Here is a 144,179-nt window from a genome sequence, read left to right on the forward strand (position 1 = left end):
ATTCCTCCAGCTCCGTTTTTCTTTCTCAAGATTGCTTTGGCTATTCGGGATCTTTTGTGTTTCCGTACAAATTGTAAAATTTTTTGTTCTAATTCTGTGAAAAATGCCATTGGTAATTTGATAGGGATTGCACTGAATCTGTAGATTGCTTTGGGTAGTATAGTCATTTTTACAATATTGGTTCTTTCCTGGGCTCTCTACTGTGTTCCATTGATTACTGTAGCTTTGTGGTACAGTTTGAAATCAGTGACTGTGCTACCTCCAGCTTTGTTCTTCTTTCTCAAGATTGCTTTGGCTATTTGGGGTCTTTTGTGTTTCCATATAAATTTGAAAATTATTTGTTCTAGTCCTGTGAAAAATGCCCTTGCTATTTGATACGGATGGCATTGAATCTGTAGATTACCCTGAGTAGTATGGTCACTTAAACTATATTAATTCTTCCAGTCCATGAACACATTATCCCTTTCCATCTGTTTGTTTTGTCCTCAGTTTATTTCATCAGTGTTTTATAGTTTTCTGAGTTCAGGTCTTTTACAACCTTAGGTAGGTTTTATTCCTAGGTATTGTATTCTTTCTGATGGGATTGTAAATGGGATTATGGGTAGATTTTTAACTCAAAATCAATCTCTTTAATGCTTATGTTTGTTTTCCTTGATTAATTTTGGTAGAGGCTTGTCTGTTTTTAAAAATATTTTCAGATACAGGTTTTGATTCTTTATTCCATTTACTATTGATTTCAGCTCTTATTTCCTTCTTTACCTTTAACTTCTTTAAGTTCATTTTGCTATTGTCTACCTTTTCACTGGTATTCTTAGGTCATTACATCTTTTACATCATTTTAAGTACATGCATTAAAGTATACAGGCATACCTCAGAGATATTACAGGTTCAGTTCCACACCATGGTAATAAAGTGAATATGACAAAGTGAGTTTCACACATTTTTTGATTTTCCAGTGCCTGTAAGTTATCTTTGGAACTTCCCCGGCAGTCCAGTGGTTAAGAATCATGCGTCCACTGCAGGGGGCACGGGTTTGATCCCTGGTCGGGGAACTAAGATCCTGAATGCCGTGCTTGGTGCAGAAATAAAATAAATAAATAAATGAATAAATAAAAATAAAGTTATGTTTACCCTATACTGTAGTCTATTAAGTGTGCGATACCATTAAGTCAAAAAAAATACGTACATACCTTACATAAAAAATACTTGATTGCTAAAAAATACCTACCATCCTGTGACAACACATGGTTGCCATAAAGCTTCAATTTGTAAAAAAGTGTCCATAAAGCACAGTAAAATGAGGTATGCCTGTATAAAATTCTAAATTAGTGCTTCTGCTGCATGTTACCAAGTTGCATTTTATATGCAGGTTCATTTACTTAAAGATTGCTGAGTGCTTATTATGTGCATGCTCATGTACTGCAATGAAAGAAAGAGTAGGTCCAAAAGAGATTGAGGTTTAAGGGGTACAGCTGCCATTTAAAGCAAGTTTATATTGTCGTTCAATTAGAAGTATTTTCTGATTTTCAACAGGATTTTACTTTTCTATAAGTGTATTTTTTTTCAATTCAAGTATACGGAATTTCTTTTGGCTATGGTGTCATGTTTACTAAATATTACATATTTATGTAAAATAGTTTTATCTGATAGCTGAGTGACAGTTCATATAATTATATTAGATCTAGGTTTTAAAGTTCTATTCATTTCTCTTTATACTTATAGCCTACTACCAGTTATCACTGTTATTGTGGGCCTAAACTTCTTTTCGTAATTGTCAATCGCTTTATATATTTAGAGGCTGTTGTTGCAGAGTTATGTTTCTGGTGAATTGCTCTACCATTATTAAAACTCTGTATCCCAATACTCCCCCCCTTTTTTCCCCACTTTGTAAAGGCAACTTGATCTGATTAATAAGTTTCTTTTGATTGGCATTTTCTTATATTTTTTCATTAATTTACTTTCAACTATTACATCATTATGTTTAAGAAGTGTATTTGTAAACACTACATATAATTCTTAAACTGCTAAGTTTATGGTACTTACATTGCCATAACTACTGATACTTGGATTTCTTTTATTTCTCTTTGTTCTTTGCTTCTCTTTGCCTTCAACAGGGTTAATTTTCTTTACTACAAATTCCTAGTTATTTATTCTTAATTTAATGTGAATCTTGTTATGTCTAAAACCAATACACAAATCCTTTTCAGCGAGGTTAAACAGGAGACCAGATGTAATTGTGAAGAAAAGTAAGGAAATGCTGCTCAACAGAACTGCTTCAAATTGCCTTTTGGGATTTGCAGAATGCATGAACCATCCTGAACCGATTTCTTTACCTTTCAGCAGAGGGGAGAGCTTGAGGATAAAGTATTAGGAGGTACTTACAGTCAACGGACATTCCTTCTTCACTTTGGGAAGGTTATCAACTCTTTGCTGTTTAATCACTAGGGATTACGGGTTAAAAAAAAAACAGAGCAAAATCCTCTCCAGTTCTCCCCCACATCAGGATAAGATGAACAGGAATGAACTGCCAACTGGTCAGCCTTCTAGACTTTGAAAGTATTTATTTCCGTTTCATTGGAAAGTTAAATGGGGGTATAAATATTTTTCTGAGTTGAGGATTTATTATCCTTCTTATTCTCACAAATTGTTCAAGCACTAGAAGATTAAGCACCAAATGCTGTAATCTAGACCAGGGGACCTCAGTTGTTTTCTTATCCCAACATGCTATTTGACACATTTTCAACTGGAATAGCAATTCTCAAAAAGAGGTTAGGAGAAACTTGGGCAGGGAGCTCCTCTTTGTGTACTGAAAATTTCTGAAGTCTAGTTCATTTATTGCTAGGTTTTCTCTTCTAATATAAAGTTATTCGCTGACAACACAGTATTAGCAGACTACTGTAGTTTTCAGAATCGATATCATTTGATGGTTTAAAAAGTTTGCCAATTTACTCAGAACCCTCGCTGCCAAGCAAGTTTATGTAAATGACTCTGATGACCTGTCCACAAACCACCAAGTCAGTGAAGTTCACTAGGTGAACATTAAGCCTCAGGTGTGTAAAACTCATGGTTCAAAGAGTAAGTAGATAAATATATTTATAATTACATAACTTCTTGACAATGTGCACTTGCCATCCAAAAATGAAATGCATTTATCAATTGCTATTTTGTTCACTAGTATGAAGATGCCATTTTACATACATAGAAAATGTTTTATATACTTTGATTCTGTCAAATGTTAACATTTTATAAATGTTTGTGAACCAAAATTGTATGCCACATATATATTAGCGTCGTATATAATAACATTACCAACTTAACATCACAAACCATTCTCATGTCTGCTTATTGAAACTAAGGGTCTGTTATATGCAGTTTATAGACACATCACACTTAGATTATGATTTTCTGCATTGTACCGGTCACTCTTTGTGCTGAAAACAAACTGGGAAATTGAGAAATCAAATGCAGTAGTTTTCTTTAAAAAAAAAAAAAAAAAAATTAGCTAGTAGGTACTAAACTGCCAGAAGGTATTTTATACTAATGACTGGAGTCGGAGTCACTATGTGTATAAATTATTTTAATAATGGTTGGGGAAAGGAAAAATGACTTGGATGCCATATTAGTACTAAACAATTCAGTAACTTCATTAAAAATTTGCTTCTATATTAAAGAACAATGGCTTCATCCTGCCAAATATAACATGTTTTACTTTTAATGTGAGTCTCCTTCCAAGACACTAAGCCATAAAAGTATTATTTCAGGGGAAGAAACCACAACACTTTAAAGTTTCCTTTGCTTAGCTCTCCATTTCCAATTACATTTTTACATCTACATTCTGGGTGGGTCCATATGATTTCAAGAGCATGTTAACTCAAGGTCTTGGAAGCAAAAAACTTAAGAAATTCTGGAAAAAAACAAGGAGGATGCACAACACATGTATGTAATCAGAAAGCAGCGAAGAATTGAAGTTGTCTGATCTTTAACAACTATTTTGAATTTCTGACCCTTTTTGTTACATTGATATCTGGATTAAAAATGAGGGATGTTGGTTACTTAATACACAGTACTCACAAAATTGACCTCTTTTGGTCTAGAACTACTTAAAAGTATTCAAAGGCCAGAATATGAAAAATCTATTAAGCCAGTATTAAATTTTAGAGAAATTACGTATGGAAACTTATAACATGGCTTTTCAAGTATAAATTTAAGAGTCAAAAAATTCTTAACAGTGAGATTTGGTTTTAAAGTAAAAAGAAGACAGGTAATAAAATTAGCTATCAAAGTGATCGTAAAAGAAGTATTTTTTTAAATCCATGAAATAAAAGACTTAAAGAATAATCCAAAATAAAACAAAATATAATTGAGAGAAATATAATGATTACTTAAGAGTCCAGAACTGAAAGATAAAACAAGATAACAGGAAAGACTAAGATAATTTCCACTTATAGTGTATATACTATAATGCAATTAAACTGTCTAAAACATGTTGAAGTTCACTAATCTCTTTATAGGATGGGTAATCAATACACTTCCCTAATACTCATCATGTGACCTAGGACATGACAGTAAATTTAGAGATTCCAAAGCAAAGATCATTACCATTTATTTTTGTTGTTGTTGATATGGATTTTGACCTGCCTGACAGACTGAGTCAAATGTTCATGATTCAATTATTAGTTTTCTTTGACTTGAAAGCTCCAAGTCATTTAACAATGTATCTTAACAGACATGCCTTTTCTTTTAATGCTTACTCCAACAATATGCTAGAGGTACCCCTAGAGATCTGGAAGGTGAAAGAGCCATTACCCCCTATAGGTACTGACCACTGCCATAGACATTCAGGGGTTTTTCTTCTAAGCAGTTTGCTAATATTCTAAAAATTCCAGGTACCCTGTTATTGTATGAAACAATTACCCTTGAATTTAACAAGGGAAAAAAAACTTAAGACATCTGACTATATTATAAACCCAGAGCTGTTTGGTTAGGAAACATGAGTATATGGAAGAATATTAATTTTAGTTTATTGTGTGTTAGAGATGTGAAAGTAAAATAACTAAAGCTTTTGTTTGTTTTGGTTAAAGACCTGGTCTTGATCTGCATTAAATCTTATTACTTTTTATCAAGAGAAAAGATTATGTGCTTCCTGGAAGTTGTTTTAAAATTATACTTTGGCTTAACCTTGACCAAAAAAAAAAAAAGGTAATTTTAAAACTGTTTTCTCTTTTTTGATCAAAAAGTCTGTCTCTTCTGAAATTGACTAAGAAGATTAGTTTGGTAAATGACTGATAGTTATAAAACATATTTTAGTTAAGAGGATAATAAAACATTAGAATCAAACTTTATAAGCATCCCTACACCTTTGTCATTTGAAAAGTCATCAGTGGCTGACTTTAATCAATGCCATCAGATTTTAAATACTGATGTATCAATACAATTAGATATGCCTCTCATTAAGTTTTACAGAATCCACTATCACAAAACCAAATTCCACTTAAAAGTTCTGAAGTCTAACCACAAAATAACATCTACTTTAGAACTGAAGTTTTTTTGTTGTCAGATTCTAAAAGTTGAGAAAGGTGAAGTTATATTTTTCTATCAATCACTTCTAAATCTATGATATGTAAAATTAATGCCAAGACTTTAATTGTTGTGGACTACCAAATACCAACTATTAAAAACAAAACAGAAAATCCTATTGGGAATGTTTGTAGGCTTAGTATTACAATTCAAATTTATGAAAACGGAGGGATGGTTAAATCTGTTCTGGGTCAACTGATAACTGTATTCAAATGTCTATTTTTAAATATAATCTTTCAAAACAGTTGAAGCTGTGCTAATTTGGATAAACTGTTTTAACATATCACTTTATTATATTGATAACTGATCCCCCAAATTCACTTTAAAGACTTCTAGCTAGGAAATATAATCATAAGTATACTAAAAATTGACCCCCCAAAGTCTAAGAAATCTTTATTTCTTCTTAATTAAAGTCTAATTTTTACCTTTTTAAAATTGAGATTATCTGTTATTCCAATAGCCTACTTCTTTGGTGTGCTGTTTGTATCAATAGTTGTTTTAAAACTTGTATTCTGTATATTGCTAAGGAACTAAAACATCACAGACTTTCTTTTGTTACATTATTTAGCGAACTTTGTTTTTAAAATCACCATGTGATTGGCTATCAGGAGTTGATTTCTAAAACCAAATAATTTATACTTTTCCATAGAGTCGTAGTGTATTAGATTAATACATTAATCATTTCCTATTAATCCTATTAATCATTTCCTACATACTTAGTTCTTATTTGCTTACTACAGGAAAACATCCTATTTTGCAATGTATTTTTTAAAATAACTTCTAAAATAGTGGCTTATTTTGAAAAAAGATCTTTAATTTTTCATCTAAGCACTGCATATTTCATACAGATTAAAATTAAACTGAACCCATGCCTTCTACCCAAAACTATATTAAGGAGAACATTTTCTCTTTTATTACTGTATTCAATAAATAATTATAAGGTTAAGGGCTTTTGAAAATCATTTAAGTTGAATAAATGGGTAGGAAAAGTATACATACTATCTTTGGATATATTTAACTTATTAAATGAAGTGTTACATAACTGCAGGAATTGGAATGTTATAATTCTGACTAAAACACAGAACTATATAAACTGACTTACGGAACTGAAAAATGTCAGGATGTACTACACAATTCAGATGCAGAAAGGTTTGTTCCCACATATTCCCAATTAGTTTTGGAGGTACAGCTCCTAACAAAGTGGGTGGAGATTTTCTCCATAACAAAAAGCTGTGAACTCCCTATGTGTACTGTTATATATTCCCTTTCATAACTTTTATGCCCTTACTGAAGTGAACCTATATATTCAACATACAAACGAAAAGTAACAATACATGCTTTTAAAAAAATGTATTTCATCATTACTAATGGATATAATTACTTCATTAGTTTGAAAACATTAAAAAATATATTGGGTCTATATGATTTTTTAATGCAAAAAAGGGACATCTCCCTCAAAAAGGATGAATAAAAATCCCTGCAAAATGCACTGCTCCATACTTTCCTTTCAGTGCGGACGACATTGTAGAAACAGAATCTCTCTCTCTTAGAGAACTAGTTGTGAGAAGTAACAACTATCCCTAAAGATATTAAACTTTCAATTTTTATTACTTCTTATGAAAAGTCCATATTAATTTTTTTTTAATTCTTAATATAAAGATGATGTAGCTTTGGGGAAAACTGAGCCTTTCAAAATTTTAGCCTATGTCAATCTAGTTGATTGATTGGCATTAAGAACACAAGTGTCTATGCTTCTTTTTCTTGTAGGTTGAAAAGTCATTTCTTTCTGCTCCCATATCAAGCTTCTGCACAGAACTGAACAGTGTGAACAAGTCTGGTGATGAAGCACAGATTAAGTCTTTAAAATATCTTAATTTCACAGCCCCTCAACCCATATAATTTATATATGAAGCACCAAAACTGGAGCCAAGGTCTGAACAGGTAACGTAACAGCAGGAACTATAATTTAATCACATCATATCATATTACACTATGTAACATTCTATATTTTGCCTGTTGATATGTAACACAGTTAAGTTTATTACAAGCAGTATTTCCTAAGACCTATGGTATAAGTGCTTCTTTTCAAGTATTACTGCTTATTTAGTGTTTATATGTTAACATTAAGTAAATCAGTGATAAATGTATATAATGCAATTATATATATATATATATATACACATTGTGCTGTTTCTCCCTGCCCTCTGTTAACATATTAACAAAATCAATTAAGAAGACCAAAACAACTGTTAAAACTAAAACAAGGTTATCAACATCACAGATGCATGTCTGAGTAGGTCAACAGCATTTCCCCCTTAACATGAAGGTATTTTCATCAAAAATGCTTCATCATTTTTGGGCCAGCATTACTTTAGCAGCAGCTGGTATTCAGGACAAGTAGATCAGAAGTTTCAAGTGCTAAAGACACTGAATTACTCTGAGAAACATCAATCCACATGACTAATGAAAAGAAGCTAACTGCTGGTGTAACCTTAACATAAAACTGTGCGTTTTCCCTTTCAATGTGTGATTTAGTTCATTTATATGATGAAAACAAAGTTTTGAAGTTCTTATGACACACCAACGAGATGGACTAATTTGTCAAGGAACCTCTTATTTGTTTTAATATTTAAATTATAACAATACCATAACTAGAAAAAGGTCAGTGACTTGGTGGCTTTAAACCACATCAATTTCAATATTTGTTTTTCAAAATAATGATGCAATTAAATCTATGCTTCTGCAACAGTAGCGCAATACAGTATCCTTTTCTGAATAAAGGAGCTGAGGTTTATCCAAGGAGAAGCTTTAAATAAGGTTGCCAACTACTTATCAATCTTGCATGTTTGACATAAAATATATTAGGAAAGGTTAAACTGACTTGTTAATGTATATTCAGCTAAAGCTTCACATTAAGCAGCAATGGAAATGAACAGAGGTGCACTCAATATAAAACACTTTTCAAAACTACTCCAAAAAACAAATGACAAAAAGTGGTTAAGAACAACTAAACATCTGTTGTGTGTACCAGATGTAAAAGAAGAAGAATGGACCCTGTGGTTACTTGTACTGTTTGAATTACGTGAAGGTAAAATTAAGACTAGTCCACTTCCATCTCTCCAGAAGATTTAGTATGCTGTGTGCTGCCTTTTGTTGTATCTGGTTTAGTTTCAGTCCCACTCTGTCCATCCACTGGTCCGTTGTGTTCACTATTAGCTTTTGCCTTGTCTTCAGCAACCTCTACTTTCGGTTTGGGCTTATAAATGATGGGGTTACAGAAATGATCCAGTTCCTAAAGACATGAAGAAAATTGATTATATTAAAAATATTATGTAACAAGTTACCATTAACATTCTAAAGTCCACATTAACTTTCTAAATTTCCACATAATTCCACATTCCTGAATAGCTGTTGGCTCAGCTAACCAACTAATTCTTAAACTACCTTAATGAAGGATTTAACTTCTCGGCTAGTGTTTGTCAGGGGTGATAAGAAACTATTCAGTCTTTAATAATACATTCTGTATTTACTGTTCCTAAAATTTTTTCCTCATAATTTGAATACAGTTTATTTTGGCAGGAATAGTTTTTATTTTATTTATTTTTTTGGCTGCACTGTGCAGCATGCGACATCTTAGCTCCCCGACCAGGGATTGAACTTGGGCTCTTGGCAGATAGAGCGCGGAGTCCTCACCACTGGACCGCCAGGGAATTCCCAGGAATAAATTCTAATTCATTCCTTTAAACTATGCCGAGAGCTCTGTTATGAAAATTACATAACGTAATACCTATTGCATAAATTAAAGTTTCTCAACATTTACATAAAAACAGTTTTAATAAATGGAATTATATAAATATACACACTAACTTTATTTACTTTCTGAAAACAGCTCAGTAGCCTTTTCTGTTGAAGGAAAAATAAGCCATGAAAGTAAATTCAACTTAATAATTTAAAAGAGATAAAATTTCCATATCCTTGCTTTTTCTACACAGAAATAAAAGACCATTTCAGATAAAGCTACTGAAACACTTAAAGTTCTTTCAAGACCAGTGTCACAGATACTGGGATAGGGATGGAAACATAGGAAGTAACATCCTTGGGGAGTGTTTTAGTGCACACTGTTCTTTATCATACTCTGCATCTCATCTGATTAGGAGTAAATTACTATAGATTCTTTGCCAAACTTTCTCAAAAGGAGAATACTCTTATTGTTTTATGATTTAAAAAAATACCCGTTTTGGTACAGGAAAAGTTGCTCAACATCACTAATCATCAGAAAAATGCAAATCAAAATCACAATGACATATCTCACACCTGTCAGAATGGCTATCATCAAAAAGAACACAAATAAGAAATTTTGGCAAGGATATGGAGAAAAGGGAACCCTAGGTACACTTTTGGTGGAAATGTAAATTGGTACAGCCATTATAGAAAACAGTATGGAGGTTCCTCAAAAAGCTAAATATAGAATTACCATATGATCCAGCAATTCTACTTCTTGGTAAATATCCAGAAAAAATGAAAATACTAATTTGAAAAGATACATGCACCCCAATGTTCCTAGCAGCATTATTTACAATAGCCAAGATACGGAAGCAACCTAAGTGTCCATCAACAGATGACTGGACAAAGAAGATGTGGCACGTGTATACAATGGAATATTACTACTCAGCCATAAAAAAAGAATGACAATTTGCCACTTGCAACAACATGGAGGGTATTATGCTTACAGAGAAGGACAAATACTGTATGTTATTACTTACATGTGGAATTTTTAAAATAAAGCAAATGAGTGAATATAACAAAAAAGAAATAGATTCACAGATATAAACAAACTAGAGGTTACCAGTGGGGAGAGGGAACTGGGGAGGGGAAAGATAGGGGTAGAGGATTAAGAGGTACAAACTAATATGTATAAAATAAATAAGCTACAAGGATATATTGTACAACATAGGGAATACAGCCAATATTTTATAATAACTTTGAAGTATAATCTATAAAAACAATCACTGTGTGTACACTTGAAACTAATCTTGTAAATCAAATATACTCCAATAAAAAACACCCTAAAACCTGTTTTTGTTTTAAAAATGAATCAAATTCCTACAGACATACGAACTAGATTAAAAAGAATCACCTGAAATTCCATCTCCTATAGATTAACATAACTAACCTTTTGGTGAACATCCTAGATGTATGTTCATGCACACACACATCTCCAAACATACAAATCTATGAACATGCTAATTGATACAGTGAGATTACAGAATCTAAATAAAGTTATCTTTCCTTTTTCACTGAACAATATGTTGTATAAATCTATATATCTAAATAGATTTATCTCTGATATCTTAAATACTATATTTAATTGTCAAAATGTGTTGTAATGTTGAAATATGCATCAATTTATGTATCTAATTTCTTACTGATAGGTATTTAGGTTGTTGCCAGGTTTTTGCTGTCATAAGCAAGGGTATTTATCTGCATATACTTACGTAACAGTCAAATTAAGATGAATTCCTAGAATTGTGATTTCTGCATTAAAGGGTAAACTCATTTTAAATTTCTATACATATTCTGAAATGATGTCCCAGAAAAATGGTAACAAATTTAACCAAGTTGCTCAGGAAGAGCATCCATTTCTTCACACCCTTGGCAATTATGGCAAAGATTGTGAATGTAAACACACACCCAAATCAGAGAGAAGAGATTTGCATTTCTTAGATTAGTAATGAAGATGAACACCTTTTCAAATGTTTATTGGATATGTATTTCTTTGTCAGTTGTTTTATCAATGTCTTTACTCATTTTTCTACTTAGATGCTGATCTTCATTATCAAGTTTGTCCCCGTGTTTTTCATACTGTTTTCTATAACCTTTAACATTTTCAGCAGTAATGTTTTTTAAACTGGAAAGTTTATCTCATAAGTAAGATTTTACCATGGAATTTTACACATTTCAAACTACGTCAAAGACAAATATATATTGCCGTTTTACAATGGAGGCTCAGAAGTATTATACAGCCTAGAAAAATCGGACATATTTGGAGTTCTCGCATTGCTTTACTTCATTCTGTATTACACTTAAAATCTACAAAACAGCTTTGTGTATATGACTAATTAAATCAAGGAACAGAGATGTCCCACCTAGAATGTTTTTTTCCCAAAATTAAAGATTAGCCTCAAATTGCTGTTTTTCTATATTCTTCTGCCAAGTTGATTATTTCTCAAAGTATGGCTCCCATTAAAAAAGTTTAGTGACTGAACCCATGAAAAAGAAAAGTTTATAGTTTCTAACCTTTGACTTTGCGACTATTTCTGAAACTTTCACCACAGGATCTTGAGTGAGACTTAGTTTGTTCTGTGCATTCATCTTACTGTTCAGCCAACTCATGGCTTCACTGATATATTTTTCAACTTTTTCCATTTCAGCAGGATCCAAATGATCGTATCTTTCATCCTATTAGGAAAAAAAACACTTTACTTAATGTAACAGGTTTTTCAATAAGCACCAATTTATTGATAATTTCTGCTTAAAAGAGTTAGACTCTTATTGAGTGTATACCTCACACATACCCATGTGAAGAAGCCATTTACAAACTACACAGAACTGAAGAAACTGGGAGAAAGAAAAATCAGTATGGGGTTTTAAAAGGAAAGGCCTTCTGAAGAAGTCAGGTTTGGAAAAGAATGGTGAAGAGTATTAGAGGAAAAAGTAGTACTTAGCCAAGAAAGAAGCTGCATGGACTTAAATTTGTCAGGGAGTAAAGAAAATAAGTTAAGCAGGCACAGAGCAAGCTAGACAGAAAATTCTGACTTGTACAACAGAATATGTTTAAGTTGTTGACAAGAATTACTGGGTTGGCCAAAAAGTGCCTTTGGTTTTTAAGTAAAAATAAAAGACACATTTTCCATTTTCACCAAGAACTTCACTGAACAACGCATTCACCCTTTTGTTCCACTACCTTCTGCCATTTTTCAGGCAACATCATAATTCCATTTTCCCAAAACTTTTTGTCTTTTTGAGCAAAGAACTGTTCCAGGTGCCTTTTACAGTCTTCCAGGGAATTGAAATTTTTTCCATTAAGAGAATTTTGTAAAGACCAAAATAAGTAGAAATCCAAAGGTGCAATGTCTGGTGAATATGGCAGATGAATCAGAACCTCCCAGCCAAGCTGTAACAGTTTTTGCCTGGTCATCAAAGAAACACGTGGTTATCCTGATGGAAGATTATGTGTTTTCTGTAGACTAATTCAGGACGCTTTCCATCGAGTGCTGCTTTCAGTTGGTCTAATTGGGAGCAGTACTTGTTGGAATTAATCGTTTGGTTTTCCAGAAGGAGCTCATAATAGAGGACTCCCTTCCAATCCCACCATATATGCAACATCACTTTCTTTGGATGAAGCCCGGCCTTTGGTGGTGTTGGTGGTGGTTCATTTCGCTTGCCCCACGATCTCTTCTGTTCCACATTATTGTACAGTATCCACTTTTCTTTGCCCGTCACAATTTGTTTTAAAAACGAAACGTTTTCATTACATTTAAGTAGAGAATCACATGCGGAAATATGGTCAAGAAGGTTTTTCTCGCTTAACCTATGTGGAACCCAAACATCAAAGTGATTAACATAACCAAGCTGGTGCCAATGATTTTCAACACTTGATTTGTATATTTTGAGTATGTCGGCTATCTCCTGCGTGGTATAACGTTGATTGTTCTCAATTAATGTCTCGATTTGATCACTATCAACTTCAACTGGTCTGCCCGACTGTGGAGCATCATCCAGCGAGAAATGTCCATCATGAAACTTCACAAACCACTTTTGACGTGTCTGTTCAGTCACAGCACCTTCTCCATACACTGCACAAATCTTTTTCTTTTGCGTTTCAGTTGCATTTTTACTTTGCTTGAAATAATAAAGCATAATATGCCGAAAATGTTGCTTTTTTTCTTCCATCTTCAATATTAAAATGGCTACACAAAAATTCACCAATTTTGATGTTGTTTTTAAAATGCACGCTGATATGACAGCTGTCAAAATACAATCTAATAAAATTGTTTCGAATGAAGTTTAAGACAACTAAGCGCTACTAGAGCCATCTTACAGAAAAAACTGAATGAACCTTTCGGCCAACCCAATACATAATAAAATTTTGTCTGAAAGAGACAACTGCAGCTGTCACATGTAGGCAACGATCTAAGATGTCGTGATTTAGACTGGCAGTCTCAAAACCAGAAAGAAATGACAATGCAACATATAGAAAGAGGATCTCCTCCCCATTCATCCCTCTGTCTGCATGCTTTTAAAATAATCTCTAGCCTGAACCTCTTCCCTGAACTCCCTACTCTATATCCAACTTCCAACTTGAATTCTTATTTGTAATGTTTGAAACGACTTACCTATGTTTCAAACTCATGATTACCTCCCCACCTACTCTTCCAAATTCTCCCCATCTCAGTAAATGGCAACTTCACCCTTGCAGGCCAAAAATCCTTGGAGTCATTTGACTCCTCTTTCTGTTATATTTACATAAAATCTATCAGTGAATCTTATTAGCTCTGCCTTTAAAATATATGCAGCAGAAATCCAACCACTTCTTCCCCCTACACTCTCCGGGTTCAGGGCTCCGTCACTTCTTGCTTGTGTTATTCTAATGTTTTAACTAGTCTCTCTGCTTCCATAGCCTTTAAAAGATAAGTCAAAATTTAAAATTCTATGCTCAAAAGCCTCCAGTGGATTCCTATCTTAGTGTAAAAGCCAAACTTTTATAATGGCCCATTAGGCCCTTCATGATCTGGCAACTGATAATCCCACCCCGCACTGTTCTGAGCCACAGTGGCTTCCTTACTGTTACTCCAACACATTCTCCCCTTTGCAACTGCTATTCCCCCTTTGTTAAGGACATTCTCTTTATAGTTATCATACATCTTGAACCCTCAGCTCCTTTAATTCTCCCCTCACATGCTGTCATCTTATTAGTCTGCCTTTCTGACAAATCTCCTCCACCTATGGCAGTCCCTTACTTCTCCCATAGCCCTTATCACCACCATCTGACTACTTCATAGTAACTCATTTATTGTCTATCTCTTCCCACTGAAGCATATTAGAAACAAGTTCAGTGTTTTGTTTGATGCTGTAGTTCCAGCACCTTGAAGAGAGCCTGGAACGTAGTAACTCAAAATTCTTGAGCATAAGGGAAATCTTGCCTTGCTTTGAATAATATTTTAAACCTGCATCCTCAAGAACACTGCTACAGCCTGGCGAACACTAGGTTATAGTAGTTGTATACAGATCTTCCAATACCAGATGTGAAATATTCTTGGTGTTTTTATTTGTCTGCTTGTTCCTTCTTACTTTTCCATTATCCTTACATTCTATTTGTACTTATATGGACATTGACATTGGCAGGCACATTCACAATCAGTACCTGGATGATTCTTTTAGGTTGGCTGGATTGCACTCTTTATTTTACAGAATTTACAAATCTTTTATTTCTAAAATAAGTACTCACCCTGCACATTGTGTAGTGAAAAGCAGTATAGTTGTTAAGGGTTTGTATGTTTCAGATTGCTTAGGTTTTATCCTGACTGCATCTCTTAAACTACCTGTGTAATCCTTGACAAGTTTGCTTAAGCACTGCAATTCTCTTACATAATACATTCTTGTGAGAATACAGTGAAATAATTCATGCAAAGTGCCTAAAATTTAGTAAGTGCTTGATAAATGTAAGCTATGATAATACCCTGCCTAAATCTTTCTGGTGCTGGCCTCTCCAGCCCACTGATGCAATTTTAACATCAGGGGTAAAACCTGGGGGAATTATAGTGAATATTTGTTTAAAACAGGAGTCAGCAAACTTGTCCTGCAGGCCAAATCCAACCTGCTGAATTTTTAAATAAAGTTATTTTGGAACACAGCCATGCCCATTTGTTTATACATGGTGTGTTTGCTCTTGCACTACAATGGCAAAGTTGCGTAGTTGTATAGAGATGGCAGGCCTACAGAGCCTAAAATATTTATTATTTGTTCATTTAAAGAAAAAGTCTGCTAACCTCTGATTTAGAGGGAAAAAATCATCAGCTTAATTTTGTCAAATCTTACTGTTACATCCAAATGGAGATATTATCTATATAACTAAACATTTGAGGCTGAAAAACAGTGGAAAGGTTAAGGGTAGTAAGATAGATTTGGGCACATATATAAAACAATAAATGATAAGGGAGTTACAGATGACTGCAAGACTGGAAGACAAAGTGCAACCAAAAGAAAAAGAGGCCAAGGGACAAAATGAATGCTAGCAGAGTCCAGTTTCAAAGAGGCCTGTAAATTAAAAAAGGTCCAAAAAAACCTTTTGCACTATAATGCAACCCCTAAGAAGAAAACAATGAATTTGGTCACTGGATTAATTTATAATATAGTTTTAGGGAATTTTAAAAGATTAAAGCCACATATCTGCACTGTATTTTAAATTATCAGTATCCTTTACTGATAATTTTACAATAAAGAAAAAAAGTTTTAAGTTTGGTGCACAATGTCTCTGGAACTTGGTAGCAACAACTGCTATAGCTTTGTAGTTGAGAATTTTTAGATTTACCCCACCCTCTCTGCGTAATACACACATTACCATCATCACCAGTTTACTTTATGAATTCAATACCTTGTTTCTGTATGCTTCTATAACTTTCATGACAAGTTGGATCTTTTTTCCCAAGTCGTTTAAAGCTTTTGGTCTCTCTTCATGTTCCACGTACCTCATTTGAATAGGCTGGCCATATTTCTGTTAACGTAAGTTTTTTGAAAAGAAAAAGTTATTAACAGAAAACAACATTTATTGGGCCCTTACAGAATGATGAATAGGAAAGAAAGGTGGTCAGATTAAAATATGTCCCCTCTTATTTTCCTACGTGGAGATGATTATTTGCTTATTGAATCCTACACAGGAATGCCTATCTTCTCTCATTCATTAAGATTACCTCTTGATTCCTCTCAAATCCAAAGAAAAACTTTAATTACTTTAAAGTTACGTGTTAAACGTCTATAAAACCATTAAGAAAACCATAAGGGCTATATGCTGCGTGCAGAATTCATGTATTTGAAACTTGGTTTCAAATATTTATAATGCATATAACTCCCTAAAAGCAACAAGATTACTGGGATTTCCTGATATTTAATACCTACTGAATATTATTTATGTTATATTTATTCATTAGATTAAGATGTGTATTTTAAGTATAGTGCTTAAAAACAAAAAGACCAAAAACAAAACAAACAAACAAACAAACAAAAAACAAAAAGACCCATTCAGCCCCTTGCCCCAGCTGCCTGGTAGGAGGGAGTTTCTAAATTTTAAAACAGCCTCCTATAACTTTGAGGAGGGGAATGCATTAGAAAAACAAATATTTTCTTTCAAATCCTTTACATATTTAAATAAAAATCAGCTTATTTTACAGCAATTTTACGTTTTCAGAAAAGTTACAAAGGAAACAATAAAGAGCCAAGCACCTTTTCTCTAATGTTAACATCTTATACCATCGTGGTACATTTGTCAAAACTAAGAAACCAACACTGGTGTATTACTATTAACTGAACTCCAGATTATGTGGATTTCATCTTTTCTGTTCCAGGATACCATATTGCATTTAGTCTATTTACACATTATACTTTTTATTGTCAATGTTTTTGAAAGCATTTTTAATTCCTAAAAGCCATCTCAAAAAAACAGTAAAGCCTGTGAAAACATCTATAACATTCATTTCTATGGTTACTTATATACTTGAAGCGAAATAATCCATTCTGGGAGCTGCTGGGCTTTTCAGTTATTTCTGTTAGCCTCAGCTGCCTGGTTTGCTCCTCTAGCCCCAAGTATATATATTTTAGGGAGATGGGGAGTAAAAACCACCAAGATAAAATACAGTAAAGCTAGTTTTGCGTTCATAAGCTTAGGTTTTCAAGTTGCTTTTTAATTATTCCCTTTGAAAGTAATTTATTGGCATGAAGGTAATTTTTGCAAGGTATTAACTTCTTTTGCTTTTAAGTTAAGTAACTTCTTTTGCACACACCGCCCCCGCCAATCCCTGAAGGGCTTCCTTTTCCCATAGGCTAGAAGTCCTTACTAATGTCATCACTTAGCATCTGTGTAGTCACTTGCTACTCAAAGAATGGTTCAGGGACCAGCAGCATCAGAATCTCCCAGAAGCTTATTAAAAAATGCAGAATCATGGGCCCAAGTCAGATATACTGAACCATAATTTGCTTTTCAATAAGGGCCCATGGTAATTCATGTGCACATTCAAGCACTGCTACGATTCACACTAAGAAGGAAAGACTAAAATTTCCTGTCATCCTTCCAATCTTAACTTCTAATCTTTTAAAGCATTTTTTTTTCTGTGTGGGGGAGCGCTGGGTAGCAAGCAGAAGGAAAAGAGTAATAGTGGTCTTTTGTTAAAGTCAGACCACTGACCTAGTAGAAAAAGGGCAGCTGGTGGACACATCTCCTTATTTCTTTGTAAAAGGACACTGAAGAGCAGGGGTACTATTTCTCAAGTTCTTTGCTGGCCTGGTGTCCCACTAATTTCACATTAGTTACAATGTGAAAATACAAAATCGGAGCAGTCAAGGGGGAAAGCAGCAGAGCAATAATGGATAAGGGGTCAGGTTGACAAATCACTTCTTAATGACATCTCAGAAACATATGGCTTGTATGAAAGTAATATTAACACTCTGGTCATCTGCTAAATTTTTATATCTGAGTATCATGATAGACAAATATGATTATACATTATTTAATTTCAGTTATCATGTAGCATTACTCACCTCTCAAATTCAGAGAACACTTCCTCTTACACATACCTGCCTTAGTAATTTCTTATATATTTATTTATTAAACACATACACTGTGCCCTTACACCATAATTTTTAGGACAACTGAATGTTCTGTTCAACACTAACATGGACTTTAAAAAGTTTACCTTTAGTTCTTGAAGCTTATCCACATAAATCTGTTTAGCTTGGTCCTCTCCTTCTTCATAAAGCCAATTTTCTGTGTCTTCCAATATTGCAGACAGTTTTCTCAAGTCCTAGTTATACATTTAAGAGATACTGATTGAAAATGCTCTCCTTAGAAATAAAAGTCATCAAGGAAGGACAAAATGTTTTTCAAGTGTAAAAAATTATTTTTTTCTGACTTTTTATTTATAAACATCTTTCTCACCAGCCTTCTGCAATTTGGAAAAATAACTAAGAACCATTCCTAAATGTACTCAAAAAGATTGACAACAATAACACATTTGGTACATTTATTTACATAATTCGTATTAGCATTCTCAAGCAAATATTTAAATAGTTCTCATAAAAAACTACAAAATTTAGACTTACTTCTTGGGTGATGAATTTTTCATAGACAGTGCCAAGCTTGTCCCTAAAATCATATACATATTCTTCAACAGCATTCTTCGCATCATTTCTTTCTTTCTCTAATTTATCCTGCATTATCATCTTCCCCTATTCAAAAAGTTTCAGATTAGCTGCCATGAAAACACTAGGGAAATACAAACCAAAACTGCAATGAAATACCACTTCACACCTACTAGGATGACTATAATCAAAGAAATGGAACATAAGTGTTGGTGATGATTTGGAGAATTTGAAACCCTTGTATGTTGCTGTTGGGAATGTAAAATACTGCAGCTTAGGGAAAAAACAGTTTGGTGGCTCCTAAAGAAGCTAAACAAAGAATTACAATATGGGGCTTCCCTGGTGGCATAGTGGTTGCACATCTGCCTGCCAATGCAGGGGACGCGGGTTCAAGCCCTGGTCTGGGAAGATCCCACATGCTGCGGAGCAGCTGGGCCCATGCTCCACGACTACTGGGCCTGCGCTCTAGAGCCCCCGAGCCACAACTACTGAGTCTGTGTGCCACAACTGCTGAAGCCTGCGCACCTGGAGCCCATGCTCCGCAGCAGGAGAAGCCACTGCAGTGAGGGGCCCCCGCACCGCAGCAAGGAGCGGCCCCCACTCACCGCAACTGGAGAAGGCCCGCGCGCAGCAACAAAGACTCAACACAGCCAAAAATAAATAATAAATAAATAAATAAATAAATTCTAAAAAAAAAAAAAAAAAAGAATTACACTATGACCCAGCAATTTCACTCCTAGGTATATAACCAAAAAATTGAAAGCAGGAACTCAAAACAGTATTTGTATGCCAATGTTCACTGCAGCATTATTCACAATAGCCAAAAGGTGGAAACAACTCACTTGATCTGTAACAGATGAATGGATAAAATGTATACATACAAAATGGAATATTACTCTACTATAAAAAGAAATAAAGTTCTGATATATGTTACAAAGTGGATAAACCTTGAAAACATTATGCTAAGTGAAATAAGCCAGACACAAAAGGACAAATATTCTATGATTACATTTATATGAGTTACCTACCAAATTCATAGAGACAGAAAGTATCGATAGATTGGTTTACTGGGGGTTGGGGGAAGGGAGGAATGAGAGTTATTACTTAATGGTTACAGTTTCTGTTTGGGGTGATGAAAAGGTTTTGGAAAAGATAGTGGCAATGGTGGGACTCCCCTGGTGGTCCAGTGGTAAAGAATCTGCCTTAGAATGCAGGGGACGCGGGTTTGATCCCTGGTCAGGGAACTAAGATCCCATGTGCCACAACTATTGAGCTCGTGTGCCTCAACTACAGCCCGCGTGCCGCAAACTACAGAGCCCACGCGCTGTGGAACCCACGCACCACAACTACAGAGCCCACGCACCACAACTAGAGAAGAGAAAACCTGCACACCACAACGAGAGAGAAGCCCGCGCACTGCAACGAAAGATCCTGCATGCCTCAACGAAGATCCTGTGTGCCGCAACTAAGAACCAATGCAGCCAAAAATAAATAAAATAAATAATAAATAAATCTTTAAAAAAGATAGTGGCAATGGTTATATAACTGTGAATATAATTAATGTCACTGAATTGTTGTACACTTAAAAATGGTCAAAATGGCAAATTTCACGTTATATGTATTTTACCACAATTTAAAAAATTAATAATGTAATACCAAAAGCCACTGAACTGTACACTTTAAATTGGTGAACTGTATGGTATGTGAATTATACCTCAACAAAAGCTTTTTAAAAAAATAACCATAGACTATGTCATTGTACATATTGGTGTTCAAATCCCAGGTTTCCCACGTACTACCTTTGAAATTGCAGCAAAGTCACCTAACCTAAGCCTCAGTTTTCTTATCCTAGAGCGCTTACTTCTATCTGTCTCGTATGGCTGTTAATAAGATTGATGTAATTCACATAAAATATTTAGTACAGTGCCTGACACATAACTGGTACTGAATAAATGTTGGCTTTGGTAAGTGACACAGTATAGCGGTTGTGATCTTGAACTTTGGAGACAGACTACCTGGATCGAAAACAAAAGGTTACTCTCTGAACTTGGGTGATTCAGTCTACCTCTGCCTGTTTCCTCGTCTATTAAAAGAGTACTTACACTTCATAGGTTTGAGGATTAAATAAGATATCAAAGTATTTAAAGATGTTAACAAAAATCATTATTGTCAAATCAAAAGCAAAGAAAGAATCTGAAGACTAATAAAAAACAAAATTTGTACTTTAACAAAAACAGTATTTTAAACATAATACTACAATGCACTGATATTTGTGAATTTAAAATAGTGAGACAGGAAATCTAAAAAAGAGTGGATATATGTATAGGTATAACTGATTCACTTTGCTGTACAGCAGAAACTAACACAACCTTGTAAAGTAACTATATTCCAATTTGAAAAAATAATAGTGAGACATGGACTTCCCTGGTGGCACAGTGGTTAAGAATCCGCCTGCCAATGCTGGGGACACGGGTTCAATCCCTGGTCTGGGAAGATCTCACATGCCCCAGAGCAACTAAGCCCGTGCGCCACAACTACTGAGCCTGTGCTCCAGAGCCTGCGAGCCACAACTACTGAGCCCGCATGCTGCAACTAGTGAAGCCCGCGCACCTAGAGCCCATGCTCCGCAACGAGAAGCCACCGCTATGAGAAGCCTGTGCACCGCAATGAAGAGTAGCCCCCGCTCACCGCAGCAACAAAGACCCAATGCAGCCAAAAATAAATAAATAAAATAATTTTATTTAAAAAATAATAAAAAAAAAATAGTGAGCCATTTAAAAATTTAAGAAAAAATCTTATACACAAAATTTATCATTAGCTGCACTTCCCCACAATTCATTCCTTTGAGAAAATTAGTCTCAAATCATACAAATTCAGAATTATTCAGGATCTCTAGAAATGCTTGCTTCACATAAAGTGTAGCCTTTAATAATTAATGAATAGGTGATATACTTAGGTACTAGAAAGAGCAGCATTGTAAAGTCAAAAATCTCTTGAGGAAATTCCCAGAATAACATGCAGCAATTGGAGAGTATGTGGCACTTCAAAGAAAACTGACCTTCTTTAATGCCAGTCAAGCCCATAGAAATTAGTAACTACCACTTAAGTGTAAATTTTAATATAAAAAAATTACTTTTTACACACAACTATTGGTAAAGAAACCAAACTTTTCCTCAAGAGACTGTAAAATGAAACATGTAAATATGTAAAGAAAATTTCAAGAATGACAACAGATTCTAAAAAGTATTAAATGGAAGTCAGAAAACATTCTGAATTGAACCTTAATCTTTAAGGACAACACATTAGAAGAGGGGAGCTGGTAATACTTTCCTATACAATGTCTGCTGGGTGTGCTACTGTTAAGACACAATAAAAGGGGGTAAGAATTACTAGTATTGGAAAGGCCTCTCTCTATAGTGCAGACAATCCATGTTTTTCATGTAACTAAGGTGAAAGTTACACTGTACATGACACAAATACAGCTCAGCATTTTGTCCAAAATAAAGTAGTTCAATAATCTATTTAATAATTCCTTATGAGTTATAGCCTAGTTCCACAAATGTGAGGGATAATCATTTACTTCTACAAAAATTTCAGAACACACTACCACCTATTTCAACATCAATTCTGATTTATATACCTCATTTTCAATGTAGATGTTGAGAAGATCTTGGCCCAATTGCCTACACAGGCTACTCTGGATAGGTAGATCAATACTCTTGACTCTTCCTTTTTTAATGGTCTGGTTTAATCGCTCTTGATTATCTGAGGGTACAGACTGCAAAAGAAATGCAAGAAAAGTGTAAATATATTTTTAAGCTAGTTTTAGAAATTTAAGAGACTGATTTCTGATGAAACAAAGTAAAATCAAAACTATTATCATCTACTATACTTTAATTAAAAACATTATTTTAATATTGATAGTATTTTACACCCTGTATACACTAAATCTTTCTACATAAAAAATATTGTGCTGGAAACACAAATTAAAACCACAATGAGGGCTTCCCTGGTGGCGCAGTGGTTAAGAATCCGCCTGCCAATGCAGGGGACACGGGTTCGAGCCCCGGTCCGGGAAGATCCCACATGCCGCAGAGCAACTAAGCCCGTGCGCCACAACTACTGAGCCTGCACTCTAGAGGCCGCATGCCACAACTACTGAAGCCCGCGTGCCTAGAGCCCGTGCTCCGCAACAAGAGAAGCCACCACAATGAGAAGCCCGCGCACCACAACAAAGACCCAACCCAGCCAAAAATAAATAAATAAAATAAAAACCACAATGAGATGCCATTTCATACCACTAGGATGACTATAATAAAAAAAAAAAAAAGAGGAAAAGAAGAGTTGGTGAGGATATAGAGAAATGGGAACCCTCATACATTTTTGACAACATAGTAAAATATTGCAGCCATTTTGGAAAACAGTTGGGCAGTTCCTCAAATTGTTAAACACAGAGATACCATATGACCCAGCAATTCCATTCCTAGGTACACGCCCAAGAAAAATGAAAATATACATCCACACAAAACCTGTATATGACTGTTCATAATAGCATTATTCGTAATAGTCAAAAAAGTAGAAACAATCTAAGTGTCCATCAGCTGATGAATACATGTGGTATGCATCTGTATGATACAATATTACTCAGCCATAAAAGGGAATGAAGTACTGATATATCCTACAACCTGGATGAACCTTGAAAACATGGTTAGTGAAAGAAGCCAGTCATTAAAGGACTACATATTGTACCACTGTATCTATATGAAATGTCCAGAACAGGCAAGTCAATGAGACAAAAAGATTAGTGCGTGCCTAGAGCTGGCAGGGAGGGTTGGGAGGAAAATAAAGAGTTACTGTTAATGGGTACAGGGCTTCTTTTTGGAGTGATGAAAATGTTGTAAAATTGTGATAATGACTGCATAACTCTGTGAGTATATTAAAAACCTTTGAATTGTACTTTTAAATGGGAGAATTGGATGGTATGTAAATTATATCTCAATAGAGCTGTTGAATAATTAAAGGCAAACATACTGAATAAAATAAAAAATTTAGAAAAATGGGTTTCAGGTTTTATATTACTTGAGCAACTAGGATTTACAACTGAATCTTTATATCCTTTGGAAAAAATCTATACAGCTAACCATCACAGATTAAATTCTGTTCAGGTTAGAAAAATCTGTCAAAGATGATAGTTTAGAGCTGTAGCCACATTCATCTGGGTGAGTGGGGCAGGGTGTTTCTCCCTTCTCTTCTATCAGCAATCATTTTTTAATAAAATAATGACTCTTAATAATAGAGTCATTTACCCTTTAAAATTTTACTTCCAAAAATATTATTTTGCACAAAAAAAATGCTTTATGATATGCAGCAAAATGCTTCGAGTGGTTAATATTCAGATGCAGCATTATTGCTAATTTAAGTTTTCTTCATTTGTCCTATTCCGGTTTCTATTTTCTGAGATTACATGATTTTTAATGAGAAAAAAAAATTAATGAAAAACATCTTCTTTTCCTGCCAAAAAAATAATTTTATTCATTCTTTTAAAAATCTTCTATAGTGAATCACTGAAATGTATTTATTCTGGTTATATGCTTTCATAATACGAAATTTAAAACACCAGGTGTATTAAAAGCATGCATTACACAGCAAATGTATTAACTCAAAATATCAATCTCAAAAAGACACAACCACAGTATAACAAACCTTTGTTTTGGTTCCTGTATGATCAATTTCTTCTTCTGGAGTGTGTTCAGCATGACATTTTTGATGACCCTCTTCTTCCTGGTCAACCTGCATTTTATCCTGCAAAGAAAATATGTAATTGACAATATCTGTAGTCTTTTTCTTTCTTTCTTTTTTCTATTTGTTTGGTAATGAACAGCAGCTTAGAGTTCAAGCCTGTTTTCAAATGTGTGAACACAGTGAAGTAGAAGCTGTTTTTGAGAGTAACTATAAATAATTAGATTAACAGGTAGTAAGTAAAATGAAAAGATCTATTTGATGCTATGTGAATAAATCTTGTTTCATTCACCTGTGGCCAAATAACTGCAAAATAAATGGAAAATTGTTCTCAAGTCAAATTCACAAACCAAGATTCACAAAAAAAGAGAACATTAAACTTGACATGAAAAATGTTTATAAAGAACTTAATGTGGGAAAATAAAGAGAAAAAGATACAAAATTTAAGTATTACACATAAATTCAATTATATTTTTTAAATGTAGGAAAATACTCAAACGAAATGTATCAAAACTGTCAAATTAGATGTCTCTGAATTATTACAATGTAAACTTTTAATATTTTTTTTTAATGTCTAAAAGACAAATTTTCAACCCATAAGATTGCCAAGATGGACTCTCCACTTGGCAAACAATCACAAGTATTAAGTTTTTCTGGTCTTTCTTAATCTTACCCACCACCATCCTCCTAAAAAGGAGAAAGCTTGGAATTCAGGAATCAGGATAATTTAGGTCTTCATATATATATATGGAGTTAAGTATACATATAATGTCCAGAAGGCTATCCTGAATAAATGCTTATTTGTGCCAAAGAGAAAAACAAGTTAGAAGATAATTTACACCACTGTTCTTCGTAGTTAGAAGGTCAGCTACTGAATTCCACCCCCCATCCTCCCTGCCCTACCACCTTCCAACTCTACAATTTCCCCAACCCTAAGATGGAAAAGAGGTGGAAAATGTGTTATAGTGGTGAGTTGGGGTAATGCAGAAAGACAAAAATACATTAATAACTCTATTTCATGTAATACTAAGAAAACAATGCTGCCAATTAAGGCCAAAATACTTTATCACTTAGCATTTTTATTTTATACTTATTGAAAGAGCTCTTCTATTGTGTATATATTCATATCTCTGAAAGAAATAAACCAAATAATATGGTTAAGGTATTTCTAAAACTACTTCACATCAAGAATCCAACTCTTCTGAATCACTTAATTCAGTTGTTGATGTTTGAATTTTTCTACACACTATTGTTCTTTGTGCCATCAAGAGCATTAGTGACCCAGCCATTTGTTTAAAAATTGCTCCAGTATGGTCTCTAATGTTTTCTTATAAGCCACTGATACCTCTTCTACAAGTTTTTTTTTTTTTTTTTTTTTGGCTGCGCCATGTGGCAGGCGGTATCTTAGTTCCCCAACCAGGGATTGAACCCGTGCCCCCTGCAGTGGAGTCTTAACCACTGGACTGCCAAAGGGAAGTCCTCTATTCTACAAGTTTTATGATGCTTTTTTCTTTATCTTACCAGAAGGAGTCAATAGATTATTTTCGGACAACAACCAGGACTGATATTCCTTCCTTGAATGGTCCTTAAACGATCTGTTTAATGTCAAGGGGTTGCAATTGCTTACTCATGCCATTAGGGATAACAACCAAGTTCACACATGTACAGACATGATGAGAACTTCTCATGATTACTGCCATAGGCAACAGTGAATATAAGATATTATCATTTGCATGACCCATCCCAATTTCAGATATATTAAGTGGAAAACTGTACATCTTACAATTGATATAAGAGTAATCTGTTAGTCTTTTAAAATAATTTTAAGAAGGTTCATAGGAATATTATCACTAGCGGGTAAGTTAATGGACGTGCCTCTAGACTTTGGCTTCTCTAATTGATTTTAAACTCCACGAGGGCTGAGACTGTCTTTCTATTGACTGCTATATCCAAACACACAATTTAGGTACTTCTAGTTATTTGCTGAATAAATGAAAAAGCACTTAAGAATAAAATCCAGAATAATTATCTAATCTGTCCCTTGACCTACCTTCTCAATTTCTTTTTTTTTGTCACTCTCCCCTTTTCTATATTTTATATTATCAGCTACCTTAGTATCTGTAACAATAAAAAAGGGTATCCTGCCATCAGGGCCTTTGTTATTCTCTCTGTCTGGATAACTACCTACCTGCTCCTTACTCTCAAACTGCCTTTTCATCTTTCAGGCTAGCTTTCCTTTTCCTTCCTCACAGGTGGCTTTCCTCATCACTTAATTTCCACTATGCATCCCCTGCTATTAATTTCCTTTATATTTATATGGTATCTTGTTGCTTCTTGCCTATCCTTTTCCATTAGAATGTAAGTTACAGATGGGTGGGGACCTTCTTTATCTTGCTTATTACCACTGTATCCTCAGTGCCTAGAACAGTACCTGGTACATATAAGTAATCAGATATTTTGAATTAAAAAATAGATAAAAAGAAAAACAACCCAAATTGTCAACAACTGGGGAATAAATTGTGGTACATTAGTACGATAAATAGTCTCTTTGATCCTTCACTGTGCCATGAAGCCTAAGTTGTAATACCTTCCTAATATGTCCAGATATTATTAAATACCTAGAAGAAAATTGTCCATTTTCTGAGACATCCTTATACTGTATTGAAGAAAAGTTGGCAATCTATGTTATGGTTTTTCAGGAAAATCGAAGCCATCTTAATTTTTAATGAAAAAATGAGGCCCACAAAATAATCTCTCATAAATTGACTCTCATGCAAAGAAAGAAAAAAACAAAGAACTCCTACTGTTGCTCACTGATATGTCTGGGTTTCATCGACCTCAGAGCCAGCAATGTCAGCAACTAGGGAACAGTAAAAAGAACCTTCAGCTGTAAAGCTTCTGCTGTAAAGCTTAAAACAATTAGCTTCCAGAGTCTACTTTGAATTTGTTCACATTTTGGGAGGGGGGAAGGGAGAGACTGCTTTATAATGGTATTTAAGCCTTAAGCTTTTAAACTTCTGGATACAGAATTAAAGAGAACAGTCCTAGAGAGAACCATTATGCAATACAGTACACAGGATGTTTTCTACACAGTAGGGTACTCAACATCACCCCTTATGTTAAAAGCAACGATAAGGAGATAACTTACGTTATTAGCAAGAATAAGGAAATAAACTACAATTTATTCAACACCTATCGTTATCAGCTAAGGTAGGGATTTAAAAGGAGATTAATATATGTGAATGTGCTCACCCACAATGCTAAGTATATGATCCATAACGTTAGTTACCTTTTTTTTGGCTCTTGATTATATAAATTATAAAAGAAATAATCAGGAACATCTCACTTAAGAAGAAGAAATACCTTATTTGGAACACCAACTACCTGGGTTCTGGTAAGCCGAAAACACTCTTGTAAGCAAATCAATCTCTGAATGGCCAAAGCAGATGTTATAAATTCATACATTTTATTCACGAGTGAGTTTTTTAAGTCCACATTCAAGAGATCATCCGAAAGGACTGGCTAACTGGATTTCAAGCCCACAGACAAATAGAAGCAGCAAATAAGAAATGCTAGGAGAGGTAGAAAACGGGTGCCATACTCTCCTTGTTTTTAGTGCCCAGGATTCACTAACATGACACAGAGAAAACTAAAGGTCTAAAACATTACACAGAGACTTTGAAGGAAAACAGGTGAAGAAAGTGAAATAGCTTTAAAAGAACGCACTGTAAAAGGCACTGTTGGTGGGAATGTAAACTGATACAGCCACTATGGAGAACAATATGGAGGTTCCTTAAAAAGCTAAAAACAGAACTACCATACGACCCAGCAATCCCACTACTGGGCATATACCCTGAGAAAACCATAATTCAAAAAGAGTCATGTACCACAATGTTCATTGCAGCTCTATTTACAATAGCCAGGACATGGAAGCAACCTAAGTGTCCATCGACAGATGAATGGATAAAGAAGATGTGGCACATATATACAATGGAATATTACTCAGCCATAAAAAGAAATGAAATTGAGTTATCTGTAGTGAGGTGGATGGACCTAGAGTCTGCCATACAGAGTGAAGTAAGTCAGAAAGAGGAAAACAAATACCATATGCTAACACATATATATGGAATCTAAAAAAAAAAAATGGTTCTGAAGAACCTAGGGGCAGGACAGGAATAAAGATGCAGATGTAGAGAATGGACTTGAGCACATGGGGAGGGGGAAGGGTAAGCTGGGATGAAGTGAAAGAGTGGCATGGACTCATATACACTACCAAATGTAAAATAGATAGCTAGTGCGAAGCAGCCGCATAGCACAGGGAGATCAGCTCGGTGCTTTGTGACCACCTAGAGGGGTGGGATAGGGAGGGTGGCAAGGAGACGCAAAAGGGAGGGGATATGGGGATATATGTATATGTATAGCTGATTCACTTTGTTATAAAGCAGAAACTAACACACCATTGTAAAGCAATTATACTCCAATAAAGATGTTAAAAACAAAAGAAAATAAAAGGCATACAGAATGCTTTCTATTTTGGCAAAAAATAAATCTTAAATGGATTAAATGTCTGCCATACATTGTTGTGAACTACAATTAAGAAAATTAACTTTTCACCTATTACTCTTATGTTTATTTATGAAAAATTGACTGTATCTTCACTAACATATTAGGACAGTATTTCCTTCTCCTCAATTCAAGGAAGGGAGGATGTAATAGGAAAATAACACATGGGAAGAAGGATGAAAGAAAATGCCATGGTCCTTAAACGAAGTACTTTAAGGAGTAGTGGTAGAATTCTGATCAATCTGGAAAAAAAGATTTTATAGTAACTGTTAGTAAAAACAGACAAAAAGACAACTTTCACAAAAGGGAGAAACTGTCTTGAAATTTAAAATCTTAAAATCCATTCTTAACATGCAGAAATATATGAAAAGCCTAGGGCAGACCTCCAATTATGATTTGAAAAAAATCCAACAAAAGCCATTAAAATAACTTACAAATAGTATACATAAAAAGATGAAAACTTTATGTAATGGAATATAATAACTTTCTCCTAAGATTCCTTCATTCATAGTATGCCAAGAGTAAATACAATGTTAGAGTCATATAACTCTTTCATAAAGAAACTGTCAAAAATCTGTTTTAATGTTACTGAATGTACAGTACATTCTTCTGCTCAACTGCCACAGGTATCTCCTAACTAAGCTCTGAAAATTTCTTTATTAAGCATGTATTCTCAATCTAAAAACACATATGTATACAGTTCAGAATTTATCATTCTGAATTGGATTTATCTGTAAGCTAAAAAGCTAGCTATAATAAATGTTTTTAATAGAAATAAAGAATTTAGGAAAGATGGCTCCAGACACACATATGCATATTTTCCATATAATGCTATGAAAAATACACAAGCCTCCGAAAAGCATGTTACAATGTGAAAAGATGTAGAGCATTTAAAATAGAATTATTCTTTAATGATTTTATTTTTAAAAGTTTATATACTGATTCCTATAGCAGAACTTCAGAGCAAAACCTCAGATATTAATATTTTCAACTATTAAAAGTACCAGGTAGAATTAAGATACTACATATATTAGAGGAACCTTTTTGAAACAGAATTTCTACATACCACATCATCCTTGCTTTCATTCTTAACGGAAGTTTCTGTCTCCATAGGAACATCACTGTGATCCCCTTCTATATTCTGCTTCTCAATTACTGATGCACTAGCCACACTGAAGATTCCATGGATGTTAATACGAACTTTAACCTTAACTTTGGAACTATCACCATCAGACTGTGGGAAAACATTCTGAATAGCGAAGCTCCCTTAAGGAAAAACGAGCTTTGATCAGTACATGGGCCTCAGATTAACTCATTCAATTCATTCATTCAGTAGTTTTACTATCATCTTTCAGATGCTGGCAAAAGAAAATCATAAATTATCATATGCTGATTAATTTCTGTGGGACATGCATTTCCCCCAGATCACCTTTTTAATATACTAATAAACCTGGTATAAACACTCAGACAGGTTAAGCAACCTGCCCAAAATCATCAACAATAGGAAAAAGGAGAGTTGGGATCTTAACCAAGGACAATCTGACTGAAGGCAATATCACTTTTAAGTTTTACAATGTTGCTACACTAAAACCAAAATAACAAAATTCAATTTCTGAGTTTGAAAACCAAATAGATATTACCTTTTTGCTATAAACTTTGCAAATCATAATCATCTTGGCAATTCATAAATAAAGCAATTTAAAATTTTTTCTGGATTTTTCCTATAGCAAAATTGCTAAGTTATCCAGTCACTACTACCTACTGAGGTCACATCAATTTTTCACTTTAAGAAAGCTGATGTTTTATTTTTCAGAAAAAAAAGTCTCAAATATATAATGTTATCCATAGTAACAGAGACACTACCAGGCAGAAAAACTGTATATAAAAAATCTGGCTGACCTATGTTAGAGGTTGAATTGTGACCTCCCTCTGGCCCCAATTCATATGTTGAAGCCCTACTCTCCAGTAACCTCAGAAGATGACCTTATTTGGAGATAGGGTCTTTACAAGGTAATCAAGTTAAAGTGAAGTCATCAGGTGGGTTCTAATCCAATGACTTGGTGTCCTTATTTGGAGACAGATACATACACAAGGAGAACGTCATGTGAACATGAAGACAGCCATCTATGAACCAAGAACAAACGCCTGGAATGGATCCTTCCCTCACAGCCCTCAGAAGGAACCAGTCCTGCCAACAACTTAATTTTGAACTTCTAGACTCCAGAACTGTGAGACGATAAATTTCTATTGTTGAAACCACCTAGTTTGTGGTACTTTGTTCCAGAAGCCCTCGAAAACTAATACCATTTTCAATAATTTACTTCTACTGCTTTAAATAATGTACATGAAAAATTAATATTGTCCCCTTTTTTAGTCTATCAATAGAAGTAGCACATATAGAAAATTTTTAAATTTAATATTCCTTCTCTTTTAAATGATGTAAATCATACTTTGTTTTATATCTTCTAAAAGATTACTCTGCTAAAATGGATATTATAGTCTCCTATTTCCACTTTCGTATTAATCCAGTGATTAACTGGATTCTAGTTGTTGCCAGTGAACGTAAGTTTAAAATCAGAATATGTAGTCAGTCTGGCAGCACAATTTCAGTTTACTGATTAAAGAGTTCTTCCATTAAAAAATAACCCTCACCCAAACTTTTCAGGTCAATTACGGAGCATTTTAAATACGCATTTCAAAATGAATTAAAAAGATTCAAACTTGCTGTTATTCCAGAAATAAACTATGAGCACTAAAAAGTGCACATTTAGAAAAAAGTATGATTATCTTTCTTTAAAAATCCAGTGCTGGCTTAGCTGAAATGTTACTTTGTTTCCTTGATTCAAATATTAACATATTTGTAAGAGGCTAAAATTTATGAAAAAACGTTTTGGAGTTCTCTTACCAATTCTTGGATCTGGATAAGGCACTTCATGTAAATTAGTATAAAATGCTTCTAGTTCAAATGGTTCTTTCTTGTGGAAAGTAATGACTTTTGAGAATGGGGCAGGATGGTTCTTACAGAATACTTCACATTCCCTAAAATGGAGCGGGAAAACAGTTAAAAACAAATAGAAAGTTGCCTATGAACCTAATTACAGAATCCATCTCATTTTTAATTCATGGTAAGCAGCAATTTTAAAGACCTCTGTGCACAAATGTTAAGAAAAAGAATTACTGGTTTTGCTATAAATAAACATGCCTTTTGACAGGTTTAGGGCTCAAAGTTTTAGAACGTCTGACATAGTAACAGATAATTCTATCCTACTAAAATGAGAAAAATTATCTGAGAATAGGTATATTTTAAGGCAATATATAAGGATGTTTTTGCTCACATCTGAGGACCAAATTCTATCGATATTTTTGAAATTTGTGCAAAAATTTCAATTTCTTGGGGGTGCAGATGTACAGAACACAGAACAAAATCTTAAAAGCAACTTCAAAACCTAAATACAGGTTTATTTTATTATACAAACTATACTTCTGAAAAGCAGTCAAATATAATATTTGAAATACAGATTTTTATTTTGGTAGGAAAGTAAACAATTTATATCCTGGGCAGTTCATGGAAAAGGAAATGTTAATGTCAAAGCATGAAAAGACTTGCAGCTCACAACAGTCAGAAATGCAAATTTAATAATAAAGTACGATTTAAAAGTGCATGCTTTTATTTGGATATTCAAAGAAAATGACTGGATAGATATATACCCAGCTGTTAACAATAGTTAGTTACCTCAACAAAATGGGCTAAGGGAGTTGGGGTATGGCAAATGCAAGTTTTTAAGTTTTTATATTTCTATACTGTGATTTTTATTTGAAAATGAGAATGTTTTACTTTTATAATAAAATACTAATTAAAAAATATGCCCTAATGGTTTACAGATTATATATCATTTTTATATTCTCCTTGTTTCTAAGATAGTATTCTAAAGTGTTTGACAAGTTTAAGAAGTATAAATTCCTCTAATTTAGAATAGTAGGTTCAATTGCTTATTTATGACAAGCTCTAACCAAGGCTTTAGAAGTAACTTACCCAGTCCCATCTTCAAAAGAGGTCTTCCATCTTAACGTGATTGAATAGGGAACAAGGTCTGTTATGGAAAATTCACGCACTTTAAATGCTGGTGAGAGAATCGCACACTGAAAATAAGATGTATACCATATTTAAATCAACAAACACCAAACATACCCTAGGTTGCCATGATTGAACTGCTTAATAAAGTTCTTATAATAAAATTGTTACATTTTAAAAATTTCTGGGTTTTTGGTAATAACTAGTTAAAATTTTAAAGTGTCAGAGCACTCTTTCTGTGACTTTACAAAAACTGATGTAAAATATGTTTAAATCTCAAAAAAAGAATTTTAAATAGGAATAATTATAAGAATTCATAAAATAAATGCTTTTTCAGTATAATTACAGACATACTATCCTATGATAGTTTACAAACAAATGGGACAGACACAACCCTTATATTTCAGGAATAATTTCAATTTAATTTTAGCTTATTGATAACTGGTTGGACAAGATAATATTAAAAAGTTCTTTGAGGCCTATCACCATATTTCTGGCAAAATATACATTCTAAAATTAAAAAAAAGACTAATAATCATACCTGTAATGCACATCCTCTTGCAACAGCTTCATCAGCATTTAATGTGGTACTTATGTCTTTAAGAAAGAATTTAGTGATTTGTTCCTTCACAGCAGGAATTCGTGTTGCTCCCCCTACAATTTCTATACTACTTATGTCTTCATGTTGTAAGTCTGGAAAACGAAAGGTTTAATTGAGAAAAATAAGACAGCCTTTATAAAAATGTGAACAGTAGACCCCGGAAAGTACTTTTTTAAAAAAATGTATTTTTTTATTTGCTCAAAACAAGGTAAAATGGAAAGAAGATAAAAATAAATTTTGGAAAAAAGCAAAATTTAATAGATATTAATTATCTACTTATCAGGTACTGTACTTGGTCTAGATGATGAAGTGACCACAAGGACGAGAAACACCTCATGGACTTCAGAGTCCTTCAGTTTTAACTTCCACCTCACATATCGCCACAGAAGGTAATTTTAATTGATTACAAAAAACTTTTAACAAAAAGCAGTCATGTCCTCATTTCCACTTTTAATCAATCTTTAAAATCTTACATATAGACACCTTCAAATATAACTAGCATTAGTTTTATGATGTAAACAATATGAGTCAGAAGGAGTTCTCATAAACTCAGATTTCTAGTAGCCCTGCTCTTATGAATAAACAATAAGTTATAATCTCCTTCTCGAAAACAAGAACTACAAGTCTTCAAAAAGCACATGAATTTTTTATTGCTTTTACCATTTTCTACCCCATTCAAGTAACACCATGGTACAGTTTTGATGGTTAGTTCAGTAACTTCCACTTACTAGCTTGTTCCATTACTGCTTTTAATGGTGGGTCAACTCTGGCTAAGAGGGAAGCACATAATTGTTCAAACTGAGCCCTGTGGGAAAATGAAATAAAATTCATTATTTGGGAATATAAAAATTGAGCATATCTTCTAAAATAACAGAACGAAGAAAAATCAGACATGAACTAAACATAAAATAAGGAAACACTTTTCAAACTGAAAGCATGCATGGTACCTGTTCATTTTACTAGAAACATCAAGGTCATTCATGAAACACTCAATGTTCAGTGGAAGGTCTGATGCATTTGCACTCATTAGCTTCTTTAGTTTTTCACATTCCTGATGTAAGCGCAACAAGGCCCGAGAGTTTTCTTTTACATTTATCTTATATTTTGTCTTGAACTCATCACAGAAGTAGTCTACTAAAACCTCATCAAAGTTCCTGCCACCCAAATATGGATCAAAGGTAGTAGCCAAGACCTGTTTAATTGAAAAACCAGAACGGAATTTTCAGAAATATTAGATGTTTTCAGCACCCCCTCCAAAATACCTTTTAAAATTAAAATCGAAACCAAAGAACTTGACAAAAATCACAGGGGTGCCAAATTTGGAACCACTTATATTAATTATCACTTATATTTAGCCAACATATCTATCCACTCTGAATTATCTGCTTTAAGTTATAGATCTATATACCTACGTGAAAGAATAATTCTAATTCTGAAATAACTGAGTTACAATGACTAAAACTTCATTATCTTACAACCTATGGTTCTATAACAACACTGAAGAGGTGGGCCAAAAACCAAGTTTAAGAGAGCAAAGAAAGGGTCCTAAGTATGTAACCAAAAACAAAACAGCCAAGAAGAGCCAATCCAAAGATTAAATCTAAAATATTGTAATTGGTCAACTTACAAATCAGGAATTAGTGCCCCCATCCCGCATAAATATATAGAAGGAACAAAAAAGCACGCGAGGGAACAAAAAAGAAAACAAAAAAAATGAAGAGGAGAGACAAAAATTTAATATAATAAGCTTGTTGAGCAATAGGCCCCAGTTAGCAGTCGAGTGGAAAAGGAATAGACAAGTCACAGCACTTCAACGATATAGTTCTTGAAAACATAGGACCCAAGACATCTAGTCTCTCTCCCCGAGGTAGAGGGCAAAAATAACTACTTATAATAGTCACGACTAAAAAAGTAGAATCCCACTGTTGGTGTGGTTCATCAGCTTTTTTTCACAAGGATGGGTGGTGGAATAGTGGTAAACATCACAGTGGGATGTGAGCACAGCCTGATTGGGATGTCATCCCAGATTAGCATGAAGAATCCATGGACAGACTTCTCATGAGGTCCAGTATTACCCAAAATTAGATGTAAAATTGTGTAGGTATGTGACTAGTGCAAATGTGCATCATTCTGAGTGAAGGGCCATAGCTTTTATCAAACTTCCAAAAGGGCCTGTGATCTAAAAAATTATAGCTCTATACTCTAAGGTATTCACTAAAAAGGAAGAAAGGAAAATGTTCTTTTTTAATTAAGTTAAAATTCAACACTAAATACCAAGGATTAAATCACTTTGCAAAAAACTATTCTGTATTCACTATGAGTCATTTCCCTTTAATTTTCTGATTACAAGGATGTTAACATAGTACTATAAATGGCAAGATGAGAGGCTCTAAAAGGTACTGGATAACCCAAAGCATTTACTCTTCTGAGCTAATCTATACATGTGTGTAATGGGGGGAGAGAGAGAGTGTGTGTTAAGTCTGGGTAAGATAATCAATGTAGAAATGAATACAAAACCAAACAAAGGCTGTAAGAAGATAAGCGTATAGAGGTAAATAATACCACACTGTAGAAAATTTTGATTAGGACTCCAGGATAGAAAGGTTTCTAAAGACAATGGGAATCATTTTAGAAATGTTTCCTATGTACATTTATAAATATGTAATTTATGCTCCCTGATAGGTGACTGAACACCTCAACAATAATAAAAATAGCTAACACATAATATCTGCTATATGGCATTCCAAGCATCTTATAATCATTAACTCATTTTATCCTCAAAAATTCTATGAGGTACTTACTGATAATATCCTCAGGTGAGGAACCTGAGATTTGGGGAGGTTAAGTAACTTGCTCAAGGTCACAGTTTTTAAGTGGCAGAGCCAGGATTTAAACCCAAGCATTAGGGTTCTCTATATAGTCTCATATGCTCTTAGACATTAAAATTAAATATAACAAATCATTTATTTACTTACTTTAAGTTTTCCTTTGTTAAAAGCACAAACTGAGATCTGGTAGGCAGAATGTCCCATATCAATAAATATTACATTTCTTGGTTTCTCATCTAACGGAGGAAGATCCTGTTTATAAATTCCATATGCCAGCGCAACTATGTAAGAACAAAGAATTAGGTTAATTCCAGCCTAGCAATCACTTGGAAAACAATAGGTAAGTCATGTTGATACTACATTTTAACACACAGCAGAGTAATACAAATTATTAGTTTCAAAGTAAATTCACTTTTCATAAATTGGTTAATGTTTTTTTCTCTACCCATCTATAACCCTATAATATTGACTCTTATAGCCAATGAAAGACATGTTTAAACTCTGCCATAATGTTGTGCTCCAAAACGACAAGCTTATTATCAGTACATAATAGAGTTAAAAAATAAATGCTTTGTATTAATTAGAAAAAAAAACTATAATAATATTTTTCTGACAGTGATTTTCAAATTGCAAACTGCTTACCTGCAGTAGTTTCATTCATTAGCCTTAAACAATTTAAGCCTGCAACCTGGGCTGCAGCCATCACAGATCTTCTCTCAGCATCAGTGAAAAAGCTCGGAATCTGGTATTGCAAAACAATAATTAAGTGTTATTAGTTCAATGTAATAGATTTTACTTAAACATTTCATCAATTGAAAAATTTACTTATGTACAGCTTAAGGCAAAGAGTGGTGTTCTAATTAAATAAATGAGGAAAAAAATACTAGTTTTATTTTTTTAAGGTTGGCAATTTCCACATCATAAAGTTTTGACCTAAAGTATGAACACAAATTTAAAGCAATTAGTAAAATAGAATTAATACTGTAGGATTTCAAAAATATGTTAATTCTTCTCATGTTGGTCTGGTCTATAAAAATACTTATTTGTTAATCTTTAATAATGAAACATTAAAAACCCAAGAGTCTATTAAAATGAGATTGGTTAAATATGTTATATCCACATAATGGAATCCTACATAGATGTTAGAATCAGATTGATCTGAATTGTCATGGAATAGTATCTTTATTACATTAAAAAAAGGGGGCATATACAGCATGATTTCATTTTTGTGTATGTATGTACTACTAGAAGAATATATTCCCAAATGTTTACAATGGTTGTATTTCAAAGGGAGGGGGAACTATATTGCAGGGGACTTATGATGAGCATGTGTTTCTTTATAAATCACAAAAAAATATTAAATATATTTCTATTAAAAAATAAACTCTTAATTTAAAACTAATAATTAAGATTACATATACTTATTACTGTCAAACTAAGAAGCACTTCCATTTGGTCTACAGACAAATTTCTAAAAAGCTAATTAAGTATATCCATGTACAAAACTTGGGGCTCTTCCAATTTTAAGTAAGTAGTCTCCTCCAATCTTAGTGCTTTTTGAATTTAGAAATTTCATTTAATAGATAATAACACAAAAAGAACTTGAATTTTGTTAAGTTTGTATATCCTGATTTTGGTATTATCCTTCAGACAAAAATCTAAATTATAAGGTATGGTTCACTTAATTTTCACTAAGCACTTATGTACCAGTACTTTCCTAGCCATTAGGGATATGACAGTGCATAGAGCAGAAAATACCTCCCTTTGTACAGCTCACATGGGTCTACTGCACTGATTACAAAGTTAATAATGCCCAAGAAGTTCACAATGCCATGTTCTGATACTAATTTCTGACATGAAAGTAAAATCAAGTATGGCTAAATAAATAGGGATGGATTTGAATTTAAGATACATTTTTAAAATGTGCACCATTCTGACATACACTTTCAAGTGGCAGTATAATGGAAGAGTTATGACCACAAGTTATTTAACTTCTCTGTGTCTCAGTTTTTTCATCTGTGAAATTGAGGTTAATAATATCCTACCTACAGAGTGGTTCTGAGGATTAAATGGGTTAATACACGTTAAATGCCTTGAATAGGGCCTGGACAATGGTAAACTCCATCATTTACTATTACAAAATGACTGGAAAACAAAATACTCAGCTAATATTTTTCTCTCATTTAAAAATTCTATATACACCTGACAGGGACTTCCCTGGTGGTGCAGTGGTTAAGACTCCATGTTCCCAATGCAGGGGGCCCAGGTTCGATCCCTGGTCAAGGCTAGATCCCACATGCATGCCGGAACTAAGGAGCCCGCCTGCCTCAACTAAGACCCAGCACAACCAAATAAATAAATATTTTAAAAATAAATAAATAAAAATAAATAAATACACCTGACCAATTTTAATTACTAAATTCACTGAAGAGTTCATAATACGATTCTATTCTTCTGATGACATGAGACTCCTGAACTTACGTAGTCAAGTTTAACAGTACTAAGAATATATTCACATTTAGGTGACAACATATAACTTAAAAACTAGTTATCAATATATAATGGGATCTCAAGAGATAAGACAGGGGGTAAAAGATTAAATGTTTTGTTAAGAATCTTTAAAAGACAGATCTTTTCTTTCTGAAAAGTACTGCATGATCTCACTTATATGTGGAATCTAAAAAAGTCTAATTCATAGGATAGAGTAGAATGGTGGTTAACAGGGGCAGGGAGTGGGGGAAATGGGGAGACAGTGGCCAAAGGGTACAAAATTTCAGTTATGTAGAATGAATAAGTTCTAGAAATCTAATGTACAGCATGGTGACTACACTTAACAATACTGTATTATATACTGGAAATGTGCTAAGAAAGTAGATCTCAGGTATTCTCACCACACAAACACAAAAAAAGTAACCACAGGAGATGGATATGTTAATTTGCTTGACTGTAGTGATCATTTCACTATGTATATCAAAGCGTCATGTTGTTCATCTTATATACAAACAATTTTTATCTTAAAGGCTCAAGTGGATTTTGAGGGGTGATAAATGTGTTTATTATACTGACTGTGATGATGATGGTTTCACGGGTGTATGAGTATGTCAAAACTTCTGCAAGTATACACGTTAAATACATCTAATTTATCATTTTAAAAAAAGGATCTTTTATTTCTGATACAGAATATACAGAATCTCAAATTCCCAAATGGGCATTTTCAACCTTTGACATAAATGTTAATAAGGTCGGTCCCTAGAGGTGGGACGTTAAGTGCTACCTGGAAAGATTCTTAGGGATAAGTGGCAGGTACAGCAGTAACCAACTAATCACATACATTAGTTTTTAAGATTCACTGATTATCACAGTTAACTTTATCAGGAAACTCAATCCTGAACTTTATCAAATAAAATAATTTTTTAACATAAAAGTAAAAATGGATTTAGGTTATTTACTGGATAAGGGCAGAAGGAATAAAGGGAAGAAAAATATTTCAATACAACATTAATACACTGGAAAATATGATTCAAGAGTGTTCATTACTGAGGTAAAACTTACTGAAATCACACAGTCAGCCACTGGTTTCTTCAAAGCATTTTCTGAAGTCTCTTTAAGCTTAGCCAACAGCATTCCAGTAACTTGCTCGATTGCAAAAGGTCTCTCTTCTTCTAGGTATCGCACCTAAAGCCAAAAGTGGAGATAGTTATCAAGAGTCATTTATTCATCTAGTATTTTATGAGCACCTACCTTATACATGATCGATACACAACCGTGAAAAAGGCAAAGTCCTTGCTCAATGAAGTTATATACCAAAAGGATTGCTCTAGTATCATTATGTCTCATCTCTGAAGTTCCAGTGCCTTACACATAGTATTACAACCAAACAAATTATCTTCAAGAGTGTCTTTACATGCTCCAGATCCCCATCTCCCACAAAAGCAAGTTTTATCATTCACTACCCTTATAAACAAATAAGGGGAAAAAGATCAAATAATCTTTCTTTTGGAAGTTAGAACTCTTCTTGGGTTTAAAATGAAAACTTTACTAATACAGTTTTGTGAAAAGGAAATGAGAACACAGCCAAAAGAAAAAATTCCTTATTTAAAAAAAAAGAAATTTAATATATATTACTGTATATAGATGTATACATGGAATTTTAAAATTATTTTTTAAAATAACCATTTCATCTCATACACAGGTTTAAGACTAGGTTGAATTTAAGCACATGAAATGAAACTTTACAGTGCTTCTTGACCAAGGAATACTGTGCTTTATTCAAGTAATCAAAGCCTTTCATAATGAGAACCACAATATTTATAAGCAATACAAAGTCACCTTAGAACCCATACAATAACTACATCTAATTTACAGAAGAAAAGGCTATGTCTTTTACCTTTGTACCCCAATGGAGTGAATACACTAAACTTTGGAAGAGCTTTAAAGGACTTCTCAAGCACCACAATGCATGTTTGTATGTAAGTGTATAAGTATGTATAAATAATTATATAAAATTTACTTTGAAACAGACTTAAAATTGATAGCCATTTGTTTATAAGTCAATTTACAAGTAAGTTCAAAACCAAGCATTACATGAAATTACTGTCTTTAAACATGGGAAGAAATCAAGCGCACTGAAACAAGGGAAAACGAATCAAGTACCCAGGTGTCTTAGTCTGATTATAGGAGGCACAACAATACAGTATTTTTAAAAATAATATAAAAGTTAGATGAAATAAACATCAAAGTTTATTCAAACAAATGTCAGAAAAAATAAGTGGATAAAATGCTTGAGAAGTTGAATGCTAAAGATCTTCAGTCTTCAAAAGATGAAGAAACTTAGTTTGACACAGGACTGATTAACGTTTTCAAAGCCTCTTCAACTAGCTTACATGCACTCACTATGACTGTATAAAAATTGTATCACTTAAAAATTAGGTTTTGTCTTTCTGTAAAAATAATTTATTGTGTTTTTATCAAACTACTCACAAAGCATAATTTTTAATTTTCTTTTGAAAGAATAAAAGCAAAAGAATTTAAGTAGTTTAGAATAAAACTGCTCCAGAGTCATTAACCAGAAGTTATCATATCTAAAGGACATGTGAATATTATTCTTTATCTCATTTATTGCTATCATGACCCATCCAGCTTCCTAGTCAGCAACTCCCGATCCACAAATTTCACCTCCTGATCCACAAATTGCACAATTTTTCAACTTGTCTTTAATCTCTCATGGTGTCTTCTTTGAACTACTGTAAGTCTCATGTCTCCTTACTACAACTCATCATCCATCCTGTAGTCAGAACCCTCTTCTAAACATGGAAATATATATCAAGTTTAAAATCAGCTATTAAAATTTTTAACTTTGAGATATAATTCATATCACATAAAGTTTATCCTTCTGAAGTATATAATTCAGTGGTTTTTAGTCTATTCAAAGCTGTACACTGATTACCACTAACTGTAGTACATTTTCATCACCCTAAAAAGAGTGACCCATTAGCAGTAGTAGTAGTAGATTCACCCATTCCCCCTTACCCTTAACTCCTAGCAACCACACATCTGTTTTCCATGTCTATTGATTTGCCTGATTCTGGATAGCCAAAAAAATGGAATCATACAATATGTGGCCTTTTATATCTGCCTTTTTTCCAGTTAGCATGTTTTCAAGGTTCATCCATGTTGTAGCATGTATCAGTACTTCACTCCTTTTTATGGCCAAATAATATATTCCATTGAATAGCTATACCACATTTTGTTTATCCACTCATCAGCTGATGGACGCTTGGGTTGTTTCCACTTTTTGGCTATTATAAATAATGCTATTATGAACATTAGTGTACAAATTTTTGTGTGCACATGTGGTTCAATTCTCTTGTGTATATACCTAAGAGTAGAATTGCTGAGCCATATAATAACTCTGTGGTTTGGGGTATTCTGTTAGTTTTTGTTAACCAATCTATAACTTTCTGTCTCAGGATGTAGAAGTAAAAATCCAGAATCCATCTCTTACTTGGAAGAAGAGTTTGCTTTAATACTTCTATAATATGTTATAAGATTCTTCTAAATTAGAGAAAACTCATTATAGAAATTAACATACTTCTGGGGTCTATTTTTCTAAATCACATATGCTTCTGCCTTTATTCCTTAAAAGTGGTTCACCTCTAAAAGTTCTCCAAATAATAATCCTTTTTTCTTGACAATAAAAGTATTTGGATTAAAAAGATTATTATTCTAAATGAGATATTTTTTTTGCATTCACTAAAGCATATTACGAAAACTGCCTGTATTTTTGGTATATAGGTACTGCATCCAGAGGAAAGGAGTTAAATTAAAAATTTTTTAAATATTTAAAAACAGGCAATATTATCATATTTGGTTTCTTTAATTTGAACATATGTTTGCATTCTGGGAATATAAGCTTACCTTAACTCCTGCACTTCCATTAGGCATCTTCTGCAGCTCATAGGGAAGCCTGATCCTTTCAGTCTGCACAACAGGATCATCAAATGATCGCCCATGAAGCTTTTTGAAACCATGAATTGTATTTCTTACATTCGTGACTATCTGTTGGCAGTAAACACTTCTATTTATCAATTACTTAATTAATGCAAAATAAACACTATGCTAATACTTGAGAATCACCACGTCTCCTTATCCTATATATCCAAGTTCAGAATCACACACAATCATTCATTCTTCTGGTTTCTAATTGATAGAAAAATTACACTATTGCCCCTCCAACTCTGCTCCTACTTTAGGAATGTTAGATTCAAAAAAGAAAAAAAACCTTAAAACTTTTTAAAAGGAACAAAACTGTAAAACTTTTCAAATAATACAATGAAAATCTATCTACAACTCATTTCTGGTTTTCTTCAACACTTTTGGGCTAATAAATTAGTATCTTTGATTTCTTTCTTTCCACTTTCATTTGTGTTTTTATTTAAACTATGTTTTTTATTGCCATGTTTTTCTTTTACTCTCAATATCTTATTCTTTGTGTTACTATGTTGCTTCCACTGCTGAAAACTGCTCCTAGGCTAGTAAATTAAAACTCCTTCCATGTAACATGATGCTAAGTTAAAGTGTCTTAATTTGTAAATAGCTTGTATTTTGGCAAAGTAATTTTTTTCTTTAACTAGAACATGTAGTTCAAACTACAGAATATTATTGAGATCCAGTTGTTGCCCTCTTAGTGATCTTTAAAGCCAAGTAGATCTTGATCTTCAATTATGAGATGAAAACTACTGGGATGCTGAATTACCATGTTGATCTCTTTAGCTTTTTTGGAGAAGTAACTTATAGTTTGCTTTCTTCAGAGAGTCTGAGGTCATTATACACTTAGAACATCAGCCAGGGGACTTCCCTGGTGGTCCAGCGGTTAAAGAATCCGCCTTCCAATGCAGGGGACACAAGTTCGATCCCTGGTCAGGAAACTAAGATCCCACACGCCGCGGGGCAACTAAGCCTACACGCCACAACTGTTGAGCTTGCGCGCCTCAACGAGAGAGCCCATGTGCCACAAACTACAGAGCCCAGACGCTCTGCAGCCAGAGAGCCCACGCGCCACAACTAGAGAGAGAAAGCCGGCATGCCACAACTAGAGAGAAGCCCGCAAGCTGCAACTAGAGAGAAGCCCGAGCACCGCAACGAAAAGATCCCGCATGCCTCATCGAAGGTCCTGTGTGCCGCAACTAAGACCCAACGCAGCCCAAAAAAATAAGGAAAATTAAAAAGAAAAAAAAAAAAAGAAGAAGAGGAGGAAGATCAGCCAGAATACGAGATGTAAACTTTAGTGAAGGGGTCCTTTTAGCAAAAACAACATTTGTTTATATGTAATATGAAAATGGAAAAGAAAGAAAAAACACATTCATACACAGGCCAACTGTAAGACAATCTTGATAAAAAAAATCTTAAGCAAAAATTCGTGGATAAATGAGTTAATTGAATAATTGAGTACAAAAAGTCATGAGGAAAAACGCCCCATTAAACAGACTTATTCTGTAATAAAGAAGACCCAGGTATATATTAAAATGTAAGAAATAATTGTTAAGGGTTTTGGTTCATGGTAATAAAGTCCAAGGAAAATGAACCTATAGCATGGAATGTTAAAAGTGAATGTTTTATGGGCTTCCCTGGTGGCGCAGTGGTTGAGAATCTGCCTGCCAATGCAGGGGACATGGGTTCAAGCCCTGGTCTGGGAAGATCCCACATGCCACGGAGCAACTAGGCCCGTGAGCCACATTCACTGAGCCTGCGCGTCTGGAGCCTGTGCTCCGCAACAAGAGAGGCCGCGATAGTGAGAGGCCCGCACACCGCGATGAAGAGTGGCCCCCGCTTGCCGCAGCTAGAGAAAGCCCTGGCACAGAAACGAAGACCCAACACAGCCATAAGTAAAAAAAAAATTAAAAAAAAAAAAGTGACTGTTTTATGCAAACGGATTTCAGAAGGCTAGAAATACAAATACTTAAACAGATTCCATGTAAAGTAGTAGTAAAATAGTAGCCACAGAGGATTACTCTGGATATTAGTTTCTCCATTTTTTCCCACCTTCTTTTACAAAGACATCATTCACTTGTTGTAGAAGTATATATTCTAGATAGGAGGATATCCCTCATAGAAAGTGACCATACAAGGAAAAACTGACGCCATTTGGTAGCATACTCTGACTTCACAACTAAGATTTTTTTAAAAATAAAATTCAAGAAATATTTTACAACCCAAAGCAAAACATATCTAATAAGATACAAAGATATTAGGACCAGTCATATTCTTTATTCTCTTTTTTTCACTCTTAAGTACATAAAATGGGAGCTTAGTTACCAATATGAAGTTAACTCTGCCTATAAGTCAAAACATCTACAGGAACAATTTACCTGGCTCTTAGCTGCATTTCCAATGGCTCGCGTTCTTGATCCCAAAGATATACAGGCTCTAAACAGGAAAAAAACAAAAAGTTTGTTCTCAAGGTATTTTTATACTAATGTGCTATTACTCTGCTTCTCTTTATACAAAAATGAATTAAAGGAATAAATATAATTATGTATTACTCAAAAAACAGGTTACTGAAATCATAATTTTACATATTTTTAAACTTTCCTAAGTAATAGAATAGTGGTCAGAATAAACGTTAGAATTTTTTTAAATGTGCTAATACTTGGCAACACTGTATTGGTCCCAAAATTGTTTTTCAAATTCTACTGGTCTATGACTTACTAAAAAAATTAACTGTATTTATTAAGGCCAGGCTCCTTGGATCTAAATCCTGGCTCTGCCGATTAACAGCTGAGTAACCTTGTAGAAATTACCTAACCATTATTTGCCTCAGCTTCCCATCTAGAAGACAGTGTTGATAATAATACCTACTCACAGAGTTGTGTGAAGATTAAGTGAGTGAATATAGGTAAATGCTTTGAACAATATGACTGTTGCTTTTATTACTGCAAATGTAATTCTGCTTATAAAAACAAGTGTAGAGTAACATTTTTATAAAAAAAACTTTCAAAAAAAATTTCATGTTGTGATTCGAGAAAATGTTTCCATGGTTTCAGTTGTAATTACAGGTAATTATTCATTCAATCAAAAAATATTTACAGGCATTGTGTGTATACTAGCTACAATCACTGTGCTTGGAGAATTTAGTCTATTGAAAAAAAATAAATGTATAAAATAAAATTATGAATGATACTAGCAAAAAAAGAGAATAATCACTTCTAGATAATAAGGCTTAGGAAAAGCAGGTGGAAGATGTGATTTCTGAATTAAGACTTGAAAGAAAAGAAAGCATTTTAATATGTACCTGTTTTGTGGAAAAGGACATTCCCAGTATATGTCTATTCTCAATATGACAGCCTGAGTGATCCTCTTAAAGACAAACTCCTCTGCTAAAAACCCTTCAAGGGTGTCCTATCTCCCCGACAGCCAATAAAGCCCTTCATGGTTTGGTTCTTAGCTGCTCTGCTCTGTAACTTCAACCTAGGCACACAGATCTCCTTGCTATTTCTGGAACGGGGCAAGCACATTTCTGCCTCAGGGGCTTTGTACATGCTGTTCTCTCTTTCTGGAACACATGCCATGAGCTCTCACTTCTTTCATGTCTCTGGCTCAAATGTCAGCTTATCCAAGACACCTTCTCTATCTTATATAAATAGCATTCTTGCTCCTCCCCAGTACATACATCTCCTGTTTCCCCAATTTTATTCTTCTCCATAATGTATCACCATCTAATACAATTTATTTTTTTACTATCGCCACACTAGGATGTGAACGCCATGTAGGTAGATAATGTATGTCCCATTGCCTTGATCTGCACTATCCAATATCGTAGCCACTAGCCACATGTAGCTAGTAAAATTTAAATTGACTAAAATTAAAAATTCAGTTCCTCAGCATTAGTCACATCAAGGGCTCAAGAGCCAACTTTCAAGTGCTTAACAGCTACATATGGCTACTGGATATGCAGAGAACAGAAAATACATAGAACATACACTGTAGAATAGGAAGTTCTGGATAGCACTGGTCTATGTATCTGGTACATAACCAAGGTACTTACTGAAAGAAAGGGAAGATGGCTCCTAAGGTTAATGCTCACTTGGAGACTAGGAAGAATACAACTTCTCTAGTTTCATAGGACATTTTGGTAGACATATCAGAGGGCCAGATTATACAGTGTCTCAAATGATATATTATAAATTTGAAATATATTTCAGTAGGTTATGAGAGTTCATTAAAGCCTTTTGAATAAGAGAATGAACACTCCATGCTTACATATAATACAAAGTGAAAAAAAAAAAAAAAAAAAAGATCCCAGAACAGTGCTTTTCAAGGGCTGAACAAGATATTGTTATATTGGGGACACAGGATTTTTCAGGGAAGGCAAGCAGTTAGGTTCATTCAGTCAATTTAACAGATGAATGCTGAGTAACTACTACATGTCTGGCACTCTGTTGGGTACTAAAGCTATAATAATAAGGGGAAAAAAGTCAGACATCGTTTTGACTCCCTTGGAACTTATACTGCTATAGAGTCACAAATGAAAGTAAACTAGGTGGTACAAAAACGGGTACACATGGTGCAATGAGAGTAGACAACAGCACGAATTGACCTAAAAGAGCATCAGGAATGGCTTATCGGAGAAAGTGATGAGATTTGAAGGAAGAGTAAATGATGATGGATTCAATTAGGGGTGTGTTTGGTGGAGATCATTTTGACTACAGGACTGGGTGGAGGGCTAGAAGTTATCAATAATCTCTATCAGTATAGTAGCAGCTGAGACAGAAGGAAAAGGAAATAAGAGATTTTAGGAGCTAAAACTCAAAGGACTTGGTGGTGAACTAGGCCTTCGCAGTGCAATCCGGCAGCCACCAGACACACGTGGCTATCAGCCACATGAAACGCAGCTAGGCTGTATAAGTACCTCACGCTAACCAACTGTGCCACTGGAGCTCCAGTGCAGCTAGTCTGAATTGGATGTATTTATTTTAAGTGTGAAATACACTCTGGATTTTGAAGATTTAAAATTTAAAAAGAAATGTTACAATATCTCATTAATTTTAAAACACTGATTACATGTTGAAATAAGATTTTGAATATACTGATTTAGTCAAGTATATTAAAATTAACTTTGCCTGTTTCTTACCTTTTTAATGTAACGACTAGAACATTTTAAAATATGTATGTGGCTCACATACATTATATTTATTTTTACTGAACAGTGCTGGAATAGATAATAGGAAGAGGTAAGTGTCAAGAATAACGTCTAGGTTTCCAGTTTGCATAAGAGGGTAGATAGTGGTGCCATGCAATGAGGCAGAAAACACTGTAAGAGGGACACGTTTGGGGATGGACCATCACAAGTTCTATTTTGGACATGTTGAGATTGAGGTACCTTTGAGACATCTAAGCAGATATATATTTAGGACTAAAATGTGATGAACAGATGAACGAAATGGAAGTTACTTTTAATTGTGATCTGGCCAAAACAGGATATAGTAAGAATCAGCGGTTCAGGTGACATCTTTATTTCTCTTGCAAATAACTCCTTGATTCAACACAGTCTTTGCCAGAGTAGATATCTGCATACCTGATACAGCAATCCACGCGGATGGTTGGTATTCCACCCTAAAACTCATCAGAGAAAACATGGACTTGCCATCTCTTAGCCTGCTTTATAGTCCATCTTACTCTCAACTCCATTATTTGGATACACTTCTGAATACTTTTTTCAATACGAGGCTACCAACATTTCAATGCACCGAAAATCTTATTCTTAGGTTGATTCTCAAGAGTTTAACTTCTGTTAGAACACTTAGTTCCAAATAAGATTGATTCAACTATCATTTATTAAGTGCTGTATTCACTGAAATATGTTTTGCACCTGTATCACTTCACAAGGAAAGCTAAACAGTTATCATTATCAGATATTCTCTTAGGTTAAAAGCAGACAACTTTTAAAGTTCAAAAATTTAATGTTCTAACTTGGAAATACCCAGTTTCAATACAGAGAAAATTCTCCTCACATACTAAAGTTCTTCAAATTCCTTCCTTCAATTTTTTTTTTTCAAAAAGATTCTAGAACACAGCCATTAAATAAATATCTGCCAAGGATTCTCAGAAAAATCAAAATAAGTTAAATACCTATTCTCTTTCAAAACTTTTACCTGACCTTTAGTAATACCAAGGAAAATATACACATATTAGGTTGATATAAAAGTTCTTATAGAAAAGGATATTCAACAGTTTATCCAACTATGTATCACATAATCCAATTATATTATACTTCTTATATATTATTTCAACTACTATCTAGAAATTCCATTTTATACCTAAAAGAAAAAAAAAAAAGGAGAGTTCACAATGCAGCTTAAATCTATTATATCCAGTCTGATGTTGCCACCACAGTGGTAGTCCTAGATTCTCAAAGAATGCCACAAAACTCTAAACAAATAAGCAAAACTTCTGAATGTCCTATATCACTTTTAGTAGAGAAGGGGCATAAAAATCAAATGACAGGATGTTACTTTAAGAAAGTTGTACTTGTATTTTCCCTTAAAATCTAAGATTAACTTTCTGTCTCTCCTATAAAGCCTATTTTTATAAAGCCAAGCATGGTTAGGTTGGAGAAAACACATACTGCCAACAGACTATGAAACTTCTCACCTAAGAGGGCAACACTAAATTTGTTTGCTTCTTTATAAAGCAAAGGATTCAAAATCTCTTGATCTTACCATTTACACTTTAAAAATAGCCCATTTTTTAGAAATCTCCGCTTTCCCTTGCCAGTCCCATGAGACCATAATTACTATTTATAGCCTCTTTGGCTATCATTGAGTAGATGCTAAGAAATACAATAGCTGAATTAATGATATAAGAGGACAATCAATTGGTTTAAATCAAAAGGTCCGCTCCTTACATGGCCAATTTGGCTCTGAATCAAATTGTCAACCGCTGAGCAACTACTTTCAACTACGGTTGCCAAGATGTCTATAGAGCAGGGTTTCTCAACCTTGGTACTGCTGACATTTTGGGCTAATTTTTTTTGAGGTAGTGGGGCTATTTTGTGCACTAGAGGATTTCAGGAGCATCTCTGGCCTCTACCTGCTGGAAGCCAGTAGCACTCCTCCTTTCCCCCTCCCCGTGTGACAACCAAAATATCTTCAGATATTGTCAGATACGCCCTAGGGGACAAAATCTCCTCCAGCTGAGAACCACTGCATCATTTCCCAAACAGTGTTCTGTACAAAATGATTCCTTAGTGGTTCAAATAAGTTGGAGAAAACATTCTTAGAGTGTTTCAATGCCTATAAACAAATTAAGGGATCTGAGAGTTTGACAGTAAAGAAAACATCTAGTTATTATTTCTCAAAATTAACTATCTGGAAAAAAGTTGCCCTAGAAGGGGTGGGGGAGGAATGTTCTCAAAAGGACTGATTGTTGCCATTTCCTTTTTAGCTTGCTACTTAAAAGTATAAAACTTCTAGGCATATATGATTTAGTAATAATATAAACTTTCAAATCTTTCAATATGGACAATACATAAAACATTTTAACAGATAAAAATAATAAAAATTCCTTTAATAGTTTCCAAACGCTTCTAGTAAGGGTAATTCACAAATTAGTTTATAACTTGAAACCATTAACAGAAATCACACAGACATTTATATAGGTAGACACAATATTTAAAAAGCTGATTAGGTACATTAAATGAGACATACTGTCTAAGTATTTAGATTAATTCTTAGATTAGATACATTATTTTAAAAGCTAACTATCTTACTTAAAATTCATCAGTTCAAAGACAAATAGCCATGCACAGTAATTTTAAGTCTTTTGATTATGACTGCCTAGAACAGAGGTTTGCAAATTACCCCTTGCCACTTATTTTTGCAAATAAAGTTTTATTAGAACACGGCTATGGTCATTAATTTGTATTTTAGTGACCACATGCTAAAAAGACTACCAATGGCATGAAGCACCTTCAACTCGTAATAGATATTATGTAATTTGTACCTATCATTCCTTGCCTTCTAGAAACTTTTCAGAATTTTTCAGCCACAAATTCAAGGCAATGACTGGAGATTCATTTTGTTTCGTGCATAATATTCATACTAAAAGATTTTATAGTTCTAGCTTTGGCCATGCTAAAGTGTGAGACACCTGCCCACCCACTCCTTTAGGCACAATTTCATTTTTTTAAAAAAGGAGGGGGGGGGAAGCTGTTCACTGAATTTTTGTTTGTCAACAGCAAAATATTTTGAAATGTACACTAATGGTAGTGTATAGATAAACGGAATGCTGTACAACCATTAAAAAGATGAGATAAATTAGAGTCATATGAGCAAGTCTGAGATGTCCACAGTATATTTTGAAAAAAGCAATTACAAAATATGTATAATGTAATTCTACATTAAAAAAAAAATCCCAGTTATATACATATACTCACAAATGTATAGAAACACACTAAAGTTTAGGAGGTGTCTGGGAAGAGAAAAAGGAGATTTACTTTATGTAATTCTTCAGTATTTAAAATATTTTAAATCAAAGTTAATGTAAGCTAATAGTAAAACATACAAACAAAACCATTTCATATAGTACAAAGAATATTTAATTAACAAACTGTAAAAATATTCTCCTACTCCAAACTGCTATTATCATAAAAAGTCCTCCTACCCAGCTAGCCACTGTTAATGTCTGTAGTTTTGTCATTTTCTGTGTACAAAAATTTTTATTTTCAATACTCCAAGGTAAGTGATTTCTACTTTTGTGCATTGAAGAGGACATCTCACATATTTGAGGTGTAGTGTATAAATAATATTTTCGCATATTTTCAGATTATACATACACTGGAAAAGAAATAGGGAAAAAGTAATGAAGACAGAAAAACAGAGAATTGAACAGTAAGTCGGATCCTACAGAATGTTGATGACAAAACAAATACGTACACCTAACAAAAATGTCTTGAAATAATAGTTTGATTAAAAGGTCCAATTTCCTTATTGTAAAATAAGTTCATAAAAATTCAAAACATTACAGACTATGTATTAAAAGCACACTCTATAATTCTACTGTCATGAAATATCCATTGTTAATAGTTTATAGTCTTTCCACACTACTTTCCTCCATAGGTTTACACTAACTTATTTTGTGTACATATTTTTTAATGAATTTCTAAATTGAAACAAGATTTTTACATGTTCTTAAAATAACTTAAAAGCATATTAAAACATTTTAAAACAAGATAATACTTCTTAGAAAATACCCAAAAATAGATGACTTGACTGATATTAAAGTAAAGATCCTTCCCTCTACAGTAACTGCCCAGACAATTTGTCCCATTACACCCCCATGAACCCAATATATAGATACCATCCATATGCCAATGGATAATGTAAGGACATTGGGGTTCAGGGGTCAAAGCAGCCTGAAACTGAATCCATTTCACTGCTTACTAGTTCTTGGCCAAGATACTTAACTTTGCTTAAGGCTTCTTATGGAAAAAGATAGCTAGTATTATCAAACTCAAAGAACTGGTGTGATATGTGTGACAACGCAAACACAACGCTTAGCACATAGAAATCACTATTATCAATACAGGCAGGCAGCATGTTTTAGCTGACCACATGCTTTAATCTGATACTGAATGAGGATTTCTGGCTGCAGTTTTCTTTTCCCATGTGTGAAACTAATCACTTTGATATAACTGAGTCTAGCATGGAAATTCCAATGCCTACATCTATACTTAATTGAGCAATACAAACATATCTAAGGCCTTAAGAATGTGCACACTCAGTAATTCTACCTCTAGGAACTTGTTTGAAGGAATTAAGGGTCAAAAATTTAGTTATAAAGATAGTTATCGCAGCACTGCTTATAAAAAGAAAATATAAACAACCTGAATATCCAATAAGGGATGAATTAAATTAAGGAAATGATTATACAGACACTAAAACTAATAGTATAGAAATATATTTTATATATAAAGAGGACACCAAATAGAATATAAAATATAATCTACCCTTGAAATACACACACAGAGAAAACCATCTGGAAGTTTTATTTCTGGATGGAAAAATTATAATTTTTATTTTCATCTTTTAACATGCCTGTACTTCTACAATGAACATGTACTATTTGCATAATAATTTTAAATAAGAAAATATTCAGAAAAAATAAGTTAATATTTTATTCAATTTATGCATGTTAATTTCTTTCTTCCTCTTCAACTTATGCATGAGATAAGAGAGGCTAGTACAAGCACTCCCAACTTTACAGAAGGTGAATCTGAAGAACAGGTTTAACTACTTGCCCTTGGTCCCTTAATTGTAGACCAAACTTAAGCAATTATCTTTTTCATTAAATTGTCCTTCGTTTATACGTGGGATTCTCCCATGAATCCAAAATCAAGTATGTTAAAGGATGAAACAAATGTGAAAAAGTATGGATGTTGAAACCAACTAAATCAAACATTTCCTACCTCTTTTCCACAGGATCTTTTTATCAATATTTTATTTTATTTTATCCTATTTTAATCTATTCTATTCTATTTGCCTCAGGTCATGTGGGATATTAGTTCCCTGACCAGGGATCGAACTCATGCCCCCAGCAGTGGAAGCTCGGAGTCTTAACCACTGGACCACCCAGGAAGTCCTCACAGGATCTTTTTATAATGTATTTGCATCTCATTATATTACCTTGTGTCATATTACCTTGATGTCAGCAACTGGAATATGGAAAAAAATTTTTTTGAAAAGCTAGTTTATGTGTATTATTAAACACTGTGGTGTATTAGAAAAGTTACAGGTCCTCTAATAGTTATGCTTTTTGCAAGACAGGCATTTAACGAATAAATGTCTAGGGATCAGAAGGGGCTATGTTTTCACTCAAAAATGTAAGCCCTGTAAAGCAAATATACAGTATAAGAACACTGGACTACAGTGAAGTATTAGTTCAGTAACAATAAAAGATATATTCCTGAGATAAATGACAGTACACAGCCACAGAAAGAAGGGAAGAGTTGCTGATACAAAGCTAGGAATACAATCCTTCCACCTTTAGAACTTTCTACTTTGGATTAGGCTCATTAAATCTAGATATTAGAAGTGACTCTCTTACAATCAGAAAGATCATTAAATCTCAGCCACACAGAATTTGCCAATGTGCTTAAGAACATTAACAAAGAGACTTCTAGAAGACTTAAATAAGCAGCCTAATTTCTAAATAACTCTCTGAAAGTTTGGCCAGGCTCTTTAAATTTAAAGAGTCATGGACCCACTACTAAGATTTCTGAGCCTGGAAATGCAGTATCTGTTTTACAATTCTGGTTTCTGATCTTTTAGGATAAGGCTTTAAAGATAAGGGGACCGTCCATCCTACCTCTCACTTTTTCTCCATAGGCTAAGTCCCTGAAGCCAAAGACTGCCCCCATTAACCTTTACTCTGCTGAAAGAGGAGAGTGGAATTTCCTAGTCCTTTTCTGGCAGAAGCCCATATCTGCTGTGGCTTAAAACAAAACGTTGTAGAGATGAAGTCATAAATAGTTCACAATTACTACTTCACCTTCTCATTGTGCATAAAAGCCAGAAAAAGATGTAATAAAGAAGAGTTCTAACAGTACTATGAAAATTAACTGACCTATGCTCACATTTGAGAATACAAAGATCCAAAATTTCAGTAAATGTAATGCATATAATCTAGAAAAAGGTGGTATAAAACCTTATAGAATATTCTTGGAAAGAAACCAAAGCACAAACTGATTCAAGTAAGCTATCGTCAACATCTCCTTGACATAATTTAAATTACTCATAAAAGTGTAGTAATATAATTAAAGGCTTAGCTTAACACTGACAAGATTAGTCTTATATTTAAAGTATTGTATTTTGGACCATTCAGAAGGGTCAAATTAACATGTTTAGTTGCCTCTCCATAGGAAATAAGACATGGACAGTTGGTTTCCTCATAAAATTACTGGTAACAGGCGTCTACAATAAGAAGCTAGTTTTTCATACCCTGTCTTACTTAATTCTATTCTCTGCTAACTTCCCAGATCAGAGAAACAATGGAACATACGGAAACATGTTTCCATGACATAATGCCACTCCTCCTAAGTGTTTCATCGATTGTTCATAATGGAATCACTTCACAGTCATGTTTATACAGGACAGCGGCCTCCGACTCCCCAACAGTTCATTCTGTAGAAATATGCTTTTGGTAGGTTCTAACTCCCCCGCTTTCCTTTAATGGATGAACATTACCAATACTTGAGGCCAACGACTCCCATCCCTGATTCTCTCCCTATTAATGTACCATTAACCTACGCCCCTGGAAACCGATCCGATTACCTAGAATTCTCAAGGACACTGAGGTAAAAACCTGAATATCTCAATCTCTTCTTTAAAAACAAACAAAAAAAGTTTTCTGGGTCAGATGAACTTGCAACTCATCTGATATTTGCAGTCTAAGCTTTCATTTCCTACTTTTTTGAGAGAAAGCTGTCACGCTGACAGATGGGGAAAGGAGGAAGGGCAGAAAGAATAAACAGTTTTTTTACTGAGCGAGCGGGGATGCCCGCCCGCGGCCAGTAATCCCACACAAGCCCCACTAGGGGTAACCAAAGATCTTTCTCCAGTGTTCCGGACATCGTGGTGGTCCCACTCCAATCCCTTTCCCGAAAACTAAAGCAGGGCCGCCGGCGGACAGAGGCGTGGTGGGCGGCGTTGGGGGGGGGGAGGGGGCGTGGGTACATAAGGGAGAGATGGGCCAGCTATCCGAGTTAAGTCCCTTGTCCTTGAAGGAAAAGCAGCTGTGCGGAGCGAGTACGTCCGACTCCCACCTGGGCCCGCCAACCCGCGGTCCCTAGAGACTGCAGTTGATGGACTGCACCTGTCATCTCCGAGTTCCGCGCATCAGAAGAAACCAGCGGGCGGGACAAGCGTAAGGGTCGGAAGGAAACGTTTCCTAGGGTTATGACCAGACAAGGCACTTACGGGGTACACCTGTCGCTGTACTCATTGGCGATGGTTTCGATGCCGCCACTCCTCGCTACTGCGATGTAGCAGTTGAGAAAGCCGAGGTCAATGCCGACCACAGACATCCCGCCGCCTAATGGTCGGGGGGATGGTGCTGAAGCCCTCTGTGCGGGGACCGCGTCCTCTTCTAGGCTGTTGCTCCTGGAACTGCGACTCCTACGAGAAGCAAAGGAGAGATAACCCGAAGTCGCTGCGCATTAAAACGAGGGCAGCACGTCGGGGAACCCTGGAGGAGCTGGAGGCCGCCCGCGCCGCAGCCTCAGCCACCCAGGTCTCTCTCCACTGCGGCTCGGCCGCCTCCAACCGGCAGTTACTTGGGTCTGCGCCTGCGCGTTCGGTCGCTGGGGAGGCGCGCCAGCTCCCCCTCCGCGCCCGAGGCTGCTCCCGGCCTCTTCCGTCAGCACTCGGGCAACGGCTGCCCGAGGAGCTGCGGGTTCGAGAAAGATCTGGAAAATGGAGGCGGCTGAGGCAGCCGGGAGTGGGAGGGAGAGAAGGGGGAGCGGGCAGGATCGGGCAGGAGAGGAGGAGGGGAAGCAGAACTGGCTAGCTCGGTCGCCACCGCGCGGCAGCGGGGCGCACTGCGGCTGGGCTAGGTGAGAGCGGCCGCCGGCGGTTTGCCCACGTGTTTCGGAAGGACCCCTTCTGATTGTTTTGGCAACCGGGGGCGACCGGTCGCAGGGGCAGGACGCTGCCCAGGCCTGCCCGGAGTCGGGCGCGCAGCCTGGCGGTTGCTGACCCGGCAACCACCTCCTCGCTCTTTCCCCCCGAGGGGCCCGCCCGCAGCCTTGGCACCCCCCCTCCCCGCCCCGCCGGCCTCGCCGCCCCGAGGCGCCCACGTGCCGCCGGCCGGCGCGCCCGCAGTCCTGCCGCGCCGCGCCCGCCCCTGTGAGGAGGCTCCCATTGTGCGGCCGGCAGCGGCCTCGCCTCGCCCTAAGGGGCGCCGCCGATCCCCGGGGGAAGGAGTCCTTTTCTCCTCACAAGTGACAGTGTCTCGTGTGAAAGCCAACGGGACTTCTTTTTTTTTTTCCGCCTCACCAGGGCTTGAGATACCAAAAAAAAAACATGTCAAGAAACAATACACTGACAACTTTCCCTTCGTGTAACTTCCCTCATATCCTAAAAGGTGCAGTCTCCTCCACTAACCCTTACCTCTGAAAACCAGTTTTACAGGAAAGTAACCTTACGTATGTGTGTCGCTGTGACACCAAGCAAGCCTGTGCATGGCCTCCAGCCTCTGCCCTTTGGTTCGCAGAAAAGGAGCCTCCGCTGCCCCAGCTGTCTGCTTTCTTCATTTGATCAGCATCTGTCGTCTGCCTGAAGTTTAACCAAGATGTACTTTACACTTACGAAGTTTGGCTGTCCTGTTCCTTCTCATTCCTTTCTTTGTGAGTTTCTTCTTCCTTCTTGTTCACTTCTTCCTGGGTTTCCTGTTCCTTGTCATTCGGTGCTTCGTGGTCCTGTCCCTTGTCGTTCAGTTCTTCCGGGGTTTCCTGTTCATTCTCGTCCAATTCCTTGTGTGATTCCTGTTCCTTCTCGCCCGATTCCTCATGTCTTTCCTGTTTCCCATTGGTTGGTCTCATGAAAGAGACTTTTTTACGAGGTTTTTTCGTACGCTCATTGTCCTTATTTGTCCACTTTCTAAAAGAACTTAGACTTCTTACCACTATCAATGCTGCAACAGCCGCAGCAGCAAGGGTGGCTATAGCTCCTGCTGCTGTTGCTATGAGGAACGTGAAATCCATTTTCAAGGGCGGTACTGTGGAAGCCGCAATGTCATGTTTTGGCTCTGGTCTTCCTACGTTAAAGAATCACACCGCTCTTCCGTCTCACAAGCACACCGGAGAAGTTGGTGACACCCGTCGACGCCGTCCTCCGTCCTCTCCGACGCGGCGGGTGTCGCGGCCTCGCCTCCCAGCAGGCAGTGCGTGAGCAGCGCGGGGACTGGGTGCCGCTGCTCCCAGCAGACCCCGGGCCCCAGGGCTGCTGGGCGGCTCCCGGCTTCTCCCCGCTCTCCTCAGGTGCCCCTGCGGCCACCATGCTTTTAGGCCCGCCACCGTCTGGATTTAGTCCAGAATATCCTGAAATTCTCCTAGGACCATTTATTTCTCCATGCTGTGTGTACAACTTGAGGGTGTGAGAATAATGTCCCTATTAAAAAAACACAAAATATCGGAGTAAAAAGAAAGAGTTGGGGTCAGGAGCAAGGGAGTATTATCATTACATTCTCTACATTTACTGGGAGGAAATGAGAGTGCCTCCTGGCTAGGTTTGGGGTCTCATAGTCCCAGCCTCACCTAAGTTACTAGCGGTAGGACCTTCGTCAAGTTACTTAACTATCCAAGTCCCAGGTTCACAACCTGTTAAAATGAAGACGACAAATACACCTATGAGGCTGTTTTTATTATTAAATAATGTGAGCATAGCCACAATGCCTGGAACCAAAAAGGCCAATACATGGTAGGTATGCCCAGCTGCTGCTACAACATAGGAATTACGTTGATTTATGTATATTGATCAATGTATCCATCAATCCTGCTGTATTCTCATAAATTCTAGTATTTGTAGAGTTCCTTGGATTGTCTGTATATAGAACCATATGGCCTGGGAAATAACCAATTTTTTTCTTCATTTTTAATCCTACTTCTTGTTTTTTCTTAATTATGTTGCCTAAGCTCTTCAGTACAATGGTTAATATAAGCTATAGCGGTGAGCATCTTTGTCTTGTGCTTAATGTTAAAGAAAATCCTTCTGCGTTGATATAAAAAAGCTAAAATTATCCTCTTTTCCTTGCTAAGAGTTTTTTCTCATAAGTGGATACTGAAACTTAACAAATGCTATTCATCATCTATTGAAATGATCTTTTTTTCTCCCTAAATCAGTTAATGCGGTGAGTAATACTAACAGATTTTCTAATATCCCTGTATTCCTAGGATAAACCTGTTAGGCCACCCATGATGGTTCTGTTTTTAGATATACTGGATTTAGTTTGTGATTATTTTATTTAGAATGTTTGTATCTATAAGGTTTAATTTTCCTTTCTTTACTCTTCTTGTTAATATCAAGATTATACTAGCTTCATAGAAGAAGTTGAGGAGGTTTCCCCTTTTTGTTTTCTCTGGCAAAGTTTTGGTAAGACAAGCCTGAAAACCATCTTGGCCTGGAGCTTACAAGTAGATTTATGACCATGGGTTAAGTTTCTTTAGGGGATATAGTCTTTGTTTTCTATTATTTCTTGTATCAATATTGATTTATATTTTTATTGAAAATTGACCATTTCATGTAGGCCTTCACGTTTGTTGGCATAAAGCTAATTATTCATTTATTTAAAAAATCTTTTCTATAGCTATATGTCCAACGTTCTCATTCTTAATATTTGAATCTCTTTTCTTGGCTCCTATCACTAGTGGTTTCTTGAAGTGCTTTTGGGTTTCTTGCCTTTTTATTATGTCTTTGTTTTCTATTTCATCTGCTCTTTATTATCTCCTTCTATATTTCTTTGTTTACTTTGTTCTTTTTCTAACACCCAGCTCATTAATTTTCAGTCTTATTTTCTAATACATATATTTGCAGCCATAAATTTCCTTCTAGATACCATTTTAGCTGAATCTCTACCTGAATTTTCAAACAGTTGAGCTAGAAGAGTGGGCAATGGAGATAAAAAAAAAAATCAGCTTTACTGATATTACAGAAATGTGTCTATGGGTTTATAATTATTGCACTCCAGAATTAAGCAGACTTACCTGACTAGTTATAGTAATATACCTAGTTTTACATTGGGGCCTGCCCCTGAAAAAATGCAAGAAGAGAGCAAAATGTGTGTAGGCTCCCAAGAAAACTGAGAAAGAGACTAAATTATTCCCCAATTCATCAAGTTACATTACTTCTCCCACCAAAAAGTCTTTTACAGCCAGTGTTTATCTTGGTTTACCAATATGTTTACCAATTTGTTTACTTCATTGCTTCTTGCATACCTCTTTCCTTCTAGATTTTCTTTCAGTAAAGGTCTCTGAATGTTGAATTTGTTTCTGTCTAAAAATCTTTCTTTAACTTTTGAATAATAATTTGGTTGACAATACAATTCTTGATTGACAGTAACTGTCCCTTATCTTTTGGCATCCATTATTATTGATGAGTCTAAATAGTGTTCCTTTGCAAGTCATGAGTTTTGATATTTTGTAGTTTCATTAGGATGTGTCTAATGTGGATTTTTAAAAATATACGTATAGCTGATTCACTTTGCTGTACAGCAGAAACTAACACAACACTGTAAAGCAACTATACTCCAATAAAAATGAACAAAAAAAAATGATTTCCCAAAGTTATACAGCCAATAAGAGCTGAGTACGGATTTGATTCCAGAGCAGGTGTACCCTGTTTCCTGAAAAGAGGACTACTGCAAGAACCAGATGCTGACCCGATTCCAATGATGGAATGAACAACAACTACCTGTGCCTCTCTGGGCAAGCCACAGAATCTCTGGGGTGTAGTTCCTTCTTCTGTAAAATGAAGATGGTGGATTCTGCATTCTACAAGGCCAACTGTGAGCTCTCAGGTTATATTATCCTAAAGTATACTAGTTGTACAGTATTAGTAAAAAGAACTTTAAATTAGATATAGGGAGTCCAAGATTTGCCACTAACTTTTGTGATTTGAGGCAAATCATTTGACCTCCCCAGTTATTATCTACCTCACTTCAAGGGTTATTTCTAATATGTATGTCAGTGCTTTAGAAGTCTGTTTGTGTAATATAGCGCAAATATAAAGTACTATCCCATCATCTTCAATAAAATTTATAGCATTAAAATTTTTTTAAATTTACTGGGAATTTTTTATTAACCTGAGGATCGATGGATTTTTTAGGTTCTGGAGAAGTCTCAGACATTGTCCTTTGATTACTGCCTCTCACCCCTTCTTTTCAGTTTCTTCTAGATCTCCTATTAGAATGTGTAGGGTCTCTTTATTCTAACTTCTATGACTCTTAGCCTCTTTTTGTCATGTTTTTAATTTCAAGCACTCTACCATTTCTAGATGTTCTTTCAGACTTTTCTGTTCTTTCATACCGTACTATTTGTATTATTTTGCTTCCTTTAAAAAAATCTATTAATCATTTTAAACATTCTAACTTTATAGCCTTTTAGAGTATTTTATCACATTTTTAGTTCTTAGAATTAGGGTGCTAATTGCTAATTCTGATTGTATCTACCAACTCTCCCACGCAGTGCTTGTTTCCTCATATGATTTATGTTTTCACCATGAATTCATCCTCAGTAAGGCTGCTTTTTCTGTGGGATTTTTGCATGCCCTGGGTCATAGAAGTGTCCCAGAGAGGTTTTGTATGTGTTTCTGTCAGAGCCCTGAGGAAGTCTCACTGGTCCTAGAACAGTTTTACTTATTCAGTTTGGAGTTCCAGTATCACAGATAGTATTTATGTATATATTCTATACTTTGTTGTGACACAAGCCTGGGGGTTATGATTTCTCACAGATGACTTTCCTTTTTCCTACTCACTGCTTTGAGATAGCTGGCAATCCTCCTTGTCTATTTAGGTTTGGTGCCTATCTTCCTAGTTTCTCCTCTTAAATAAAACTCCTTCCAACCTTTCAACTTTATTGGACAGTTTGTGTGGTTGGTAGGCACAGCATGTTCAGTCTCAGTCCCCTAGGTTAACATTTTATTTTCTTTTGTCCTAACTATATACATGTTCCAGGATTCAAAGAACAGGCTTTTGGTCTAGCAATTTAGTAATTAAATTCTGTTTGCTCTCTATGGATGCCATTCAAGATTTTAAAGACTTTTTGCCTCTAAGCATGTCCCTAAACAAATTAAAAACTTTTATCTTTTCTTAGTTTATCTTTATACAGGACACTATTCCTAATATTTTATTATTTTAACTGATTTTCTTTGGGCCATCTTAAATCTTCCTTTTGTTGTGGTAAACAGAACTACTGACAGTATAGAAGCGTCTTCTATCTTGTTATATAACTTTTTGCGTTATGTTGACCACTGCAAGAAATCATGTTGAGAGTTTTCAGAAGAGTTAACTTTTTTCCTCAAGTGGTAACACCAGTATATTAAAAAGTATAGTTTGGATTATTTTCCGTGAAATATACTTTGCCCTGTGCACCAGTAAGTTCACTGACCCTATTTTGGTTTTGCCCACTCACAGCCTCACAAAATCCCTCTATAGTTTATCCCCACTAGCTTAACATTCCTTTACCCACTAAAACTTTAAAGTCTTGGGGATTTCAAATGTACTATCTTCTACAACATTTCTGAAAAACAAGACAGACTCCTGTACAAAACCTTGAAAACCCTGCTTTCTGTCTTTAAGCCAGTTCCCAATTCTAACAAAAATTTGGTTACTCTCTGCTGATTAATAAGTTAGAATCAAGGAAAATAAAGCTCAGGCATAAGTTTTAAACTTCCTTTATTATCATCAATACAAAGTACACAAAGTAATTTTCAAGGGGATATTTTTTGTTCCAAGATACATTCACATTAGCAAGAGTTTATTTATTTTATAGATAAAAGTTAGCAGACATGCCATTTTTATATCTTTTACTTTCCAACTACAGTTTGCAGTGTCATTAAAGTCATTATCAATTTTTTTATGATCAGATCTAGAATCTGTGCTTATTAAAAGCTATATGATACCATAAACACAATACATAGTAATAACCTGAGCTGCTTTAGTAGAGATGTTGTAGAATAAAGCTTACTTATGCCCAAAGATATCATGATGACATCTCCTAATAAGCTTTTAAGAAGTATTTGTCATATCATATGATTTTAAAAGATGGGGAGACAGTTACATTAAAAGAATATCATTTTAAAAGAAGATACTTTCATTTCTTAGATTTTAGCATTATAAATTTTACTTTTTTTAATCACAAAAGAAAAAGATTTTAAACTAATAAAAATAACAGGTACCACTTAAAATAAGTAAAATTTCTCATTCAAGTGAGTTTGAGTCTAAGTAGGAAAGAAACCACATTTATTTGATTTTTAGTATTTAAATCCTTGAAAAAAGCCTATGCTTCACTGCAGAATTAGCACTTTAAGAAAATACTGACAGTAATAACACACTATCAAAATGTACACAAATGGCAGCTATGTAATTTGTATGTTTAATAAGTTAACTATATCCATTTTTCAATTTAATCTCCTGATGAACTACCTCCAATATCAATATTAAGGAGGTCTTTAATTTTATCATATAATACCAACACCAAAGCACCCCCTGTACCACGAAGGATATTGGAGAAGGCACCACGAAAAAATGCGCCAATTCCCTCGTGCTGGTATATCTTCACAAAGCAGTCTAAAGTTCCTTTATATTGCCGTTCAGCCTCACCACTCTATACAAAGAAAGACAAATAGTTTGCCATTATCTTAACATCTTTTATCGTAAGACAGATTTAATTTAGCAACAGGGACAGATTAAAATTAACACTGTGTTGAGTAAGTATGTTGAGTTAATGGTCATATATTGAGTATTGTTCCCACTGACTGCAGAATACTCATGCTTTTCAGGCACACTTGAAAAATGGCCACATATTAGGCTTAACAAATTTTAAAAGATTGGCATCACATACCATGATTTATCCTCTCACCACACTGCAATTAAGAGAGAAATCAAGAACAAAAAAGATAACTAGAAAAATATCATGTTTGGGTATTAAGAAAAACACATCTTAGAAAATATTTAAAACCTAACTAACAACCACAAAACTCCTCAACTAAACTTGTAAGATGCAGCTTGAGTGGTAACTTTAACCACCAGAAATAAAGGAAATAATAAACGCAAGAGAAAGCATAAAAAGTCAAAAGTTAGTTATCTGAAATACTTTGACAAATTTCTAGAAACACTGTTTCAGGAAAAACAAGAAAAGGCGCCCAAATTATTAGAAGTGCCAAAGGTAACATCATTGCAGATGACCCAGAGATTAAGAAAGAGCAAGATGATATTATGAACAACTTTATGACAATTATTTTGAAAACACAGAGGAAATAAATTCCTAAAAAGTATAATTTACCAACAGAATAGGAAAAAACTTTAGAATAATACTAAATTCGTTAAAGAAATTCAATCAGTTGTTGTAAATCTTCTCATAAATTAGAAAACCACATGTCCAGATGGCTTTATATGTGAGTTCTACTAAACATTCAATGGAAATTTAATTCCAATCTCACAGAAATTATTCCAAAGAAGAGAAAAAGTGGGGAGACTCCCTAACATATTTTATGAGGCTTGCATAATAGGCCTGATACCAAAATTAGACTAGGATAACACAAGAAGGAAAAAAATGACAAGCTTATGTCACAGAAACCACAGATAAAAAATCCTGAACAAAAACCAGCAAATCAAACCCAGCAAGGGGTACAAAATACAATACACCATGACCGAGCTGGATTGATCCCAGGCGTATAAGAAAAATGATATGATCATCTCGATATAGAAAAAAACATGACCACCATTCATGATTAAAAATTACTGTAATCCAGGACTTCCCTGGTGGCGCAGTGGTTGAGAATCCGCCTGCCAATGCAGGGGACACAGGTTTGAGCCCTGGGCCTGGAAGATCCCACATGCCACGGAGCAACTAAGCCCGTGCGCCACAACTACTGAGACTGCGCTCTAGAGCCCGTGAGCCACAACTACTGAGCCCACATGCCGCATCTACTGAAGCTCTGGTGCTCTAGAGCCCATGCTCCATAACAAGAGAAGCGACCACAATGAGAAGCCCGTGCACCGCCATGAAGAGTAGCCCCCCACTCACCGCAACTAGATAAAAGCCCGCGCGCAGCAACGAAGACCCAATGCAGTCAAAAAAAAAAAAAAATTAAAAATGAGGAAAATTACTGTAATCCAAAACAGAAAGGACCAGTCATAATATAATAAAGGATAACTACGAAAAATCCACAGCAAACATTAAACTTTGTAATCTGTAACACTGAAGGCATTCCCAGTAAGACTAGGACCAAAACAAGGTTGCCAGTTATTACTTATTTCATGTAACACTGAATCAGAGGTCTCAACCAGTGCAGAAAGGCAAGAAAAGGAATAAAAGGCATAAGAATTGATAAGGAAGGGAAAAAAGCCTGCTATTATTTGCAGATTATATCACTGTGTGTGTAAAAACAAAAAAAAACTTCAAAGGGTGTACATATAGGTTGGTGTTTGTAATATGGCTTAACAAAGTTATGGGATATAAAATCAAAATGTAAAAATTAAATAATACTGTTATGAATTGTGTCCCCACAAAATTCATATATTGAAGACCTAACCCCAGAACCTCAGACTGTGACTAAATTTGGAGACCGGGTCTTTATAAAAATAATTATGGTTAAATGAGCTCGGACCCTAATCCATTATGATCACCCTTATAAGAAGAGAAACAGAAAAAGGACCATGAGAAGACACAGGGAGAAGAAGGCCATCTACAAGCCAAGGAGAGAGGCGCTCAGAAGACACCAACCCTGCTGGACACCTTGACTGACTTTTAACCTCCCAAAGTGTTAGAAAATAAATTTCTGTTGTTTAAGCCACCCAGTCTTCGGTACTATGTTATGGCAGTAGTACGGTTTTATACATATAGCAATGCACACATATATATAAAAATCCACACCCACAATTTTTTTTCTGAATTATTTTGACAGTAAGTTGCAGCTATCATTGCCCCTTATTTTTAAACATTTCAGTGTGCATTTTCTAAGAATATTTTCTTACATACCCAAAGTACAGTTATCAAAATTAGACAATTTAACATTGATACAGTACCATTTACTTAATCCACAGTCTATTCGCAAATTAATTTTCAAAAGTGTTTCAGTTTATTAAACTAGAGCTAGACATAGATCAAGAGGAAGCACAGATATAAAAGGAACAACTTTAAGGATAGTCCATAAATGAAGCAATAGGTTAGATATGCTTTACCTTTTCAGGTGGCCCACTGGGTTCTTCCAGGACCATTTTGTAGAGGATAATGAGGATAACTACACCTCACAGCATTGTTTTGAGAATTAAATGAGTTAAAGTATAAAATGCTTAGGAGAGTTCTGGCACATAATAAACATAGCTTTCTGGCCTCATTATTTTCACTTGCCCTCATGAAACCTATCATACGGGTATACTGAAATTCTTCTCAAGCCATACCTCTAGGTATGTTTTTTCCCCTATGCTGAGAATGTACTCTTCACTGTCTGGAGAAAAAGCCTATTTACTGAGATTTAGCTCTCTAAGAGGCCATATCTGATCACTTTAAGCATTTGGGTACCCCTCCCCTATTGCATTCCTGGAACCTACGCACATTTCTACTTAAACCATTAACAGTATGCCTTCAATACTATGCTATGAATTTGGGTGCAGGTTCTGCCTTATTTTATTTGTGTCACCAGAGCTTGGTGAATAGGCACTCAATTATTTGTTGAATGAATGAATGTAACAAGTAACAGCAATGGAGATTGACTTTATCAAAATTTTGGTTTGGGTATTTACATTTAGAACATACATCATTATAAACAAGTCTTCATCCTTGGAGTTAAAAATTATTTACTTTTATTAAAATATACTACAACAAATGATTACATATGTCAGTGGCCTATGACTGGGCTTATTCTACTTAATCTAATAATATTTAGTTAAGATAAACACATGCTCATCTAATCCTTGCCATGCCCCTCCACTCTCCAAACAATAATACATGCTATAGGAGTAAAAGACATTTCTGTTCTGATAGCAGACATGGAAGAAACTTTGCTGGATGATGGCTGCTTTGGGATAGAAAAGAATACAAGACAGAACACATCATGTATTTATTTTAGTAAGTAAAACAAATGGCTTATGCCTTTCAGCCAAAATGTCTCTAAAATTTTAATAAATTACATCTGAATTATCGGATACTGGAAAACTCAATTAAGCTTACAAATAATATAAAATACCTGCATCATCATACGTCTTCTAACTGTGTCAAAGGGATAAGAGAGTATTCCAGAGCATGTAGTCACAACTTGAGCAATGAAAAAGGAGACAAGAAAAGGAGTTTCCTTTGGTTTTGGTAATAAGCCCTAGAAAAGAAAAATTATCAAGTAACCATCTAAATTTCCAAAATATCTTAAATCATTAAGTCAAAGGATAATTCTTATAAATATATGAAAGAGGGCTCAATTATACTTAAAATGCAATAAAAAACAGTTGGATTTAATGTGGAAAGATTAAAATAATAGCGGGAGATCAATAAGAAATGAGAATCCCACACATGGCTATATTTTAAAAGCATATTTGAAAAAGAATAGCATATCTGCTATTACAGGAGATTTGTCATTAATAGCACTGAAAACTAGAGATGGCAGCCAGTGACCAAAAAAAGTTCCTCCATGGTTCTTCCTCATAGAGTTGGAAAAGATGAAAGAATGCCTGTTATTATTAACAGATGATGTGTGATAAACAGCTTTAAAGCTCTAAGCTAGTGAAGAAACATTCCTAAATTTTACAACTACTACAGGTGATAACAGAGGAAAGCAGAGGGTGATTAAACATAAATTTTTCTGTGATTAAATAAATATATATAAGATCCTGTAATTTCCATTAATCTATTTATCCGTCTAAAAAATACACTACAAACGAAAAATATTATGTCCAGACCACAATAAAAATAACATTCAACTATTGATACATTTATACTAATGAGGGAGGGCAGAGATAATATATAAAATTATTATAAAATTTCCCTCAAGTTTTAATCTTATTTAGTAAATAATACTGGGATTAATTTCATTGCTACCTTTTAGAAGCATTATGATGTAGTGATTAAGAGCACGGGACCTGTGCTTGCCACATAAATAAATTACTTAGCCATTCCTAGGTTATCTTTAAAATGGGATATATTAAAAGCTATCCTAGAACACTGTGAGGATATAAAGTCCTTAACAAGGTTCTCAAAACTAAGTAATAGCTCAAAAAATGGTAGCCATTATTACGATCTTTCTCTTTCCTACCTTATGAAGTGCTATTTACATCTGAACTGAAAAGGCAGATTGCAGAACAACCTGGAGAATACAATACAAAATCTAACAGTACCCAATAGATCACTGAGCTATAGTAGCATTTATCATATTTAACTAATTAATTATGCCTTGCCTGCTTTCCATTGATGATAGTAAACTGATAATATGCATGTAAAAAAGTGATAATAAAATGAATGTAAAATCAGAAAAACTCTATGCCTTCCTATATACCAAAGATCTAATTATGATATAACCTAATCAGCATGTTTTCTATTTGAGTCTTTCAGTGCAAACAGCACAAAAACCTAACGTTTATATTTATGCCTCATATCCAAAGTCAGATCCATAATACAGTTATAATTTAATTAGGTTATGGCAAAGTCATGATTAAACAGAATGCTATAATATCTCTTATGTCATCATTTATTTTGATTTCTATAATTAAAAGTAAACATACCTGCTGAACATTAGAACAATAAAAAGAAACAAACAATTTATTTAATATAGACTAGTTAAAGTACCAAATTACCTTAACTGTGTCATAAGCTCCAAAATAAGAGGCTCGGTACACAATGATGCCCTGAACTGAAACACCAAACCCTTGGTATAAACCAACAATTCCATCTGATTTTGCTATTTTCATAATACAGTCACCTAAACCCTTGAATTGTCGCTCTTCAGGACCTAAAATAAAGCCATTTAAAATTTATTAGCAACATTATATCAGATAAACACTTTAATCAAAGTAAATTAATTAAACATTTTACAGATTTAAATTATCTGGAACTAACATTTAGAAATCTTTATAACAAAAAAAAAAGGCACAAGTCAAAATCTTTCCATTCATTTAAAGATAATTAAGATGTCAAGTAGTATCTTAAGATATTTTAACTGAAAATATTAATCTCTTATAAAAGTAGTCTAATTCAAGCAATCTGACTGGCTTAAAACATTTCAATAAAATTATGAGAAGTTACTAGTCAGCATTCAGAAAATACTTAGGCATGCAAAACTCTACAACTTGCTTCAGCTGAAGAGCAAAAGGACGGATAAAGCAAAAAGACAAAGCTAAAAACTAGTAATTTTAAGGATCACTGACATTTTAGATGAGGTGTCATATTTTTCTAGTGTTTGCTGGTTTTGTTTTTATTTTCCCATGACCTAGAACTCCTTGATATTTTATAAATATTATATATAGAATACAATCTTTCAAAGTAAACTAAGTTCTCCCAATTTTGAGAGAAAACAAAACTACAGAATTGAAATTAAACCAAGGTACATATGTTATTTTCACTTTCTTAACAATAACAAAAAAATTTGGAATGCCAGTTAAACATCATAGATGAAACTCCTATTCTCATCTTTGTTCAAACTGCCACCCCTTCTGAGGTATTTTCTCTAATCACTTATCTAAATTGATGTCACTCTCTTCTCCTAAATTTTTTTCATGGCATTTTTTGCTGACAGTATATTTTAGTCATGTATTCTTTTTCTTTACTACTCGTGATCTCCACTAGACTGTAAGGTACATGAACCAGGAGCTCCATGTTTAATATGGTGTGTGTGTATGTGTGTATACATTACACATACACAACCTGTATCTCAAGCAGGGCCTGGTTCACCTCAGGCACTCAATAATACTTGTTGAAAGAATCTCTGCTCCCTCAAGCAATTCTATTAAAATAGTAATAAAGAAAAAACAGGTTTAAAGCCATAAAAGCAAAAAAGAGTACATGACGAGAATAAAATCCACAAATTTTAGCAAGATGGAAGGGAGGTGGAGGATGGTAACTCAGTAAGTGGAGCAGAGAAAGTTGAAACCTAACTTCTTGCAGAGGGAGATATTGTTGAGAAGCGAGCCATTTGATTCCAATAACCACAGAAAGACTTAAAATTCGAGGAATTAAGTACTATTGTGGTGAGAAAAAATTAGCATCTGGATGCTCAAAATCCACAACCTCACCCTGAGTAGCCAAGTGACTTACTCCTCTGTCATCCTCAGAACTGAACACAAGGCTCCAACTTGTGTTGCAGTCACATGGGGCCAACTGAGTGACCTCCACAATTACTGAAAATGACTCACACAAAGATACATCATTGTGAATGTCATATCATCAGGGATATAAGGTAATTAAAAAGAAAAAAAGACACATAAAAAGGATCAGCAGTAAGAGAATGATTTCTTAAGAGCAGTATTAGAAACTAGAATCCAGATTAATGGTTTCAAAATTGTGAAAGAAAATAATTTTAAATCCAGAATTTTACATATGGTCAAATATTAAGAGGGTGAAACACAGACATTTTCAGATATGCAAGATCTCAATTTATCTCCCATTCACCCTTCTCAGAAAGCTCAGAAAGCTATCAAACAACATATCTACCAAAACAAGGGTGTAACAAAAACACAGAAAGATGTGATAAATAAGTAAGGACAGAGGAAAAGGGAATCTCTAGGATGAGAGTTATACATCTAATGTAGAGAGGAGCCACAGTCAAGACAGGAAACTAAGTGCATGAAGGGATCTAGGAGATGGCTCTCTAAACAAACAAACAAACTGGAAATAAGTTATAAGCAGTCTCTGTGCTTACTCTTTTTGTTATTACAGTATTGGCCTTCCCCTTCCCTCTTTTAAGAGAAAAGAAAAAAGTAGTAATCTTTAGGCTCTATAACTTTACCATTTGGTTGAGAATAAAATTTTTAGATGGAATACAACACTGTTGTTATAAGCATAACTAAAATAGATAATACAGTGTTCAAAAACACAAAGAAGAAAGAGTTAGTATTTCTAAAAATCCCATACCTTTTCCAATATCAACACCTAATCGGGTTCGGGCAAAATCTAACGGATATACTACACATAAGGATGTTGCCCCAGCAGCTCCACCAGAAGCCAGGTTTGCCAAAAACCACCTCCAGAACTGAAACATATTAATTAAAACATGGTTATTAAACTATAGAATCTGATTTTTAAACATCCTTATTTTTATAAGATTAAAAAGCCAGATTTACAAACTGCTTTTATTTACAAACTGCTTTTATGATCACCGATAATAACGCATATATTATCATGCAAAATACTTCCCTTCATGTCCGTGTAGCCTTTATTTCTTACCAGGCGGTCTGGGAGATACAGCTTAGATGCTGACATACTGAAATTCCAAGATATTTTAATGTCCTCCAGCAAAAGTAGCCCAAGTTAGCAAAAGAGGCCACATAAGATATTCTGCTCTTTAGACTGTATAAAGTTTTTCGTTAATAATATATTTTAGTTATGACTAAAATGTTAGGCATCTGTGGAGGCTTTAGTGGTTCCCCTTCTTGGCGGCAGGGGAGAGGGACAGTAATACATCATAATGCCACAATTTCACTTTGTAGTTTTCGTAGAAATAAATTTAAGTAGCTCAAAAATATAGATTATGTTCAAATGCCAACATGTAAATTGGCAGAAATCAATTATAATGTGGTTGAGTGGCATGTGAGACCTTATTGATCTACTAGTTCACGTGGGCTGTTGAAGTTCTTTTTGATACACATTTGAAATGTGCCCTGCTTAAGTCCAATAAACTGCTTTTCAACATCTAGAGCTCACTGGAGAAGAAAGGAATATTTGAATTGGAACTGTCATAGAAAATCTAGGGTACAAGGCCACAGTAACCATTCTAGTCAAGCTCAGTTTCTTGCTTCTCTGGCTCTTATTTCTAACAATTTTAAGTCTCAGATGCTTTGGAACTCTCAATTTTCTCTTGGCCTGGAATGCCCTTATTTTTAAATTTTCTTCCTATCTTTTTAAAACAAAAAGTTATCAATTTATGCTCTAACTCAAATTCTATTTCTTCCACGAATTCTCTGATCTCCAACCCACCCAAAACTGTATGTAATCATACCCTCTCCCCATAAATACTTCATCTCTCAGAGAATTAAAGGTGAATCATGTGATCAATATGTAAAATGTGTCAACATGTTCCAGATTCTCATTTTTTTAAAATAGTATTTACAATAACTTTCTGCTTTCAATTTATAATTATTTGTGTACCTGTCTTATCTTCTACGGACTATAAATTTCTTCAGGCCAGAATTATTATTTTTATTTTTACTTGTTGAGATATATTTACACACCCCACAGTTCACCCACCTAAAGTACTCAATTCAATGGACTGCTGGCATATTCACAGAGCCGTGCGACCATTACCAGTTTCAGAACATTTCCATCACCCCGAAAGGAACCTTGTGCCCACCAGCAGTCACTCCCCATCTTCCCAATCCCCCTGAGCCCTACATAACCATTAAGCTACTTTCTGTCTCTACAGATTTGCCTATTCTGGACATTTCCTATACATGAAATAACACAATATGCAGTCTTCTGTGACTGCCTTCTTTCATATAACATGTTTACAAGGTTCATCCGTGTTGTAGCATGTGTTAGCACTTCATTCCGTTTCACTGGCAAATAATATTTCACGACCACATTTTATTTTTCCATTCATCAGTTCATGGACATTTAGGTTGTCTACATGTTTTTGAGGCCTAGATTCTTAATTCATTTGCTTATTTCAGAAAGCAAGTCATGGGGCCTTGCCCAGAGCAAGAGTAATGCACTCAATAAATATTTTTTTAATGAAGGGTACTCAGACTCCCATCGTGCCTTTTAAGTGAAACTCGTAAGTTCTACTGTATAGGTAGCCACGGTTCATAATCACACAGAGATTAGACCAGAAGGTTGAATCTCACCCCAGGGTAGCTAATCCATAGTCTAGAAGATGATCTGTAACCTGGTAGAAAAAGTAGAACTGGGCCATAGTTTAAGTCTTAGGAATTTGACTCCAGAAGTTCTATGCCAATTATCAGTAAGGACAGAAATGGAAAAGATATTAAATAATTTTTTTTTTAGGTTTCAGTCTACTTTGAGACTGTTGAAACCTATAGATACTCTTCCAATAAAAATCACATATATATAAACAGATACTTTTAGTGTAAGTTATTCCTCAAGCATGCATGGATCTCAGGTAAAGAACCTCTCACCATCTGAAAGGTTAGAAGGAATCACTATGATATTAACACTGAACTTAAAATAAACAAAGAAAATATAGGTAAGTAAAAAAGGGCAATAATGAGAAAACACAGAGCAAACACACACAAAAAGCAGATCATTAGAGACAGAGATAGACTAAGTGACCTGGGAGACAAAGATAAAGAATACAGTTTGATCCCTAGAGCTGTCTTTGGTTCAAATTCCAGTGCCAGTGTATCCTTGCAAGAAATACCCATTTTTCTTGAAGTAGTTTAAGTCTCTGTTTCTTACAAGCAAATAAGCCAAACCAAATATGATATGCAGCACAAAGATTTATAAAGTGCATCTTAAATTCTATTTAACCTTTCTTTTTTCCTTCCTAGATAAGAGAAAGAAAACAGATCCATGACTTTCTGGGTGAATGATCATATAATTTATTATTCAAACGAGGACCCCTATGATAGTGAAAGTGGGGCCTATGAAAAAGCAGGCAGGCACAACATGTATAAATAGTATGGCCAAACTACTAATGGAAGGAAGGAAGGGAGGAAGGGGGAGAGTGGAAGGGAGGAAGGGGGAGAGTGGAAGGGAAGAAGGAGAGGGAGACAAGAAATAAGAATCTATGCTAAATGATAATCCTGCAAGTGTTTGTGTAACAAGTCTGTCCCTCCACAATTAAGCTTGAAAATAAAACAGACCCAGGAGAGGTTGTATATCAGCATAAATGAGTTTTTAATTATAAGTTAGTAATTTCAGATACTACTATACTGTAAAAGGAGAGGGCATGAAAAAGAATCAGGCAAGGAGAGGAGAACAGAAGAGTCTAGGGGGTTTGGAGGAAAATAATCCTGTTTATTTTCAACTGTTGACAAATAGATGATAAACAGACTTGATGCCTCCAAGAACAAATACCCTGTGACCAAAGTTCTAACAGTTTGGGCATGGAAGAGAGCTGGAAGTTCTGGTCTTCTCTGTTGAGGGTTGTGCTGGTAGCTGCTAAGGAGTGGCAGAGGCATATTTTATGCCCAGTTCAGCTAAGACTCATCTAGTCTAGTCACCTCAGCTGAGAGAGGAATAGAGTGCAGAAGAAAGAACTAAATTTGGGAGTTAGAAAGACATGAACACATGACTAGGGTAAGTGCTTTAAGCTCTGTCTTGCTTTCCTTACCTGTATATTTGGGATAAAAATAACTACCTCAAAGGATGAGGTAAAAATTCAGTGAAACAGTATATAGTAGGCACATACCTCCCTACCATGGTTATTTTTAAAAAACTTTTTACTTTGAGATAATTGCAGATTCACATGCATCCTAATACATATGGAGTTTATAAACTTTTCAACCAATTTCCCCCAATGGTAGTATCTAGCATAACTATAGCAAAGGAAATTAACACTGATAAAAATCTACCTTATTCATATTTCACCAGTTACACACACTTATTTGTGTGTATATTTAGTTCTATGCCATTTTATCATATACGCAGATTCATGTAACCACCAATCACCACGGTGAACAGTTCCATGATAAAGACCCCTCATTGCTACCCTTTTATAGCCACCTCCCTCTCTCCTAGCAACCACTATTATAATTTCCATCTCTATAATCTTCTCACCTTAATAATGCTATATACATGAAATTAGAAAGCAAATATAATTTTTGAGATTGGCTTTTCACTTAGCATTCAAAGTTGCTGTAGGTATCAAAAGTCTGTTCTTTTTTAAAACTGTGGTAAAATATACGTAAAATATACTGTTTTAGCCATGTTTAAGTATATAATTCAGCAGCATTAAGTACAATACTGTATAAGCATCATTACTATTTCCAGAACTTTTTTAAAATTTTTATTTATTTATTTATTTATTTTATTTATGGCCGTGTTGGGTCTTCGTTTCTGTGCGAGGGTTTTCTCTAGTTGCGGCAAGTGGGGGCCACTCTTCATCGTGGTGCGCAGGCCTCTCATTATCGCTGCCTCTCTTGTTGCGGAGCACAGGCTCCAGACGCGCAGGCTCAGTAATTGTGGCTCACGGGCCTAGTTGTTCCGCGGCACGTGGGATCTTCCCAGACCAGGGCTCGAACCCGTGTCCCCTGCATTGGCAGGCAGATTCTCAACCACTGCGCCGCCACGGAAGCCCCCAGAACTTTTCATCATGCTAAATATAAACTGTGTACCTAGTAAATAATCTCCCTCCCCCTCAGCTCCTGGTAACCTCTATTCTACTTTCTGTCTCTATGAATTTGCCTTTTCTAGGTCCCTAAGGGGATTATACAGTATTTGTTTTATCAAAGGGTTGCTCCTCTTTATTGCAGAGTAATCTTCCATGGTGTGATATACCATAGTTTAAGCATTCACCTGTTGGAAGGAAATCTGGGTTATTCCCAAATTTTTGTCTATAATGAAATAATCTTCTATGAACATTGTATACATTGCTTTTTTTGTGAACATAAGTTTTTATTCTCTGGGATAAATGCCCTAGAGTTGGACTGTACGATAAGCATATGTTTAGTAAGAAACTGTCATACTCTTTTCTAGAGTGGCAATATCATTTTACATTCCCACCAGCAATGTAAGAATGATTCAGCTCCTCTGCATCCATGCCAACATCTGGTGTTGTCACCATTTTAGCCATTCTGGTAAGTGTGTAGAGATATCTCACTGTGGTAGATCAACCACTTTTAAATCACATACACTGTATTTGTTTTTTCTATCTTCTCTGCTTCTTTTAAGACCAGGTAAGAAACCAAAAATATTGACTTTTCTTTTTCAGTTCTTTTTTTTTTTCCCCACTTTTCTTGGCAGGGGGTTGGGGGCAGAGATAGGATACAATTTTGATGTCCAAGGGGAGAAATAAAAGGGTCATTAGTATCCAGATTTAGTAAATAATATATATTTAAACATTACACTATTACTTGTGACTGAATACCTTTACATTCTAAATAAGATAGCATGCTCTTTATAGGTATACTAAAAATGTTTTTACCTCAGGCTCTACTAATTTGAAATTTATTACAGAATTTTAGCACAGATCAAAGTTAACTTCAAAACTTTTAGAGCCATGTTATTTACACTGTTAGGGATAGATGTTAGTAACATAAATTTTCTGGTTAATTTCTGGTTAATTCTAATTGCTCCATTTGGCTTAGTCTTACAGGAATTATCTTTTGGGGGAGATGGGGTGGAAAATGTTCAATAAAGAGTTAACTCAGCAGGCCTGTGTTGCCCAAACCCTATACACACTGAAAAGATCTTCAGGACCACCCTTGCTCAAACTCAAAGGTTCCTTTGAGATAACCGTCTGAGCCCTTGGAATATCCTACCTAATTAGAGTGTCTTTATATGCCTGAAGCTTTGGGTAACACCAGATAGTTATACTAACCTTGATTTATGGTGAACACCCCTGTGTATGCTTTGAGCTAAACTATATCAGTTTGACCTCTTGATTGGGTGGAGGCAGTGGCTGGAGACTGAGTAGCTAAGGTCAGTCACATTACACATGCCTGTGAAACTGACTCCCCAAAAAGCCTGGCCACCATGGCTCAAGTGAGCAACCCTATTTGGCAGCACATTACATGTGTTGTCATACATTACTGCTGGGAGAATTAAGTGCTGTCCAGGTGACTCTACGAGGAGAGGACAGCTAGAAGCTTGCACCTAGTTTCTCCTGGATTTTGTCCTATGTGCCTTTTCCCTTTGTTGATTTTAATCTATATCCTTTTGTTGTAATAAACCATGAGTATAACAGCTTTTCTGAGTTCTCTGAGGCCTAGTGAATCGCTGAACATGAAGATGGTCTTGAGGACCCTCTAACATAGGTTCTTAGTCAAGAGAAGTTCCAATTATTAGAGTTGTTACCTAAAGATGACAGAAACATTTTTCTGAGTGCCTACCATAAAAGCACAGCACTGGGACTTCCCTGGTGGCGCAGTGGTTAAGAACCCACCTGCCAATGCAGGGGACACAGGTTCGAGCCCTGGTCCGGAAAGATCCCACATGCCATGGAGCAACTAAGCCCGTGCACCACAACTACTGAGCCTGCGCTCTAGAGCCCGCGAGCCACAACTACTGAACCCGTGTGCCACAACTACTGAAGCCCGTGCACCTAGAGCCCATGCTCTGCAACGAGAAACCACCACAATGAGAAGCCTGTGCACCGCAATGAAGAGTAGCCCCCGCTCACCGCAACTAGAGAAAGCCCGCATGCAGCAACAAAGACCCAACACATCCAAAAATAAATAAATAATATTTTAAAAAATACCAATTACTTAAAAAAAAAAATAGCACAGCACTACTGTGAGCACTTTATGTGCCTTTACATGTTTAGTCTCATCTAAACCTTACTCATCTAAACCTCATGAGGTAGGTATTCTTATGTCCAATTTTCAGATGAGGAAACTAAGGATCAGAGAGGTGATATTCAAAAATTCACACAGCTAAATAAGCTGAGTGCCAGGACCTAAATCCAGATCTTCTGAATCTAAGTGTAAAGAATTTTCTTTGTTACCTTTATACGTCTAAGTACATAATAGCGCAAAGCACTCAATAAAGGAAATAAAGGGTCTAAAAGGAAATTAACGGAAATAGCAACAAAGCAATGTTCCATAAATAGCTGCTTTTAAAGAATCTGCTAGGACAGCTTGGTTGGTTGGCTGCAGGAAGAGAAAAAGACAAAGGATGAGGGGGTAGAGAGACTTTATAAGGGCGGGTGAGGGGAAGATCTTGACAGTAATGTAGGTGGTCTAGTGTATACGGAGGTAACAAAACAAATGGAGACCAGGACAAATGACACATAGTTCATACGAGTAGGAAATTTTGAAAATGAGATTTTATAACCAAGGGAGTGATTACCTTGAAAAGAAAAAGCACCTTTGTGATAAAAAAAGAGAGTTCTCTAACTTTCTTGAAATTAATTTTTATTGGAATATAGTTGCTTTACAAGAGAATTCTCTAAGTTAAATTTATCATTTTCCTGTGTTTGACTTGATCTTCCTACACACTTTAATATCAGCCAAATAGAGCCTCAGTCATAAAGAAGAAACAATTTGCTTCTTTAGGAAATAAATTACTTCAGTATTAGGAAATACACGTTTGTTGACTGCTTTTTTTGCTTATCAAAACCAGATTAAATGCTGAATTTTTCTAGTGCAGCAGAATAGGGATTATAAAATGTAAATTATATTAAAATTAATATTTATTCAGAGAAATATTGCATTGAGACAAAACATCTCTTAGTTATTAAAACTGTTAAGAGGTTTAGAGAAACTAGTAAAAGTTAATACAATTCTATGTTTTCCATATGTAATTTCTATAACTCAATACATATTATAGTATGCTAACAGTTACTATGTTTTTTCTCAGGTATTATTAATCTTTTTTTTTAAGGTATTTATTTATTTATTATTTTTATTTATTTATTTTGGCTGCGCTGGGTCTTCGTTGCAGTGCACGGGCTCTTTGTTGCAGCGTGCAGGCTTCTCTAGTTGTGGCGTATGGGCTCTAGAGCACATGAGCTCAGTAGTTGCAGCTCGTGGGCTTCTCTAGTTTTGATGCACGGGCTCCAGAATGCACGGGCTCAGCAGCTGCAGGGCATGGGCTCTCTAGTTTTGGTGCGTGGGCTCCAGAGCAGGCGGGCTCAGTAGTTGTGGCGTGCGGGCTTCGCTCTAGTTGTGGTGCACGGGCTTAGTTGCCCTGTGGCATGTGGGATCTTAGTTCCCCGACCAGGGATCGAACCCATTTCCCCCGCATTGGAAGGCAGATTCTTAACCACTGGACCACCAGGGAAGTCCCTAACAGTTACTATGTTTTAACTATTATTTTTTTCCACCATTTGAGCACCTCCTCTCCAAATAAAACCCCACAGGTAATGAATGGATAAAGAAGATGTGGTACATATATACAGTGGAATACTATTCAGTCATAAAAAAGAACGAAATGATGCCATTTGCAGAAAGATGGACTAGAGATCATCATATTAAGTGAAGTAAATCAGAAAGAGAAAGACAAATACCATATGATATCACTTATATGTGGAATCTAAAATATGACAGAAATGGACCTATCTACGAAACAGAAACAGACTCACAAACATAGAGAACAGACTTGTGGTTGCCAAGGGGGATGGGGGTGGGGGAGGAAGGAGGGAAAGGCTGGGGTTAGCAGATGTAAGCTGTTTTATAGAAAACAGATAAACAACAAGGTCCTACTGTATAGCACAGGGAACTACATTCAATATCCTGGAATAACCATAATGGAAAAGTATATAAAAAAAGAATGTATATATATACATATATGTATAACTGAATTGCTTGGTCGTATAGCAGAAATTAACACAACACTGTATTGATAAATCAACTATGTTTCAACTGAGAAAAAACCCTCAAGTAAGACAAATCCAACTACTTCTTAAAAAGTTTTAGAGATATTAAAATATAATTACCTGTTTTTCCTAAAAATAAAACTACCATATGACCCAGCAATTCTACTCCTGGGTGTATATCCAAAAAAACACAAAAACACTAACTAGAAAAGATACATGCACCCCAATGTTCACAGCAGCATTATTTACAATTGCCAAGGTATGGAAGCAATCTAAGTGTCCATCAACAGATGAATGGATAAAGAAGATGTGGTATACATAAACAATGGAATACTACTGTGCTATAAAAAAGAATGAAATTTTGCCATTTGCAGCAACATGGATGGACTTTGAGGGCATTATGCTAAGTGAAATAAGTCAGAGAAAGACAAATACTGTATGATATCACTTATATGTGGAATCTATAAAATACAACAAACTAATGAATAAAACAAAAAAGAAGCAACTCACAGATATAGAGAACAAACTAGTGGTTACCAGTGGGGAGAGGGAAGGGGGAGGGGCAGACAGGGATGGTGGAAAAAAGGGGTTACTATGAGACAACATGAAATCATGTGTGTAAAACTTTTGAAAACTGCAAACTACTATATAATTTAAAGAATCTTTCATTCAATTAAAAAATAACAAAATAAAATAAACAATAATTACCTGTTTTTCTTTATTAACTCCAGACATAAACAGTTGTTTGTATTTGTCTTTGAAAGCAAAGTTTAGAGCTTGTGTTGGAAAATACCGGATAACATTTGCCAAATTGCCACGCCAATAACTGAAGAAACCTACAAAAGAAAATATACTAAACTTATATTGTATTATTATTAAATAATTTGCATAGTTTTAACAAACTTAGCTGTTTGAACTATCTAAAACATCTTTTCTCATGAGAAGAAAAATAAAGTTTACATGTGTCTCCAACTGAAGAAAAAAGGCAGTGTTAACTCCACGTACCCCATTTCAATTTTGTTAATTTCCAATAGGAAGCCTTGAATGCCTAAAAACCTACGGAAAGCATTACCAGTTGAATATAGGGCTCTTTACTAGTAGAAAAACAGAGCTTACTAGTATTTGTCAGAGAAGCTAGTAACCCTTAGCCTCATTTCCAAATCATAAAATACAATTCCTATGGTAACAAGGCTGTTGGAACAAAACTGTTTCGTATCTACACTCCTGAGAATGAGAAAGGGATAAAAGAGCCTTATCTTTATATTTTAATACCTAGCCAAAAAAGAATCAATTTACAATTCAAGGCAGTCCCCAGAGGTTTGATGGAGAGATAGTAGGAAACTTTCAAGGTCAATAATCTTCCCACTTCAAATCTCCATGGAATGACCAAACTTTATAATTCAGTCACTGTGTTACCCTGATAATTCAGAACTGCCTTTATAATCCATAGCTACCCTGGAATACAACAGGCTAGCCCTTCAGGACCCATAGTTTTTTTACAGATGGTTTGACCCTGCTACTCTGAATAGGATACCTCTAGTCCCAGCTGGGAGAATAGAATACCCATAATCAGTCTTCTAAAGATAAAAATGCAAATGAAGATAATCTCAGTTGACTGGGCCCAGTGCTCAGAAACTGAAAGTTAGATTAGATAAACACACAAAGGGAAAGATATTTATTTGTTAAATAACTATACTTTGCAGGAAAAAACACTGAATATTGGTGATCCCAAGCTAAATATAAAGCAGTTGCACAAAGACAATTAAGAAGTATATTAATAGCCAAGAAATCTTCTCAGTCCTCACAGCTGATTCAGTTACAAGGCATTCAGTTGTAGGCATAAATTACTAGGGCATTTAACACATAATGGTAATAGCTACAACTTCTTGAGTATTTCATACGTGCCAGGCACTGGCAAAGGCTTTATATATTTCATTTAATCATCACACTATGCTTATGACATATGTTCTCCTATAATACCTATTTTATACATGGATAAATTGAAACTTTTATAAGTTTAGAAACTATAACCAGGATTTTGAAGCAAGTCTTCTGTCTCCAAAGCTCTACTTCAGCTTTGGGTTTCTGGAGAAACAAATCTTAGAGAAGTCCTAAAATTATTAAAGTATGGTAAATAAAGCTCTATTTTTTAAAAAATGGAAAATGATTACTGTAAAAATTTTTGAGGCAATATTAACAAAACAATAATACTAATTTCTAGGAACTGTTTTTTATTCATTTAATTCTCATAATCACCCATGATGTAGGTACTATTAGTCTCTCCATTTTAAATATGAAGAAATGAGTTAAAAACAACTTCTAAGGCAGAGAGAAGTTAGTTAAGTAACTTGCCCAGTGTCACTTAGTCAGAAAACTGTAGACCTGGATTCAAACTCAAGCAGTCTGGCTCAATAATTCAGTCACTTAACTACAATACTTTTCCATAAATAATTTAATCATACAAATATTTTCTGTACTAAGAAAGGTCAACAATATTTCTTTAATGGAAGCAAAATAAAAATCTTGAAACATGAGAAATATAAGCAAATTATAAAGGAATATTTCTTGCTAGTTATGGCCACGTTGAATTACTGAGGGAAGTTGGTGAACCTAACTTTTGGAGGTATTTTTAGAGATTTTTAAGTTCTTCATAGTCAATAAAAAATATTTAATAACATACTTAAGCATTTTTATTTTCTGAGGTCAGACCCGTGGAAGAGAAATGTTGAAAGTAAAATGTGACTGTGTAAATGATACTGAAGAATAAGATTGATTGATTGATTGATTTATTGCTGTGTCCGGTCTTCATTTCTGTGCGAGGGCTTTCCCCAGTTGCGGCGAGCGGGGGGCCACTCTTCATCGCGGTGCGCGGGCCTCTCACTGTCGCGGCCTCTCTTGTTGTGAAGCACAAGCTCCTGACGCGCAGGCTCGCTCAGTAGTTGTGGCTCACGGGCCCAGTTGCTCTGCGGCATGTGGGATCTTCCCAGACCAGAGCTCAAACCCATGTCCCGTGCATCGGCAGGCAGATTCTCAACCACTGCGCCACCAGGGAAGCCCAGATTTGATTTTCTAGACCATGTTTTATAGTAACACAACAACAGACTACTTGCAGAGGATCTTAAAAGGATAAAGAAGAACATACTGGCTGAAGAATTGCCAATCTGATCAAATGGGATGTTTAAGTTGAAAATCATCATTTGTTTAAAAAAAAAACTAATAAACTGAGTTTAAAAAAGTGTCATGTATCAAAAATGTATTAGAATTCCCATTTTATACATGGCCCTTATTTACTGTCATTTTGGAAATGGTTGATTCAGCTAGATGGTTTTGAGATATTACAGGCTTCAGATTATGAGTTATTAGTTATAATTATATAATTATGATTACAGTACTGAATTAATATTTATTTCACAAAAAGAGTGTCATATAAATATAAGAGTAGTATAAAGGTTTGTAATTTTGGCTAATGTACTGAATATAAATGGAAGATTCTGATGACAAAGACATCTGCAAATTAAGGAGACCACGACAGAGTGACAGATTTATGACTAAAGGGGTTTGCTAGCATTGACAGAAGAACGTATTCCTTTTAGCAAAATTGTATTTGCATGAAAAAACCTAGAGGATTCATCAAAACAACTGTCAATGTCTCAATGAAAAATCTAGAAATAAATAAATCCCTAGAAGTGTAACAGGAAAACTGGCAGCTCTTAATGAGTTATATATGAAAAAGTATCTCACACACATAAAATACTTTTGCACGTATCTCTCAGGATTCATGGATTCCCTGGAGCTACAGATATCAGGTTAAAACCCCCTGCTTTAGCCTCTTTTTCCACAGATCATACTTAAAAAACTTCTATAGAAATATTATTTCTGGGGGCCAGGTTTCAAGGTTTTATTCAAATGTACTCTAAGTACACTGTGTACTATGTAGGTTCTTTAGATAGATTACAAAAATCTACTCTATATGTAATGCAAATTTATCCCAAATACATTCATTTACAAATGAACATAAGGAATACATGTTTCTAAATTTAGGAATGTATTTAAAATGATTAAAGAGTTAAAATTTATTGAGCACTAACTATGCAATAGACACATGGCTGAGTATTTTACAGGCATTATCTTGTTTAACCGTCGCAACTACCATATGAGGTAGGTAATATTATTATACCTTGTATAGAACTGAGAAAATTGAGGTTGAGAGAGGTTAAATAAAAATTGTTCAAGGTTACAAGGTAAGGGAAAGGTTGGGACTTAACTCCAGAATTTTCTAGATCTATCTGACTCCAGGCCTAGAGCTATTAAATCTCTACTGCCTCTAGGTAAAAATCCACTTTGGATAAAAACAGTAGTACTTTGTGGTCAGAATAAAACAAGGGAAAAGCAAGAGTGATGCAAATGTAGCAGTATTTGACTCTCTAGTCACACAGAACAAAAGGACAGTTTCCTAATATATAATCACAAAATTGATAGAGACAAACATGGGGTTGTGGTATATTTCTCTGCTAATAGCAGAACATCTAAGTTTGTTTTTTTACTTAATTGCTAAGTAAAAATAATCTCTTCAAAATTTAAGGGTGAGAAAAACCTACTCTGAACTTAATTCTGAGAAATTAATTAAGAACTAATACAGAACTGATGGGAAAATGGGAAAAAGTTACTGGGCCATTTACTGGTCCACTTACTAGCCAAGAATGCAAATGCTAGGCATGTTTGGGTATACAGTTGACCCTTGAACAACATAGGGGTTAGGGATGCTGATTATCCATGCAGTCAAAAATCCAAGTAATAACTTGTAGTCAGCCCTCCCTATATGTGGTTCTTCCATATCCACGGTTCTGCAACCATGGATTCAACCAACCAGGGATCAAGTACTGTAGTATTTACTACTGGGGAAAAAAAAAAATCTGTGTGTAAGTGGACCCACACAGTTCAAACCCTTGTCGTTCAAGGGTCAACTGTATATTCTAGACTAGCAGGCTCCAACATGCTTTGACAGTCTGCCTATCAGTTAAAAAAATGTAATCATGACTCTCAAATATGTACATACTTAAAAAAGTAAATTATATACCTTTGCTACTATACTACCCTGATATGTACATTTGTAAAACACATCCAAAAGAGAAATTAAAGAATGAGATAAAGATTCTTCATTTACACAACACTGTAAATCAACTATACTCCAATAAAAATTAAAAAAAAAAAAGATTCTTCATTTAAATACCTTTTATTTGGTACCAAGTGCATAGGAACAAAGTTCTTGGTCTTATGGAGCTTACATTTTGAGAAAGACAGACAATGAACAAATAAACATGTCAAGTGGCCACAAGAAAAAAATAGTATATGCAGTTGGAGAATGAGGAAGGGCTATTTAGATAGGGTGGTTGGGGAAAACTTTTAGATATTAGGGCACAACTGAGCATTTGTTTTAATAGTTAAAACATAGTATTTTCAGATATCTTGCTAATCATGATGTTTTCATACTATCATCTGCTATTATCTCAAGGCACCCTTAGGATGAGGTTCATTCTTAAAAATAGTGTATGTGAATCTATATTTCAAATAGCATTCTTGACAATTTCAAATATTCAAATAGTCTTCTTATCTCTATAAATCCATTTAACTGAGCCAACATAAACTATAATATGTTCATTATACAATAATTGAGTAAGGGTACCTGTTATCCCCTTTACCCTGTGTAACTCCTACTCTTTTTTTCAGGATACCTTAGCATCCTGTGATATATAACTGACATTTGGCCAACCATAGGTGCCAGTGCCAATTCATTTACTAAATATCAGTAAAGTTTATGTTCCCATTTTATTGAGATAACACATATACTTAACATTTTCTTTCCATACCCCAAAATATCATCTTCAAGATATAAAAACCTCACTGCTTTAGCCTTCAGGAAAATATGTTTGGAAAAGTTCAGATTAAAGACAGCTGATGAATTCATGGCCAGGAATACCTAAAAGAGAAAAGAGTTCTGGTAGGCTCTTAAAAATGAGATTTAGAGATAATATCTTTAAAAGCCTATGTTACAACAAATAAAACAATTATATTAATTAAAATATATTTACCGATGCATAGCTTGCTCAGTGAAAAAAATCACAGCACAGACACCAAAATGTTAACTGTGGTGATGTTAGCAGTGCTAACTTTTTGTTTCTCTCTGTTTTTCAATTTTCTACAATAAACATGCATTATTTGTGTAATAAAGGTTTAAAAAGTACTAAATAAAAGTACACATACAAAGTTGGAAGGTCATAATACCAACTAAAGAATAGAATAAATTTTAAAAAAAGCATTAGTCAGGATAAATCCAGAAGCTTTCAGAAGCCAAGGAAAGCTTATAAAAAGTATCAAAGGCACCCAAGGAGATGTTTAAAGCTATGTTCAGAGGAAGAATGAAGAGCTCTCTCCTTGAGGTGTAAAGAAAGAGATAAGGTAAGAAGATAGTGAGAGAGCATCTAGTTGTGCCTTCTGAATTCATTGTCTCTTATGCTCATTCTATATTGCCTAAAGAAAGGAAAAGTTATCAGTAAAACTCGAGCAAACAGGAAAAACAAGAGAAACTTCAGAACACTGAGATTGCAATGTATCTTGACTTTCACAAAAGAGACAGACGGTAAATTCCAGAAAATAACAGCCTCAGACTATGATTGCCTAGTAAAGTTCCATAATGATTTAGCACAGTGATTCTCAGCGCTACCACGTTCAAGTCTTCTATACATAATAAATATTTTACAATGCTTCCTTTACTATCTAGAAATAGAATTCAAAGACAATGACCTCTTCACTAGTTCAAAAAAATCAATATAATGCCCTTTCTGCTATACACAAAGAGAAAATAAAAGAGTTTATTATAAAATATATATATTACTTAGTAAATTGGTGAGGCGTGATCACACCATAGACATAACAGTCCGCTGCCTGCTTCTATTTATAATGAATCAGTTGTGCTTAAGACACACGTTGACATTTGGAAAAAAGGGCTTAATAAATATATCTATACAATCAACATGAATTCAATAGTTAAAAATGCAGATGATATAAGTGGTGACCAAATATCACACACAGAACTGCTAACATGAGTTTTCACAATGATGAACAACTCTCAGTAAAATTCTGAATAAAACAAAGTACAATCTTTCCTCTACTTACAAGATGGCTGCATTACTGGAATCACTGTGTACTAGAATTCTGCCCCAGACAGTTTGTGTTTATAGGTAAATAAGAGTTAGTTTCTAGGCTTAGATCATCATAAACAGGTTTTACTGCTACATGAATGTCCAGTGGGAGATCTGAGTCATGACGTTGCAGGATAAGTCTTTGTTGTGTAGGACTGGCCATGTACAGCAGCAGCAGCAGCATGTTTAGCAGCCCTGGATTTTGCCTTTCATATCATTGCAATGAAGGATTACTCCCCTCTATCTGTGTTAAACAAAAAATTCCTCACAAGTTTCCAAAAATGCCCCTAGATGGCAATATTATCCCTGTTGTGAATTACTAATCTTTTAGCATAGAATATACCATGGTGTACTCATAACAAGGCCTTGTATATACTAGAATACATTTTCTTAAAATTCTGCTTAAAGAAAGCTGGAACCAGAATACTATTCATAATGGTCTCAATTTACAAGAGCCATATGAAATATATTTAGGTTTAAATACTACAAAAAACATTTAAAATATAAAATGACTTAGCACTGGTCAGCACAATCTATCCAGAATATTTAACTTTACCTGACTAAATATTTAAAGCAGATTAGCAAATAATAAAGAGGCTCCTACTGTTCCAAAGAGAAATGGGAAGCTTGCTCTGATAAAATAAATGGGAGTGAGAAGATGTGAACCACTCATGTACCATTAAAGATCTAAACTCAGCTCCCAGATGGGCACTTTAAATCCACAGTTTAGGTGATGCCTTAACAGTCTACCCTCAACCTGAAATACTCTGCTTGCGGGATCTTAGCTCCCCGACCAGGGACTGAACCCGTGCCCCCTGCAGTGGAAGTGAGGAGTCCTAACCGATGGACCACCAGGGAGTTCCCAGGAATCCTTTTTCATGGGAGGAAGAGTAACCTGCCCTAGACTTAGGAGTGAAAGAAAGGACTGCACTGGAGTTGAAGCCACTTCACTTCTTGTTCAGAATACACAATAAATAGACCTCATTCCTTTTTAGAGTTCATATAGAGGTTTCAACTGAATCCAGCTATATCAGAAAATTTCTGATCAATTTATCCTCTTATCCACTTAGCTAACTTAAGGAGCCATTCAGTAAGAGGAGGGCATTGAACGATTAATAAAGCATTTTCATTATCTATTCCTTGAAATCATTTCAATATTAATGGAAAAAAACTCCACAAGGAACCAAAATATCAAAACTTTAAAGACAGAGCCTGACGCAAAAAAATAAAAATTAATACTGATCCCGTCTTTCCTTAAAATTTTTATATCTTGCTCATCATGGGTTTTTCGCATTAATTTCGATTTTTAAAAATCCTGCATTAAAATATTATTTGTTTCTACTACTGAGTTTTTTTTTGGCATCCCCCTAAAATCTGGGCAGACGTGAGTGCCTCCTTGGTCCCAGCCCTGGTCTTCAGTAGTTCTTGAGAATAAACAGAACCTCTTTTCACTGAATACGTACTAGATACTGAGAGGCCCCAATGCTTCCATATTTGGAATACTTCTCTTAAACGTATTATTTCAACAAATATTTAAACAACTTAAAGCACCTATTAACATACAGCCAAGGGCCTGATGGCATCTACCCCAATACGGGGAGGTCAACCATTTTCCTCCTGAGCCAGGCACAGGTGCACGGAGGTGCAGAGCCTACTGCGAAGGAGAAATTTAGAGAAAGAGAAGGTGCTGGTCTCCCCTGCCCCAGGACTGGTCACGTGTAGGCCTTCTTGGCCCTGGGAAAGCAGAGCCTCTTAGACCGGTAAAGAAATTGAATTATCGAAGGCAAAGAAAACAAACTCATCACCGACACACACGGCCGTGGCGCCCGCAAGCGTCCCCGCCCGGCCCACCCACCCCCTTTTCTGGCAAGCTGACCCGGCGCGGGGAGAGGCTGGCGCGGCGGCCTCGCGTACACACCCTGCTCACGGGGAATCCGCATCAGGCAGTCCACGAGGCCTTTGTACTGGGCCTCGGGGCTGATCTGCTTGGACGACGCCTGCACCTGCAGCAGCAGCTTTACCCGCTCGATGGGCGCCACGGTCGTCTTGGACACGGCCGCCGCCACCCCGCCCGCCAGCAGGTCCTTCACGAAGGCCGCAGCGTCAAAGAGCTGCTTCTCCGCCTTCTTCTCTAGCTTCTTCTTCGGAGGTACACGCTGCATGGTGGGACGATGGACGTAAAATCGGGCAGCAGAAGCTCAAAACGAGAGCGGGAGTGACGGATGTAGGGAAGCCAAAAACCGCTTCAGCGTCGTCGCGGCTGGAAAGCGGCGCTCAGCACGCCGGGAAACCAGCGCGCCGGGGGCGCGTAGCTGCGCAGGCGCCTCCAACCGCCACTCGGCGCCGGCCACGTGACTCCCGACACGTGGCTCCTCCGCGTGGTGCAAGTCTTTTAAAGTGTCTTGGCAAGTGTTGGTGCGGGGCTGTCCTTGCGGCAGGCAGGGCTAGGAGGCTAGTGGGTTCTGACCCAGGAAGGTGCGGGAACGGTCGCGGGAGAACCAGGTCTGTATAAGGAAATTTAGTAGCCCAAACTGGGACAGAGCAATAAACCAACTGTGTGGGATTAACCGAGTTTAGTTTTAGTTCCCAGGGTAACCCTTAGGCCAGGTACTGGGACGCTGCCTGTTAAGAACCCTGCGGCAGAGCAGGGGGTGAGCAGCGGGCCATCGAGCGAAGCTTCATCTGCCGCTCCCCATCGCTGGAAGTACCGCCATCGCTGGCCTTACTGCCTGAACCATCCCCAGCTTCCCTGTCCTCGGAAAAATTGTCTTGCACGAAACTGGTCCTTGGTGCCAAAAAGGTTGAGGACTGCTGCCTTACACCTTCTGTTAGAAATTGCTTTAATTTCTGCTCGTGTAATTTAGCAGGGGTCGTTCGTCTAGTCACTGTCTGGTTTTACTGACTGCACCCCATAACACAACATGTTCCTCTTTCTCCTGTATTTTATTTAAATTGGTAATTCTGTATAGAGCAGTGGTGCTCAAGCCAGACTGCACACTCAAAAGGTGGGGAGTGGGGGAGTGTTTAGTCTAACTGATGATTGGCTTAGGTCCTGACTGTTAAATCAGGATATCTAGAAGTGAGCCCTGGTGTCTGTATTTGAATTTGAATTCCCCAGGTAATTCTTTTTTTTTTTTTAGATTTTTTTTTTTAAGCCTTGTATTTTCTTTTCTTCCTTTTTAAAAAATAATTAATTAATTAAATTTTGGCTGCGTTGGGTCTTCGTTGCTGCCCATGGGCTTCCACTAGTCGTGGCAAGTGGGGGCTTCTCTTGTTGCAGAGCACAGGCTCTAGGCACCTGGGCTTCAGTAGTTGTGGCACTCGGGCTCAGTAGTCGTGGCTCATGGGCTCTCGAGCACAGGCTCAGTAGTTGTGGTACACAGGCTTAGTTGCTACACGGCACGTGGGATCTTCCCAGACCAGGGCTTGAACCTGTGTCTCCTGCATTGGCAGGTGGATTCTTAATCGCTGCGCCACCAGGGAAGTCCTCCCCAGGTAATTCTGATGTGCAGGGTTGAGAATCAATGACCTGTTCGAGAACAGTGGTTCACAAACTTTGATTTTAGGATCTCTTTTCACTCTTAACATTGAAGACCACAAAGAAGCTTCTGTTTTGGTGTTATGTGTTGACATTAATCATTTCAGAAATTGAAACAGAAAAATTTAAAAATCAACTCATTTAAAGTAACAATAATAAACCCCTACATAAGAAACATTTTAAAATAAAAAGTAACTATTTTCAAACAAAAAAACGTAGTGAGAACAGCCTTGTTTTATATTTTTGAAAGTCTTTTTAAATGTCTGGCTTAATAAAAGACAGCCGGATTTACATAGCTGCTTTTGCACTCCATTTGCTGCAATATCACACGACATGTAGTTGGTGGAGAACTCCACTGTATGCTAATGAGAGAGTGAAAGAGGCAAATAATGTCTTAGTATTATTAATAAAAGAATATATTCCTGATTACTCTTTACAGCTTGTTTGATGGTTTCTAATAAAGGAAGATTCCATCTTATCATCTCTTACTCTGTAGGACTTGCAGTCTTGAAACACATCTATAAAATGTGAGATGAGTTACGGCTTTTTTGAAATTGAGGTTACATTTGCTTCTTTATTATCTTAAGTGTGTCCAAACACTTTTAATAGTACTTGTCACTAATAAAAAAACAAATATTTAGGCCAGAAGGATTCCAGAGCAGGAATTCTGTTAATATTTTGATTACCTCACATAAAGCTAGTTGGCAAGTCCTACTGGTACCATGTTTGGTGCTACCTTTCTTTCCATAGTGGCTTATTTGTCTCAACCGGTTTTTCAGCCTGAGTCTCTCTACATTTTACATGCTGCTGCCAGATTAATCTTTCTGAAGCAATTGCATTAATCATTATTCCTAGCTTGAAATATTTAAAGTCTTCTCATTGTGTTGACTTCAAAATCCTTTATGAAACCCATTACAAATTCAAGAAATGATGGGCATTTTATCTGCAAAAATCTGAAAAATGAAACATTTCATTCACTTTTAAGGTAATTCGGAGGACTTGGGGAGAAATTTAAAGGGTGAATTGCCTGAATCACACTCCAAGCCAGACTGTCTTTTTAAGGTGCCAAGAGAGGTCAACGGAACCATCTCTGGTCACAGGGAACATAAGTATCTCGGAGGCCGCAAAAGCAAGTCTTCTGCTGCTTCCCAGGGCAATTTTCTGTCCCTTCCTTTCTTGCCTCCCTTGCCCCTCTCCCCTGACATTTGACCCCGTAGTTGACATGTTCATAGCATATTCCTTTATGATATCCTCTAGCTTACTTTTGACATGTATTCTTTGTTAGGAGACAGCAAAAGTGAAAGTACTTAGAAGTGTAGCTTTTTTTTTTTTAACCCTATTAAGAGCTCTGAATCAGCTCTTTTCAATAGATAAAGCTGAAAATGTTTATTTTAATTTGCTGCATTGTATTTTATTTACTGATTTAGGGAATGAAAAAAGTTCTGGTGATTTATATGTTGATATTAAAAGTATAGAGTCTCAGGGCCTTTGCACTGTTCACTCTTCTTTCCTTGGCAATCAGCTTGGTTAGTTTCCTCACTTACTTGAGATGTGGGATCACCTCAGCACCACTTTCCCTGGCCACCCTGTCTCCCACACTTCGTATCCCATTTTCTTGCTTCACTTTTTTTTTCTCTTAGCTTTTGTCAACATAGTTACTTATTTGTCTTATTTGTGGCCTACCTCTCCCACGGGAACATAAGCTCTATGAAGGTAGGGATTTTTAGCTGTTTTGTTCACTGCTGTATCTCTGGCATCCAGAACAGTGCTTTGTACAGAGCAGAAATGTAATAAATGTTTGTAGGATGAATAGACAAAAAGGCAACACAACTGCAAACAAACCTCTAAACCATCTTTATTAAAAACTATCAATATAGTATAAAAATATCTTCAATTATATAGAATATAGAAGTACAACTCTACAAAATTAAATTATTTCTACACAGTTTAGTATACAGATTAAAGTTTTAGTAACATTCAATAATATATTTTAAAATATCCGAAGTATAAGTCATTGTTTTAAAAGTGTTTAGTGCGGAATACTTTTTCTTAGCTTTCCAAAATTTTGTACAGTAGAAGGTATGATTTAGCTGACTCCATGGTTTTCAACCAATGGATATTTAATAATAATAATAATAAATGGTGGTGGTGGTAGTAGTAGTAGTAGTAGTAGTAGCAGCTAACACTTTTATAGCACATAGCATATGCCAGGCACTATTTAGAGGAAATCACACAGACAACACATGATTATTCACAATATTATTTTCAAGAATGTTCAAAGTGGACAAACCTAGTAAATTGATTTCATAGCTTTTCCCATTTGTATTAGAAATATAAAAAAGCAGGCACTGCAAATTTACTATCTTGCCAGCATGCATCACCATCAAGGGTCCCTTGGCACAAATAAGAAACATTCTCTTCTCTAACCTGACCAAAAGAAAAAAACAAAAGAGTGATAAAGAAAGAGAAAGGGGTTAGAAGCTAAAATGTAATTTTGTGGGGCTAAAAAATATATGATGGTGGTAAGACAGCACTTTTTTTTTTTTTTTTAATGCTGGTTATATAGGCTTTTGCATTACAGTCTTTGGTAAAAAATAACTTTTGCAGGATGCTAATAAACTCCAACTTAAGAATGTTTCTATATCTGCTAAAGTATTCTTTGTCCCTCTTTATTTAATAAAATGGCAGATAGGCACTTCTTGTCTAATAATCAGACTGATCTACTTTCAGATGTGAATCTGAACATATATGGAAAAATGGACAGCTAAGTTTACTTATAATGCTTATTTTGATATCCATTTAGAGATAAAAGCCAAGATAATGTTTGGTTTTATTTCTTAAAAATGCAATGTCTCTGCAACATGGTCATTACAGAGCACATCTACAATGTTGCAAATGACTTCGCCCTTATTACCATCAGTAGTCTGCTTTGTGTTTTTACTTCAGTTATTAAATGGTGGTCTCATGATTCTTTGTCACCAGGAAAGCAGTCCAACAAACCAAAATTTCATTAAATGAAACAAAAAGTTCCTGACGGCAAAATCTCAAGTCTTAGTTCAGTCTGTTTGAAAATCTGAGGTGATCAATAGCTGCATTTATGAATAATTCTCAGTATTAAATAGCTCATGGTGTTTTGGAGGACATATCAAGAAATTTAAGACATTTACTAAATACTTTTAAAGAATACCTCAATACCTATATATGTACACAAGCAGTCCTAAGACAGTAGTAAAGAGTCTATCTACCATTTGACCAATATTATAATCTTAAGGGGGAGGATATTGCAAGGCATTTTCTACATTTCAAGAACCAAAGTTTCTTTCCCTGTTTTGAATGCCAAAATTAAGGCCCACAAGTCACTAATGGGATAAGTATAGTGGTTTGCATCTTAAACGCCTGGGTGAAAATCTCTTAAACTCATGACAGAGGGATAATAGTGTTTCTTCTAAGACCAAATGTTTCAAATGGTGCATCCACTACATTTTGCAGTTAATTCAGAGTAAGCTGGAGGTCTCACGTTTGAGGTAGGGGAAAGGCAGGGACTGGCTTTAGATGTGCTGACATAATTTGCCTTCCAAAGTTAAGTCCTGAAGAAGAAAGAACCCAGTATTATAAAGTCTTGGGGGCATCTGAGACTTCAGTAGAATCCATTGGGTAAATGTCAATTAAGAATTGTCATGTTCTTCCTTTCTTTCAATCCACCAAATTCTGACAGCCAATGAAAATTCTCATCTTAGTACTTTTCTTTCTCTACTCAAAGTCAAGTAAACTATTGTTCATTAAAATGTCCCCCTTTGGGAAAACCCAATACATAATGATCCGTATTTGTAAGGCAAAAATTTGTATTGAACAAAAGAAGTCGCCATAGAATTTCTTTAGTCAACTTTTTCAGTGTTTTCAACATAATTAGGTTTTTAAAAAATATTTACATACAACTTTCCCAAAATTCATGAACTTGCATAAAATGTGTGTATACCTGAATATATTTCAACAAAGAAAAACAATGAAAGTTTATGGACAAATAGTTTAAAAAAATATATTCTAGTCAAAATAGAACTGACCTGGAAGAGTACAGAAAATCAAATAAATAAAAAAAGAAGTTTAATTTTCACTCCTCTTCCCCCACTGTGAGGTATCTACTAAAACACCTAAACTAAAGAAAAGTATCTGATCTAGGAAGGAATCAGTACTTGGACATTACAAATTTAGGTACCAAACAATAGGCAAGAGGGAAAAAAATTGCACATTTTATACTTAAGAAGGTCTTTAGACACCTCAAGGCAATCATTTCATTTGTACATGAAAACTCTGAGCTCACAGAGGTACAACAACTTGCTCATGGTCACAGCACTAATCAGTTACAGAACCTGGTCACCTCCTCCCAATTTCATGATTGTTTCGCCAGATATCAATATTAGTCTTGAGAAAAATATACAATGAATTGGGTATTTTTCCCAGATAAACATTCCTATATTAATTTTACATAAAACACATCACATTATTTCAAACTAGTAAATAAATTAATGGTATATACCAAAATGGAAATAAGTTAACAATCCCTTCTTCATATTTTGATCAAGTATCTTCTTCAAAAGTCTCACAATAAGATTTAGTGCATCAAATCCAGCAGCATATTATCTCAGTCTTTAACAATCTTATGTTCAGTATTGAATAGTGGAAAGAAGTTAAACCTTATCTCTTTGTGAATGGATTTCAGTAGTTCTAACACTACTTTATGGTCTGTGCACAGTGTTGCTATACATCAAGAAAACACAGCTACAAGGTTAATCCAAAGAACAATTTAAAAGCCATTTCAATGGCAATTTCTGTGACTGAGTCATGAAAACAGACGTAAAGTTCTTGAAGTCTGGGATGAAGAAAGAGCCTCCTGTAGAGGAAAAGAACACATTCATTTCAGAAATTCCAAAAACAAAAAAACAAAGGAAAAAGACTCCAACTCTTCAATTTATTTTACTTAATTTTTTTGTTTCTGAAAGAATAAGTAGTAAATTCAAAACCACTAATCTAAATCTACAGTAGGGGGAAATGCAGCTAGATTTATTATAAAATAAATAATATATGCCTTAGGTCAATTATGTTTATTTTTCCAGAATGTAAAAAGCCTATTTTATCAACATGTATAATCATGTCCCTCAGTTTTAAAGTATTAAATTTAGTCATTATTATTACAATACAGCCAATGTTGTACCATCAAAGTACAATAGTTATTAGACATTGAATTGGGATTAACATTGAAACTTTGATTGTCTTAAAGAGTTAAAATTTTAGTCTATTTAATCAATACTAATGTATACAAATCAAGCCATTTAAATCAGGTGTAGTTCTGCCTGACTTCCTTAAATTTCTCTATTCTACATAGATCAGCTTCGTCATAATTCAACACCTATTGATTTTTTTCAATTCCAATTGTGAATGTAGTTAAGGATCCACTGTACACCTGCATGTGTGCCTAACTGGTCTTCTTATCTCTATTCTCTCTTGTGTCCACACCGTTTTCATTTGCTGCTCCCAGCTTGATCTTGCAATAGCACAGCTCTAATCACACTACACTGAGATTTTTTTTGTTTTTTTTGTTTTTTTTGTTTAAAGATTTATTGATTTATTTATTGATTGATTGATTGCTATGTTGGGTCTTCGTTTCTGTGCTAGGGCTTTCTCTAGTTGCGGCAAGCGGGGGCCACTCTTCATCACGGTGCGCGGGCCTCTCACTATCGTGGCCTCTCTTGGTGTGGAGCACAGGCTCCAGACGCACAGGCTCAGTAGTTGTGGCTCACGGGCCTAGTTGCTCCGCGGCATGTGGGATCTTCCCAGACCAGGGCCCGAACCCGCGTCCCCTGCATTAGCAGGCAGATTCTCAACCACTGCGCCACCAGGGAAGCCCTACACTGAGTTTTGATCATGCTGATGCTCCCAAGCTTGGTTGGTTACACATCAGAATCACAAGTGAGCTTACTAAACATACAGAGTCCCACTCCCATAGATTATGGTTCAGTAGGTCTGGGGTGGGGTGCAGGCATCTCTGATTTTAATAAGTGACTCAGGTGATTCTAAATCCCGTGGACCAGCACATGGGAATTACTGCTTTGGATAACATTTGTAAAGCATTTGTCATGCAGCTTAGTACTATATGATAGGTGTCCAGTAACATTAGTCCCACCTTACTCTGTGCTCCTTCCTCCACCAATTCTCTACCGCAACTCAAAGAACTGTCAGTGGCTCAATATTTCCCTCAAAATTCCATTCCTTAGTCAGGAATTGAAGGCTCTCTGCAGTGGTCCTAACTTAGCTTTCCAGCTTGATCTTTCACTTCATCTTTGCATATGCTATTCCCCTACCATTCTAGCAAACCAGTCTACTCACTGCCATGCCTTATGATTTCCCTTGTTTGGATCTTTATTCATCCCATCCTTTTCCTAGAATGCTCTATCCAAATCCAATTCATTTTCTAAAGCAGATCAATGGAACCTCTAAGCCTTTCTTTATAATCTCAGCTTAGATTTCCCCCCCTTCCTCGGAATTCCCAGAGTGTTTGGTTGTATTACCTAATTTATTATATATAGCCAGCTATCTTTCTCTCTATCTCCACAGAACATGCATCCATATATCCATAGGCATTTAAGCATGTTTCATATTTCTTCTGCTAGATGTAAGACCATCAGATGCAATGACTGTGTTTAGCTTTGTGTTTTTCAGTCCACCTACCCACCACCACATTTTGCCAAGCACAGCTCCATTTACTAAATCCTTACATATTTATCAAGTGACTGTGTGCCAGGTGCTGTTGCAGGTGCCAGTGGTGGACAAGACAGATCAATTCCTGACCTCATAAAGCTGACATTCTAGTGAGGGGGAGAAAGATCATAAACAAACAAGAAAATTAAGAATAAAGGGGTGGTAGAACAGAGAATAACCGAGTAGCCACTTTAATGTGGGCAAGAGATCATGGCTTGTCTCTTTAACAGGCGATGGCATGCTAGCACTGGTCTGAATATCCAGGAGCCAGATATGCAAAGGTGAAGAAGCAGACCATCCCCCATCCAATGTGACTGTGCACAGTGGACGGAGGAAGAGAGTGACAGGAGGTGGAAACAGACAGGTGGGCAGGGGCCAGGGAGGGCAGGGTCTTGTAGTTGGTTGGGGGTAGGAGAAGGAGAGGGGAAGAGAAGAGGGAAAGAAAGGAGGAGAGAGGGAAGAAAAGAAGTAGGGACAGAGAGAAGGAAATAGCAGTGAAAGTATGGACTCATTACCTTTTAGTGTATGACTCATACAATTTTGTAAGATAACTGAATAAGTTTTCTTTTTTTTTTAACAGAAAAAGAGTTGGGAGCAATTTAAAGGAGACACTAAGGAAATAAAATAAAATTCTAAAATACATTAAAATATTATAGTTAGATTAATAATTCCATGCCTATATCTGAAAATGTTTATCTCCATTACCACTTTTCTGTCACTTTTTAATATTTTTTTCCACTTACCCTACTACCCAGTAAGCCATAACTGGTGGTGGTTTTCTCTGATCAGTCCAGTTTTCAGGTGAGCATTCAAACAATACACCATGTTCTTTCACAGGGTTAAGAGAAGACACTGAATTTGTAGAACCTGAATGATCTCCACCATTTAGTGCTTTCTTCTTCTGTAAATTAATAGGTATTATTAATATTAACTGGTATTAATAGTGTTACTTTAAAACGTTTTATATATAGATTTGAATTGGTTGATCGTAATACTTTAAGTGCCTGCAATGACATTCTTCTCTTTACCTGCAGGAAAATTTCTATTCTTCCTCATACTTACTTTATTATTATTTTTAATACATTTATTTATTTATTTATTTGTTCATTTATTTATCTTTGGCTGCGTTGGGTCTTTGTTGCTGCACGCGGTGAATGGGGGCTACTCTTTGTTGCGGTGTGCGGGTTTCTCATTGCTGTGGCTTCTCTTGTTGCAGAGCACGGGCTCCAGGCGCGTGGGCTTCAGTAGTTGTGGTGCACAGGCTCAGTAGTTATGGCTTGCGGGCTCCAGAGCGCAGGTTCAGTAGTTGTGGCGCACGGGCTTAGTTGCTCCGCGGCATGTGGGATCTTCTTGGACCAGGGCTCGAACCTGTGTTCCCTGCATTGGCAGGCCGATTCTTAACCACTGTGCCACCAGGGAAGTCCCCTCATACTTACTTTAAATACCATCTCCTAAAAGAGACTTCACGGATAAAGTCTCTCTTGACTCTCCAAGGGAACATTTTGTTCACAGCCCTACCTTATTAGTATTTACGCTATATTATATCAGCAGTTTATAGGTTTGTTTTTCCCAGTACATTAAAATCTCTTTTCCAGGGCAAACAAAATATGCTATTCATCTTTGTATTCTTTGAAAGCAGCTGTGCTTGGTACACAGTAGGTGCTTAATGAACAGATTACTAATGAGTTACTAAATGAATAGATGATTTTGTAATATACTTAAAACACATATACTTAAAGCAGTATTGCCTCTTCCTCTGAAGCATACTCTAGATTTCCCACTGATTAAATCATTAGCAAACCAGTGACTCATTCGGAATATAAAGACTTTTTGTAAAGCTCAGGCCAAAACAGTGGTGTGATCCTTGATTCTGCTCTTTCTCTCAAAATACTTATTTAAGACATCAGCAAATCCTTTCGGCTCATCCTCCAAAATATATTCAAGATCCAGAAGCCACTGACTTCTCGCTTTGAGAATTTCCACAGCTCCTAACTGGTCCCTGCCTCCACCCTCTCTACCGTACAAGCTCGTTCACAGTAGCATGAGTGATCCTTTCAAAACTAAGGATCACGTCCCTGCTCTGCTCAGAACTGCCCAAGAACCTCCCGTCTTCCAAACAAAGCCCAGAGTCCCTAATCTATTGGGCCATGCATGACCTGGCCCTGCTACCTTGGCCATCTCAACTCCTACCACTCTCCTCCCTACTCAGCCCATTCCATGTGGCTTGGTCCCTCACTTTACTCAGGTCTCTGTTCAAATATTACTTGACATGATCAGAGGCATCTTTCAAAATAGTAACCCCCACCTCTTAACCTTACTCTGTTTTATTACTCCTCTTGAAACTTACCCTACCTGATATATTACACTGCTTGCTAATTCATTAGCCTCCCCTGTTAGAACACAGGCTTCATGAGGAAAGAGACTTTGTTTTGTTCACTGTTGTATCCCCAGCATCTTGAGTAGTATCTGGTGTGTAGCAGGTACCTCAATAATTAAATAATATGGGGAAGCCTAATTTATATTACCAAATATTACTAAATAAGTTAATGAAATAAACCTTATAGAATCTATCAGTATGTTAAACAGGAAAGGAGGAGCCTAAGAATGCAAAGCACATAGACATATATAGTCAAACATAACATTTTGTTGAATACCAATTTCTGATAGCTCAAAGAAGAAATCCTGTAAGACAAAGAATTTTACTGCTGAATGAGTCCTAAGAGATGATATAATTCAGCTCACTCACTTTATAGCTGAGAAAATAGGAAGAGTTAATAAGGCTCAGTCCAGGATTCCTTACTCCCAGCCCAATGTTCTTCTACCTTTAAGCCTAAATTCTTCACAAATTTAGCATCCTTAGTACATGTATTGCTATGTACATTACAATCATTCTTCAGGGAGGTTTTTTTTTTTTTTTTTTGGCAGTATGATGTTTGACCAGTCACAAATAAACTTCTATATGTTTATCCTTTTCAAGAAATCAACACTTATCTTTCCCTGCTATTAAAACTATCTAATTGATATTTTAATTGTATACAACATTACTACTTATCCAGAGGTACAATATCAAATAAAACTTCATCCTGGATTGAAAAGCAAGCAAGCAAGCAAGCAACCAACCAACCAACCAAGTGGCTGAAACATAACAGTATTGCGCCTACTGCTATACTTTATTCCATTTTGTTCCAAAATACCTTATCCTGCTGGTTGAATACTTAAAGAATTATCAGTTACCAAGTGGTAGAGATAACTGTCCAAGAAATGGTTGGGTCAAATATGGGAGGCAAGTTTACATTACAAACTACTATGTTCTACTTTGCTATAGAAAACACAAGTCCACCGTTTCTTGAAATAGTACTCTGGGACATCAAACTCAGAATTATGAAACAAAGTTTTAAAGTTAAGTACAGTGAATATAATCCTTTGGCATTCAAGGTAGATGGAATGACTGTTAAAAAAAATAAATGACAACAGTCATTGCTGGACATATTGATTAAAGAGTTTTAGAGAGAATATTTAGAGGTCTGGAAATAATACTGGCAGAAAATTATATTTATAGCAGTGCCCTACCTCTTCAACCAATGTCTGTTGGAAAACTGCACGAATGGAGAGACAACACTGATGGAAATTTTTTATCAGCTGAGGGTGGATAGAGCCACTTAGTTGTCCCACCTCTTCGTGGGTAGGAGCAATAAAGATCCCTTGCACTGTTTCTAAGGCGACATAGTGGAAAAGTGTGTTCTCAGGACCAGACGTCAATCTTGAAAAGAAAAAAAAAAGATATTAGAAGTAAACTTAAAAATGTTGCTTCATTTTGAATGTTGTAGACATCTAATAAGCTTTTAACTACAATAGAATATTAGGAGTGTAATTAGGGAAGGGAAACTAGGCCAAACATTGAATCTCCTCTTCCTCCTTATCTGAAATACAGGCTAGGGCTATTATCAATTCCCTTAATGGAGGCAAACACTACATGTTATGCAAGGATAAATAAACACCAATTCGTTTGCAAGTAACTTAATCATCCTTTGGCTAAACAACCCAAACTGGCTAAACTCCTCTTTTTCCATGGTTGGTAATGAATAACTCAGCCCATGTCTGGCCCAGGTATCTACAAGCCATAAACAAGATATGTCTAGCGTGGACCACGAATAAAAACACCTTCCAATAAACTAAGCTTATCAGTTAGTAGCATTAAAGTCTCTTACGACGATAGTCAAACTGATGATCCTGAAGAAAAATAAAATTATTATTACCAACTGCAAAGCTGAGTTAATATTCTAGAATACCATGGCAATTGCTAGAAGTATTCTACTACTTCTTATCATTACAGTCTTCCTTCTCTTCTATGTTCTCTTACTATTTTCACTTCTCCATTCTTCTTCTCCATCCTTTCTTCCCCTACTGAGATCTCAGACAGGCCAGCAGAACCTATAAATACTGCTTATTTCTACCAGCAGTAAGAAGAACTAAAGAGCGACAATAATAGCAACAATGAAATAATGGCAATAGTTATCATATACTGAATGTCTTCTATGTTCCAGGGTAGGTGCTTTAAAATACCTTAGACTTAATTCTCATAATGACCCTGTAAGATATTAAACATTACTATCCTCATTTCAACCGTGAGGAAATCAATGTTCAGAGGACTTGGATTAACTTGTTTGAGGTCACATAGTTAAGTGTCAGAGCTTAACTGACTCTGTTCCACTATACCTTGCTTTCTCCTGATTGGCAATCTTTAAATATATGGACAGCAATTCCCCATCTGCATCTCAAACACTCAGGCTGCTCTATTCTCATTCTAATGTCTATTAAAAAAATTCATTTAGTTGATTTTTCTTCCAGCCATAGCACAGAGGCAAAGCAAAGGCATATTTCAGCTCTTAGCTTAAATACTGCCTCAATCATCCATGATAACCAAATTCCTGTTAAACTGTTAATTAGGCAGCAAGATCAGAATAACTTTTGATCACTAACTAATGCTCCTGGCTCTCTTTAGAGACCAGGGATAGGCAGGGAAGGAGATCATCTACAAATTTTTCTCATACTTTTCCATAGGGTGGTTGGCTCATTAACACTGGTGGCTGATATTTTTTCGATCAAGTAAAAAATAATCAAAATGAAAAAAATTATAATTATTCAAAAATGAAAATAATTTAAAACATACATTTTAATCCTGAGGTCACCAAATTCAAGAAAAGGTACAGAACAGAAATGATTCTTAATAAGAATCATTAATTCTTAATAGGAATCATTAATTAATAAGATTCCTATTTAGGGAAGTTTAGAATTAACATTTGTGTTAACTTCTTTAATTTTCTCTGAAAACAACCCCATGACAAAATGAGCAGGTCTAGTGCTTGAAAACCATAAATCAACTCAGTGTATATTAACTCACTCAGTGTATAAACCGAAAGTTTAAAAATCATCAAACAAGCAATTACTCACTGGGAAGACAAATATTTGTTCAAAAAAATGCAGATTAAATCAGATTAGTTCTTCAGAAAGGTCACTCCTACAGCAGAGAATGGATTCAGGGTAGGCTGGGAGTTGGGAGCCCATTGCAATACAACCAGGTGAGAGAATAGGAGCTTGGTCTAGGGTAGGATCATTAGGGGTTGGATCCATGCAGAATGGATAGGACTTGGTTACTGAATGAAATGTTTTCTGTATATTATTGTTTTTAGTATGTTATATATTTTTATTTTACAAAAACAAACACAAATTAGGATAATATATTACACACTGGTTTATATCACACTTTTAAAATTAACTACATAGTTTGAAGATCTTTCCATGTTAATAAAGAGAATAAATATGCATCTGTAGCATCCTTTTAAATAGGAGAGCCTATGATTTACATCACATATGACTTTATGCTTAATTTAACATAATTATAAATTTATGTTAAGTTATAATATAAACTTAAGTTATAAACTTGGAAAAAGAGTTTCTTTTTACTAGAGATAAAGCCCAAATAACACACATAGATATTTAAAAAATAAGATATGGAGGTAATAAAAATTCAGAGCAGTAGTTTTTGTTAAATGGAAGACTAGGGTTTGGGGAAGGTATTTCAGGCTTCCAACAAAGGTTTGATTTAGATTTCTTTGATTAAAAAACATTTTTAACTATTAAAAAATTAAACATCATATTGGAAGGCATTAAATTCCAAATTTTAACATTATATCAATATTTCCAGTGCATTATTTTATGTAGACAAATTACCTTGCTTTTGCCCTGACTTCAGGAAAAAGGCTTTTCCTGACAACTCTTTGAGATATGTATTTGAACTTATTATAAAATGTTTCAACGATCAAGAAGGCGGTAGCTCTGAACTTCTTTTTTTTAATGGGAATTCTATTTGTATATGTCTACTTGTTCAAATAAAAGTGTGCAATTGAGGGAATGCCCTGGTGGTCCAGTGGTTAGGACTCTGTGCTTCACTGCTGAGGGCGCGGGTTCAATCCCTGGTTAAGGAACTAAGATCCCGCAAGCCGCGTGGTACAGCCAAAAAAAAAAAAAAAAAAAAGTGTGCAATTGAGTTTGTTACACAAGTTGATACCATGCATGACATCGTAATTAAATAGCAGACGAAGCTCAGGAAGACCAGCTTGTCACCACATAATAGTGTTCTTGTTCTTGCCCAACAAGAAGTAAATATGTAACATTTCATACTTTAATAATTAAGCTGTTACACATGCTCCTCTCACTTAGTTCCTTTTACATGAGAATTCCCTACTTACTGTAAATTTGAGGTTTCACCTATTTTCTAAAGAGGGTGTCATAGGCTCAGTTCTCTGGCCCCAGACTCTGATCGGGAGATATGCAGGGAGGAAGTTTATCAGGGAGGATGCTTGAAAACAACACCTGTGGGGGTAAGACTGAAGGACTGAGCACTGGGAGAAGTTGAACCGTGCCGCAGTTGAGACAGAGGTCTCAACAGATACCACCGGGAACGCGGAAGCTTGGATGGCCTTTTAGAGTTGGCCTGAATTTAAGTAGGGACCAAGCCTTTGTACTTACTTATCTATTAGTCATTAGATGTAGGTTACTCCTAGAGAGAGGTTGTAACCTTGGCGGAGTCAGTAAACTTCCAAATAGGACAAGGCCAGGGGAGGGACTCAGCCATGCATGAGCCATTAGCAGCCATCACTCTCAAGCACTGGGAATGAGTACCCGGGGCTAAGGACTATCTGCAAAAACACAGCATCCACCAGAGTCTAAAAATAGTAAACTCTAATGTAAAAACTAGACACACAAAAGGGAGGTTACCTATGGAAGAGACATAAGTGGGAACTTTTATATTTTGAAGTACTACTTTGTATGCTTTTTATTTCTTATGAGTATGTTTCCTATATGTATAATGAAAGATATTAAAGAAATAGCATAGCTATTACCTTTCATATGTAAGAGATATCATAATTACATTTGTTGAATAAAATCTCTATATGTTATGGAATAGCACTTTTTCGTTGTAACATTTCCTCGAAGACACAGAGTTAAGTGAAAAAGAATAAAACAAGGAAGTTTCTTACTTCATTGTGTTATATATATCCAGTTCTTTTTCTGAAAGGTCCTTTTTCAGGTTCCCCAAATGAAATGGATTTGGAAGAGTAGACTTCTTTTTAGTGACCTAAAAAGTATTATTAAGTAGATCCGTTTATATCTAAGAATGGAATCAAACAGGAGAAATGACATAAAACTAAAAATCCTTCTAAGAGAACTACTATTTTGCAATGTTTCTTTTAAATATTTTTGATGCTAACTTGTACCTCTTGGCTTATCCTATGGTAACAGTGACCCGAGGGCCATGTCATGGGAAGACATGACAGTTCTCCCTGTAAACCTTCTACCGGAGCCATAATGGAGCCATCACCAAATTTTGTTACAATTTATATGTATGCATACTCGTCCCCCTCTCTAGACTCTGCACTCCTCAAAGGCAAGAGCTGCGTCTTACTCATCTTTTTATCTCCTTTGTGTAGCATAGCCCTTGGCACATAGTAGATGTTCCATCAATATTTGTTAAATGGCTGAATCTTAGAGATTAATTCAATTTCTTTTAGGAGTTGTTCAGGGCTCTTTAAGTCTATCCAAATCCTCTTAGACTATATTTCCTACCAATTTCACAGACTTGGATAATGAGTACCACCAATGTGAGTACTTCCTAAATATACCCACTTAGGGCTCCAAGAGTGCTCTATTGTTTGGAATTAGGAGATCGAATCTATCTATCTATATAATTTTTTAAAGTTTCTGATTCTCTTGTTTCTACTGAACACTTTCTTGGCTATTTAATTAGATCAGCCACCAAATGCCCCACAAGTAGCATGTTTTCTGTTATCACTGTGAATAGAAAAGAAAGAGTTGAACATGGAAAGCGGGATTAAAGAGTTTCCCTACTTGTAATTACTGTCAAGTAGATGTCCTAGCTGTCAAGGGGCTAGTAATGTTCTATTACTTGATAGTTTCTTCTTTCTTTGGTCCTAACTCATTGGTTTGCCAACAGTGACTAAAACCACTAGTACAAATGAAGAAGTATCTGCCATTAAAAATTCTCTTGCAATTAGAAGTAAGGACTGGAGAGACAGCTTAGCTCCCAGAACGTACACACTTGAATGAACACACACCTTAAGCAAGGCCCCGCTTTCCTCTGAACCATCAGAACCCTGAGATGCTGCAGTGTGGGGACTCAGGCCAACACCTTCTCCACCTTCACAACCACTGTCAGATCCTCCACTTCTGGATGGACTGGGCTTACGTGTCTTTAGGGAATAGTCACCAAAAAGAGTTCTTCTGCATGTTGGAGAGGTTGCTACTTTGGAAGTACCTTGTAGCCTACTGAGGATAGGGGAGGTTGTTAAATTATCTAATTTTTCATGTGATCCAGCAAGAAACCAGTCAGCACAAGACAAACAGGGGGTTGCAGAAGAGGCTAGCCGTTCATTTATGCGGGAATCTACCCCCTCCAGCTGGTGAAGAGTTGTTTTGACCTGATCCACATATATACAGTCTGGTCCAGGATTCCCAACAGCTTTGGATGCACAGCCTCCAGCTTCTAATAGCACACACAACATATAATGTCTCTATAAGAAAAAAAATTAACATAGGTTTAGCTACATGAAAATATTTGTATGTAACATGCATGTATAAATTTATGAATACTAAACAGATATGGGCATGGGGCATAATCGTGTGATGATTATTGAAAAATCCTCCCTCCCCTTCTTAGTTATCCTCAATGCTTCTTGATCACCCTTGAAAACAAATCTCACATTGCCTTATCCTGATATACCATCAACTGCCACTTTTGGCACATGGAATTCCCTAAGGTATCTTTCAAAGAGCCTCAATAATTGGTAGTCCTTTCATTTACAATCACATATTTATTCTGTTTCTGGTTCTATATTCTTTTTTTTTTTTTTAAATACATTTATTTATTTATTTATTTATTTTTGGCTGTGTTGGGTCTTCGTTTCTGTGTGCAGGCTTTCTCTAGTTGCGGTGAGCGGGGGCTACTCTTCATCGCGGTGCGCGGGCTTCTCATTGTCGTGGCTTCTCTTGTTGTGGAGCACAGGCTCTAGACGCGCAGGCTCAGTAGTTGTGGCTCACGGGCTTAGTTGCTCCGTGGCATGTGAGATCTTCCCAGACCAGGGCTCAAACCTGTGTCCTCTGCATTGGCAGGCAGATTCTTAACCACTGCGCCACCAGGGAAGCCCATCTGGTTCTATATTCTTTTCATGTCTATTTCCCAAAACAAACTAGAAGATAAAACCTCTGTTTTTATAGAAATGGGAACAAAAGATCTTAAGAACCTGCTAAAATCTTATCTTGAGTTTCATTAATATTTCTCTATGAGTATTAAATGGATACAAAAGAAAAGAAATAAGGGCACATAACATTTTGTTTGAATACTACTATTTGACATGCTTATAATTTTAAATTATCATTTTTGTTTGTGTATTTATTTAGTCTGTAAATGGCAAAAAAAAAAAAAAAAAAAAAAATCCCAAGAAAAACTAAGGTAAACTTACCAAGCCAACAATTAGCAAAAAATACCTCCCTTCAGGTTCCTGAAAGACTTCAGTGTTTGAGTCTGTAGAAGGTTGGAGGTGATGTCGAGGAAATACTTCTCTCCATATTACCAACTGACCAATTCTTTGTTTTGCTGCTAAAGGCAGTAGGCAATAGTGGCGACAGTATACAGCAATATCAATAAGATCATCCTTAGGCAAATGACTGCATATCAAATAACCCTTGAATTTAACCACAGAGAATAAAAGTCAACTAGTGACATAAAGCAATAATCCTATAATATAGTTCTAAGTGTCTTATAGGTATTTCTTCAGTTGGCTTAAAATATTCCAGTTTCAAATGGAATAAATGAAGACATAGTAAAAACAGATTTTTTTTCAACTAGACATCAAGTATTTGGGATAACTTAAGTCTATAACAGGTACACTTTAGCATAAAGCAAGATCACCTCTAAGTAGCACTAGCCTGAGAATTTGGCAAAATCACAAAAGCACTGAATTCTGAAGATGAAAAGCAGAGAAGCAGGAGTCGAGGTGAGGAGAGACTTACTTTTCACTGCTTACAGCTCTGTATTGTTTGATTCTTCTTTAGATATGTTTTATATTGTGCTTAAAAATCTTTTTTAAAAATTAAAATACTTAAATTCATTTGATGTTTAACTTGCTTTACATGGAAGTCAACTACTTAATGTTAGAAAATTTACCAGAAAGATGCATAGTTACTTTCTGAAGATAAGGGAAAAAAACACATGATTGCAAAAGGAAATCAACAAAGTAGTACTGCTCTTCTCTCATATACACTTGGTTCTTTGAGTACTGTTTCTCTCTTACACGTTTGTAAATGCTTTAAAATGTAATGAAACCAGAAATATTTGTTGTATTTGTAAATATGTAGGTACAAGTCTTGTTTTAAGATCTAAATTTTATGGTACCTACATTCAGAGAAAAAGAGATAAATGTATTTTTCATGTTTGTAAGAATTTGAGAAAATTTACCTTAGGTCTGTTCAAATAGCAGTATGACATATATAAAAATTTCAAGCTTCAGCTTACCTTGTAAAATAGAGAAGAGCCCAAAATTGTATATAGCCGTCTCATGTCATAGTAATCCTCAGACTGGGGGAAAAATCACAGTGGATTTATATATATATAAAATTTTATATATATGTATATATATATTTTTTATGATTTTAAAAAATCCTAGTTAAGCTACAACAGTTAAAATGGAAATTACATTCTTAAGTAACTTATCTCTTCTTCTTTTAGTATTTATTTATTTATTATGGAAGTATAGTTGATTTACAGTGTTTCAGTTGTACAGCAAGGTGATTCAGTTACACACACACACACACACACACACACACACATTCTTTTTCAGATTCTTTTCCTTTATAGGTTATTACAAGATATTGAATATAGTTCCCTGAACAGCAGGTCCTTGTAGTAACTGAACTTTTCATAGTGCCTTCTTTAGAAATCAATATAGTAGGCTATTAGGGTGAGACATAAGGTGCCTATATATTTATTTTTGACTGAGAACAATCTTATTTTTATTCTTGTAAGATAATGTTGATTAGAGACATCTAAGAGTAGAACATAAGATTTGTTACCCCAAGAGGGATTGAAAGAAATCTACCAAGACAAAATGCTTCTACTGGACATCACCTAAAATATCCAATATTACCATATACTATTTTTGAAAGTACAAATTGGTACAACCTATTTGGGGGCAACTGAGCAGTACGTAAAAAAAAAAAAAATTAAATACACATACTCTGAGTAATTCCTCTTTTAGAAATCTACAGAAATACTTGAACAAGAGATTCAAGATGTTTGTATAAAAAGTTAAGAGTAGAATTTGTAATATGCAAAAACTGGAGATAAAGTTCAACAATGGAAAATGGTTAAGGAAATAAGGTTATGTTCACATCACAGAATATCATACATCTGTTTAAAAAAATAAGGTTGATCTATATGAGCAAGCACAAAAGGTTTTAGAATACATTGTTCAGCAAAGAATGCAAGCTGTGGAACAAAATATTCACTATGATCTAAGTCTTGTTAAAAACAGCACCCCCAATTATATACATGTATGTATATACATATGTGTTGGTTTGTATGGGGGTATGTATGTGTATAGAAAAGGGTCTGGAAAAATATATTCCAAACTATAAGAGCAGTTGTAACTGGGGATGGAACTGGGGGAGAGGGATGAGGAGGGAGGACATTTGTTTTTAATAACCATGCTTGCATTTATTTTTAACCAATATGCATGCATTACTTTTATAAGTTGAAAAAAAAAAAACACAACGAAACCTAAGGAAAACTGAAAACTGGAAAAAATCTAAATATCCCTCAGTTGGGGAATGGATAAACACTGTGATACCGTCATACAATGGAATACTATCAGCAATAAAAAGGACTGAACTACTGATATAGACAACATGAATGAATCTCAAATGCATTATGCTAAGTGAAAGAAATCAGGCCCACCCTTTTTCATTTGTTTTGACTGCCTTTATGTCAAAGATATTTCTTGTGATGCTTTACTGTCCTCATATTTAAGAACAAGGTATTAAGTTCACTGGAAGCTTTTTTGAGGGTCTGGAAGCTCTGACTGGCTTCACTATAGGTAAGCTTTTAAAAACTGTTTTATTTTATGCGTGCAGTCCAAGAGGATTTCAGGTGAGATACATTCCCTTAAGCAATCAACTGGATGTTCTTGGCTCATGGTAGTAAATGTGATTGGGGAAATAGCTGTGAATACCATTCTTTCTGTGCCCCAGAAATGTCACCCTTCTCTGGAATGCGATTAACTGGGTGTTCAGTAATCCTAAAAAAGCATGAAATAGAAATTAATTCATTAATTAAAAATTGTTTTATTTTAATTAAAATTTTGATCATGGTAAAATACACATAATATAAAATTTACCGTCTTAATCATTTTTAAGTGTACAGCTCAGTAGTGTTATGTACATTCACACTGTTGGGCAGCCAAATCTCCAGAACTCTTCCTCTTGCAAAACTGAAACGCCGTATCCATTAAACAACTCTCCATTCCCCCCGCCTTCCTGCAGCCCCTGGCATCCACTCTTCTACATTCTGTCTTTATGAGTTTGACTACTTTAGGCATCTCCTGTGGGTGGAACTGTGCACTACTTTGTCTTTTTTTTTTTTTTTTTTTTTTTAAGATTTATTTATTTTTGGCTACGTCGGGTCTTACTTGTGGCACACGGAATCTTTCTTGAGGCACGCGGGATCTTTCGTTGCAGCACGCGGGCTCTTCATTGTGGCGTGCGGGCTTCTCTCTAGTTGTGGCTCTTCTCTAGCTGTGGTGCGCAGGCTCCAGGACGCGTGGGCTCTGTAGTTTGAGGCACACAGGCTCTCTAGTTGAGGCGCGTGAGCTCAGTAGTTGTGGCATGTGGGCTTAGTTGCCCCGTGGCATGTGGGATCTTAGTTCCCTGCCCAGGGATCGAACTTGTGTCCCCTGAATTGCAAGGCGGATTCTTTACCACTGGACCACCAGGGAAGTCCCTACTTTGTCTTTTCATGATGGGCTTGGTTCACCTAGTGTGGTATCTGTCCTCTGGGTTCATCCACGTTGAGGCCTATGTCAGAATTTTCTTCCTTTTTGGGGCTGAGTCATGTTCCATTGTATGTATTTTCCATGGTTTTTGTCTATTTGTTTGTTCATTCATCTGTTGGTGGACACTGGGGTTGCTTTCTCCTTTTGGCTGTTGCGAATGATGCTGCTGTGAATGTGGGTGTGCAAATCTCTCTTCAAGATTGTGCTTTTAATTCTTTTGAGTATATGGAATTGCTGGGTCATGTGGTAGTTCTGGTTTTGATTTTTTGGGGGGCCACCATGCTGTTTTCTATAGCATTTGCACTGTTTTGCATTCCCACCAACAGTGCATGGGGGTTCCAATTTTTCTACATCCTCGGCAACACTTGGTGTTTCTGGGGTGTTTGTTTGCTTGTTTTTAATGGTAGCCATCTGAACGGGTGTGGGTAAGCTGTTTTATGTGTATAGTTTTGGACCCTGCTTTTTCCTTAGAAAATGATCTTGAACATTTTTTCATGTCAATAGACAGTTTTCTAAACATGATTTTAATGGATGTATTATTTAACAGATTCCATAATGTGGTATTTTAATTTGTTTCCAGTAATTTTTCACGGTATAAATAGTGTTGTGCAGATAATTCCTATAAAGCAATTTTGTATACATCCCTTATATTTTCCTTAGTTGATAAGGTCCTGGAGGTTGAATTCCGAGATCAGAGGATATATATTTTTAATGTATTTTGTCAGATTGCTTTCTTGAAAGGTTGCATCAGTTTATATGCCTACTAGCAGTGTGAAAGCATCATCTATACTGAACATTATCAGACAAAATTACTTCAGTGTATGATCATAAATACAAGGTTACCAAGAATATATATCAACTGATAACAATGGTTAACTCTAAGAATAGGGCTGGTTTTGATGTATGAGTGGTCAAGCAAAATGCTAGATTTATGTTTGTTGTTTATACTTTTCCCTAAAAATGTACTCATGTAATATTTGTATAAAAATACATATTTTAACTTCCTACTTAAAAAAAAGTCAGACCCAAAATATTATCTACCATATGATTCAACTTATATGACATTCCAGAAAAGGTAAAACCATGTGGACAGAAAACAGATCAGTGGTTGCCAGAGGCTGGGGGTAGGGAGAGGGACTGACTATAAAACGGCACAGAAGAATGTACTGAATATAAATTATACCTTAATAATAATTTAAAACTAAAGAAAAGAACACAGAATTAAAATATAAGATTAAATCTTAAATCTAATTTCACAAAAAGTTTAGAATAGATCCTTCTTTTTCTTTAAATTAAGGTAAAACTCACTGTGAATTATTCTGCAAGTTCTGACAAATGTGTACAGCTGTGTGCCACCAAAATCAAGATATAGAACAGTCCCATCAACACCCCCTGCCAATTTTTTTTGCTGAATATTATTCCATTGCATGAATATACCACAGTTTGTTTTGTCTACTGACCTGTTGATGGACACCTGAGTTATTTGAAGAGTCTCTGGCTATTAAAAATGAAGCTGTTATGAACATTTGTTTACAGGTCTTTGTACTGACATAGCTTTCAATTCTCTTGGGTAATTAGATAGGAATAGAAAGGCAGAATTATATGGTAGGTGTATGTTTAGGTTATTAAGAAACTGCCAAACTGTTTTCCAAAGTAAATGTATCATTCTACATTCTCAATTTATCAACTTTTTTCTTTTATGTACTGTGTCTTGACGTTGTATACAAGGAATCCCAATAGATCTTTTTCTAGCCATAGTTCCACTGTTCATTAAAATGATGTTCTATAAAGGCAGGAATTAGAGTTTTAATTAAACCTATTGGATATAGGTTCCTAAAAACCCAATTATTTGAATATTTTAGATCTAAACTGCTCCTAATGATTAGTATCTACAGCTAATTTTTTTTTCCATTAGTGAAAAAATTTATGACCTATGAAGAGTTCACCGTGCTTAAATTTCTACTATTTTTACAAACAAAATACCCTTCCATTTGCTCAGGATCTTAGCTAAGACTAAGCCACCCCTTAAGCTAATATTCTCTCCCTACATTTACCAGCAATCTGCTGAAGAATGATCCAGCCTCACTGCTTCTACTTCCTAACTTCCCATTTACTTTTTAAAGACTTTAATTACTGAAAATTTTAGCATATACGAAAAAAAACAGTATAATTAGTTCCTATGTGCCCATCATCACCCAGCTTAAAAAATGACCAGTACATAGCTAATCTTGTTTCATCTCTATCCCTCTCTCCTTCTTTCCTCTCCCTGGTGAATTATTTCAAAATCAATCCCAGATGTTATATCATTTCATCTGTAAATACTTTAGAATGCATCTCTAAAACAGAAGGACTTTAAAAAATACATAACCATAATATCATTACCACATCTAGAGAATTATTCCCACCTAATATCCAGTTAACAGTGTTTTCATTTCCTTGATTGTTTCATAGATGTTTTAAAAATTTTTGCTTGCTTGAATCAGGATCCAAGTAAGGTCCATATACTGAAATTGGTTGATATGTTTCTTGAGTCTCTTATGACTGATAGGTCTCTCTCAGCTTCTCCTAACCCCACGCCCACCCCCTCACCTTCTTCAACAAATTTATTTGTTTAAGAAACCGTCCTGTTGTGTCTAGTCTGAATTTTGCAGACTGCAATCCCCCTCCCCCAAATGGGGTCATTTAACATGTCCCTCTTCCCCTGTATTTCCTGTAAACTGGTAGTTAGACCTGGAGGCGTGATCAGGTATATTTCATAGGTGGTTTGTGTGCTTCCATCAGGAACCACATACTATCTGGCTGACTTTCTTTTTGTGATGTTAACAGCTTCTGATGATCATTGCTTAGATCCTTTAACTCACTGAGGGGAACTGAAAAATGATGGTATTCCAATTCTGTCATTCTTTCTTGATATGTTAGGTAGACCACTTCCATAAAGAGAAACTCCCCCTCATCTCTATTTGGTAACCTTGAGGTATGGTTCAGACAGGAAAGGCAGATAAATGTTTGATTCTTTCTCCTTAATTACCAGTTTTTACAATAATGAATTAGTTCCTTAGCATCCTCCAAAGTTGACCAAGAACTTTCTTTTTTTCTTTAGTACCATTATGAACTCATGGACTTAGACATATCTGATGTGCTTCAAATTATTGTCCTTATAGATGCTCAAGAGGGAGCCTCTTCAAGGTCCCTCCTGATTACTTGAACCCTAAATTAACCCTACGACTTTTTGAAAGCTTCCTGGATGTCTGATATAACAAGATGTTGCCAGGCTTATCTTGTACATTGTCAGCCCTAAATCTGGAATCAGTCATTTCTCATAGGAGTCTTGGTTCCCTTTAGCGAGAAATATTATTTACACACCATGGCCTGGGTGATAGTGGTGCTCTAGCGGACAGAGCTAGAAAATATATCAATAGTTTTTTAAAAAGATCAAAAACCATACTACCAGCCAATATTACATGTGTATCCTTTCTCTCAAAGCCCGGTTCCAAACGATACTAATGTAATTAATCATTACGTATACATTATGTAACAAATATTTTTAACTGAACAGAAAATCTTAAGGCAAGCAAAATAGATTTTGTCCATTTCAATACAGAAACCTAATGTTATGTATTCCAAGATTATTACATGCTCCCTTGGAAAATACTTAGAATAATGACTGATTTACAAAATAAGAAATCAACAATGAACCTTTCCTAAAATCCACTGCTTCTCTTACCAATTCTGCAAAATCTGCAGCCTCCAAGTCACTCAATGCTGTGTCTAATTCCACCTATGTGAGAAAAAAAAAGAGTAACACAAACATTTAACTCATATTACTTACTTTTTAGTAATGACCATATAAAATTGCTTAATAATTACTTGAAGAATTGAATAAATATATCTCTCTCCTTTGTGTTATTTAAGAAATGTCCCCAAATGGAACATCTTGCTTTTAAACTTTGTGATTACAAAAAAAAAAATTAATGTATTTTAACCTATAGGCACTTTTCAATTAAATCTCAATTATTGCAAAATGGGCTTCACTCTGTACTCAATGCAAACTAATTTATGAGGTTAAAAAGCTGCTTTACAGTTCTGTTAGAAAAATTTTTAACATTTTAAAAATCTTAAGAGGGAAAAAAATCAATCTGAATGTAGCCAGTCTATTATGAATTGTTTTTATTTTTCTATTTCCTATATATTTTTCAACAGTTGGATTCTTGGAAAATCCAAGCATCCAACATTCTTCCCTGTCTTCCTCCTATGTTTTGTATAAAAAGACTGTTAATCTTTATTCACGGATTAAATCATGAAGGCAAGTGTTCCCCTGGAATCTGGCACAGTTTAACCACCCTACAGAGTTATTAGAAAAATCTCTTACTTAGGATTTAGCTTTTGTTTCTATGGAATTTGCCTGAACTCTTTCATGTATTTGTCCCTCCCTGAAGCATTCAAAATTTAAAAACAGAATAAATTTAATCTGCAGTTTAATCTGCAATGCATATATATAAATTGGAAACTATTGACAGTTGAAGCTTGTAGCATATACGGTATTTGTGAAAAATAATCCTTGTTTTGTTTTTTAAGGCCAAGGCACTTTCTGCAGGACTGTTTCACAAATGTGTCTTACTGAGACGACAAAAGCTGTGGAAACATTAGTCATGCCTTTCAATGCTTTTCATATGGCATGACTTATTACTCATTTGTAACCTACTTTTTTCTGCATCTAGCAAATACTTCATGTTCTCCTTTTTGTGGCTATAGTTTCCCTGGTGAAAAACTATAGGACAAAAAGAAAATTACCTACTTGTGATTTTTGATCTCAGAGACATTAATGTTTAACAGGTTGCTATTCCTGCTACTGAACTCTACAGGCTAATATACAAGGTTACTATAATTGCTTCTTCATATTCCTTAAGAGAAAAAGTAAAATATCTTTTCTCTTTATTATTCCAGTGTATCTTAGGAAAAATAATTTTTTTAAAAATCTGACAAACAAACAAAATAAGGAAGTTCTCTGGGAAAGAAAACAGAAGTGCGACTTCATCATATACTAAACTCAGAACAAGTACATTTTTTTCCAAGTTAAAAACAACGATTTCCACCTAAAATTTACCAGGCACAAATTACCTTACACACACATATGTTTTTAACTAGATTTCTCAAGGCATAAAATTCTTTAATATTTTCCATTAGAATATATATAGTCGATAAACCCTACTATTTTTCACACAGTAAGAAATCTCAAAGGCAAAAGGAAAGTGTGTGAGTTCTTTGAGTTTGCTGGTAAAACAAAAACAAAAACTTTAAGGGTTATTATGTATTTTAAACTTTACATTCATCAGAGACTTTTAGATCACTTTATCAGAAGGTATCTATCTCTTTGCAAAAATATTGTTCTTAATTCTCTTAACCAGAATACAAAATATAGAAAATGTCTAAGCTATATCCTCATTGTTTCCCATGTATTAATTCCACCTACCCAACTAAACTGTGAGCATCCAGAGGACGTTTCTGGATTCCCAAAGCACAGTACAAATCGGAGTACCTGGCACAATGACGGCTGATCTGCATATAGTAGTGTCCAACTCAACAAGGACAAAGACAACCAGAGCTTTGGTGAGATAAGCAACAGGTATGATTTAAGTCAAAAGATTAAAAAATATATACAGTAGAATTCACACAGTGATTTCTCAGATTGATATTCTTTTAGGTTGAAATAAAAGCATACAGTCCTTTTAATCAAATATATGTCAAATGAAGTGAAAAAAACGCCAATAAAAAAGAAATCTGGGGCTTCCCTGGTGGCGCAGTGGTTGAGAATCTGCCTGCTAATGCAGGGGACATGGGTTCGAGCCCTGGTCTGGGAAGATCCCACATGCCGCGGAACAACTAGCCCCGTGAGCCACAACTACTGAGCCTGCGCGTCTGGAGCCTGTGCTCCGCAACAAGAGAGGCCGCGATAGTGAGAGGCCCGCGCACCGCGATGAAGAGTGGCCCCCGCTTGCCGCAACTAGAGAAAGCCCTCGCACAGAAACGAAGACCCAACACAGCCAAAAATAAATAAATAAATTAAAAAAAACAAAAAAAAGAAATCTGAATACAGGAGGTAGCCTTCACATGGAATTTATAAGACCAAAATAGGCTATATTTTAAATGTCTTAAACAAGAACTCTTAGAAGGAAAATAATATTTAATCATAATATATCCGAAGTCTAAAGACTTTGCCCCTAAAAACATTAAGTACCTCTACTCTCACAGAAGAGACTATATATTCTGAGGGGAAAGAACTTGGGCAAGACCAGACCGACAGGCCTCATGAGATGGCAACTCTGACTCACAAAAAGCGGCCTTGTGTCTTTCAGAAGAAAAAGACCCCAGAATGGGCATGAGACAGACTGTGGAAACAGTGTCTTTCTATCTTAAATGTAAGGTTATCTAGTTAAATTCTGTCTATTTTGAACACTTATGATTTCTTATGAAAACACTGATGGGAGTAGAATTATATATCTCATACTTTTAGTTTTATCTCATACTTTTTAGTTTTTATATGATTTAGGAAAATGATAATCATTGGCCTAAGATACAAAATGCAGCAGGGGGCAGTTGACAAAGGCAAGGACAAAACAAGGATACAAGAAGGTAAAGTTTCCTTTAAATATGCTTCAACCTCTCAACTCCCTCCAAATAATCATTATATAATAGTACTCTCACAGCTATAATTACAACTACAAAGTGCCAGGCATGATTCTAAGCATTTTATGTGTGATAACTCATAACTTCTTTATGAAGTAGGTAGTATTATTGTTCCCATTTTACAGATGAGGAAACTGAGCAAAGGGACTGATATATCTGTTTAAATTATTATTAAACTTCAAAAGGCATTTGTTTGATCATATATTGTAGAATTCCATGAAGAGCAGAATCTTGAATTGGGATATTACTACAACATAACCTGGGTTCCTTCATGGGCAGGGAACTGCTATGGCATAGTGCCTCATTAATACTATTACAAATGCTGTGGCTAAATACATTATTGTTGATGAAAATGTCTGAAATGAGCTTTTCAATCATTCAACAGTAAAGTTATTTTGGATGTACAGAAATGACTAAAGTCACATTGATAATGTTTAACCATCATGAATCTTACCTTTAGTGAGCTATCTCTGGCACAGGGCAAAAGCTAATTACAAATGTTCGTGTAAACAAAGATTTTGCTATTATTAATTTGTTAGCCAGTCATTTCATCTACCTGACTCGATGACCCTGCATTATAAAATCTAAATCACAAAATTCAAAAGTAAGACACACCATATAATTACGATTTCTGAAAAGTATTCCAAGTTTGAACAAAGCTTAAATGTTAAAGTAAGATGAGAGAGCTAATTTCTATTTAGAAAGAAAAAGTTCACTGCACTGAACCTCCTACCTTATTAACCAATTGCCCCTTTAACTCTTACCCATAACCCTGAAAATAACAAAAAGCCTAAGAAAAAAAACAAAAAGAGAGAGAAGATAAAGAATATAAGGCAACTGGCTCTGATTCTTATTTATGACGCCTAAGATTACCTTAATTTCCCGTGGAAGTGTGAGCCACCGAACTCCAGGGAGATTGTCTAAAAGTACTGCACTGGAAACATCATATTGTTGTGTACTGGGACAGGCACTGGAATGCAGTTTAGCAGGCTGAAGTGCTCTTTGAAAGAACAAGCTGAAAAAATGATCCAAACGAGGAACATTCTCAACCTGGCAAAAGGCACTGAAAAAACAAGAGCTGTAAAGTTAGAACAACATACAGAAATGGTAGTCATTGCTTGTACGCTCCTAAGGTGACTGGATCTTTCCTAACTACATAGGTTCTCTTCCTTACTTCTCCTCCCTTAATAAGAATTACTGCTATGTTACTGATGGAGTGTGTTAAGAAATTCACCCTGTCAATATTTTTTACCCTAAAGCCTATTCTCAAATACATAGGGCAGGGCTTCCCTGGTGGCGCAGTGGTTGAGAGTCTGCCTGCTAATGTAGGGGACATGGGTTCGAGCCCTGGTCTGGGAAGATCCCACATGCCACGGAGCAACTAGGCCCGTGAGCCACAACTACTGAGCCTGCGCGTCTGGAGCCTGTGCTCCGCAACAAGAGAGGCCGCGATAGTGAGAGGCCTGCGCACCGCGATGAAGAGTGGCCCCTGCTCGCCGCAACTAGAGAAAGCCCTCGCACAGAAACGAAGACCCAACACAGCCAAAAATAAATAAATAAATAAATTAATTAAAAAAAAAATACATAGGGCAGATGGTACTATGGGAAAACCACAGGGCTAACACAAGTGGTATATCTATAACAGAATGGGCTGAAGTTCCCTTTTTGCAAAAAAATGTAACTCGCTTTTACCTCTGACTATCTCTCAACCATTTACAACTCCCAGTATCTTTCCGGCAACACAGGATAACAAAGAGATTTTGAGCTGTGTAATAGAACAGATCTGACTTTGAATCTTATCACTGCTTTTACTAGGTAGATCTCTCGCAGGGAAATCATTTAACCTTTCTCTGAACTTTGGTCCCAACTCTGTAAAAATGGGGATAATACAATCTAACTCTCATGCAAAGTACCAGTACATAGTAAGTACTTATTATGCTTATTACTTACTGGTATACAGTAAACACATAATTAGCCTATTTCCTCCCCTCTTCAGTAATGAAGGCATAACTATTTAAAAACTCTTCAAAAAAAAGACAACTTGGTTTTGGCCATGTAAAAGTAGCATATAGCATTACGTACAACATTCACTGGTATAAACTACTGGATAACACAATAACTGGTATATATACCATTAATATATCAGAATAATATTCACTGATTCATTCAACTAATTACTTGAGTGCCTACTATGTTTCAGGAACTATTCTCATTGATGGAAGTACAGCAGTAAAAATATCAAGACAAAAGACAAGGTCTCTGCTCCCATGGAGCTCACATTCTACTGGAGAATGACAACAAATGAACAAAAAGTAAAAACATGAACTTGTACAAAGGACTAAGCAGAGAACAGGACCATCTGAATGGGTGAGGTGACTGGTTGGCTATTTTAGATCAAATGGTTAGGGAAGGGTCTCTTGAGAACGGGGCATTTAAGCTGAGATCCCGATGTCAAGAAGGTCTAATGAGAGGGAAGAGTGCAAAAGCCCAGGGTGGGAACAAGTTTGGCCAGGGTGCCTGCAGAACAATACAGAGGGGCAGCGTGGATTGAGATCTGAAATCAGAAAGGTATGTGGGAGCCAGATAATAATGTAGAAAGATCACTGTAACTTTGGAAATTAAAGAGGCAGGAATGGAGGCAAGGAAATCAGGAAGTTACTGTAGTAGTGAGAGATGGCGGTGGACAGGGTAATAGTGAAGATGGGGAGAAATGGATGGATTTGAGATGTGTTTTGGAGACAGACTGGTTAGGATTTGCTGATGGATTGGCTGGGAATGATGAAGGACACTTATATCTTTAATTTGATCACAACACTAAACTTTATTAATGTATAATCAGTTTTCTGTGGCTCCCAGGGAACTAACCAGCTCACAACTTGTAAAAGATAATTTAAGTTTTTGGACATTTTAGTCTTTTCATAATTTTTCACAATGGCCTTTAATATCTTTCATAATCAGAAAAAAACCTTGTGATTAAACAAAATATTGCAAAATGACTATTAACAATATCTTGGATCCATACTGCTTCTTGGTTTTAAGAACTCAGTGGATCATTACATTTATTATCTTAGTTTGCCTTTCAAATTCCCACCTAGGCAAGAAGAAGCTACTTAAATTTGCTGTCAACTTGGAGGTACTTCCCAATCAATGGAAGCTAAATTTCAAAATGAAATTCAGAGAAATTAAGAGTCCCTCTGCCCCCAACCTACTCCACTGGAATTTGCAGAACAACTCCAATTGCTTTATCTTCATATACAGAATTCATTACAGGAATTTAATCTTTGATTATCTCTAGTCTTATGAAAATAGAAAGCTTCAATTAGGGCAAAACATAGCAAGGTTTGCTCATCTAGTATAAATTTAAGGAGGTAGTTTATAACCACCTTAAGAGTTTATACTCTTCATTGGTTAAAATCTTTCTTATTAGTAAAAGGTAAAAGCACTGTATATGGCTGCCCAGTCTTTTGTAGTTCACACATTTGGAAAATGCTAATAAGTAATTGGGTTTGAGAGGGAGGTGTCTGTATTTTCCTGGAGGAAAATATTGCAAATTAGACAATTTTCCCAGATGGCATCATCATAAAAAATTCCTTTACGCGGCTTTGACAACAGTGACAATAAAGATCCACTCTAGATAAACAGAGATCTGATACTACTATGGTTTGGAAAAATGTATAAACTCAATGTATATTGATATACTCTTAAAGCTTTGGAAGCAAAGGTATCATTTTAGCCCTCTGAAGTAGTGGGACTTAACAAACATCGGTTTTCCATCCATAATTTTACATGTTCAAATATTAAACGGTTACCCCAAATTTCCTCTTTCATATCAAGAAAGATGCATCACATACTGCAAGGTTAAAAAAGCAAGAAGCAGGGCTTCCCTGGTGGTGCAGTGGTTAAGAATCCGCCTGCCAATGCAGAGGACATGGGTTCGAGCCCTGGTCCGGGAAGATCCCACATGCTGTGGAGCAACTAAGCCCGTGAGCCACAACTACTGAGCCTGCACTCTACAGCCTGCAAGCCACAACTACTGAGCCCACGAGCCACAGCTACTGAAGCCGGCGCGCCTAGAGCCCGTGCTCTGCAACAAACAGAAGCCACCACAGTGAGAAGCCCGCGCACCACAACGAAGAGGAGCCCCCGCTCGCCGCAACTAGAGAAAGCCCATGTGCAGCAACGAAGACCCAAGGCAGCCAAAAATAAAAATAAAATAGGGCTTCCCTGGTGGCGCAGTGGTTGGGAATCTGCCTGCCAATGCAGGGGACACGGGTTTGAGCCCTGGTCCAGGAAGATCCCACATGCCGCGGAGCAGCTGGGCCCGTGAGCCACAATTACTGCGCCTGCGCGTCTGGAGCCTGTGCTCCGCAACAAGAGAGGCCGCCATAGTGAGAGGCCCGCGCACCGCGATGGAGTGGCCCCCGCTTGCCACAACTAGAGAAAGCCCTCGCACAGAAACGAAGACCCAACACAGCCATAAATAAATAAAAATAAAAATAAATTAAAGCAAAGCCTACTCTTTTAAAAAAAATAAAAAATAAAATAAAATAAATAAATTTATATTAAAAAATTTATAAAAACAAAGCAAGAAGCAGAAAAATATGTATAATATGAGCCCACATGTGTACAAAAAGAGTATGTATATTCATATTATATAAAAAATATATGGAAGAATATACACTAAATAGACAATTACCTTCTCCACCATGTCTTTTATTTATTTTAATAGCACATACATTTTTTTTACTAAAAATTTTTTAAGGAAAAAGTATCACATTTTAGGATAGTGAATTTGACAATGGTCTTATAATCAGAGGAAAACACAAAAAACTTCTTACTCTTTTCTGTATCTGTTCTGAAGAAATGCTCTTACATTTGCCCCTACAAAAATACATCAGATCAGAATATAATTGTGGTTACATCACTATTTCACAAAAGTAACATATGAGACCAAAAAAGAAAAAGCAATGGATCCAGTGAAAAACTGCCTAGAGCTGTAAAATAAAAGCCAGTCATGAAGGATGAGAAAATAATAATAATAAGAAAAAACCCAAACAACTAACTTGACAACCAAGGAACACTATTAAGTGCAAAAAAGTGATTTAGAATCATATACTTAAAACTTGAGGTTCAATTCAAAGAAGTACTTACCTATCTAAAGAACCATACATAAATTTTAAGGTTTGGGCAACATCTTCAATCATATTCCTTAGCTGAGGAAGAGGAACTCTAAAAAGAAGCAAAAATACATCTGTTCATTTATAACATAATCAATTGATTCATAATATAAAAGAAGCAGATCATCCTTACATTTTATATGTAAAGAATATGAAAAGCATGCGTGTTAATTGTGAGTATAGCTGTGTATAATGGTTGTTTCCTGCATTAGCAATTAAAGAGTTTGATGTCTAGATCTGGGGTTCTAACATGGGTCGAGTAGGCACTTTTATATCACCATCTATATGGAGATTAGTTAACCCCCTTAGGGTTCAATTTCCTTTATGTGTAAAATGGGACCATAATCACTAAGCCTTCTCAGGTTCATTCTGAGGATTAAATAAAATTAATGCATATAAAGCAGCTGGTTCAGTATCTGGGCCTATAGAAAGAAATGTTAAAATTCTTGACACTTTCCAGTAATACCCAGATCTCAACCTCTAATTCTTGTGACAAAAAGACACCCCTAAATGAAAGAGAAAGGAAAGAACGTAGGAGAAAGGAAAGAAATGAACTTAACATTTTTTCATTGAAGGCTTGTAAGAATTTTACAAAGCAGGTCTTTTATTCCCATTATACCAGTGGGTATAACTGAGGTTTAAGAAGTTAAGCAACTTCTGCAGGCACACCCAGGGAACAGAACCTGCTGGTGGGCATTCATCTCCTTAGCTCCAAGGTTACTCTCTCCACTACCTCACACTGTCTTCCTGGTTAGGTCCCCGCTATTGACTGCAGCTGTCACAGGAAGATGATCTCCCCCCATGAAAACACATGTTCCTGGAGTATCTGCTCCACCGTATCCTGGGTGGGGCAACACTTTTCTCATCGTGCTTGTAAAAGGCACAGTGGTGAAGAAAGAAAGTACAGACTGTGGCATCAAGACAGACAAGGGAAAAACAATCCCAGGGCGGCCAGAGTTCAATTACAAACCATCTGTACGATGCTGGAGATACAGAGACATATAAATTGACACTGAGGAGGTGCTAGTGCATGACCTCTCAATACTCTGTTTCCCAGTCTAAACAAAGGAGAATAATAATAACTACCTTTCACAGTCATGTGAAACAAGATGCAATGAGGAAAAGAGTTTGGTACGGGGTGGTGGCTATGAGCCGTAAAAGAGCTGGGTAAAGAGGTGGCTAGGGCTACTTCTGACTTGAAGCTCAGGATAGAGAAGGAGGAGGAACTTCGAATTCATTCTAACTAAACAAGCCAAGTTCTCTAGGATAGGGATGCCATAAGTATTTAGGGAAGACCCCGCCTCCCCACTCCCACCCCGGTAACAAAGGTTGAGAAATTGGCTAGAGCATCCCCTAACCAGCTCAACCTGGATCCAGAGCTCAGCAGTGACAGTCCTTTTTTGGCTTCAGGGTAAAACCTCTCCTGGAAACTGTCTCTAACTGCCTAACTAATCTGGCTGGTGGCATCAGAAAGTGGGGAAGCAGCCTCTGCTCAGTTGCTTAGCTGGGCCTTCCTCTCCGCTGTCTAACTGCCCACACTACCTTATCTCACCATTGTATTATCTGTGTCTTGTCTTTTGCCTTTTGGGCTACTATGAAAGTCCAAAGGCAGATGTTTCGCCCTGCCACCACACCCTAAAGTATCTTGTTCTGGATGTTCTCCGATTCTTGTTCTTTCAAAACAACTCAGTTTTTCACGATCCAACCCATTGGCATAGGGCAGTCTCCGAGCAGGGTTTTTAGACAGAAAAATGCACATTAGCTGATAAAAGAGAGCCATCATTTAACATATATAATAGCACCACTATCCCCTCATGTTAAAAGTTCAGAATCCCACATTTATGATAGATCATATCTCTTTCTGTCCAGAATTAAAGACCACTTTAAAACATAATAATTTTGATACTTTTCACTGCAGCCTCCTTTGGAATTCCTCTTTGTGGTGTTAAAACAAGTCCACAGTTGTTTGATACTCTTCCCCTTGAGTGTGGGCTGGATTTAGTAACTCACTTCTACCAAATGTATAAATGGTCAGCCCTGCTCTTACCTCCAACTATTAACATGAGACATTTTTCAAAATACTTGCAAAAATGTTAAGAAGGAGACCATGATAATATAAGACATACCATTAGAGAAGTCACTTTAAAGATAAATATTCATTTATTTGGTCAAAGGTGCTCAACGTCGAGGCAAAACACCTTTCTGCTGACCCTTAATTCTCCAAAATCACCAACAGTAAAAAACTGTAAACATGCAAAATCCAAACCACGATACTGTCAAAAGTTTGAGCAGAGGACACCCTCATCTCTCAGCCACCTCTGTACTGGCCATATCTCAGAGGAAAGAGTATTGACGGCCTCCACCCTTACTAATTGGTCTAGCTGGGCCTTCTTGGTACCTTTCTGTACTATTCATACCAAATGAACACAGGTAGCCATTACACTAGTGCAGCAAACCTTTAAACTGTAAAACTTCTTGAATTTACCTTTTGACAAAAATGTCATCATTTTAATGAAACAGACTTTGTTAGCAGTATTTTAGAAATGATTTTAAGGTAAACAAAAATCTCAACTTACTCCTCAGCAGGCAGGCCAATTAACAACAGCTTGTCAGATTCTTTCCAATAAGCTACATGAATTTGTTTCCCATTTAAAAGAAGGGATGAGCTAAGAAGAAACAGAGTCAAAATGAAATTAGAACATCTTTAAATGTCATAAAATTATAAACAGTCATTCATAAAAGATTACATATGGTATGATTTAAGAACTGCACGCTTAATCAGCAAATTTCTTGGCATATACCTAACTGCCACACAGAAAAGGCAAGGAATTGTACAACAAAAACATATTCTGAAATATAAAAACCCACAAAAAACTCTAGGTCAAACAAAAGTAGACCCATTACAGCAAAAATATGTTGAAATTCTTTTGCTAACATTAACTGACTATATACAATTTTTTTTTCAAAAGAAAGCTTCCATCCCAGTGTGTTAATTTAACAAATCTTTTCTGACTGTCTATTTATGAACATGATTTACTAAAAGAGATTACAAAGAAACAAAGATGTGGTCCCAGCTCAAAAGATGATCATTCATTATGGGACACAGATACGTAAACAAGTAACCAAAATATAAGCCAGATTTAAACATATTCTCAAGGAAATGTTTGGAGTGATGGCTATATTCATGATGGTGATAGTTTCAGGGTCTATACCAATGTCAAAAATGATCAAATTATACATTTTACATATGTGCAATTTACTGTACTTCAATTATATTTCAATGAAGTTGGAAAACAAATTAAATGTGTTCTAAAAAAGAGATACAACAATAAACTATGGAACTACACAGAACATGATTCCTTCTTATAGTGTGGGTAGGTGGTGGGAAGAAGATAAAATAAAAATATAATGTAAAATAACATTTATTGATTTGGGAAAATGTTAAATGATATATTGCCACACACAAAAAGTTACAATACAGTAGGTAGAGTATGATTCCATTTGTATAAAATAGATGGAAAATATTAAGGTTATCATTTAATTTAGCAATATTTACTGAGCACTTACTACGTGCCTGGGCCCTGGAGTTACAGAAATGAACAAGATCAGCCAAGTCCTTTGCCTCGTGGAATCTGTGGTGGTTATCTTTGAGTGGTAGACTTTGGGGTAATTTTAATTTTTTCCATTTGTTTTTATATTTTCCATGTTTTCTTAACTGATCAGATACTTCTTTTTAAAACTACTTTAAAATTAAACATAATTTAAAAAAATTAAAAAATATATATATATATTTAATGTTTTCTTTGAAATTAAAATACACCCATCAGTCTTTATCTGTTGAGTCCTAGGATATAGTGTACCTTCTATACTACAGTAGATAAGTGTGTGGGATTTTAAATATGAATTGCTAAATAGATTTTTTTAAAGGGATATTACTTCTGCCTTAATAAAGTTTTTAAAATGCATATACTTTTAGACAAATATTAGACTCCTTTATAGTCATAATTCATTTCACTATAGTTTTAAAACAGTGTATGCAACAAAAGATATGTTGCTAAGGAATCCCTGAAATAATAATTATTTTCATATTCTTTCACAAAAAAGTTTTTCTCTATATATTTACTGTTTTCCACATGTCTAATCCATATTTTAGCTAACAAGGTCTAAATATGAAGTAAAATATCTATACTTAGGAGAAAAATAAAATAAAATCCACATGGGGAAACTTAAACACATTTTCTTACTAATAAGATTAAAAATGAGTCCTGCACCTTAAAAACATTATGTTAAGTGAAAGAAGCTAGTCACAAATAACGACATATTTCAATTTCATTCTTAGGAAATGTCCAGAATAGGGAAATCTATAGAGACAGAAAGTAGATTAGTGGTTGCTTAGGGCTTGGGGTGGGGTAGGTGCATTGATAGCTAAAAGGTACAGGGTTCCTCTTTGAGATAAAAAAATGTTCTAAAACTGACTCTGGTGATGGTTTCACATATCTTCGAATATACAAAAACCATTGAATTGTACACTTTAAGTGGGTGAATTGTATGATATATGAACTATATCTCAATAAAGCAATTTAAAAAAATTTTAAAAGGCCTATCACATGCTTTTATAAATGTGAATTTATAGACTAAATGGAGCCTCGGTTACTAGTATTCTGAAATGAACTAATCTTTTCTATATACACTATACTAAAAGTCCCAGAGTTAAACATCACTTTCATTTAGAAAAACAAGGAAATTCTTCCCGTTATCTTGCAGATTCCATCTATTAAAATCCTAGACAGGACCTACTGTACAGCACAGGGAACTACACTCAATATTTTATAATTACCTATTATAGAGGGAAAAGAATCTGAAAAAGAATATATATATATGTGTGTGTGTATAACTGAATCACAATCAGGTGTGCTGTACACCTGAAACTGACACGACATTGTAAGCCAACTATATACTTCAAAAAAAATAAAATAAAATCCTAGAGGTGTCATTTTAATCAGAAAATGGGAAAAGAAAAATTAAAGCCTAGAAAATCCAATTTGATATTGTATCAATGTTAAGGAGCTCAAAGTTTGAGATAAACTGTTTTTGGTAAAGTCTAAAATTGTTGAAATATTAAGGAAGAAAAATGGTTTAAAATCTATAAATCTATTTTATGAAATAAAGCAAAAACAAAACTCAAAAACGTTGAGCCCCCTTTTCCCATAAGTTAACTATAATATTTCAAAGTCAAGACTTGATAAATCAACATGGAATGGTGGGCTTCCCTGCTGGCGCAGTGGTTAAGAATCTGCCTGCCAATGCAGGAGACATGGGTTTGAGCCCTGGTCCGGGAAGATCCCACATGCTGCGGAGCAACGAAGCCCGTGCGCCACAACTACTGAACCTATGCTCTAGAGCCCGTGAGCCACAACTACTGAGCCCACGTGCCACAACTACTGAGCCCGCACGCCTAGAGCTGGTGCTCTGCAACAAGAGAAGCCACCGCAATGAGAAGCCCGCACACCGCAACGAAGAGTGGCCCCCGCTCGCCGCAACTAGAGAAAGCCCGCGCGAAGCAACGAAGACCCAACTCAGCCAAAAAAAAAACAAAAAAAAAACAAAAAAAAAAAAACAAAAAAAAACATGGAATGGGATGTGTGGCTCTATAATTGACTTTCAAAAAGTTATTTAACACCAGTTTGCTTATCCATCACTGAGTGAACTTGCACAGATGATACTGCCTTCTGAATACTCTTCCTAAAGTGTATGTTTATTGTGTGTTTTCTATCATTGTTCTAAGAAGAGAACAAAATATTTTGAACTATATGAAAAATTCAGTATTCAGTCATCCTTACCAACCACAAAGCTATTGTCAAGCAAGTTAACAGTCAAGATAAAATCATAAAAAAGCCCAAACTCATCATAATGCTGTGTTTAAGAGAGACTGCCTTCATGAAGAAATTCTAAAGTATAGTCATTAATCCAACTTTGTTAAAGTCCAAAACATCCAGATCTACAGCTGTACTTAGAACTTACATTTTAAATAGATGATTAGTAGAAATAACCTAGGTGAGAAACAAAATATCTGCAGACATCATATCTGCCATATAAATATTTACATTATAGATACAAATATATTTGTATAATAGATACCTGTATTAGTATTTTGTTTGTCAGAATTAAGGTAAAGAACTTGAGAGAAAGAGAAAGCTAAATAAAAATCAATTATTACCTAGTAACTTGTGTCCCAGTTACATTTTCCAGCATGTCACAGAGTGTGAGAAATATCCCTCTCACGCTTTTAAGTTTCTGAGATGCATCAGATACTGGATAATGATATAGGATTTCCTGCTGTTAAATAAAAAGAAATAGAAATGTCAATTCCCCCCAAATTTTCCAACCGTTGTATTTTTCATGGCAAGTTCAGACTTCAAATTAAGAAAAAAAAAAAAAAAGATTCCTTTCAGCTTCAGTGGGAGGTTTATTCAAACATAAGGAGAGATGTATGCCTGGAATTTTAACACATTACCTAGTATTTAAAATACCACATTTGAAAATAAGTTAGAGACTGTCAAAATTAGTCATGATATATATGCTGAGTAGGATAGTGATTCGTTGGAATAATTACAACTAATTGCAAACAATGTTTCAAACATTAATGTCCCTTTACAATAAATTCAAATACTAATATTTATATTTCGTTATATAGATATTCTTATCTCCTGTGGTTACATATGCACACAGACACCAAATGTAAATTTTAGGAGTCTTTAAGATAAGCTTCACCTTTGGTGAAACCATTAAATCTTTATTTGAACACAAGACAAGACTGCAATTAAACTTACAGAGTGAGAATACAAAATTAAATTAAAGTCATGCAGATAGGAAGAAAGAAGTATTATGGTATTATAAAATCTTCTGTTTAAATTTGAAAGTGTTTGCCCACCACAAATTAATCTGTATTCAAACTTTAAAAGAGAGACATTTTAAATTACGGAAAATACTAAATCCATAAGATTATTCACAAAATGCTTAATAGTTTTCTATTTTCAAGAAGAGCATATTCCCAGGAAACACACAGTTTTTAAAAAATTTCATTTTTATAAATTTCAAAATCAAGATGTGCATTGCTAATACTTTTACATGATGGATTGAATTATTCTGTGCCTCACTTTTTTGCTATTACTTAAAGCAACATACTATTTTTCTCACAAGACAAATTAAAAGCAGGCAAAATTAAAATTTCTAGATAGAAACCATAGAGAATTCAGAGTAATTTCCAGTTATGCTACTTAATGACAATATTCATAAATATTAACATAGTCATTATTGAAAGCCCAAACTCTTAAAATACTGTATCTTTTCTTTGGTTCTCTCTCTAAAGAGCCTTCTACACTTTGCTTTGGTCTCTCTTTACAAGAAATAATTATGTGACTTGGAGTCCATGCCTTCTCAACTTTTATATTAGGATAAAATATAAATAATGACAAACTGGACACATCTGTTTTTTATACTTATTAAGCACATTCAGTATATGAAAATTGCTATGGAATTATGTGGGACAAATACAGTCTGCCTAACAATTCAAAATTTCTGTAATAGTGTAAAAATATTATAAAACATTTTATCTCTAGAAATTAACTCAAACACCAGTGAAGATCTTCTGTTATGTCTACTTAATAAATTTAAACCTTAACTGGTAAACAAACTTACTGTATTTAGCCAAATACCAAATACCACTTTAAACAAATGACCATATAGTCTTTGATTCATTTTTTTAAAAATATCCAAATCTTGTAACTTGAAGAAAACAAGCTGTTATTAAATATGTAACTCACATGAAAACAAAATGACCCTATGACATTTAATTGTAAAATAAGTAATACCAGAGTACAAAGGTCATTTGAGAAAGTCTCTATTCCAACCTCTGCTGTGACCACCCCAAAAAGCCTCACAATTCAAGACCTGGCAAGCTCTACAGTTCCTAACCAATTTAATTAGCTGTATTTTAAAGCACTCATTAGTAGCATGTATTTGCAGCAGTTTCCACTCTGTTCAGTAAGAATAAAAAGCCTCTCCTAATTACAGTGTTGATACAGGGCTGTCGACAGACAGAAACCTGTTCATTAGAGAAACATCTACACACTTTCCCATGGAAAGAAGGGCAAGGATGACAAAAGGCCTCAGCACTATCCTACTCCAAGATGACCTCGAAAGATTCAGGATGCTACCATCCCAGAAATATGTTGTGTGTTCTATTTAATACATGGTTAAATTTCTTATTGTTCTAAAGATACAAGGGACTAGTAAAACGTGCAAGAAATTAGAATTATCAACTCTAGGTCTCCATGTATTTTTCAGAACACAGAAAATTATAAAAATATGTAGAAGTAAATCCCTTCCTTTCCAGTTCAATTATTGGCTAAATTTTGACATATGAAGAAGCAACACAAAGAAATACACCCTTTGCATAAAATGGGTTTGGCATTGAGAGTATAGGCTGCAAGGATTTCAAAAGAAAAGAAATGTAAACCAGGTAAAAACTTTTTAGATCTCACTTCTGCTCAAAGCATCATGGTAAACTAGATGCTCTGAGACCCTTGTGCTGTAAAACAACCGGATTCATGGCCAAAACATACTTGCTAAACTGCTGGATATATAACAAGTAGAGAGGTTTCCAATGACATCCTCTCCATACCTTTCCAACCCCCTTCCCCAGCACTGCAAAGCAAGCTGGGGCCTCAGCTGGGAGTGGTGAGTAGTGGGTAGAAGGACAGAGGCAGGTTGTCTTGAGGGCTGATACCTACAGTGTCTTCAGTCAGGACACTGAGCATTGGCCAGTGGCTAGGTAGGTCAGCTGGGCCTAGGACCATTGCATTAAACCTAGACCCTTTAGTGAGGCTGAAGTGCTCTATGTCAGTGATAGAAGCAGAAGAAGCAAATTCTCTTTGAAGGAAGGCATTCCCCATTTAGAACCACAGGACTCCCAAAGATAAAATCAAGCAGTAAGTTTAGTCAATGATACCCAAGGAAATAACAAGGTAAGCCACAAGTCAGAGTCCCCATTAGGACTTAGAGATATTGGAATGGGAAGATATAGAATGAAGAAGAGCTACGTATGAGATGCTTAGAGAAATAAAGTATAGAATCACTAAGACAAGCAAACAACAAAAGACTACTAGGAATAGCACGGCAGATTTGCACGTAGATTAGTTAAAAACTTTTCAGGAACTTCTAAAAATAAAAATAGGACTGTTTAAGCAAATAAACAAACAAAAAAACACTATGGAGAGGTTAAAAAATAGTTTGGACATACCAGAAGCAAGAAACTGAACAAAGAAAATAAAAGAGAGATTCCTTAAAAGAAATGACCAACAGTAGACTTATTAACAGCAATTATAAGTCAGAAGACAAAGAAATACTATCTTCGAACAGATTAGAGAAAATAACTTTCTACCTACTTGGTATAAGTAATGCTATGTGTTAACTTCATCTTCTTCCTGGCCACACAGGAAGACTATATTTCTCAACTTCTTGCATTGGGAGAGACCATATAACTAGTTCTAGGCATTGGAACATGAGTAGAAGTGATGTTCCTACTTTTACGCTAGGCCTCTGAAATGTCCCATGTGATATTGCATGCTTTCTCTCTTCTCTCATTGGCCAACTAGATGGAAAAGATCCAAGAGAGGACTCTGAAGTCCTTGGGAATAATGGAACCACTGGATGAAGGGCTCAAATCATTGAGCCATTTGACCAGGAACATGTACATTGAAATGAGAAATAAATTTTTACTATGTTAAGCCACTGAGACATTAGGATTGTTTGTTATAGCAACTGGCCTATTCTCACAATGTAGAATTATAAAGCTACCTTTCAAGAAGGGGTGAAAAAGACATCATCAAATAAATAACAACAAAAAGAATTTATCACCAACAGATTTTCATTAAAAAGAGATGCCTAAAGTATATGTTTTAGGAAGAAGAAAAATGATCAAATAAGGTCAGCCTGAGATTTAAGAATAGTGAATAAAGAAAATGGTAAGCATATATATAAATTTAAAGATGACTCATCTGTACGAAATATGATGTACAAAATATGCATTTTATGATATATAATTTATACATTTTGTAATGTATAAAATATGATAATAGTAAGTAGTAGTACTAGTAGTATAATTATGCCCAACTTGTGGAATTTAAAAAAATGATAGCACTGAAATATTGATGACAATAGCATGCAGGTGAAGAGGGGAAAATTGGAGTTAAGGTGTACTAAGGGCCTTGAATTATTCTGAAAAGGGGTTAAGATAGTATTTAACTTTAGAATCTGTTAAGAGAAATATTATGATAAAATTTTTAGAGTAATCACAAGAAAATAGAAATAAGAATATACAGCAAGAATAATAATGATACAAGCAACCAAGTATAGTTTAAAAAATATCATGGAAAAAGCAATTCAAATAGAAACTTTTAAAGAAGGTAGAAGAAACAAATTCAAATATTTCAGTAATCTCCATAAACGGACTCATTGAGCTTGTCAATTTGAAGACTGCTGTGTATAAGAGACATACCAAAAACATAAGACACAGAATGACTGAGAATCATTTGGAAGACTATAAAAAGGTCCTTACTTTTTTCCTTTGCACTTTTGAGAAGACACTCACCTCTTCCTTTGATGTTTCCGAGTCGAGCTGTAGTGTGAGATACATAACGATGTGAGGAGTGTTTAGAATATTCTGCTGGGTACCTTTGACCTCTTCTCCCCATGGAAGTTTGATTAAATCACTTGTGTTTGACTGTGCCTTTTTCTGTCTTGGTTGAGTTGTTTGCTTTTTCACAGCATGTGCATTTTCGAACGTCAGTTTCACCTTTAAAAAATTAAAACGTGTTGATTTTTCAACAGGGGAAAATCATCTGTGGTTTTCACAAAGAAGGATCTGTACATGCACATTCATTCAGGTATGCACAGTATGCATAAAAATCATTCTTGAGTATGGGCTCCTTGATGGCAGGGACTGTGTATTCTATTTATATTTGTATCTCCAGGTCCTAGGACAATATCTGGCACATATTATTACAAATATTTATTAAGAATATATAATTCTCTGTATATAAGTTCATTAGTTTAAACTTAATCATTTTATTCCAAGTACTGACAACAAATACGAGAAATGCCATGGAAAAACAAAAATTAGTATGATCTGATAGCGTAATAGAGAGTAACATTACATTAAGAATGGTAATAGCACTGACTCATCTGGGGAAGGTAAAAGGAAGAGATTCAGGATTAAAAGCGACCTCATATAACCAGAATTAGCTCTCCTTTCAAGTGAGGTGATATTCAAATATTCTTCTCTTAGACACTCTTTGTGGTCCTTTAAAATAAAGGCTAAGGACAGTAAAAACTATCAACATGCCAGATCTTGAACCATGACCCTAAGAAGATTATCTATCAGTTTTGTCAAGATAGTTTTAATTTCATGGCCTGATGTCAAACAAGATTGGTAAGAGTCCAGAATGTGGCCATTTTCCAGTGGTTGAAAGGTAGCTTCCACTTCTCAATTAACTTTCCTTGAAAAAGGAGATATGTGTCTAGATACCAGCTGGCCAAAGATAACTTGCTTACTTCAAAGAAGCACCAGTGTGTATCTTGACTAAAAGAAGTTTTCACTAAATATAGTTAATTTTGTGTAGTAAGGATGTCATCACAAGCTATATAGGCACAAAATATTCCTAATGTTTAAAGTCTTATCAGAATACAGATAAGTAAGACAGGACATTCTAACTGTAACAACCTATAAAATTTTAAATTTAGACATTAAAGTGCAATGACTCCTTTAATTAGATTAAATTTTAAAAGTCAAAAAATAAATTCATGCTTGATCAAGAATAAAGAAGTCTGGTCAATATAGGATATTAAATCATCACACTGTACAACCTAAACATATATGATTTTTATTTGTCAATCATACCTCAAAAAACTGGTGGAAAAAGGAAATGTTGTCAATATTTAAAAGAAGATAAAATTGTTTGTATGCAGTAAGTTGCATTTTGAGAGGAAACATTTAAAAATTATTATCAAGACAATAATAAACAATACGTATTTTTAATTTATTAAAAGAGGTACTATTTTCAAGGCCAACTTTAACTATATGATAAATATGAATATATTACTATCACTCCTTTAAAAAATGAGCCTTACATATTTATACATTTTTACCAAAAATGTTAAGCATATTATTTTAAAAAATTCATTTATAATCCCATCAGCCCATCTAACTATTGTTAGTATTATACTGTAAAATAAATCTATTCTGATGAATAAAAGCTTTCAAATGAAAAAATATCTAGATATACTTTTTTTGGTTGGCAAAGAGTGACTATTTATGGTTGTATTCAATTTTGCTTATCTGTAGCTGTCTGGCACTTCAGAGGCACTAAGTTATCTTTGTCTACCTAAAGTGAATTTAGTTAAATAAACATATTTTCTAAAATAAGTTTCTGGGACTTCCCTGGTGGTCCAGCTGTTAAGACTTCATGCTCCCAATGCAGGGGGCCCAGGTTCAATCCCTGGTCAGGGAACTAGATCCCACATGCAGCAACTAAGAGCCTGCATGCTGAAACTGAAAGATCCCGCATATCAACCAAAGGTTCCGCATATCAACTAAAGATTCCGCATGCCACAACTAAAGATCCTGCGTGCTGCAACTAAGACCTGGCGCGGCCAGATAAATAAATAAATTTTAAAAATAAGTTTCAGATTTTATTTTATTAACAAGTAGAAAAGAGACATAAGGTCTAAATTCATCTATATATATATTCAGAGTTAAGATGAACCAGGTCATGACTAGAGAGTAGGAAGGGAGAAGTTCCTCATGAAATTTTTCTTAGGCCAAACGATCCTGTTTCTTTACAAAACATTTAATATTCCAAACAGAAAAGATCAACCTTTACTAATTTTTAATGTTTTCTGTAAACTTGATGTTGAAAAATGGGCCCTTGGTATTATTAGAACACTGTATCTAAAAAGGCTAATAGAACACTAGTATATTTTGGGGGAGAATATTAAGTAAGTTAAACAAAAACATAAAAAGTTAGAGATCCTATATGAGAACAATCAGGAGTTATCTGAGGAAAATTAATATAAGGATAAGGTGAGGAGAGTTGAAGAGACACTGTTTCCAAAATAATCTTAGAAATATGTGAAAAAGAATATTTGGTGTGAGGTTTTGACCCAAACAAGCAACATGGAAGCATTATATGGCCTGAAAGACTATGTTCTGAGGATGGCATCTGTTCTAGTGGGTAATGCTCAATATATGTAAACATAAGTAAAAATATAAACATAAGCATAAATATATTAAATCCTTGAACAAGGATCCGATGAAGTAAAAATGGCTTGGAGCTCAGGGGGTTCTTTCATTTGAGAATGAGGATTTAGGAGTGTCCAAAAGAAAATATATGGGAGTCTTTGGTGGTGTTCCTTGGGAATGTGAGAAAGCTTTAGAATTGGGGGAAATCCCGAGTGCAGACTTTGTACCAGTATAGAGGGGAGCTTTGAAGATTGTCCCCAGCACTGGGCTTTGGGGACGCCCTAGGTATATGAATGGAGTAGAGGGTGAGAAATCTGACTGTAGGAAGCAGGAGATGAGTGACATCCTAGGGGAGCAGGTGTCACAGAGGCGGGCTGCGTCGGCTGGAACGTCTGTGAGAGCTGTGCGCCCCAGTGGTCCTCAGAGAAAGAAATATGTGTCCGAAGAGAAAGAAGGGAGGGCATCTTCTCCAGCTGAGATTCTTGTGGGTGGAGAGGTCAAAAGATAGGGTATGACTCACCACGAATGACAAAAGGGAATGAGCTGGTAGACTTAAAATAAAAATTTACCAATTTTACTTTAGGCAGCAACGGCAACCTAAAATTTAAGACTGGTTTGCTATGCTTGGTGAAGAACGACACACTTGAAAACTAACTTTAATGCTACACTTGGCAAACAACAGAACTTCTTTTCTGTGGGGCAAGAACCTTTTCCCCTCAGCATGACAAAAACTCAAACAAATACACACACCACAGAACTAGCCATTAACATTCTTTAAGGAACTATTTTAGCCACCGTTCTTCTGATTTAAGTAAAGTTGGCTCCATAATGCAAAGATAACTACACTTTAACAAGACATTCTGAAAAGCTTACATGTTAAGTAGCTATAAATGTCAGGAAATCTGGTTGTCTTGATAAAATGATAAAAGGGTAAGACAGATAACCAAATTAAGAGTTAAGTGCTATTTTTAAAAAGGGGTTGATATATGTAAATATTAAGGATATTATGCGTTTTATAGGAAAAAACTTTTATTAAAAAGCATCTGATATAAGATAGTTTATAGCTTCTTATAAAAAAAGGTTTTTATAAGAGTTCATATGAAGTTCCTTACAAAGAGGGTTTTTCTGTTGGGTTTATATGAGGCTTCTTATAAAAAGGGTTTTCTGTTGTTCCTCCATGGGCATTAACTGGTGACAAGTTTCATCATCTCCTGTCTCCCTCAGAAGGTTTTCTTATTTGTGCAATTTGCCCATCCTTTCTTTCCTCGGTGCCCCCCGCCCCTCAGTTCAGGAGATGATATGTCTTACCTCAGGTCCAAGGATACGTTCTCTATAATTCACCACTTCCAAAATCTTGTTGCTTGAATTATATCCTCTCTCTACTCCCACCTCCAACCCACCCCATGTGACAAGCAATGTCTCTTCAGCCTCCGCCAAACCAACCAACCGACCCTCTCTCCCCATTAGCTACCATGCCATCCTCTTCACACATGGGACCTGGGGAGGCTGTCGGAATCTGAAGCAGCTCCAGAGCCAGACCACACTCTCACTTCTGCCCCATGGTCTGCACTGTCTCTCTCACAGCATCTTCGTTGCTCTCCATGTGTCTGATCTTTTCTCCTTTGTCTGGCAGATGCTCTGAATATTCCGTAGTCAAAACTCTGAAGGAATTGAGTCTACTTGGCTCAGCAAATTCTCTCTCCTCGATCCTCCTCTTTCGGGTGATCTCACGAGATTACTCAAGACAAAACTTGGAAGGCATCTTGGACTCTGTTCTCTCCTGCAGGAAGTACTGTCCTCTTTACTTCCCACATACTTTAAATCTAATCTACTCCTTCTCCTCCATATCCACAGCCAAGGCCTTTGCTCAGGCCCCTTCTCTTCTGAACTACTGGAAAGCTGACCACCTGGTTTCCCAACCCCCAGTCCCATCCAGAGGGATATAATCCTAAATGCAAATCTGATCACATCAGTCTTCTTCTTTAAAATATTGACACAGCTGGTTACTTCTGGGTTCTGAGAATAAAAAAACACTTACAAATACTTTTTAAAAAATTTGCCTATTTCCTAATCTTTCCACAATATATATGAGCACCACTTTTTGTGTAACAAAGAAATAATAAAAGTTAAAATATTCTACTCAAGTGTCATCTCCTTTAAGAAGCCTTTTCTCCTCTCTCTTAGGCCTAAGAAGTACTTGAAAGATGAGAGTCTAAGATGAATGTTCTGCAGGCTGATCTCCCAGAAAGGAAGTTGGTTTCCTCCAAAGTTCCAGGAAACCCGGTGATGGCCCAGGGCGTAATGCAATCAATCCCGGTCAACTGCAATGTTTGGACTCAAGTTTTCTGATCAAGCCAGGGGAGGGGATGGCATAACTGCATCATTATGTGCTTGTTGAATAAATGAGTGAACAGAGCTGTGGCAACAGGTCAAGGTCACAAAAGTCAGTAATTAGAAAAGTACTTGCACCTTTGTTCTTGCCATTTTGAATTTTTAAAACATTTTTTTAAAACCCACAACTTTTTATTCAAAAAATGTTAAACCTACGGAAAGTTGCAAGAAGTGTACGATTATGCATATATTTCTCACGCAGTTTCGGCAATTTTTAACATTTTGCCACATTTGCTTCTTCCCGCTCTTCTCGCTTGTGTGACTCCCCTCTCCTTCCATCGGCACCCTCTCTCTCTATTTAAACAAAATTTTCGCCTGAACTACCTGAGAATTATTTGCAGCTATTTTAATGCTTCATTGCTAAGTACTTCAGTCCATGTCTCCTAAGGATACAAAGCCAAATACAATTATGATACTTAAGAATTTTAATATTAAACACAATACTATTCTCTAGTAAAGGTTGTATTCAAATTTCCCCAAATATCCCAATACAGCTGTTCCTAACTGCACTACAGGATCAATAAAGGATTAGTCACTGCATTTGGTTGTCTGTTAGTTCAGTCTGTCTTAGTCTAAAACAGTTGTCCAGCCTTTTATTCTTTCATGACATTAACATTTTTGAAGAATCTAAGATAATTGTTTTGCAGAATCTTAAAACCTGGCTTTAAAAGAAATGATTTGGGCTCTTTGTGCCTCATGTAGTATATAGGCTTTGCCTCTGGATTTCATCCTGGTGTTCTGAAACTATTTATAACAGAACTTATTTAAAATTCAAACACAGAACTGTAGAGTTGGAATGGGGCTCAGAGATTTATTCTCTCAAACCCCCTCTGATTATAAATGAGGAAACTGAAACCCAGAAGAGTTTGGAAACTTGCTCAAAGCGAGGTTTAAAATAGAGATCTGCCCTCCTTCTCCTCAGCGACCTTTCTACCACATTATACTCTCTTCCAGGGCATCTTCTGTTGGATGACAAGAAGCCTTTCAGGCTATTTTTATACTCTAAGTTTAAAATGTTACTGTTGGCTATTTCCAAATTTAAATGTTAAGTCTGCTAAGGTATTCTTTATAAATCAGCATTCCTCTCCCCTTATTGCTTGCATAACGGTTTCAAATGTCATAGATACAAACTAGGTAGGACAGCTTTTTCTGAGACAAGTCCACTGCAGTTAGTTCTGGCCCAACAAGAACAAGGGGATGCAGACACAAAGATCTACCCAGGTTGTCTGTGAAATGGGAGGATTATGCTCTGGAGTCAGTTTCAGTTCTAGCTCTGAGTTATTAATTCTGCACCCTTGGACAAATCATTAACTCTCTCTCAGATTTTTTTTTCTCACGTATAAAATAGGAATACAAATTATCAGATTCTTACAGATTGTTATGGGGAACAAATGAAATTATCAAAGGGAATGCTATTAGCAAAGCACTGACACACTTGCTGGCACATACAAACACTAGTTCCCTTCCCAATTCTCAAGTTGTATATAGTCAAAATCCCCTTGAAATTGCAATAGGAAGGCAAGGCCTTCCTCTCAATAGGCTAATTCCAACTGACAACAGTTTTTCTTCCACCTTTAAAACAAATTGCCATTTCCTCATTTTGGCACAAGATCTAAGAATTGGCACTTAAGAGCCATGTTGTTAAAAAATATATATATATATATAAAATAAATATAAATATATATAAAATACATATATTTATGTGTGTGTGTGTGTATATATATGTATATATATATGTTTAAGCACAGAACCACATTTAATGCAGTTGTAAAGGCAAACCAGGCAGACAGCAGATACACTGCTATTTCATGCTTAATGAGGACATGGAAATGGTGGGTGAAATTGGTCCAAAAATATTTAAATCATTATTTCTTTTTCTTCTTTTTTCTGCCAAGTGTGCATAGCTGAATTTGCAAATGTTAATTAAATATAAGTATAATGTGACTTCACTGGAAACATAATTCTTTTTTTGAAGACAGAACAGATGTGGTTGAACTTTGGTAGTACTGACAGGACACCTGCCACTGACATAGGCAAGAAAGGAGGAGCCCTCACTCGGGGCTGATACGCAGCCAGTTTACTTGGGTGACACTGTTTCAGTCATTAAAATACTGTGATTCTTCATTACTGACTGGCAAGTAGCTGCTGTCTGGACCCCTTAAGATGCCCTAGTACCTTGGCCCACCCCTGTTCCTCCCCTCATATAGCAACTAAAGGGGATATCAGCACACCCTACTCCAGCACTATGTCCACCTGATTGCTATTATTTCAAACAGCACCCCACCTCCATCTCCATCTCTCTATCCACTCCTAGACATTGCTAGTCTCTGGCTACCATAGTTATTCTAGCACTTTCATTTTGCATTTCTGAAGAGAGCTAAATTTACAGAGCATCTGGGTGTGTGTGTGTGTGTGTGTGTGTGTGTGTTAAGAGAAGGAAGTGAACATAACAGGAGTCTTTTTTCTTAGAAAACAAGAAATTTCATAATGGGTCCTATTATTTCAGAATCTCAAATCAGATGCAGATAGGATTCTGATTTATCAGGCATTCTGTTCTTCATCCTGATCAATCTGAAAATTGCTTCATCCTCTCACTGCCTGATGGAGTCTCTAACCTGTCTAAAACATATCACCCTCCCTACCCCTCAAAAGAGAGAAAGCCAATTCCTGATAACAAGAGCAGAACATTCTTAAACAGGAGATATAGCATTTTAAAAATACATCTAATCGTGGATGGATCTAGAGACTGTCATACAGAGTGAAGTAAGTCAGAAAGAGAAAAACAAATATCGTATACTAACGCATGTATGTGGAACCTAGAAAACTGGTACAGATGAACCGGTCTGCAGGGCAGAAGTTGAGACACAGATGTAGAGAACAAACGTATGGACACCAAGGGGGGAAAACTGCGGTGGGGTGGGGATGGTGGTGTGATGAATTGGGCGATTGGGATTGACATGTATATACTGATGTGTATAAAATTGATGACTAATAAGAACCTGCTGTATAAAAAAATAAATAAAATTAAATTTAAAAAACTAAACTAAAAAAAAAATACATCTAATGACATAAAAATGTCATCTGTAATACAAAATGTCAAGGCTTAGAGAATCAAAATAACTTATTATGAAAGAGATTTATTTTTACCTACAAGGAATGAAAAATAATTCATTAAGTAGCTAACTAAAAGCTCAGGAGTAAGGCTAAACTAGATAACAAAAAAGAAAAAAAACATCTAGAGAATAGTATAGATTTTAAAATAAACAAAGCCACAATAAAAAACTTTAAAGCAATTATGATTTTACTAAGTCAGAAAATAGAAAATTCCATGACTATTTTAAATGGCTTTTCTAGGAATTGGATTTTCATCAGCAGGTGTGGTACTTATAATGGCAAGTTGGTCATTATGTATGTTTTTATTATTGTTCTTGTAGATATTTCTCTCTCTTTTTGGAACAATCTCTAAGAGCTAAAATTTTAAAAATGTCCTAGCATGTAAGTATAACTCGCCCATTATACATGACTATTTTCAGAATTTCATAAAAAGAAGATAGCACAAACACTTATGTCATGTAATTCATCATAAAACACAGAAAAAGAATGTCCACACCTGCATAGGTCCAGGAATGCAAGACAGAACTCTCTCTATGTTCTCAGAGGTCACATCTACATCGTTCACGGCAACAAGGACATCACCTGAAAACAGAATCACAATAAAAGACAGTTGTGTGAGTATCCAAAACTGAAAAAGATCTAGAATTGGAACATTAAAAAGCATCTATTCTGATCTTCAAAGTACAATGGAAAATGTGGTACAGACATTCAGGGACTTGTTCAAGGTTATAAAGCTCATTAGTGGCAGAACTAATCTCCCACCCCACGCTTTCTTAAACTATAATGCAGCCCAACATTGCACCATAACTAAATACAACCTATGAATATTTAAAGAGATGAATATTCTCATTTTTGATACAATTGGGAGAATTACATAAAGCCAAGGGACAAATGGAAAATTTGTAGCATAAACCAAATATTGCACTTAACAAAATTGAATCTAACCACTTAGACTCACAGTAAAAAAAATTCAGCTGAAATTTTAATTAAATCCACGTGGTATATCATAACTCAATATGCTGCGTATTCACTGTTATTACTGATATGTGCCTACACACGTCTTTGTTTCAAAAGCCCCCAACCGCAATAAAACCTATAGCATGTTTCGGTAAAAAATCTCCTTTTCCATGGCTTTTCTTTAAATGTGTATATTATCAAATCAGGTGGCTTTAATAAAGATCAGTGTTAAAATGGAAATTTACTTTCACAACATAAAGGTAATATCTAAACACCAGTGAGTATATTAATAGAAATACACATACCAAGGTTATTTTTTTCTCCTCATTCCTATCATTAGGAAATTGATCAAATAATTCATACGCATCCATTCATTAGTTTATCCAACAAATACTTATTGAGCATCTGCTGTATGCCAGGCACTGTTCTAGGCACTGCAGATAGAGAATTGAACAAAACAGACAAAAACCTCTATTCACATGGAGCTTAATACTCTTTGGGGAAGACAGATAATAAATATATATTGATATATATAGATAAAATAGTGTTGGTAGACAATTCTCCATTGGTCTCTCATATTTTCGTATATCTTAAAAGCCAAGGCACTGAAAGTCTGTGTTCTGGATTATCTTTTCAAGATTGTCTGTAGAGCGAACAGCTTTGGATGAGATAGTGTCTCCCTCCAGAGCAAATGTACAGTATAATAACAGTAAAAAAAAAAAAGTACAGTATAAGATATATTAACAATATCTTATTGTTAATAATTGTTCTTTATAAAACATTTATGTTCCCTAACTCCAAGTTCCTGTCCTTTAATGCAACCCACTATGTGTGTAGGGGTCACCTGGTCCTTTTCATGATGCCCTGTGGGAATGAGGGTTGGGGAACAGGTGAAGCTGCCATTACTTTAGCTACTGCTATTCCTCCCCCTCCCCCTCTCCCTTCATTCCTTGCTCTCCTTGATATCTATCATATGGGAAAGGGGTTAAGTGCAGGGTGAGCAGGAGTTTCTTAGGCCAGCCCTCTGAAAGCTTGCAATGACCTACACTAGGTTCAAATGCTCAAGAGATGCTATTCAGTTGAGAGAGTTCCTCAGGTTTGGGCACCAAGCCTTATAGGATGGTCCGCTATTGCAGCACTTTGAGCAACCTGGTAACTTTTCTTAAAAGTAAGAATTTTGAAATGTATAGAAATACCGAATCACTATGTTGTGTAATAGGAACTAACATAGTGTGGTAGGTCAATTATAATTCCAAAACAAACAAACAAACTCACAGAAAAGAAATTGGATTTGTGGTTACCAGAGGCGGGGGAGGAGAGAAGAGGGGAATTGGATGAAGGTGGTCAAAAGGTGCAAACTTCCAGTTATAAGATAAATAAGTACTAGGAATGTAATGTACAACATGATCAATAAAACTAACACTGTTGTCTGTTATGTAACAAAGGTGTTAAGAGAGTAAGTCTTGAGTTCTCATCCCAAGGAAAAAAAATTTTTTTCTATTTCTTTAATTTTGTATCTATATGAGGTGATGGAGGTTCACTAAACTTACTGTGGTCATCATTTCATGATGTATGTAAGTCAAATCATTACGCTGTACGCCTTAAACTTAGTGCTGTATGTCAATTATATCTCAATCAAACTGGAAAAAAAGAGTAAGAACTTGCAAACTAAAATAAGCTTCCAACTTCAATTCAACTTGGAAAAATGAAAAAGCAACATACTCCCCTAATTATTTTTAAATAAGAGATTAAACAAGTGTACTATATCAAATTATTTATAGCTATAGTGATTTTAAAAAGGAAGGAAGG

The 144,179-nt window shown here is 35.6% G+C and overlaps 3 protein-coding genes across 5 annotated transcripts in view; all 3 read right to left on the minus strand.

Moving 5' to 3' along the window:
- Positions 1–8,018: 8,018 nt before the first annotated feature.
- HSPA4L (heat shock protein family A (Hsp70) member 4 like) lies at positions 8,019–56,630 on the minus strand. The gene is made up of 19 exons (XM_061191098.1): positions 56,263–56,630; positions 45,658–45,715; positions 43,208–43,348; positions 40,343–40,465; positions 37,433–37,532; positions 36,938–37,071; positions 34,910–35,154; positions 34,691–34,767; positions 33,903–34,054; positions 33,323–33,429; positions 32,195–32,328; positions 30,356–30,555; positions 24,691–24,789; positions 22,628–22,765; positions 18,949–19,074; positions 18,543–18,650; positions 16,232–16,351; positions 11,875–12,036; positions 8,019–8,869 (listed from the first exon to the last, which is right to left on the minus strand). Exons 1-19 carry the CDS (start codon positions 56,367–56,369, stop codon positions 8,678–8,680), a joined length of 2,523 nt encoding a protein of 840 aa, XP_061047081.1. The 5' UTR covers positions 56,370–56,630; the 3' UTR covers positions 8,019–8,677.
- Positions 56,631–63,461: 6,831 nt separating this feature from the next.
- Positions 63,462–88,993, minus strand: SLC25A31 (solute carrier family 25 member 31). Its single transcript, XM_061191099.1, has 6 exons — positions 88,750–88,993; positions 80,341–80,468; positions 71,112–71,229; positions 68,840–68,994; positions 67,246–67,371; positions 63,462–63,662 (listed from the first exon to the last, which is right to left on the minus strand). The coding sequence occupies exons 1-6, from the start codon at positions 88,991–88,993 to the stop codon at positions 63,462–63,464; spliced, it is 972 nt and encodes a 323-aa protein (XP_061047082.1).
- A 6,041-nt stretch (positions 88,994–95,034) lies between these two features.
- INTU (inturned planar cell polarity protein) overlaps positions 95,035–144,179 on the minus strand; it is an 82,041-nt gene continuing 32,896 nt past the window's right edge. For all 3 annotated transcript variants that reach the window (XM_061191101.1, XM_061191100.1, XM_061191102.1), the window contains exons 3-16: positions 141,910–141,995; positions 133,260–133,463; positions 128,826–128,944; positions 125,185–125,274; positions 122,583–122,660; positions 118,305–118,494; positions 114,472–114,525; positions 108,215–108,277; positions 107,163–107,384; positions 105,759–106,214; positions 104,664–104,761; positions 100,693–100,882; positions 97,866–98,023; positions 95,035–95,257 (exon numbers count right to left, since the gene is read on the minus strand). In XM_061191101.1, coding sequence (XP_061047084.1) covers positions 95,146–95,257; positions 97,866–98,023; positions 100,693–100,882; positions 104,664–104,761; positions 105,759–106,214; positions 107,163–107,384; positions 108,215–108,277; positions 114,472–114,525; positions 118,305–118,494; positions 122,583–122,660; positions 125,185–125,274; positions 128,826–128,944; positions 133,260–133,463; positions 141,910–141,995 — 2,120 coding nt within the window. In that variant the 3' untranslated portion in view covers positions 95,035–95,145. The remainder of the gene's footprint in view (positions 95,258–97,865; positions 98,024–100,692; positions 100,883–104,663; positions 104,762–105,758; positions 106,215–107,162; positions 107,385–108,214; positions 108,278–114,471; positions 114,526–118,304; positions 118,495–122,582; positions 122,661–125,184; positions 125,275–128,825; positions 128,945–133,259; positions 133,464–141,909; positions 141,996–144,179) is intronic.

This window comes from Eubalaena glacialis, chromosome 5 (assembly GCF_028564815.1).
Source record: "Eubalaena glacialis isolate mEubGla1 chromosome 5, mEubGla1.1.hap2.+ XY, whole genome shotgun sequence".
Lineage (NCBI taxonomy): Eukaryota > Metazoa > Chordata > Mammalia > Artiodactyla > Balaenidae > Eubalaena > Eubalaena glacialis.

What these genes read in the sequence shown, in the direction of transcription:
- HSPA4L (XM_061191098.1), bottom strand. Translation starts at nt 56,369, where the DNA reads ATGTCTGTGGTCGGCATTGACCTCGGCTTTCTCAACTGCTACATCGCA. An exon ending in GAAATGCAGCTAAGAGCCAG is followed by an intron (nt 43,349 to 45,657) that starts GTAAATTGTTCC and finishes TACTGCCAACAG; the next exon opens with ATAGTCACGAATGTAAGAAA. An exon ending in ATGGAAGTGCAGGAGTTAAG is followed by an intron (nt 40,466 to 43,207) that starts GTAAGCTTATAT and finishes TTTTGGCTTTAG; the next exon opens with GTGCGATACCTAGAAGAAGA.
- SLC25A31 (XM_061191099.1), bottom strand. Translation starts at nt 88,993, where the DNA reads ATGCAGCGTGTACCTCCGAAGAAGAAGCTAGAGAAGAAGGCGGAGAAG. An exon ending in AGGTGTTGATATTGGAAAAG is followed by an intron (nt 68,995 to 71,111) that starts GTATGGGATTTT and finishes GCTTTATTTTAG; the next exon opens with GTCCTGAAGAGCGACAATTC. An exon ending in GAGCTTATGACACAGTTAAG is followed by an intron (nt 67,372 to 68,839) that starts GTAATTTGGTAC and finishes TTTCTTTTCTAG; the next exon opens with GGCTTATTACCAAAACCAAA.